Source organism: Suncus etruscus, chromosome 4 (assembly GCF_024139225.1).
Source record: "Suncus etruscus isolate mSunEtr1 chromosome 4, mSunEtr1.pri.cur, whole genome shotgun sequence".
Lineage (NCBI taxonomy): Eukaryota > Metazoa > Chordata > Mammalia > Eulipotyphla > Soricidae > Suncus > Suncus etruscus.
This window is the reverse complement of record NC_064851.1, coordinates 146,483,312-146,604,012: the sequence shown is the minus strand read 5'-3', so window position 1 is coordinate 146,604,012 and position 120,701 is coordinate 146,483,312. Positions and strand designations below refer to the sequence as shown.

Below are 120,701 nucleotides of genomic sequence, written 5' to 3'. Positions count from 1 at the left end.
ATAACAGAACTTCAGGCTATATATATTAGTTTGGGGGGATTTTTTGTTTATTTGCTTGGGGGCACAGCTGACAAAGCTCAGGACTTATTCCTGGTTCTGCACTTAAGGATCACACCTGATGATGCTTGGGAACCATATGTAATGCCAGGGATGAAACCTTTGCCAGGCACATGCAAGGCAAAAACTCTATCTTAAAATAAAAAAAAAAATTAAGTTCTACTGTTTTAAAATTGTATTGAATGAACTAGAGAGAGAGTGCAAGTAAAGGTGACTCAGGCTCCATCTCCAGCACCATTTGTTTCTGGTCAGGAATGTAGATCTGAGAGTAAGTCCTGAGCATAAGCAGGTATAGCCTAGACCCCCAACCCACCCACTCCCCAAAATAAAAGTCTGAAGAGCTGGGGCCATAGTTCAGAGTTAAAGGTACATGCCTTGTATCTGAGTCTAAACCCTGTGCCACATGATCCCCCAAGAAATGCTGGGTGGGGCCAGAGCAATAGTTCAGTAGGGAGGATGTTTGCCTTGCATACCGCTAATCCAGGTTTGATTCCCGACATCCCAGATGGTTTCTCGAGCCCACCAGGAGTACTCCTGAGCACAGAGCCAGGAGTAACCCCAGTGCCGCTGGATGTGGCCTAAAAACAATCAATCAAATGCTGGGCGTGGGCTTAGTGAGCACACACCATGTGCTCCAGTGGTCCCCAGCACATCTCTGGGCCTCACTGAACATTGCCTAGCTGGCTGTCTGTGGCCACAGAGCCCCCTAAAATCTATTTTTTTTTTTTTGGTTTTTGGGCCACACCCGGCGGTGCTCAGGGGTTACTCCTGGCTGTCTGCTCAGAAATAGCTCCTGGCAGGCACGGGGGACCATATGGGACACTGGGATTTGAACCAACCACCTTTGGTCCTGGATCGGCTGCTTGTAAGGCAAACACTGCTGTGCTCTCTCTCTCTGCCCCCCCCCCCAAATCTTTTGGGAGCCACAAAGAATTATGGAAAAAGTCTGATACATTGCAACTTCATACTAAAGGAGTTGTAGACCAAGATTTTAATTAAGTCAGACCAGATCCTCTTTTATGAAAAGGAAAATACTGCTGGGTACTTACAGCAATTATTTAGAATTTTTATTTTTTTGGGGGGGTACACACCTGGTGGTGCTCAGGGGTTACTCCTGGCTCTGCACTCAGAAATCGCTCCTGGGGGCTGGAGAGATAGTATGGAGGTAGGGGATTTGCCTTGCATGCAGAAGGTCGGTGGTTCGAATCCTGGCATCCCATATGGTCCCCCGAGGCTGCCAGGAGTGATTTCTGAGTGCAGAGCTAGGAGTAACTCGAGTGCTGCCGGGTGTGACCCCCAACCCTCCCCACACACAAAAAGGAAATAGTTCCTGGCTTGAGGGAACCATATGGGATGTCAGGGATCGAACCTGCATCTGTCCTGGGTCAGCCATGCGCTACTGCTGTGCTACCACTCTGGCCCCTATTTATTTGGTTTTTGTTGTTGTTGTTTTTTGGGGGGGTCACACCCAGCATCGCTCAGGGGTTACTCCTGGGTATGGGGGATCAAACCAGGGTCCGTCCTAGGTCAGCCTCGTGCAAAGCAAACGCCCTACCTGCTTCGTCACCACTCCGGCCCCCAAATCAATTCTCTTTTTTTTTTTTTTTTTTTTTTTTTAGTTTTTGGGCCACACCCATTTGACGCTCAGGAGTTACTCCTGGCTACGTGCTCAGAAATCACCCCTGGCTTGGGGGACCATATGGGACACCGGGGAATCGAACCGCGGTCCATCCGCTTGCAAGGCAGACACCTAACCTGTAGCGCCACCTTCCCGGTCCCCAAATCAATTCTCTTGTTGTTTTTCGGCTATCCTTAGTGGTGCTCGTGGAGCCATGTACAGCTGGAGACCAAACCAGAGCTACTACACACAAGTTGGCTTACTCCTCACACCAAAAATACAAAACCCAAACTTAAATTTGTCACTGGTGATTAATGGGTAGACAGGGTTTTCACTTACTATTTAAAAAAAAAAAAAAGAAAATATGGGCAAGAGAGATAGCACAGAGGTGGGGCGTTCAATTCCCGGCATCCCATTTGGTTCCCTGAGCCTGCCAGGAGCGATTTCTTTTTCTTTTTCTTTTTTTTGGTTTTTGGGCCACACCCAGCGTTGCTCATGGTTACTCCTGGCTGTCTGCTCAGAAATAGCTCCCGGCAGGCACGGGGGACCATATGGGACACCGGGATTCGAACCAACCACCTTTGGTCCTGGATCGGCTGCTTGCAAGGCAAACACCGCTGATCTATCTCTCCGCCAGGAGCGATTTCTTTTTCTTTTTCTTTTTTTTTTTGGTTTTTGGGCCACACCCGGTAACGCTCAGGGGTTACTCCTGGCTATGCGCTCAGAAGTCGCTCCTGGCTTGAGGGACCATATGGGACACCGGGGGATCGAACCGCGGGTCCGTCCAAGGCTAGCGCAGGCAAGGCAGGCACCTTACCTCTTGCGCCACCTCCCGGCCCCTCAGGAGCGATTTCTAAGCAGAGCCAGGAGTACAGGAGTAACTCCAAAACACTGCTGGGTGTGACCCAAAAACCAAAAAAAAAAAAAAAAAAGGAAAGAAAGAAAAATAGTACATATGAGCATAAGGATTATTACTAAATTACTTAAGTAAAAAGCAGGTTTTATTTACCTCTTAATAATCATAATTATAAAGGGAAATGAATCTTTAGGTCAGAATTGATCCTCTTTTTTTTTTTGGTTTTTGGGCCACACCTGGTAACACTCAGGGGTTACTCCTGGCTATGCGCTCAGAAGTTGCTCCTGGCTTGGGGGACCATATGGGAAACCGGGGGGATCGAACCGCGGTCCGTCCAAGTCTAGCGCAGGCAAGGCAGGCACCTTACCTTTAGTGCCACCGCCCGGCCCCAGAATTGATCCTCTTAGCTTGGCTCAAGTTGTCCCTGTATCTGCTCAAAGTTTTAAAGTTTGTCTAATATATGGCTGAAAGAAGAGCTAATATGATGACAGCATATTAGAAAATAATCAATGTCTTACAAATAAAAGTTGGGCTGGGCTTAGCTTGCAAAAATGTGAAGGTAGAATGAAAAGCTAAATATCACTTGAAGCTTTTTCAGACTAGTTCTAAAGGCACTGATTTGAAAATAGCATATTTATTAAGTACATTAGCAGTAGTGGGAATGCTAATATTTATTAAGGCATTGGAATTTTATAATTGATAGTGCTATTTATTATTTATTATTCCCCAAAGAGATTTACTGTTGGCAGCTAAAATTTCTATTCATCTAGGGCTGGAGATAATATTTGCCTTGTATATAGCCAATCTGGGTTCAATTCCTAGCACCCTACCATATAGTCTCAAGAGCCATCAGGAGTGACCCTGCAGTGCAGAGCCAGGAGTAAGCCTAGTGCAGCCACTCTCCCCCTCCCAAAATTACTCACTTGGGGATGGAGTAATAGTAGAGTACTTGCTCTGTACAGAGCTGACATGGGTTAAAAATAACACAAGGGGCCGGAGCAGTGGCCTTAGAGGTAAAGCATCTGCCTTGTTCGAGCTAGCCTAGGATGGACCGCAGTTCGATCCCCCGGTGTCCCATATTGTCCCCCAAGCCAGGAGTGATTTGAGCACATAGCCAGGAGTAACCCCTGAACATCAATGGGTGTGGCCCAAAACCAAAACAAAAATAACATAACAAATTACTCTCTATTTGGGGCTGGAGCAATATAGTACAGTGGGTAATTTTGCATTGAATAGTTGACCAAGTTCAATCTCCCACCCAGATGGTCTGCCAAGCCTGCAGCCAGGAGGGAACCCTGAGCACTGCATGTTGTGGGCCAAACATCATCCTCTCCTCTCAAAAACCATGGTTCATCTATCAGGAGCCAAAGAGGGATATCTATCCATGAGCCTGAGAATGGAGTTATTATTCCTTCCCATGTAAGACGGCTAGTGGAGTGGCTCAATGGGTTGAACATGTTTTTGTGGGAGACCCAAATTTGATTCATGGCACTGCTTAGCTGAGTACTACACCAGGCATACTCCTCAGCTCCCAAACACAGAACAGGGAGTAGCCCCCGAGCTCTGTAACCAAGATATTGTTTACAGATGTGTAAAAATATTCCCTGGTTTAAAAATGAAACTGGCTACTAGTAAAGAAATGTGCTCTCAACATCACGGTTTTAGTTTCTCAACTATGCAACTATGTGTATTTGAGGTGACTGGGGGGTTTATTTTCTCACCTGTTTTACATTGAAATAAATGTGATTATCTGCTTACAGAAATCTTTCTTTGTGTGTTTGGGCCACACCCGGTGGGGCTCAGGGGTTACTCCTGGTCATGCGCTCAGAAATCAAACCTGGCTTGGGGGAACATATGGGATGCTGGGGGATTGAACCTCGATCCATTCTAGGTTAGCGCATGCAAGGCAAAGGCCTTACCACTTGCACCACCGCTCCAGCCCCTACCTTTTTTTTTTGTTTGTTTTTTTGTTTTGGGCCTCACCCGGCGGTGCTCAGGGGTTACTCCTGGCTGTCTGCTCAGAAATAGCTCCTGGCAGGCACGGGGGACCATATGGGACACCGGGATTCGAACCAACCACCTTTGGTCCTAGATCGGCTGCTTGCAAGGCAAATGCCACTGTGCTATCTCTCCGGGCCCTTTTTTTTTTTTTAAAGAGAACTTTGGTTTACAAGAATAGAAATGTTTATACCCTGTATTAATTAGTTCAGTGGCACCACGCTTTTTCCAAATTCACCAAACCTTCCAGCAAATATCTCCACCCTTAGCAACTGCTGCTATGATCAGAGACCAAGGATTTTTGTTTTGAGGCCACTGCCAGTAGTGCTCAGGGCTTACTTGTGGCTCTGCACCCAAGGATTATCACTCCTGGCAGGCTTGGGGAACAGGATGCTGGAGTCAGCATGTGCAGCACTCTATCGATGCACCTATCTCCTGGTCCTGAGATTTTTTGCTTTGGGTTTACAATCAGGAATTACTTCTGTTCAGAAAACTCTGTGGAGGGCCCGGAGAGATAGCACAACGGCGTTTGCCTTGCAAGCAGCCCATCCAGGACCAAAGGTGGTTGGTTCGAATCCCGGTGTCCCATATGGTCCCCCGTGCCTGCCAGAAGCTATTTCTGAGCAGACAGCCTGGAATAAATCCTGAGCACCGCCGGGTGTGGCCCAAAAACAAAAACAAAAAAAGAAATTAAAAAAAAAAAAAAAAAAGAAATTGCTCCTGGCAGGCTCGGGTGACCATATGGGATGCAGGGAATCAAACCCAGGCCCGTCCTGGGTTGGCTGCATGCAAAGCAAACACTCTACCACTGTGCTATCTATCTGGCCCCAAGGCCTTAGCCTCTTTATACTGTTAGAAAGCAGATATATTAGTCACAGCTCATGTTATGAAACATACGATCATTTGAAATCTGGTCAACCTTGGAAACCTGTGAGATTGAAGAGTGGTTAGGGCATTGTGTAATCCTTAAGCAGAGTTAGGAGCACCACTGGGTGTGGCCAAAAATTTGAAAAAAAAAAATTTGGGGGTTGGGTCAAGGTAAAATGACTAAACAAGCACATCGTGATGAATTTGGCAACACTATTAACTGAACCATTTCACCTAATATATACAAATCTTTGGGACAATTCCCGGAAGGATACATTATCACCAGTGTTTCAAAAAAGAATTAAGGGGCCAGAGTGACAGTACAGCAAGGGGAACACTTACTTTGTATGCAGCTGACCCAAGTTTAATCTTGAGCAATTTTTTGTCAAGGTAGATAGACCATAACTTTTGAGAGGAAAAGAGGATATTTGGCCCACAACCTACAGTGATCAGAGTTTACTCCTAGCTACAGGCTTGGGGGACTAAAGGGGGTGGGAGACTAAACTCTATGTCAACTGTTCAAGGCAACTGTTTGCAAGGCAAACACTCCTGAGCCATGAGCCAGGATTAAGCCCTATTTCGAGCCACTGGATGTGGCCCAAAAAGGAAACAAACCAAAAAAGGGAGGAAAGTCTTAAGAAGCCTCAGCATTACTCTTGTTCAACAAAACTATCGATTGCTAAGAAAACTGGGTGCAGGTATCATCAAACAGGAAATCTAGATGATTAAAGTCTGAGGGCCGGAGAGATAGCATGGAGGTAAGGCATTTGCCTTGCATGCAGAAGGACAGTGGTTCGAATCCCGGCATCCCATATGGTCCCCCGAGCCTGCTAGGAGTGATTTCTGAGTGTAGAACCAGGAGTAACCTCTGAGTACTGCCGGGTGTGACCCACCCCCCACCAAAAAAGTCTTCCTGAAACAGTGATACAAACTGGTGGGTCCAAGAGGAGAGTCTCTAGGGCTGAGAGCAGTTAAGAGATTGTCCATTCCTAAAAGGATAAAACCCACCTTCTGTGTTTAGATACTGCAAAGGGTAATAAGGTAGGAAAACTCCTACCCTCACCAACACACATATTCAAATAAAAGATCTGGAGGGAAGCTATGAGATCTTCTAAGCTCTTGTTCACTTCCGTGGGAATCTGATTTTCATAGCTTCGATGGGTATCATTGGCCCCCTTTTCTGAGGCAGTCCAACATCCCAACACCATCATGGTGAAACCCAACCAGAAGTGGAAATAATGTGTCCCACCAACTTAAAGACCAGTTTTATTGGAGAAGAATTTCCTGAAAGCTACAAGCATGTTCCTTTCACAATTATTGTTCTAGAGATTTAGTAGTTTCAGAGATGTCAGTGTTCAAATTATTTTTTTTATTTTTTTTCAGTGTTCAAATTATTAACACAATCCCACATAAGTTTTTGGAGTGGTTTGGAATATGGAGCCATTGATTTCAGCATTGGAGGTTAGAGAGGATGAAGTTAATAACCACAAATGGAAACAGTTTTACATGTGTTACAAACAAGATTCACACCTTAGAAAATACGATAACAAGTCCTAGTTAGTGGGACATGTGGCACACAGCACCAGTTTCACAGGAAGCTTAAGGAAGGAGGGGTGAGGGTCAGCAGTTGTTGGCAGCGGGCACCAAGGTAAGAGCAGCCACCAAGAGTAGGGAGTGGGTTGAGGACAGGGTTCTCCTATGCCTACCCAGCCTTGAACTTGCTCAAAGCCCTGTTGTGCAGCATCCTTTAGAAAACATCTGCAATATCTCAAAAACACCTCCACCCCCTGTCCTGCTCATTTTCCCCAGAAATTTCAGGTCAGCAAAGATAGAGATAAGAGGGTCGTGGTCAGGGCTCCCAGGGGGGACTACGCCTCCCATCCACTTCTGTCTCCACGTGATATAAGACATCAGCCAGGGTATGCTCCACCACAGCGCCCCAGCCCATGTCACTCATCTGGGGAAAAAAGAAGAGAGAGTCAATGGGATGAAGGCATAACTGCACGACCAAGTAAAGAAAGGTACTAAAAAAGAATGCACTTTTCAGTTTTACTCACAGGGCGGTAAGTGAGATCCTTTGGAGGAAACTTGAAGCATGGTCCAAAGTTAATGGAAACCTGGATCAAATCAAAGCAGAATTAGTAAACATAAGAAAATAGGAAAATGTGGGATTGGTGAGATAGTACAGTGGGTAAGGTGAGTGGCACTTGCTCTGGCCAATCTGGGTTCCAGCCATATGGTCCTTCATGCACCATCAAGAATAATTCCTCAGTGCAGACAGGAATTACCAGAGTATCACTGGGCATGGCCATCAAGTCATACAGAAAAAAGTGAACAGGCTAATTTGGACACAGTACGCCCCCCCCCCCCCTCTCTCTCATATATTTTTCTCTTAAAAAGGTAGTTCTGAAGGCCTCTAAATCTCCCTGCTCCTCACCCAACCCCGGCCTGTACTCTAGACAGGCTTTCTATTTCCTTCATATATTCTCATTATTAGGATAGTTCGAAATGTAGTTATTTCTCTAACAAAACTCATCCGTTTGTGGTGAGCTTCATGAGGTGAGCTGTAACTTCCAGCCCTTCTCTTTTGTGTCTGAAAATTATTATTGCAAGAATGTTTTTCATTTTTCTTAAAAGCCATAGATGAGGGCCCAGAGAGATAGCACAGCGGCGTTTGCCTTGCAAGCAGCCGATCCAGGACCAAAGGTGGTTGGTTCGAATCCCAGTGTCCCATATGGTCCCCCGTGCCTGCCAGGAGCTATTTCTGAGCAAACAGCCAGGAGTAACCCTGAGCACTGCCGGGTGTGACCCAAAAACCAAAAAAAAAAAAAAAAAGCCATAGATGAGACCATTCTGCGTTTTTCTCTCTCTGACTTATTTCACTCAGCATAATAGATTCTATGTACAGGAAAATTTCATGACTTCATCTCTCCTGACAGCTGTGTAATATTCCATTGTGTATATGTACCAGTTTCTTTAGCCATTCGTCTGTTGAAGGGCATCTTGGTTGTTTCCAGAGTCTTGCTATGGTAAATAGTGCTGCGATGAATATAGGTGTAAGGAAGGGATTTTTGTATTCCTAGGGTATATTCCTAGGAGTGGTATAGATGGATAGTATGGGAGCTCGATTTCTAGTTTTTGGAGGAATCTCCATATTGCTTTCCATAAAGGTTGAACTAGATGGCATTCCCACCAGCAGTGGATAAGAGTTCCTTTCTCTCCACATCCCCGCCAACACTGCTTCTTCTCATTCTTTGTGATGTGTGCCAATCTCTGGGGTGTGAGGTGGTAGCTCATAGTTGTTTTGATTTGCATCTCCCTGATGATTAGTGATGTGGAGCATTTTCTCATGTGTCTTTTGGCCATTTGTATTTCTTCTTTGTCAAAATGTCTGTCCATTTCTTCTCCCCATTTTTTGATGGGATTAGATGTTTTTTTCTTGTAAAGTTCTGTCAGTGCCTTGTATATTTTGGAGATTAGCCCCTTATCTGATGGGTATTGGATGAATAGTTTCTCCCACTCAGTGGGTGGCTCTTGTATCCTGGGCGCTATTTCGTTTGAGGTGCAGAAGCTTCTCAGCTTAATATATTCCCATCTGTTAATGTCTGCTTTCACTTGCTTGGAGAGTGCAGTTTCCTCCTTGAAAATACCACAATGTCCTGGAGTGTTTTGCCTACATGTTGTTCTATATATCTTATGGTTTCGGGTCTGATATCAAGGTCTTTAATCCATTTGGATTTTACCTTCATACATGAGGTTAACTAAGTTTAATTTTTTGCAAGTGGCTAACCAGTTATGCCAACACCACTTGTTGAAGAGGCTTTCTTTGCTCCATTTAGGATTTCTTGCTCCTTTATCAAAAATTAGGTGATTGTATGTCAGGGGAACATTCTCAGAGTATTCAAGCCTATTCCACTGATCTGAGGGCCTGTCTTTATTCCAATACCATGCTGTTTTGATAACTATCGCTTTGTAGTAAAGTTTAAAGTTGGGAAAAGTAATTCCTCCCATATTCTTTTTCCCAATGATTGCTTTAGCTATTCTAAGGTGTTTATTGTTCCAAATGAATTTCAAAAGTGCCTGATCCACTTCTTTGAAGAATGTCATGGGTATCTTTAGAGGGATAGCATTAAATCTGTATAATGCCTTGGGGAGTATTGCCATTTTGATAACGTTAATCCTGCCAATCCATGAGCAGGGTATGTGTTTCCATGTCCTCTCTTATTTCTTGGAGCAGAGTTTTATAGTTTTCTTTGTATAGGTCCTTCACATTTTTAGTCAAGTTGATTCCAAGGTATTTGAGTTTGTGTGGCACTACTGTGAATGGCGTTGTTTTCTTAATGTCCATTTCTTCCTTATTACTACTGGTGTATAGGAAGGGCATTAATTTTTGTGTGTTAATTTTGTAGCCTGCCACCTTGCTATATGAGTCTATTGTTTCTAGAAGCTTTTTGGTAGAGTCTTTAGGGTTTTCTAAGTAGGGTATCATGTCATCTGCCAACAGCGAGAGCTTGACTTCTTCCTTTCCTATCTGGATTCCCTTGATATTTTTTTCTTGCCTAATCGCTATAGCAAGTACTTCCATTGCTATGTTGAATAGGAGTGGTGAGAGAGGACAGCCTTGTCTTGTGCCAGAATTTAGAGGGAAGCTTTTAGTTTTTCTCCATTGAGAATAATATTTGCCACTGGCTTGTTGTAAATGGCCTTAACTATATTCAGAAAGGTTCCTTTCATTCCCATCTTGCTGAGAGTTTTGATCAAGAATGGGTGTTGGACCTTATCAAATGCTTTCTCTGCATCTATTGATATGATCATGTGATTTTTATTTTTCTTGTTGTTGATGTTGTGTATGATGTTGATAGATTTACGGATGTTAAACCATCCTTGCATTCCTGGGATGAAACCTACTTGGTCATAGTGGATGATCTTCTTTTTTTTTTTTTTTTTTTTTTTTGGTTTTTGGGCCACACCCGTTTGACGCTCAGGGGTTACTCCTGGCTATGTGCTCAGAAATCGCCCCTGGCTTGGGGGAACCATATGGGACGCCGGGGGATCGAACCGCTGTCCGTTCCTTGGCTAGCGCTTGTAAGGCAGGCACCTTACCTCCAGCGCCACCGCCCGGCCCCGGATGATCTTCTTAATGAGGCATTGAATCCTATTTGCCAGGATTTTATTGAGGATCTTTGCATTCTACCCGCGCAGATGCTTCCTAAAATATTCAACTTTTAAAAAATCACTTTATTTAAGCCCTGTGCTTATAAAAATTTTCATGATTAAGCTTAGTAACACAATGCATACCAACCTTTCACCAGGGCACGTTTCCTACCACCAATGTCCCAGTTTCCTTCCTACCCTCCTTCTGCCTGCCTCTTTGCAGACATTTTTCTTCTCTCTTTCTCTCCCTCATTTATTCTCCCCTTTTTGAGAGTCATTTACACTACTTTTTTTTTTTTTTTTTGGTTTTTGGGTCACACCCAGCGGTGCTCAGGGGTTACTCCTGGCTGTCTGCTCAGAAATAGCTCCTGGCAGGCATGGGGGACCATATGGGACACCGGGATTCGAACCAACCACCTTTGGTCCTGGATCGTCTGCTTGCAAGGCAAACACCGCTGTGCTATCTCTCCGGGCCCCATTTACACTACATTTAACGAAGGGTTATGTATCATGCAGATCACTTTGTCATATTTTAGCACTCTGTTTTTGTCCAGAGTGATCAGTCCCACCTTTCCTTGTGATGGTGGTCCCTTCTCTACCCTAACTGCACTGACACACTATTGTGGCAAGCTTTCTACCAGGGATTGGTCCTCCTGACCTTCATCTCTATTGTCTCTGGATATTATTAGCAGACTATCTTTTATCTTTCTTATATCCCACAAATGAGTGAGATTATATCTGTCCCTCTCCCTCTGATTCCTTTCACTCAGCATAATCACCACACCCATCCATATATAAGCAAATTTTATGACTTCATTTTTCCTAATGGCTGCAAAGTTATGTAGATGTTCCACAGTTTACTTAGCCACTCATCTGTTTTCTGGCACTTGGATTGTTTCCACATTCGGGCTATTGTTTTTGGGTCACACCTGGCAATGTGCAGGGGTTATTCCTAGCTCTGTACTCAGGAATCGCTCCTGGAAGGCTCAGGGGACCATATGGGATGCCAGGGATGAAATCCAAGTCACCTGTGTGTAAGACAAGCGCTCTACCCATAGTACATCACTCTATCCCCTAAAATATTTACAACATTTACTCTTAATGTTTGGGGGGAGCCTCCCAATAATGCTTAGGACTTTCTCCTAGCTCTGAACTTGGGGAACTATAAGGGGTACTGAATATTAAATCTGGGTAGGCTGCATGCGAGGTAACTGTAGAATTATTGCTCCAGCCCCATCTTCAATTCTTTTTAGAATAAGTAATAATAACAGAAGCACATTTCCATCTTAGTCAGACCACCCAGCTTTCTTTCTTTTTTTTTTTTTTTGGTTTTTTGGGCCACACCCGGTGACGCTCAGGAGTTACTCCTGGCTATGCGCTCAGAAGTCGCTCCTGGCTTGGGGGACCATATGGGACACCGGGGGATCGAACCGCGGTCCGTCCTAGGCTAGCGCTGGCAAGGCAGGCACCTTACCTCTAGCGCCCCCGCCCGGCCCCCCAGCTTTCTTTCTTAAAAAACTATCAAGATTCTCTCCTGTTCTGTGATTCCTACCGTGCAGCTCTTGTACAGCGAGATGGCGGGAAAGTACACTCCCTCAAAGATGTCTTTGTAAGCCACACCTTGGTTGACGCCGTTTTTATAAAATATTATCTGAAACAAAGACCATGTTTTTACTTATAAATTTTAACACAACCCAAGAGAACTGAAAAATAAAAATCTCATTTGGAGAACTTGTTAAAAATGACGCTACCATATTGATAATATATTCTAACAATAGCAGAGAACTTGTGTATTAAGAGCAACACCTGACATTTCAATCATTAAGATTTTTCAAAACCTTTTTTTTTTTGTTGTTGTTTTTTTGGGCCACACTCAGTGACGCTGAGGGATTACTATGCTCAGGGGTCCTGGCACTCAGTATTGCCCCTAGTTTGGGGGACCATATGGAACGCCAGGGGATTGAACCACTGTCTGTCCTACGCTAGCACGGGCAAGACAGACGCCTTATCGCTTCCACCACCGCTCCGGCCCCTCAAAACCCATTTTCATGTACTGTTTTAGCTGATCATCAGATTTATGTTCTTTTTCTTTTCTCTCCATATTTTGAACTTTCATTCAAACTCAACTTTAATTTTTTTTTTTTTTTTTTTTGGTTTTTGGGCCACACCCTGTGACGCTCAGGGGTTACTACTCCTGGCTATGCGCTCAGAAGTTGCTCCTGGCTTCTTGGGGGACCATATGGGACGCCGGGGGATCGAACCGCGGTCCGTCCTAGGCTAGCGAAGGCAAGGCAGGCACCTTACCTCCAGCGCCACCGCCCGGCCCCACTTTAATTTTTTTTTAACATTTATTTACTTATGTATTTTTGGGGCCACACCCGGCAGTGCTTGGGTTACTCCTGAGTGTGCTCAGAAATCGCTCCTGGGGCCCGGAGAGATAGCACAGTGGCGTTTGCCTTGTAAGCAGCCGATCCAGGACTAAAGGTGGTTGGTTCGAATCCCGGTGTCCCATATGGTCCCCCGTGCCTGCCAGGAGCTATTTCTGAGCAGACAGCCAGGAGTAACCCCTGAGCACTGCTGGGTGTGACCCAAATACCAAAAAAAAAAAAAAAAAAAAAAAGAAATCGCTCCTGGCAGGCTCGGGGACCTGGGGTCTGTCCCAGGTTGGCCACGTGCAAAGGCAAACACCCTACCACTGTGCTATTGTTCCAGCCACAGATTTATGTTCTTTCCAAAGTCTTTTGCTACGTATACTAAAGATCACTATTATACACTATATTGTATTCATAAAAATTCATTTGAGGGGCCGGGCGGTGGTGCTAGAGGTAAGGTGCCTGCCTTGCCTGCGCTAGCCTTGGATGGACCGCGGTTCGATCCCCCGGTATCCCATATGGTCCCCCAAGCCAGGAGCAACTTCTGAGCATCACCGGGTGTGGCCCAAAAACCAAAAAAAAAAAAAAAAATTCATTTGAGGCTCAAGAGACATGTAGCCAACCAGTGCTTGATCCCTGGTACCCCATATGGCTTGGGCCCCACCAGGAGTGATATCTGAGTACAGATCCAGGAACAAGTCCTAAGCACCAAAGGTGTAGTTCCAAAACAAAACAAAAATTTTAAAATTCATTTGGGGGGCTGGAGCAATAGCACAGCAGTAGGGCATTTGCTTTGCACGTGGCCAACACAGGACAGACCCCAGTTCCATTCTCGGCATCCCATATGTCCCCCGAGCCTGCCAGGGGCAATTTCAGAGCTCAGAGCCCTGGAGTAACGCCTGAGCATCACCAGATGTGACCCAGAAACCAGCACCAATAATAAAAAAAAAATAACCTCATTTGGTCTCCCATGAATTTCTTGGAATCTATTCCATCTGTTTGTCTTCTTGCAGCAATTTCACTTGACTGAATTTTTCCTTTGAAAATCTGTATAGGTTTTTCCATCAAAATTTTCTTAACCTTCAGGCTGGAGAGATAGCTCAATGGGCTCAGTGCATGTTTTATATGCAAGGAGATCAGAGTTCAATTCCTGGGCCACATAGTCCTTCAAACCCTGCTGGGAGGAACCTCCAAGCATAGAGCCAGCAATAGATCCTGAGCACAATTGGTGTGACCATAAATTAAAAACAAAACAAAACAAAAAAAAACAAAAACAAAAATATTCCCCCCAAATCCTTTTTCTTGCCTCTTTCCTTAACAACCTTTAATATTCTCTTAACCGCTATATATAGATTTAAGAAAAGGTTTTCCAAAACCATTTATTTTGGGGCCGGAGAGATAGCACAGTGGTAGGGTGCTTGCCTTGCACGTAGCCAACCCAGGATGGACCTGGGTTTGATTCCTGGCATCCCATATGGTCCCCCAAGCCTGCCAGAAGTGATTTCTGAGCACAGAGCCAGGAGTAACCCCTGAGCCTGGTTGGATATGACCCATAAACAAATAATAACACTGATTTTTATTTTTTCCCTGGCAAAAGGTATCTTTTTCATGCCTCTATCATTCACCTACTGTTGCCCTTTACCATTTTTTTCCCCTTAAAATCAACAGGAACCCTGTTTCTTTTTTTCTTTTTTTTGGTTTTTGGGCCACAGCCTGCGGTGCTCAGGGGTTACTCCTGGCTATCTGCTCAGAAATAGCTCCTGGCAGGCACGGGGGACCATATGGGACACAGGGATTCGAACCAACCACCTTTGGTCCTGGATCGGCTGCTTGCAAGGCAAACGCCGCTGTGCTATCTCTCTGGGCCCAGAACCCTGTTTCTTTACTTCTACATTCACTTCTGTGTCAATGGTGGCATCATAGAATTTTTATAGAAAAATATTTCTTGGAGATGCAAATTGAGCCAGCTCCTTAGACTCACTCTTTTATTTCTTTCTTTTATTTTTTTTTTGGGGGGGTGTCACACCCAATGGCGCTCAAGGGTTACTCCTAGTTTTGCGCTCAGAAATTGCTCCTGGCTTGGGGGACCATATGAGACTCCAGAGATTGAACCCAGGTCCATCCTGGGCAGCCGCGTGCCAGGAAAATGCCACATACCACTGTATTATCACTCCAGCCCCCCAGACTCACTCTTTTCTCAAATGAGATGTAAACTGAACCATGAAAGATTATAGCTACACATAGCACCAAGTTGGCCATCTCAGGATTCGAAGGTGGGTCAAGAACTGGACCTGCCGAAGTTTCACTTACTGCCTCCATTATCCAAAATCACCTTTTCCCCGATGGCTCTACCTCATCATTGACCCTCTACAATTCCCTTACAAGGATGCTGCTCTGACCACACTTCTTTTTTTTTTGGTTTTTGGGCTACACCCAGTGGTGCTCAGGGGTTACTCCTGGCTATCTGCTCAGAAATAACTTCTGGCAGGCACGGGGCACCATATGGGATGCCGGGATTCGAACCAACCACCTTAGGTCCTGGATTGGCTGCTTGCAAGGCAAACGCCACTGTGCTATCTCTCCGGCCCCCCGGACCACACTTCTATTGAGCCAGTTGTTGACCTGATATCACCAGGGCTTTTCTTGGAGTGAGTGCGGGCACCCTCGCCTTTCTTTCTTCTTCCAGGAAAGCCTGGCAGCTGTAACCATACTTACAAATGTGGCCACCATGTTCAAACAGTCCTTCTTCCAGAAGGCCCTGCAGCTGAGTACATGACCCTAAAACTTGTAGTATCATAGCTTTAACTTTCTGGACAACTTCATTTGTTTGATGCTATCATCCCTAAAGGAACCCCATTTTTATGGACTGGCCATAAGACAATAAGAACTGACACTATATTAATGACTTCTTGGTGATATAATTAATTCACTACTGTACTTTTTCTTTTTCTTCCATTTTCTTTATTATTTTATTTCCATTTTCTTTTTCAATAACTTTGCTTTCTTTTCCTTTTTTTTTTTTTAGAGGGGGGCACACCTAGTGTTACTCAAGGATTACTCCTGGCTTTGTGCTCAGAAATCACTCCTGGCAGGCTTCAGGGACCATGTGGGATGCTGAGGATTGAACCTGGGTCAGCTATGCGCAAGGCAAATGCCCTAACATCTGTGCTATCACTCCAGCCTTACTTTGCTTTCTTTTATCTGGAAACAAATGCATTATGATGAACTATGTCAACTATGTAATGAATTTTCTTTAAATAAATTTAATTAAAAGAACAGGTTTTGGGGCCGGGCGGTGGCGCTGGAGGTAAGGTGCCTGCCTTGCCTGCGCTAGCCTAGGACGGACTGCGGTTCGATCCCCCGGTGTCCCATATGGTCCCCCAAGAAGCCAGGAGCAACTTCTGAGCGCATAGCCAGGAGTAACCCCTGAGCGGCACAGGGTGGCCCAAAAACAAAAAAAAAAAAAAAAAAAGAACAGGTTTTTTTTTTGGGCCCGGAGAGATAGCACAGCGGCATTTGCCTTGCAAGCAGCCGATCCAGGACCAAAGGTGGTTGGTTCGAATCCCGGTGTCCCATATGGTCCCCCGTGCCTGCCAGGAGCTATTTCTGAGCAGACAGCCAGGAGTAACCCCTGAGCACCACCGGGTGTGGCCCCAAAACAAAAACAAAAACAAAAAAACAAAAAAGAAGAACAGGGCCCGGAGAGATAGCACAGCGGCATTTGCCTTGCAAGCAGCTGACCCAGAACCTAACTAAGGTGGTTGGTTTGAATCCTGGTGTCCCATATGGTCCCCTGTGCCTGCCAGGAGCTATTTCTGAGCAGATAGCCAGGAGTAACCCCTGAGCACCGCAGGGTGTGGCCCAAAAACAAAACAAAACAAAACAAAACAAAAAAAAAAGAACAGTACTTCCAAACTCAACTTTCTTTTTTCCTTCTACATTCATTAGGCCTTGTGGCTGGTCCAGAAGAGCCACCTCCTTTTGCACTATGATGGTGGTAGACATGTTCCCAACAACCCTGGGGAAGGAGAAGGAAGGCAGGGAAAGTTCCAGAGACAACCAGTACACTGGTCACTCCTGTGATCTTCTGGATCACACATGACAAAGTCATCTCCTCTCTTAAAAAAACTTGTTTCGGGGCCGGCGAGGTGGCGCTTGAGGTAAGGTGTCTGCCTTGCAAGCGCTAGCCAAAGAAGGACTACAGTTTGATCCCCCGGCATCCCATATAGTACCCCCAAGCCAGGGGTAATTTCTGAGCGCTTAGCCAGGGGTAACCCCTGAGCATCAAACGGGTGTAGCCCGAAAACAAAACAAAACAAAACTTGTTTTTGGAGCCAGAGAGATAGCACAGTGGTAAGGCATTTGCCTTAGATGCAGAAGGACAGTGATTCGAATCCTGGCATCCCATATGGTCCCCCGAGCCTGCCAGGAGCAATTTCTGAGCATAGAGCCAAGAATAACCCCTGAGCACTGCCGGGTGTGACCCAAAAACCAGAAAAAACAAAACAAAACAAAACAAAAAAAAAACTTCTCCCCTCTGTACTTTTCTCTATACTTCTCAATATTTTCTACTTGGGAGTGGTAGTACAGCAGTTAAAGGCATTTGCCTTATATGCAGCTGACCCAGGCTAGATCCTCAGCATTTCATTGTCCCCTGAACACCATCAGGCGCAATTCCTGAGTAAGGTGTAACCCCTGAACACTGCCAGGAATGGCTCCAAAACAAAAAACATAAACAAGAGAAAGTAAAAAAGAAGGGAGGGAGGAAGGAAAAGGAAAGAAAAAAGGAAGGAAGGAAAAGGGGGAAGGAAGGAAGGGAGAAAGGAAGTGAAGGAAGGAATTTATTTTAATTTTTTTTGGTTTTTGGGCCATACCCTGTGTTGCTCAGGGGTTAATCCTGGCTGTCTGCTCAGAAATAGCTCCTGGCAGGCATGGGGGAACCATATGGGACACTGGATTCAAACCAACCACCTTTGGTCCTGGATCGGCTGCTTACAAGGCAAACGCCGCTGTGCTATCTCTCTGGGCCCGGAATTTATTTTTTTGACTTACTTCCTCAATCACTTACAGATTTTCATATGGGACCACTGTTTTACCCCTTTCTCTAGAATGTTCTCAAAACAAAACTGCTTTCATTTATGTCAATCACAAAGTACCAGAGAAAGCACAAAGAACATCAGCAATAGTGACTTTGCCTAGCAAGATAGCTGATTAGCAGAAAACCCTTCCTTCCCCATGGCACCTCATGACACTTACTTTCTTATTGGGGATGGTCCTGATATTCAGGGACTTGTTTATTTGTTTTTTCCTCATCTTTTTTTTTTTTTTTTGCTTTGATATTTTTGATTTTGACTCACCTCACTATGTGGCGTCTGCTTGAGGCTCTTCTCTGCTTTATCCACAAAGTCTTTTTCCTCAAAATACAGATAACTCTTGAATTTTATCAGAGCCTTAAGAGCCAACCAAAAAAAGAAGAGCATTAAGGCATCAGCAACACAATCATGAAATTAGAAAAAACAAAAAAAGGTAGATTCTTTTTTTTTTTTGCGCCACACCCGTTTGATGCTCAGGGGTTACTCCTGGCTAAGTGCTCAGAAATTACCCCTGGCTTGGGGGGACCATATGGGACACCGGGGGAATCGAACCGCGGTCCTTCCTTGGCTAGCGCTTGCAAGGCAGACACCTTACCTCTAGCGCTACCTCGCCGGCCCCAAAAAAAGGTAGATTCTTTTTTTTGGTTTTTGGGCCATATCCGGTGGTGCTCAGGGGTTACTCCTGGCTGTCTGCTCAGAAATAGCTCCTGGCAGGCATGGGGGACTATATGGGACACCGGGATCCGAACCAACCACCTTTGGTCCTGGATCGGCTCCTGGCAAGGCAAACGCCGCTGTGCTATCTCTCTGGGCCCAAAAAGGTAGATTCTTAAGAAGCACTAAGACCTTGGAAGCTACAGCAGAAATAGCAAAATCTTTGCAGTTACCATCATGGGATTTGTTTTGTTGTTTTGGTTTTTGGGTCACACTTGGTGGTGCTCAAGGGTTACTCCTGGATCTTTGCTCAGAAGTTACTTCTGGCAAGCTCAGGGGACCATGTGGGATGCAGGAATTCGAACTAGGGTCCATCCAGTGTTGGCCACATGCAACCGTTGTGCTATTGCTCTGGCCCCCATTATGGGATTTTTATATGTTTTTCTTCTTCTTTTTCTTTGGTGTGTGTTTCTGTAGGGTGAATATTACCAGGTGGTGCTCAGGGTTCACTCCTGGTGGTACATGGGCTACCATATGGCATGCCAAAGACTGAACATAGATTGGCCATCTGGAAGGCAAGAGCTTTACTCACCATATTTTCGCTTCAGCACCATTATAGGATTTTTTTGGGGTTTTTTGGGTCACACCCAGCAGTGCTCAGAGGTTACTACTAGCAGGCTCAGAGGACCAAATGGGATGCTGGGATTCGAAACACTATCTGTCCTGGGTTGGCTGTGTGCAAGGCAAACACCCTCCCACTGTACTTTCTCCTGGTCCCCCATAATAGAAATTTATTTTTTTTGGTTTTTGGGCCACACCCGGTGATGCTCAGGGGTTACTCCTGGCTCTGCACTCAGAAATCGCTCCTGGTTCAGGAGACCACATGGGATGCCGGGAATCGAACCCAGTCCATCCTGGGTCAGCCGTGTACAAGGCAGACAACTTACCACTGTGCGATTGCTCCGTCCCCATAATAGGATATTTAAACAAATGTGCTTACTTTTCATAAAGTATCTGGTGAGATATCTAATGGGCTTGAGAGATAATAAAGCGGGTTACGTGTTTTTCCCATAGCCAGTTCTATCCCTAACATCCCATATGGTCCCCGAGAACCACCAAGAATAATTCCTATTCACAGAGTCAGTAGTAACTCCTGACACAGCCCGAAAACCAAAAAAAAAAAAAAAAAAAAAAAAAAAATAACATTGGAAACTGAAAGCTAGGACAGGAGTAAGATGCCTGTCTTATATGCATCCACACCTGGTTCCATCGTTGAGACCACATAGCCCCTGGCCCAGCATTGCCAGATAAAGTCGGGCCTGGGTAATCCCTGCACCACAGACTTGAGTAGCACTGCATCCTCAGATCCTTTCATTGAACCCTGGGCCCAGAACTGACAGGAGGTCATCCCTAAAGTACCGAATGTTCGAGGCCAAGGAGGTGGTTAAAGCATGGAGTGAGTGTTTTACACATGGAATAAACACATGTAAATATCCAGTACCACAGGGTCCCCTGAGAACTCGCAAAAGTAGTCCCTAAGTACTACTGGGTGTGGCTCCAGAACTCAAAACAGATATGTAAAGTAGACTTGAGGGCCTGAGCAATAATACAGTAGGTTGAGACTTGGGGCCGAAGAGAGAGCATGGAGGTAGGGCATTTGCCTTGCATGCATAAGGACAGTGATTCAAATCCTGGCATCCCATATGGTCCCCCGAGCCTGCCAGGAGCAATTTCTGAGCATAGAGCCAGGAGTAACGCCTGAGCGCTGCCAGGTGTGGACCCCCCAAAAAAAGAGACTGACAGGAGGTCACCCCTAAACTACCTAAAGTACCAGGGTTTGATCCCCAGCATCCTATATGGTTCCTGGAGCTCTACTGCTAGGCATGATTCCTGAGTGTAGAGAGCTTCTAGGAGTAGCCCCTGAGCAACACCAGATGTGGCTCAAAAACAAAAAAGAAACACTAAAACAAAACAAAACCCAACAACAAAAAATGTAGATGTGAGATGACAGGCATTCAGACACTGGCTTAAATTCTTCTATTTTGTTACACCTAACAATGTACAGAATGAGGGATGGGAGTGGTGGCACAAGTGGTAGAGCGCTTGCCTTGCAGGCACTAACCTAGAATGGACCATGGTTCGATTCCCCTAGTGTCCCATATGGTCCCAACAAACCAGGAGTGATTTCTGAGCGCATAGCCAGGAGTAACACCTGAGTGTCACTGGGTGTGGCCCAAAACTCCAAAACAAACAAAGTAAATAAAATGTACAGAATGAATTTCTGACGGGAGGGGGAATATAAATGATAGAAGCTAAAGAGCCAGTAGAGGATAAGAGAACAATGCAGTTTGAGCCCCAGTACTGCAGAGAGTCTACGAGCACTGCTGAGAGCAACTCGAGTAAGGAGCAGGAGCAGGCCCTGAATAATGCTGGGGATGGCTCACTAGTTCAGCATCAGGCATCACACAGCCTAGGAAGGTGCAGCTGCTCAGGCCTTCACAGCAAGGGATATCATAAACCAGAGTTGTATGGGCTGGAGTCTGTGCATTCCAGGCAGAAGGCCTTGGTTTTGTCTCCAGAAACATGGTGCTTTGAACCCTGCCCAAGCACTGAGCGCCTGAGCACTGCTGCTGCTCAGTATGTCCCAAGAACCAAAATACACCTGAAAGAAACACAAACAAATAATATCCAAGAATATCTTAGGATAAACTCACTTTATCTTTGTAAGTATCAGGCAGTGACTTGGCAGTCTCTGTGTCTTCAGGGAGATTGATGTAAAATCCCAGGACATCTCCCTGCCCATAGCCAGAGGAGTAGTGTTTGCCAATAGACTGGTGAAACTTGGTCCCTTTTTTGCTTCGCCAAGAATAGCTAAATTTATCATAACCTAAAGGAGCCTGAAGATTACCTGTCTCAATAAGAAAGATATAAAGGCAAATAAATTCTGGTTTGCTGAAAGACTACTTTTAATTTTGGGGGTCAGTTTTATAGAACTGTAAAAACTGTTTCTCATAAACAAAGAATAACAGGGGTCAGAGAAACAATACAGTGGGAAGGCTTGCATGGAGCTGACCTGGGCTCGATACCCAGTACCTGATATGCACCCTGAGCACTGCATATATGCCTCCCACCACTGAAGGAAAAATAAAATCTGTGTTCTACAAACTGCAATGTGGAGATATCTCTCTCCTCTTTTCTCTCTCCGTTCTCCCCCCCACCCATCTCTCTCATGAATCTCACAGTTCAGCAAATGATTATTACATCTCTAGCTCAGCTGCAGTGACAGGTGCTCTCAGGCTTACCTAATGGCTGGGACCAACCAAGTCTGGCTGCAGTGTCAGGAGGCATCTCGTCCACTGTGATTTCAAAGTACCAGGTGCCTTTCCGAACACCGTGAGAAGCTCGAACCATAGAATAGCCTTTCTCTCCAACCACGGTGAGCCTGTCATCAGAGATCTTTAACTGGGGAGCTGTAGTGACAGAGAAAAACAAAGGCCTAAACAGATCTGCAGAACTTGGGAGAAACTCGCAAAAACAAGTCCCTTCCACTCCAGGAAAACAAGACAGAGATCAGACATAGAAGGTTCTGAATCTAGAGCCAGAGTGGTACTACAGCAGTAGGATGTTTGCCTTGCACACGGCTGACCCAGGATGGATGCAGGTTCGATCCTGGGCATCCCAAATGGTCCCGAGCCTGGAGCAATTTCTGAGCACAGAGACAGGAGTAATCCCAGAGCACTACTGGGTGTGGTCCAAAAATAAAAAATAAATAAAAAGGTTGGGAATCTAAAACCAGGCCAATGGAGCAGGAGAGATAGCACAGCGGTAGGGCATTTGCCTTGCACACAGCTGATCCAGGACGGACAGTGGTTTGAATTCCGGCATCCCATATGGTCCCCCAAGCCTGCCAGGAGTGATTTCTGAATGCAGAGCCAGGTGTAACCCAAAGACCAAACAAAACAAACAAACAAACAAAAAAAAAAAAAACATCAATAGCAATACAACAGTCCTATGAGACTTCAACACTACTCTGTCACCTCTCAATAGATCAACAGGACTAAGCTCAGTAAGGAAATACAGCTTTAAAAGAAGAAATGGAAGAGAGGGGTTTAGTAGATATATAACAGGCTTTCAGTCTCAAAAAGTCAAATATACAGTCTTCTCTAATGCAAAGGAGACATTCTCCAAGGTGGATCTCATGTTGGGTAACATAACATATTTCCAAAAAGTCAAGAGGATCTAGGATCCTCCTAGACCTGGGATGGCGAACCTATGGTACGTGTGCCACTGCTGGCACACAGGTGGCCTTACAGCTGGCACGCGGGAAGGTCTGCAATTAAGATATGTGGTGCATGCATTATCTTTTGAGGAGAATTTTTGAGTAATTTTTTTTTGGTTTTGTGCGGCAGTTTGGGCACGAGGACTCAAAAAGATTAGCCATCACTGTCCTAGACCGTGGTGTACTAAAAATAGACGTTAATCACAAACAGATATGAAGAAATAACTCGAATAACTGGATATTTAACAGCTCAATATAGAACAACCAGTGGGTCAGAGAGGAAATCAAAAGATTTCTGGAAACACACACAGTTGAAGACACATGCTACCAAAACTTGTGGAGGGGCTGGAGAGATAGCATGAAGGTAAGGCATATGCCTTGCATGCAGAAGGTTGGTGGTTTGAATCCCAGCATCCCATATGGTCTCCTGAGTCTGCCAGGAGCAATTTCTGAGCATAGAGCCAGGAGTAACCCCTGAGTGCTGCTGGGTGTGACCCAAAAACCAAAAACCAAACAAACAAACAAAAAAACCAACAAACTTGTGGAACACAGCAAAAATAGCGTTAAGAGGAAGTTTATAGCTCTGCTAGCATTTATCGAGAAGGGCCCACATAAATAACCTAAATGCAGTTTGAGAAATTGGAAAAGGATCAACAAAAGGGACCTAAAGTAGGCAAGGAAAAAGGAACTAATAAAACATAAAATATTAATGAAATGGAATCCTAAAAAATTATCCAAAATAAATCAATAAAGCCAAAAGCTGGTTCTTTGAAAATATAAACAAGATCAATAAACAACTAGCAAGACTCACAAAGAAAGAGAATCCTAATAAACCAAATCAGAAACAAAAAGGGACATCACAACAGACAATACAGAAACTCAAAGGACCATATTACTTTGAAAATATTTATGCCATTAAATGAGAGCCAAGAAAAATTAGATAAATTTTTGGACTCCTATAGCCTTCCAAGACTGAATCAAGATGATATGAAATGGGGCCAGAGAGATAGCACAGTGGTAGGGCATTTGCCTTGCATGCAGCCGACCTGAGGGACGCGGTTTGATTCCTAGCATCCCATATGGTCCCCCAGCCTGCCAGGGGCGATTTTTGAGTGCAGAGCCAGGAGTAACCTCTGAGCGTCATTGATGTGGCCCCAAAACCAATCAATCAATTAATAAAGTTTAGGGAAAAAGAGATGATATGGAATACCCAAGCAGATCTATCACTATCAAGAAAATTGAAATTGTTGAAATTCTCCCCAAACAAAAACTTAGGCCCAGATGGATTCTCTAGTGAATTCTTACAAACCTCTAGCAAGAACCTACTGCCAATCATTTACAAGTTCTTCTAGAAAACTAAAAAGAAACAAAAACACAGAAACATTCCAAGTTTCTATAAAACTAATATCACCTTGATACAAAAAGCTGACAGAGGCACCACAAAAAAGAATTACAGGCCAACATCCTTGATGAACGTAGATGCAAAGATCCTCAACATAGTATGAGCAAACAAAATCCAACAATTCATCAAAAAGATCATATACCATGAGCAAGAAAGTATATATTCCAGGGATGCAAGGATAATTTAACATATGCAAATCAACCAATCTAATACACCATATCAATAAAAATCATCTGATCATAACAATAGATGCAGAGAAAGCGTGATTCATAATAAAAATGAGAATTGTGGTTGGGGCTGGAGATAGCATGGAAGTAAGGCATTTGCTTTGCATGCAGAAGGATGGTGGTTCAAATCCGGCATCCCATATGGTCCCCCTTGCCTGCCAGGAGCGATTTCTGAGTGTAGAGCCAGGAGTAACCCCTGAGCACTGCCACATGTGACCCAAAAACCAAAAAAGGAAAGAAAAGAAAAATGAGAATTGAAGGAACTTTCCTCCATATAGTCAAAGCCATTTACCACAAGCCTACAGCAAACATTATACTCAATGGAGAAAAACTAAATGCCCTTTCTTTCTTTTTTTTTTTTTTTGGATTTTCGGCCACACCCAGTGATGCTCACCTGGCTATGCGCTCAGGGACCATATGGGATGCCGGGAGATCCAACCGAGGTCCGGTTCATTGTCCTAGGCTAGAACGAGCAAGGCAGATAGATGCCTTACACCCTGTGCCACTGCTCCGGCCCCCCTATCTTCTAAGATCTGATATAAAACAAGGTTGCCCACTCTGATTACCTCTGTTCAACAAAGTACTAGAAGTACTTGCCATAACAATTAAGAAAGAAAAAGATATCAAGGGTATCCAGACAGGAAAGGAAGAAGTTAAACTCTCACTATATGCATATGACATACTATATTTAGAAAACCCACCAGTGTGATAATAGCACAGAGGTAGGGTGTTTGTCTTGCAATGCAGTTGACTTAAGATAGATGTGGATTCCCAAAAAAAAAAAAAAAAAAAAAAAAAAAGGGGGCCGGGCGGTGGCGCTGGAGGTAAGGTGCCTGCCTTGCTGCGCTAGCCTAGGACGGACCGCGGTTCGATCCCCCGGCGTCCCATATGGTCCCCCAAGAAGCCAGGAGCAACTTCTGAGCGCATAGCCAGGAGTAACCCCTGAGCGTCACAGGGTGTGGCCCAAAAACAAAAACAAAAACAAACAAACAAAAAAAGATAGATGTGGATTCGATTCCCAGCATCCCATATGGTCCACCAAGCCTACCAGGAGTGATTTCTTTTGTTTGTTTGTTTGTTTGTTTGTTTTGGAGCCATACCTGGTTGCGCTCAGGGGTTACTCCTGGCTATCTGCTCAGAAATTGCTCCTGGCAGGCACAGGGGACCATATGAAATGCCAGGATTCAAACCACCTTTGGTCCTGAGTCAGCAGCTTGCAAGGGAAATGCCATACCGCTGTGCTGTATCTCTCTAGCCCCATGCCAGGAGTGATTTCTGAGTGCAGAGTTAGAAGTAACTCCTGATTGCCACTGAGTATGCCCCCCCCCCAAGAAAAGTAAATCCTAAAACTACAAAAAAAAAGTTTCTAAAAACAATAGATTTGTATAGTAAAGCCTGCCACTTTACTATATGCTATGTCCATCAGCCCTGTTGTGTAACAAGGTCCACACCGAGTGGAAGGACATTCAAAGAAAGTTCCTTTTTCTTTTTTTCTTTGTGTGTTTTGGGCCACACCCTGCTGTGCTCAGAAATCCCTCCTGGCAGACTTGGGGGACCTTATGGGATGTCAGGATTCGAACCACGGTCTGTTCTGGATTGGTTGTTTGCAAGGCAAACGCCCTACAACTGTGCAATCTCTCTGGCCCCTCAAGAAATGATACTTTCCAGAACAAGACAACAATCTCTTGGACCTTATATAGTTGCACTCTGCATTATGAGTATGGTCTGTATGTTTGGGTTTAGGGCTTAGAGATCCTAATATGGGAAATTCCACATTCAAAATATTCACAAAAGTTTTTAAGCTATAGATAGGACCCTTAGGGCCCGGAGAGATAGCACAGCGGTGTTTGCCTTGCAAGCAGCCGATCCAGAACCAAAGGCGGTTGGTTCGAATCCCGGTGTCCCATATGGTCCCCCGTGCCTGCCAGGAGCTATTTCTGAGCAGACAGCCAGGAGTAACCCCTGAGCAAAGCCGGGTGTGGCCCAAAAACAAAAAACAAAAAAAAAAAGATAGGACCCTTAGAAAGTTCATGGATAAACTATGAAGATGTGAAAAGGCAATTAATTACTCAGCAGCCATACCAGGCTTTGGCAATTCCAGCAGCAGTATCAGGCTGTGGGAATCCTAACTACTAGGAGAAAACCTGACCTTTTAAAAGACCCCTCTAGTAGGTTTCCAATCAGAAAACCCACTGTACCAACTGTAATGACCAAATAGGGTTCTGTCCATTTGATTAAAGGTCAAGTGGGGCTGGAGCAGTGGCACAAGTGGCAGGGTGTTTGCCTTGTGCTAGCTAACCTAGGACGAACTGTGGTTCGATCCCCCAGCGTCCCATATGGTCCCCCAAGCCAGGAGAGATTTTTGAGTGCATAGTCAGAAGTAACCCCTGAGTGTGACCGGGTGTGGCCCAAAAAGTAAAACAAACAAACAAAAAAGGTCAAGTCTGCACCCACCCAAAGGCAAGAACAGCATGCAAAGGGTTCCTCCTCATGATCCATTACCATTCACAGGAGTTTACTGTCCAGGTGGACAAGGACAAATAAACATTAATGATTGGCATAGAAAAGTTGAGGACTTGTTATTATGGCAGAGAATCAGACATAGGAGACCTGACTGGTACTTACTGAATAAGGAACAAACGATCAACCTCATAAAGCAAATAAAAACTTGCTAAGCTGGTTAAACATTACTAAAGAGAAAGAAACAAATAAGGCTATTATGAAAGCCCTGATTGAACTTATTAAAGACCCCAAAGTAGGGAACTTGAAGTTATTTTCTTAAAATTATGTAAAACCTGTGCTTACTCTTTTTCCAAGAGTTCTTGTCACCTATTGACTAAATATAATCATTGTACTGTCTATGCCAAGTCTGGGAGATAGGCCAACAAAGAAAACCCATTGTTTTTCTGTGTCAGTTCTTCCTCACAAGGTAAACCTACAACTTTGAGGCAAAGTATAGCATATAACAGAAGATGCTTTGGGCAATGAAGACAGTCATTCTTGCAATCAGACTCTCCGTGTGTCTTCCTCACCAATTTACCTTTGGGGACCATGAACCCTTGCCACAGCAGGACTGCAGCAACTATACAAAATCAATACACAAAAATTCATGGCTTTTCTATACACAAATAATGAAAGAGAAGAAAAAAGTATTAAAAATAAAATAACATCACTAATAGTAAGCCAGACAAAGAGGGGTCCACCTACACTAGCAGCCCGGGGGGTGATGGTGGGGTATATGGGTTGTAGAAAGGGAACTGGAATGGGGGGAGGACATAGTTGGTGATGGGTATTCCCTGACTCAATGTTAATATGTACCTAAAATACTACTGTGAAAGATATGTAAGCCATTATGGAAAAAAATGTGTTTTTAACCAGAAACTTTCTTTGACTTACATGTATTATTATTATATCAATTATATTATATGTTATGTTATGTCACTATATTATGTTATGTTAGTTTACCTCATTATGTTAATCAATTTTGTCTCTCTTTTTTTTTTTTTTTTTTTTGGTTTTTTGGGCCACACCTGGTAACGCTCAGGGGTTACTCCTGGCTATGAGCTCAGAAGTTGCTCCTGGCTTGGGGGACCATATGGGACGCCGGGGGATCGAACTGCGGTCCGTTCAAGGCTAGCGCAGGCAAGGCAGGCACCTTACCTCTTGCGCCACCGCCCGGCCCCCAATTTTGTCTCTTGAATAAATTCTTACAATAAAAAAAAAAATAACATTGGGGACAGAATGATAGCACAGCAGGGAGGCATTTACCTTGCACGTGGCCAACTGGGTTCAATCCCTGGCATCCTATATAGTCCCCTGAACCTATCTTGAGTAATTTCCAAGTACAGAGCTAGGAGTCACCCTTGAGAAGAGCTGGGTATGGCTATCCCTCACAAATAAAATCTTATTCACAATTGTGCCTCAGAAAATCAAGTACCTCAGAATCAGCTTAACTAAATAGTTAAGATCTATAGATGTTTAACCAGCTTAGATCTTAACGAAGAAAAACACTGCCGAATGTGGGTAGAACATTTTGCTCTGCAAAACTACACAACAACAAAAAATTAAAATAAATGAGGGGCAGAGTGCTATCACAGCAAGTAGAGCACTTGTTTTGCAAGTGGCTGACCCGACTCAATTCTTTTTTTTTTTTTTTTGGTTTTTGGGCCACACCCAGCATTGCTCAGGGGTTACTCCTGGCTGTCTGCTCAGAAATAGCTCCTGGCAGGCATGGGACACCGGGATTTGAACCAACCACCTTTGGTCCTGGATTGGCTGCTTGCAAGGCGAATGCCGCTGTGCTATCTCTCTGGGCCCCCGACTCAATTCTTAGCATGACATTCTTCAAAGAAGTGGATCAAACACTCCTGAAATTCATTTGGAACAATAAACTCGCAAATAGCTAGAGCAACCCTTGGGAAAAGAAATATGGGAGGCATCACTTTCCCCAACTTTAAATTGTATTACAAAGCTATAGTCATTAAAACAGCAGGTATTGGAATAAAGACAGACCCTCAGAACAATGGAATAGACTTGAATATTCAGAGATTTTTCTCCAGACATACAATCAATTAATCTTTGATAAAGGGGCAAGAAATGCAAAATGGAGCAAGGAAAGCCTCTTCAACAAGTGGTGTTGGGACAACTGGTCAGCCACATGCAAAAAAAAGCGAACTCAGACCCACAGCTAACACCAGGAACAAAGGTCAAATCCAAATGAATTAAAGACCTTGATATCAGACCAGAAACCATAAGGTATATAGAATAACCCGGAGGTAAGACACTCCATGATATTGAGACTAAAGGCATCTTCAAGGAGGAAACAGCACTCTCCAAATGAGTGGAAGTGGAGGCAAACAGATGGGACTATATTAAACCAAGAAGCTTCTGCACCTCAAAGGAAATAGTGACTAGGATACAAAGGCCAACCACAGAATGGGAGAAACTATTCACTCAAAACCCATCAGATAAGGGGCTAATATCTAGGATATACAAGGTACTGACAGAACTTAACAAGAAAAAAAATCTAACCCCATCAAAAATGGGGAGAAGAAATTTCTCCCCAGACAATTACTCAAAGAAGAAATACAAATGGCCAAAAGGCACATGAAAAAATGCTCCACATCACTAATCACCAGGGAGATGCAAATCAAAACAACAATGAGGTACCATCTCACACCACAGTGGCACACATCACAAAGAACAAGAATAATCTGTGTTGGCAGGGATGTGGGGGAGAAAGGAACTCTCATTCACTGCTGGTGGAAATGCCGTCTAGTCAAGTCCAGCTATACCACTGCTAGGGATATACCCTAGGAACACAAAAACACAATACAAAAATACCCCTCTCCCAATGGGAAATTTCTTCTCCTTTCTCCTCTACTTTCCAATATTTTTATCTATTTTCTTTAAGGAAAAATCCCTAGGGCAGGCCGAAGAGATAGCACAGTGGTAGGGCATTTGCCTTGTAAGCAGCTGCCCAAGATGGACCTGTATTCGATCCCTGGCATCCCATATGGTCCCCCAAGCCAAGAGCTATTCCTGAATGCATAGCCAGGAGTAACTCCTGAGCGTCACCAGATTTGGCCCCAAAACCAACCAACCAAACAAAGAAACAAAAAAAATCCCTAGGGCTAGAGCGATAGTATAGTAGTTAGGGCACTTGCTTTGCACATAGCTAACCTGGATCTGTTCCCAGGCACCACATATAGTTCCCCAAGTCCCACCAGCAGGAGTGATTCCTCAGCATAGACACAAGACTGACCCAAGACCCGTATCCTGACCACAGCTAGATATGACAAAAACAAAAAGACAGTGACAAAAAGCTCCCCAAATGTCTTTGTCTCTTGTAGACCAGCTAGACTACTTTATAAGAAATAAGGTTCTTGTTTTGCTCACAGTTGAACCCAGCTGTAATCCCATATGGTACCACATACGGTCCCGAGAACTGCCGCAATTGGTTATTTTATTCTTTTTTTGGTTTTTGGGTCACACCTGGCAGCGATCAGGAGACCAAATGGGATGCTGGGATTCGAACCACCAACCTTCTGCATGCAAGGCAAATAAATGCCTTACCTCCATGCTATCTTTCCGGCTCCCTAGGGTTATTTTATTTTATTTTATTTTATTTTATTTTGGTTTTTGGGCCACACCCGGCAGTACTCAGGCATTACTCCTGGCTGTCTGCTCAGAAATAGCTCCTGGCAGGCACGGGGGACCATATGGGACACTGGGATTCGAACCAACCACCTTAGGTCCTGGATCGGCTGCTTGCAAGGCAAACACCGCTGTGCAATCTCTCCGGGCCTGGGTTATTTTATTCTTAAGCTGAGAGCCAGGAGTACTTTTGAGCACCACCAGATGTAGGCCCCTCACTCTCCCCAATAAAGAAACAAAATCTTACAAACCTCGATCATGTAGGGCTAACAAAACCCGTTCATACAGGCAGGCTCTGTAGAGATCTCCAGGAATAGGTTTTCCTGCCCAACAGTCAAGTTCAAGCTTCTCAGGATCAGGGGCGTGGGGGTCAGGCTCAGCTAGAATATACCGGTAGCCATCCTTGTTAAATGGGTGTTCCAAGGGGTAACCATGAGGGGGAAGGCGCTGGGCAGAAAACAAAGGATCACTGTGAAAAGAAACAAAATCAAGAATCAAAACTCTCTCTAATTCAATAACATCAATTCTGTTTATGTTTGTCTGTTTTTTAGTTTTTGGGCCACATCTGGTGGTGCTCAGGGGTTATTCCTGGCTCTACACTCAGAAATTACTCCTGGCAGGGTCGGGGGACCAAATGGGATGGCCCGATCAAAATCAAACCTGAATAGGTCGCATGCACCGCTGGTGGTAGGAGAACAAAGACTAAAAAGAACAGCCTTGGGGATTTAGATAGTACAGGGTGCTTGTCTTAAACACAGTCCCCCAAACCCATTTAGTCCCTGAACCCTTCCTAGGAGTGATCCCAGAGAACAGAGCCAAGGGTAAGATATGAGCACAGCCAAGTGTGGCCCCCAAACAAAACATCGAAACAGGAATAGCCTCATTTAAATAACTTTACAAGGGCCAGAGATAGCACAGCGATAGGGCGTTTGCCTTGCATGCAGCCAACCTAGGAAGGAAGGTAGTTCGAATCCTGGCATCCCATATGGTCTCCCGTGCCTGCCAGGGGTAATTTCTGAGCGAAGAGAGCCAGGAGTAAGAGATGAGCGCTGCCCGATGTGACCCAAAAACCAAAAAACCAAAACAAAACCCTTTACAAAATCACTTCCTTTTACTCAAACTGTTCCTCCTGCCCTCTGCAGGCAAAACAGAGAAATGCAAAACGACTAACTTATTTACAAAGTTACAAAGCTGGACTGAATTGCTTTAGGTCTATAGGGACATCAGTGAAACAGAATGAGTGATTCATCAGCGAGAAAGGAAGAAAGAAAATGGGGGACATTTTCTTCAAGACTTTTATCATTATATATGAAATGAATAGGAACTTGAAAGATGGGAGTACTTACTATCTGTTGTCAGTTTAAAAACCGAATGGATTTTAGGGCCCGGAGAGATAGCACAGCAGCGTTTGCCTTGCAAGCAGCCGATCCAGGACCAAAGGTGGTTGGTTCGAACCCCGGTGTCCCATATGGTCCCCCGTGCCTGCCAGGAGCTATTTCTGAGCAGACAGCCAGGAGTAACCCCTGAGCAACGCAGGGTGTGGCCCAAAAACCAAAAAAAAAAAAAAAAAAAAAAAAACCCGAATGGATTTTGAGCTAGAGAGAGTACAGTGGGAAGGGACTAGATTTGCCTGCAACCAGCTAGTACAGCATATGATCCTGAGTTCTGCCAGGAATGATCCCTGAGTACTGCTAGGTATGGCCTTTAAACCACATCCCCTAAATAAGAAAGGATATATATATATATATATATATATATATATATATATATAGAGAGAGAGAGAGAGAGAGAGAGAGAGAGAGAGAGAGAGAGAGAGATTGATTTTTATTACCTCTGTATTAAATAAAGGATCAGAGCCAGGCAGAAAGTTGAACATTTTAATTTTTTTTGTTGTTGTTTTTGGGCCACACCCGGTAACGCTCAGGGGTTACTCCTGGCTATGCGCTCAGAAGTCACTCCTGGCTTGGGGGATCTTATGGGACGGCGGGGAATCGAAGCACTGTCTGTCCTAGGCTAGCGCTGGCAAGGCAGACACCTTACCTCTAGCGCCACCACGCTGGCCCAGATTTTAATTTTTTTTTCATTTCTTCTTATTCTGTCCTTTCTCAGGATTCCTTTACAGATTTTACTTCCCAGGCTTATCACTAGGAAATATTTCCTCGAAAAATAACCTTTCTTTTCTTTTCTTTTTGGTTTTTGGGCCACACCAGCAGTGCTCAGAAGTTACTTCTGGCTCTGCGCTCAGAAATCACTCCTGGCAGGCTTGGGGGACGATATAAGATACCTAGAACCAAACCAAGGTCGGTCATGTGCAAGGCAAATGCCTTACCTGCTGTGCTATTATTCCAACTCCCTGTCAGAAATAATTACCAATCACCAAAAACTCCACATATACTTGTTTGGGAGACTGATATCTCTGAGGATTTTAGAATCAGGGTGGGCAGCTTCCCACACTTCCTGGTAGACCTGCCAGCCATGCCATGACCTGCAGCATCAGCAATGTCAGTTCATCAGCTCAAAGCTCTTCAGTTCCACAGATCCTCAAAGTACATATTTTTCAAATACTGACATCTCGGTAGGAATACACCAATTAGATATAAAATCATCATAGAAGCCACCTAAGCTCAATAAACAAAACCAATAACAGAATGTTCAACCAGCAACAAACAGCTTAGTAAACCTCAGAGAATCACTTAATGATCCTACGGAAAGATGAGAACTTTCACAAATTTCTTTTTATGAAGTTTTTTTCAATAATTACATTCCCAGGTCGGTGAGAGCATGGAGGTAAGGCATTTGCCTTTCATGCAGAAGGTTGGTGGTTTGAATCCCTGCATCCCATATAGTCCCCTGAGCCTGCCAGGAGCAATTTCCGAGCATAGAGCCAGGTGCAACCCGAGTGCTGCCAGGTGTGACCCAAAAACCAAAAAAAAAAAAAAAAAAAAAAAAAAAAAAAAAAAAAGGTAAAAAATTACATTCCCATTTAATTGTAACAAGTATTAAATAAAATATTCGCACCTGCCAAGGAGCAGTCTAGGCAGTGGGTAGGAAACTAGAGACTATGCTGGAGGGAATGTTACACTGGTGGTAGGACTGGTGTTTGAACATTTAATGGCAGAAATAACTATTATGAGCAACTTTATAAACCACAGTATTGATAGAAATTTAAAAAATGATTTAAAGGGGCCGGGCAGTGGCGCTGGAGGTAAGGTGCCTGCCTTGCCTGCGCCAGCCTAGGACGGACCTCGGTTCGATCCCCCGGTGTCCCATATGGTCCCCCAAGAAGCCAGGAGCAACTTCTGAGCGCATAGCCAGGAGTAACCCCTGAGCGTCCCAGGGTGTGGCCCAAAAACCAAAAAAAAAAAAAAAAAAAAAAAATAGGGGCCAGAGCGATAGCACAGCAATTGGGCATTTGCCTTTCACTCGGCCAACCCTAATGAACCTCGGTTCGATTCTGGCAACTCACTTGGTCCTCAGAGCCTGCCAGGGGCAATTTCCTGAACACCACCACTAGTTGTGGCTCAGAAAAAAAAAATTTCTCTTTATAAAAAACAAAAATACCAGGCCGAGAGATAGCATAGAGGTAAAGCTTTTCATGCCTTTCATGCAGAAGGCATGTGGCTTGAATCCCGGTATCCCATATGGCCCCCCGAGCCTGCCAAGGGCGATTTATGAGCATAGAGCCAGGAGTAACCCCTGAGCGCTGCCCGGTGTGACTCAAAAACCAAAAACCAAAAACCAAAAAAACCCAAAAACCCAACAAACAAAAAAACCCAAAAAACTTATTGAACTTCTCAAAATTTTAACTTACCTAAAATTCCACCAAAATTAAAAATAAATTTATTGAACCCACAAGGAATAAATTTATTAAACCCCACAAAACTTACATTGTCCTTCCTCCTTCCCTCCCTTCCTCCCTTTCTTCCTTCCTTGGTTACTCCTGGCTCTAAGTTCAGAAATCGCCCTGTCAGGACCATATGAAATGCCAGGATTCAAACCAACATCCTTCTGTATGCAAGGCAAATGCCTTACCTCCATGCTATCTATCTGCCTCCCCCCACAAAACTTACTGAAAACCCCAAAAAATAAGTTAGATGACTTGGGTCTCTCAGAATCTATTATAAAGATATAATACTAAATACTATATTACAGTTACATACATATTCTAAATATCTTATCTCTTGGGGGCACTCAAGAATAGCTCCCAGAAGAAGTTGGGGAGGTCAGGGAGCCAGAGCCAAAACCCAAGTCTCTGGCATGATTCCTTTTGTGCTATCTCTCCAATCTCTCAGCTGCGTTTTCCAAGATCCAACTCGGACACAGTTACACTCATACACATGGAGAATGGAGTGGGTACTCTGCCTACCTCCGGGCCTTCTTTGCCGTCCCTGTGGTTCCTCCATCCTGTTGTTTGCGCTTTGCTCCTCTTCCTTTTCCACTACTTCCTGCTGTAATTCCCCCTTACAAGAGAAGGCAGATCACTTTCGATGAGCTGTGACACAAGCACCATTAGGATATTGAAACCTCCCACATGCATTTGTGTAACACCAAAGGAGGATGTCCTTCACCAAAGTATATGGGATTTCACTGTGATTCTGAATGAGTCATAGATTAGACCACTGGGCTCTAGGATAAGCTCTAATATCAGGTTGTATTATATTTTTGTTCTTCCTCTCTCTCTTTTTCTTTTTTTTACTTTGTTCTTCCTCTCTTGATGCTGCAACTATGAGATGCCTTTCTGTGAATGTGACACAAATGCAGTTCCATTCATTTGGATTCCAAGCTCCCAGGTTTAAAACAATTACACAGAAGAAATTATTTTCCCCACCCAAATCAATAGAAACATCATAAAAAGAGAATTTTCTCACTTAAAGTGAATGTTCTTACTTGCTTGAGCTGCACAATAAATTCTTGCAACGTAAGGACATGGAGTATCTGCTAAAGCACTAGACTACCGAACAAGACATAGGTACATCAAACATGAAAAACAAAAACAAAAGAAAAAGCTGTTTCTCTCCAGTGCTGCCAGGTATCCACTTGTAGCTGACATGAGATGGGAAGAGTTTAATGGGCAATTTTCAAGATTTTTTTTTTTGGGTCACACCCGGCAGCACTCAGGGGTTGCTCCTGGCAGGCTCAGGGGACCATATGGGACGCCAGGATTTGAACCACTGTCCTGCATGCAAGGCAAATGCCCTACCTCCATGCTATCTCTCCAGCCCAATTTTCAGGATTTTTGAGATCATGCCAATGATTTAATAAATCCAGTTTAGGCTAACCTGGATAGTAGTAAGAAATACCTATAGGCTATTTAGATTGTCTATAAGGTCTCCTCCCAGCAATGCTTGGCAGCTTAGTGGTACAGTGTTCCAGGGCTTCTTATACTTATATTTACATACTTCTTATATACTTATATACTTCTAATACTTAGGTTTATACTTAGAGGTTCTAGGGAGACAGGGAGGACATGAAATGCTGAGGAGTGAATTAGGGCTTCATATGTTAAGACATATGCTTCAGCACTTGAGTCATTCCTCCAACCTTACAATTACTTATTTTGTAGAAAAAAACAATTCAGCAGGACAAGAGAGATAGTACAGTGGGTAGAATGTTTGTTTGCATGTGGCTGACCAGAACCATGGCATGACGTTATCACTCCCAGTCTCTGCCAGGAGTGATCCCGGAACACAGAGCAGGAGCAAGTCCTAAGCCAGGTGTGGCCCCTCAGAAAACAATAGAAAGACCACCTCCCTGTCCCAAATTCAGCTGTATAATGAGGCTACAAGGAATACTACCTTGTTTATTTCTGACATGGGTACTCTGAATTTTTTTTTGTCCATTTGTCATTTATTTGGCTCCCCTCTCCTTTCAGAAAATAACCTTAAACTGCAGGACAACACCTTTATGTAAACAACTGCATAGGGTACTGTATCAAGCTTAAAAATTACCAGCAGTTCAGCTACAATCAAGACACCAAAGGCAGGTCATATTCTGCACACATAGGGCCAGCTTTATGCAGTTTCCATTTATTTATTAATTTATTGATTGATTGATTTTTGGTTTTTGGGTCACACCCGGCATCACTCAGGGGTTCCTCCTGGCTCTACGCTCAGAAATTGCTCCTGGCAGGCTCGGGGGACCATATGGGATGCTGGGATTCGAACCACTGTCCTTCTGCATACAAGGCAAATGCTTTACCTCCACGCTATCTCTCCAGACCCCAGTTTCCTTTTATAAAAAGCATAGCAAACATTATTCACATTCCTCACAAAATGCTGCAATATAAATATTTCTAAATTTTAGTTACCATAATAAAAGAAAGTTAAATTTTAAATTCATCTGCATTTAAATTATTTTCAAGAGATGTTTTAGGTCTTAAGCAGAACAAACATTATAAGAAATCTGCTGGTCATGTCAGGCAGAATATGACAACATATAAGCTTTTAGTTGCTGCTAACAGTACACTGGAACTATCATTTCAGATTAAGTGCTATGCTGCCATTTTCACAAAGCTTTAACTCTTAAATTTAGTTTTAGCTACTACCACAACTCAGCAAAAAGCACTTTCCAAACCACAAGATACTTAAGTCTGAGAGGCTGAAAGAAGACAGAGGAGGAATTCACCTCCCAATGAGGATCCACCTGCAGGAACAGAAGTGGCACCAAGTATTTATCAAATGTTAACAGTTTTTAAAGGAGAGGAAATGATGTAAAAAATAAAATAAAAAACCCAATACTTTACTTAGTTATTTCCAAGTTACCTTAAGATATTCATAACAATGAAAGTGACTAGTATGTAAGATGCTACACTTTGAAAGACTAGTTAATAAAACCCATGTGTCAGAGAAGAGCTACCTTGTATCGAAGCCAACTCTAATAAGCTCTCCATTAGTAATGAAGAACTTCTCCTTAGGGAGAAGTGTAATACAGCAGGTGATCAATACAGAAACACTATCATGCAAATAAAGTAAAACTTTAGAACAAGAAATAATGGAAGATGGGCATACAGAAAGTATGTCAATATTATAGCTGAGATAAGGAAAGTGAGTGAAAACAAGGCCAATCTAAATTGTTCAGTTAAGGGCCCGGAGAGATAGCACAGCGGCGTTTGCCTTGCAAGCAGCCGATCCAGGACCAAAGGTGGTTGGTTGGAATCCCGGTGTCCCATATGGTCCCCCCGTGCCTGCCAGGAGCTATTTGAGCAGACAGCCAGGAGTAACCCCTGAGCACTGCCAGGTGTGGCCCAAAAACCAAAATAAATAAATAAATAAATAAATAAATAAATAAATAAATAAATAAATAAATAGTTCAGTTAAGAGGCAGCAGCTGGGGTGTCTCATACAAAAACAGGGAATCTGACCTCAAGACTGTACCTTGCTTTATGCTAAATTTCTTTTTTCTTTTTTGTTTTTGGGCCACACCCGGCGGTGCTCAGGGGTTACTCCTGGCTATCTGCTCAGAAATAGCTCCTGGCAGGCACAGGGGACCATATGGGACGCTGGGATTGGAACCAACCACCTTAGGTCCTGGATCGGCTGCTTGCAAGGCAAACGCCTCTGTGCTAAATCTCCGGCCCCTATGCTAAATTTCTTTACTTAAGACCAAAGTGTAGTGAAAGTGAAAATAGCTCTCCACGATCTGTCAAGCTAGCTTCTAAAACTCAAAATTTGGATTTCAAAACATTTCAACTTTAGTTAAGTCAATCCCAAAGAATGTCCATTCTGGCACACTTGGATCAACTAGTTACAAACATTTCATCCGTGAGATACTCAAATACTTACCATTTAGATTTCCACCGGTAGACATGGCACTGCTTTGTTTTTGATTGTCATAAGCAGGACCAATGTTACTAAGATCCTAGAGGAAAAGAAATCTAATTAGAAGTGGAGCTACAGTAGGGCTAGCACCTGGTTGGCATGTTGGTGATGCTGAGTTCCTTCTCCAGCATTGTGTGTACCTACCTGAATGCTAAGGATCCTATCACCACATGGCACTGCCAGGCAGAAGCACAAGAACTGCCAGGCCTGCATCACAAGGTAGAATATTGACAGGTTTCCCCGAGTATAAGAGAAAGGCTTCAAAAAGAGCTTGGAGCGATAGCACAGTACTGAGAAGCAAAAGAAAATATCAGCACGGGCCCAAAGAGATAGCACAGTGGCGTTTGCCTTGCAAGCAGCTGATCCAGGACCAAAGGTGGTTGGTTCGAATCCCGGTATCCCATATGGTCCCCTGAACCTGCCAGGAGCAATTTCTGAGCAGAGCCAGGAGTAACCCCTGAGCACCAACAGTAACCAATAACCAAAAATAAATAAATAAATAAATAAAAAAGAGCTCAATGGACTGAACACATGCTTGGTATGCAGGAGGCATGGGTTCTATCCAACAATGCATGGTTCCTGGAGCACATCTGGGAGCAACCCCAAGCACAGAGAAAACAGTTCTCAAGTACCACTGGGTATGGTCAGAAGTCAAACAGCCCTCAAAGAGAAGGAAAAGTTATATAATGAAACCAATCTGGCAATGATCAAAAACCAAAAGACACTCTAAAAGAATTTGTTAACAGAATTTTTTCTGTGTGGGGGGTCACATCTGGTGGTGCGCAGGGGTTACTCCTAGCTCTGCACTCAGAAATTACTCCTGGCAGGCTTGGGGACCACATGAAATGGTGGAATCAAACCAGGGTTTAAAGCTTGTCCTGTGTTGGCTGTATGCAAGGCAAACGTCCTACTGCTGTGCTATCACTCTGACCCATTAATAGAATTGGATAAAAAAAATGACAATCTGGGGCTGGAGCAATGACACAGTAGGGCATTTGCCTTGCACATGGCTGACCCAGGATGAACCATGGTTCAATCCATCCCATATGGTCCCCCGAGCCAGGAGCAATTTCTGAGCGCAGAGCCAGGAGTAAACACCGAGCGTCATCAGGTGTGGCTCAAAATCTCCCCAAAAAAGACAATTCTAGAGAACCTGAAATTTGCAGGACTGTCAAACTTGGATGATTCAGGAATTAATAAAGATTGACTTCATTTAGGACTCATAATAAATAGCACTGGGGGGTAGGGGTATATGGGGAAGATATTGTGAGTGGAATGGTGGAGGGAAAAAAAAAAAACAGAAAATAAGTCCCGGGGCCGGAGAGATAGCATGCAGATTTGCCTTGCATGCAGAAGGATGGTGGTTCGAATCCCAGCATCCCATATGGTCCCCTGTGCCTGCCAGAGGTGATTTCTGAGCATAGAGCCAGGAGTAACCCTGAGCGCTGCCGGGTGTGATCCCCCCAAAAAAAAGAAAAAAAAAGAAAAGAAAAGAAGTCCCATTGATTAGTTCCTTGAATATTTCATGTCCAATGCCACTCAGTTTATAAAACAAAAACCTGAATTTCTTTATGTTATCTTCAATTTTCAGTAATGGCAAATTATGTGCTTGATGCACTGCTAAAAATTTTTAGTTCTGGGACTGTGAGACAGTAGAGTGGGTAGGGTACTTGCCTTGCGTGTGACCAACCCACGTTTGATTCCCAAAAACCCCATATAGTTAGTTCCCTGAGCCTACTAAGAGTGATCCCTGAACAGAGCAAGGAGTAAGCTCTGAACACCACCAGGTATGGTTCTAAAACAAACAACTCCTCCCCCAAATAATTTGAACAAGCAGAAAATTTGTTTCCTCACTTTATGCAGGGTAATGCATTACAAAATTTTTTTTTTTTTTTTTTTTGCTTGGGTCACACCCGGCAGTGCTCAAGGGTCACTCCTAGCTCCACGCTCAGAAATCGCTCCTGGCAGACAAGGGGAATCATAAGGGATGCCGGGATTCAAAAACCACTGTCCTTCTGCATGAAAGGCAAATGCCTTACCTCCATGCTATATCTCCGCCCCACATTAAAAATTCTTTACAATTATTTGTTATTCTGACACTCTTCTGGAGAGACATGGTATAGTAATGTTCCAAGTATAAAACAATAATATTAGTACTATAGTAAAAATTAAAACCAAAAACAAACACAAATAAAAACAACAAAAAAAAGAAAATCAACAATAAACACCTCGACACAATTTTTGTTTTTTGTTCTGGGCCAAACCCAACGATGCTCAGGAGTTACTCCTGGCACTGTGCTCAGGAATCACTCCTGGTAGGCTTGAGGGACCATATGAGATATCAGGAATTAGGATTGCACCTAGGTCAGCCACATATAAGGCAAGCCCCTAAGCTACCCAACTTGGCCCCACTATTTGTTTTATGGAACCGAGCAAGGTAGATGCTCTATTTTGAGCTAAGTCCCTGGCCAATAATAAATTTTTATTTGTGTTTTGAGCAATTCCTGGTGGTTGGTGGTATTTATTCAGGATTTATTTCTGGCTCTGTGCTCAGGGTTAACTCCTAGCAGTGCTTGGGGGACAATATGTGACATAGAGGACGAAACACAGGTGTGACTTATGAAGCATACTATCTACATACTATCTCTCTGGCTCCAACAACAAAGTTTTCTTTGGAGGGGAGCACACTTGGCGTCCTTGGGGAACTATATGGGATTCTGGGGACCAATCCCCAGTCTGGCAGGTGTAAGGCAAATGCCCTACATGCTATACCAAATGCCCTACATGCCTCCCCCCAAAATATTCTAAGAACAAAATTTTAGGTGAAAAGAAAAATAGAGGGGGCCGGAGAGATAGCATGGAGGTAAGGCGCTTGCCTTTCATGCAGGAGGTCGTCGGTTCGAATCCCGGTGTCCCATATGGTCCCCCGTGCCTGCCAGGAGCAATTTCTGAGCCTGGAGCCAGGAATAACCCCTGAGCACTGCCGGGTGTGACCCAAAAACCACACACACAAAAAAAAGAAAAATAGAATAATTTAAAAAGGTAGGGAGGGTGAGGGGGTCATCGCTTCTGATGCTGCTAGAGGACCATGTAGTGGTGAACTGAACTAGGAACTCCTACATGCAAAGTATGTACTCTAGTACCTTGAGTTATTCCCCTGGCCACCTGAAACAGAGTATTTAAGCTAAGAAGTGAAGAATCAATGGGGCTGGAGAGATAGCACAATGGTAGGGGGTGTTTGTCTTGCATGCAGCCGACCCAGGACCGACGGTGGTTTGAATCCTGGCATCCCATATGGTCCCCTGAGCATTCCAGGAGCAATTTCTGAGGGCAGAGCCAGGAGTAATTCCTGAGTGATGCCGGGTGTGCCCCCAAAACAAAACAAAACAAAACAGAAAAAAAAGAAAGTGAAGAAACAAAAGTTAAAAATGGATAAAAATCATATGCATAAAGCTATACTACTATTTATTAGGAACCCAGCAAATTATGGGCATATGGCAAAGTGTCACATATTTATGTAGCTAATATACTAACAAAACTTGACTGCCTGTTTCCCAAAAGGCTAAAGCCAAAGGGGAATACAAAAGATATCAATGTACCTGATCCAAAAGTCCAAATTTTGGATATTCTTCTTCTGGGTCCTTACTCCCAGGATCAGGATGCTCCTTTACCAAGAAAACATCTCTTTCTTTACTCTGAAAAACATAGAATTACAGATAAATCACTAATTCCAGATATTAATTCCAAGACGCAATCTCCAAAAAGATAAAAGTAGTGTTTTCCCAGCAAACATTCACACAGAGTCATTAACAAAAAAAGAAGGGCCAGAGACAGTATGGTGAAGAGGGTATTGGCTTTATATCAACTCAAGTTCAATCCCTGATGCCCCGTATATAGTTCCCAGATGATCCTGAGTACAGGGCCAGGAGTAACCCTGAGCACGTGTGGCTTGAAGCTCCACCTCCCAAAATAAGATCCAAAGTCCTTCATAAGCCTAACTTCACTCTTTACTTCAGAAATAAACACTGTAACAATTCACTACTGATATTATCCAGATATCTCTTTAAAAAAAGAAAACTCAGGGCCCGGAGAGATAGCACAGCAGCATTTGCCTTGCAAGCAGCCGATCCAGGACCAAAGGTGGTTGGTTGGAATCCCGGTGTCCCATATGGTCCCCCGTGCCTGTCAGGAGCTATTTCTTTTTTTTTTTTTTTTTTTTTTTTGTGGTTTTTGGGTCACACCCGGCAGTGCTCAGGGGTTATTCCTGCTTCACGCTCAGAAATTGCTCCTGGCAGGCACGGGGGACCATATGGGACGCCGGGATTCGAACTGATGACCTCCTGCATGAAAGGCAAACACCTTACCTCCATGCTATCTCTCCGGCCCCTTTTTTTTTTTTTTTGATTTTTTTTTTTTTTTTTGGTTGCAGGAGCTATTTCTGAGCAGACAGCCAGGAGTAACCCCTGAGCACCGCCGGGTATGGCCCAAAAAAAAAAAACAAAAAAAAAGAAAAAAAGAAAACTTTTTTTTTTTTTTTGGTTTTGGGTCACCAGGCAGCTCTCAGGGGTCACTGCTGGCTCTATACTCAGGAATCTCTCTTGGCAGGCTCCGGGGACCATATGGGATGGGATGCTGGGATTTGAACCACCGTCCTTCTGTATGCAAGAAAAATACCCTACCTCCATGCTATCTCTTCAATCCCGAAAACACTTTTTTTTTTTTTTTTTTTTTGGTTTTTGGGCCACACCCATTTGACACTCAGGGGTTACTCCTGGCTATACACTCAGAAATTGCCCCTGGCTTGGGAGGACCATATGGGATGCCGGGGGATCGAACCGCTGTCCGTCCTATGGTAGCGCTTGCAAGGCAGACACCTTACCTCTAGCGCCACCTTCCCGGCCCCGAAAACACTTTCTTATTCCTTCCCTATTTCTATGGGGTCCTATGTTGGCTGCATGCAAGGCAAACGCCCTACCACTGTGCTATTACTCCAGCCCCTTGTTTATTCTCTTGAAGAACCAACTCATTGATTCTTGGAATTGCTTTCTTATTGTTTTTGTTTTGGTTTCGGACCACACTGGAAGTGCTCAGAGGATACTCCTGGCTCTACACTCAGAAATCACTCTGGTAAGCTCAGGGGACCAGATGGGATATTCTGGGATCCAGTGGGTCAGCCATGCTCAAGGCAGGTGCCCTACTAGACTATCACTCCGCCCTGCTTTCTTGGTTTTTATATTGTTGATTTTGCTCTCGTTTTTACTGTTTCCTTCCTTCTACATTTTGGGTTCACTCACTTGTAAACACCAGTGTTATATGTGCAAGCCTTGCACCCTGATATGTACGAGCACCACAGTTCACAGTGTGCACTCACTGCAACAGACATGTGCAAACCCTCTTATTCCCAGCACCAAAGAAACTGGTAATGGTTCTCTAATCACTGGGTCAGAATTGAATATCCCAGGACAAAACCCCAAGTATACAGTTAAATGTGTTTGTTTTTTTGTTTTGGAGGGGTCACACCTGGCAGCACTCAGAAGTTACTTCTGGCTCAACATTCAGTTGTTGCTCCTGGCAGGCTCAGGGGACCATATGGGATGCCAGGATTCAAACTGGGGTCCGTCCTGTGTTGGCCACGTGCAAGGCTAATGCCTTACCGCTGTGCTACCACTCTGGCCCCCCAGACAATTAATTTTTGACAAAGGAACTGAGCATATAAAATGAAATAAAGACAGCCTCTTCACGAGGGCTAGAACACAGTGAGTACTTAAAAATATTCACTCAAAAATAAGTCAGAGGGAGAGAGATACATATAGAATAGTCTCACTCATATGGGTTTTAAGAAAAATAAAAGACATTATTGTAATAATGCCCAGAGACAATAGAGATGAGAGCTGGAAGGACTGACTCATGATATGAATGAAACTCACCATGAAGAGTGATGAGCACAGTTAGAGAAATAACTAACTACACTGACAACTATGGTGACAATGTCAATGAGTGAGAGAAGTAGAATGCCTGTCTCGAATACGGGGGTGGGGGTGGGGGGCCGAGATTGGGGTCAAACAGAAAAAATGAAAAAAAAAAAAGATTAACAAAAGCATTCACTCACAGGGATGTGTGCACACCATTATTCATTGCTGTACTTAGTACAATAGCTAAGACTCAACCCATATGAAAAGAATAAACGGATTATGAAGATGTGGTATGTATACACAATAGAATAAGTTGTGTTCAGCTAAAAGGAACCATGAAATCATGCAATTTGCTGCAACCTGGCTGGAACTGAAAAGTATCATGTTGAGTGAAGTCAGTCACAAAAGGAACACCAACATGGGTATGTGGTATATAGTATAATTGGATGAAAAAACATAGTAAAGGGGGGATGCCTAGATCACTCTTGACCATAGAGTTTAGGGAGGATAAAGAAGGAAAAAAAAACAAGAAGAGATAGTGCATTGGGTAGGTATTTGCCTTGCATGCAGCCAACCGAGTTTGAGCTTCAGCAACCCACCTGTTGCCCCTGTATTATTTGTGCCCCAAGATGATAGGCTCGTAAGAAACAATGCTCCAGAAGTGGCTCAATGGGAGAGCACCTACTTTGCATGTATGAGGCCTAGTCTTGAGAATGGTCCACTAAACCCAAAAAACAAAACAGGTAATGTTAGGGGTCTGGAGCAATAGTACAGAGGAGGGTACTCACTTTCCACATGGCTGATCTGAGTTCAATCCCTAGCACCTCATAAACTCCTGAACATCACCAAGTGTGATCCAAAATCAAATAAACAAAGATACAGGGCTAGGAGAGATAGGGTAGGGCACTTGCCTTGTATGCTGCAAACCTAGGTTAGAGTCCTCGCACCCCTAAGCCTGACAGGATGATTCCTGAGTGCAGAGCCAGGAATAACTCCTGAACAACACTGAGTGCAGCTCAAAAACAAATGAACAACAACAACAACAAAAAAAAAATAACACAAAGCACAACTTACTATTTTTTGTTTTGGGGTCATACCCAGCAGTGCTCAGGGGTTATTCCTGGCTTTGCACTAAGAAATTACTCCTGGCGGGTTTGGGGGACCATATGGGATGCTGGGGATTGAACCCAGGTTGGCTAAGTACAAGGCAAACACCCTACCTGTTGTGCTATCTCTCTAGTACCCAGCTTACTGATTTTTGAGAGAAAATGGTTGAAGGTTGCAATTAACATTTAATGATAATGCATACCCTCCAAGATGTAATACTAAGGGGCCGGCGAGGTGGCACTAGAGGTAAGGTGTCTGCCTTGCAAGTGCTAGCCAAGGAAGGACTGCGGTTTGATCCCCCGGCGTCTCATATGGTTCCCCCAAGCCAGGGGCAATTTCTTTCTTTTTTTTTTTTTTTGGTTTTGGGGTCACACCCGGCAGTGCTCAGGGGTTACTCCTGACTCCACACTCAGAAATCGCTCCTGGCAGGCTCAGGGGACCATATGGGACTCCGGGATTCGAACCAATGACCTTCTGCATGAAAGGCAAACGCCTTACCTCCACTCCATGCTATTAGCCAGGAATAACCCCTGAGCATCAAACGGGTGTGGCCGGGAAAAAAAAAAAAAAAGATGTAATACTAAATGGTTCTTATTTGCTTCATTCAGTTCTTACAAAAGTATACACAATCCTCAAACTGAATCATTGCTTGTCTACTTACCATTGTTTTAACAATGTTATTTGGCCACGTCATTTTTCCAGGTCGCTGTCTGGTTGTCATGCACTCCCAGTATTTATCAATAAATGGTATGATATCCTAATTTATAAAAAAAAAAAAATAATTAACTATTATTGTTACTTTCAAAGCTGTGTTCATAAAATAGGAAATGACATTTTCAGAAACTTTCCCAAAATCAAGAAAAAAAACCACATGTTTAGTCTTTTAAGTCACAATCCAAATATATAAATATACCTTTTCTTTTTTGCTTTTCAGCTACAACAGGGGTGCTTAGGGATCATTTCTAGGAGAGTTCAGGAACCATATAAAGTATAGGGGATGGTTGAGGTGAATTAGTGCAAGGCAAGTGCTCTGCCTGTGGGGGAGGGGAGGGTGTGGGTATGAAGGGGGTAGGGGTACTGGAAGTGGTGTGTGTATATGTGTGAGATCAAACCCATGTCAGCTGTGGCCAAGATGAATGCCCTACCCACTATGCTATCACTGCAAGGCAAAGCCCTATCTGCTGTGCTATTGTCCCAGTTCCACACACTTTTTTTAAAATAAAAGGTAAGGTGCTGGCCTTGCACATGACCAAACTGAGTGTGATGCCCAACACTGCATATGGTTCTCCGAGAAATTCCAAGTAAAGCCAAAATGAACACTCTTCTCCACTGCTCCCAAAAAGGATGATATGTCCAATATGATCACCTGAGCACTACCAGAAGTGATCCCTGAATGTATATGGTCAGGAGTAAACCCGATCACAGGCAGATATGGTCCAAAACAAACAAATATAGTATTATATATATATAGATAGATAGATAGATATAGATATATATATATAGATATAGATATATATAGATACTACAGATGTTAAGCACTTGCCTAGCATCCTGGTTCAATCCCCGGCATCACATTGTTACCCTGTAACTACCAGAAGTGATCCCTAAGCATAGAGCTAGGAGTAAGTCCTAACACCCTCTGGTTGTGTCCCAACTCTCCTTCCCCAAAGTAGACTACAGTATGACGTAAGTCTTACTGGTTTTGAGGGGCAAGGTGGATTCTGGATTACACTCAGTGGGACTTAGGGCTATTTCTAGATCTGTGTTCTGTGTTCTCTCTGGCCCCTAGAAACATTTTTAGTATGATTATCATACTGGGGTTATGAAAGACTAGACATAAATTTATATCTTCCCTCTGACACATCTTTGATAGGTATCTATATAACCAGCTAAGCTAGGCTGAAAAAGTCCAAATGTGATTATTAATTGTGGGTCAGAGAGCTATTTGCTTTCTATTGGTAATCAAAACTGTTTAAGGATTGGGGGCAGGAACAATAGTACAGTGAGTTAGGCATTTGCCTTATTGGAGGCAGACCTGGGTTGAATTTCATGCCTCCCATATGGTCCCCCTAAACCCTGACAGGAGTAATTCCTGAGTGCAGAGCCAGGAGTAAGCCCTGAGCACAGCTAGATGTGGTGACCCTCCCCCTCCCCCCAAAGCTTAAGAATTTATCCATTAAGAGCTAATCCAAGTGACATATTATAATGTGTACTCAATAGGAAGTTGGTATAGCACATGAATAAGAAAGTACCACTGGGGCCGGAGAGATAGCACAGCGGTGTTTGCCTTGCAAGCAGCCAACCCAGGACCAAAGGTGGTTGGTTCGAATCCCGGCGTCCCATATGGTCCCCCGTGCCTGCCAGGAGCTACTTCTGAGCAGAGAGCCAGGAGTAACCCCTGAGCACCGCCGGGTGTGACCCAAAAACAAAAAAAAAAAAAAAGAAAGTACCACTGAAGCAAGCCATAAAAATTAGCGTGAAATAGGCTGGAGAAATAGCCCAGTGGATAGGAAGTTGCCTTGAATGCAGTCAACCCAGGTTGGATCCTCAGCATCCCATTATTCCCTGAGCCTGCCAGGAGTAGGAATAATTAATTCCCATTAACTTTCCTTCCCTCCCTTCACTTCCCCTCCCCTTTCCGTTATTTCCTTTTCCACCCTCCCTCCCTACCTCTTTCCTTTTTTTCTTTTTGTTTTTGGGCCACACCCAGTGATGTGTGTGGTACTCCTGACTCTGTGCTCAGAATTTATACTTGGTAGAATTTATACTTGGGATGCCAGGGATATAATCCAGGTTGGCTGATGTAAGGCAAATATGCTCTACCTGCTTTGCTATTGCTCCAGCCTCTCTGCTAGGAATAATATCTGAGCACAGATCCAGGAGAACCCAAATGCTATGGTATAAAAACACCTCCCCCAAATTAGCATAAAAGCACTTTTTTTTGGTTTTTCAGGCCACATCCGTTTGATGCTCAGGAGTTACTCCTGGCTAAGGGCTCAGAAATTGCCCCTGGCTTGCGGGGACCATATGGGATGCGGGGGTGGGGGGGGGATCGAACGGCAGTCCTTCCTTGGCTAGCGCTTGCAAGGCAGACACCTTACCTCTAGCGCCACCTAGCCAGCCCCTTACTTTTTAAAAAAAAAATTTTTTTTTTTTGGTTTTTGGGCCACACTTGGTGATGTTCAGGAGTTACTCCTTGCTATAAGCTCAGAAATCGCTCCTGGCTTGGGGGACCATATGGGACACTGGGGGATCGAACTGCGGTCCGTCTAGACTAGCAAGGGCAAGGCAGGCGCCTTACCGCTTGCACCACTGCTCTGGCCCCCTGACCTTTTTTTTATTGTTTTGGGGTCACACCCAGTGATGCACAGTGATTACTACTGGCTCTGCACAGAGGAATCCATTGGCAGTGCTTGAGGAACCATGTGGGATGCTGGGGTTTGATCCCTGGTCAGCTACATGCAAGGCAAGAGCTCTACCCACTATACTATCAATATGGCCATTGTTCAGAGATTACTCAGAGCATAGTCATTCCTAACAGTACTAAGGTGACCATGCCTTACCTGTGATCAAACCCAGGGCTCCCACAAACAAGGCATATGCTCCAGTCCTTTGCAGTATCTCCCTAGCCTGAAAGTACATTTTGTTTTTGTTTCTGGGCCACACCCAGTGGTGCTCAGGGGTTACTTTTGGCTCTGTGCTCAGAAATCATTCCTGGCAGGCTCGGGGGACCATATGGGATGCCAAGGATAGAACCTTGATAGGCCACATGCAAGGCAAAAACCACTTGCTCTGCTATCGCTCCAGCTCCCAAAAGTACATATTTTTTTTTTTTTTTTTTTTTTTTTTTTTTGTGATTTTTGGGTCACACCCGGCAGTGCTCAGGGGTTATTCCTGGCTCCATACTCAGAAATTGCTCCTGGCAGGCACGGGGGACCATATGGGACGCCGGGATTTGAACCGATGACCTTCTGCATGAAAGGCAAACGCCTTACCTCCATGCTATCTCTCCGGCCCCAAAAGTACATATTTTTAAAAAGTATATTTAGAATCTCTACCTGATCCTTTGGTATGATTGTAATTTCATTAATCCCATCCTTACCTTATCTTTGGAAAACATAGTTTTTGGATGCTCATCTTGTGTTCGAGATTGCCATGTCAGGTTGGCCAAAGCACTAAGGCACATTTCCTTCAAGTCTATGAAAAACAAAAGGATAAAAAGTCATCTATAGCATTATATTCCAACTACCAAAAGAATACTAAACTAAAACCAACTATAGCAACAAAAAGTCAAGTCATCATTTGGTTGGAAATGAACAAGAGCAAACAATCAACACTAACCCCCAACATAACTTTTATCAAGTACCAACCAACCAAAGATCTCTTGATTCCACAAAGCTCAAGTCATGTCCAACACACCCCATTTTGGCTAGGGGGTTTAACCAAAGAACAAACATTGTGTAATATTCCAGATTATATCCTTACTTGCTTGCTTGCGGAGGAAATAGGTATTCCCACTATGATGGCACACATTGCAATGAAAACTGTAGTTGGTCATGAAGGGCAGGCAGGATCTGTAGAAGTCAAAATATATGAATGAGTGAGCTTCTAAATATAAAATTTCCCCATGAGAAGCCATTTACAAGGATCCTTCCCCTTCATTAAAAGTTAGCTAAAGGGGCTGGGAAGGTGGCGTTTGAGGTAAGGTGTCTGCCTTGCAAGTGCTAGCGTAGGACGGACCGGTTCCATCCCCCGGCGTCCCATATGGTCCCCCAAGCCACAGGCGACTTCAGAGTGCATAGCCAGAAGTAACCCCTGAGCGTCAAACGGGTGTGGCCCCCTCCAAAAAAAAAAGTTAGCTAAAGGGGCCAGAGAGATAGCATGGAGGTAGGGTATTTGCCTTGCATGCAGAAGGATGGTGGTTCGAATCCCAGCATCCCTTCTGGTCCCCCGAGCCTGCCAGGAGTGATTTCTGAGCATAGAGCCAGGAGTAACCCTGAACGCCACGGGTGACCCCCCAAAACCAAAAAAAAAAATAAGTTAGCTAAAAATGGGGGCCAGAGGTGCCAGAGTATAGCATAGCAGTAAAGCTCTTGCCTTGCATGCAGCTGACCCAGAATGGACCTGGGTTCGATCCCTGGCATCCCATATTGTTCTGAGCCTGCCAAGAATGATTTCTGAGCGCAGAGCCGGGAGTAACCCTGAATGCCGCCGCTGTGACCCCCAAAACCAAAAAAAGAAAAGTTACCTAAAAATGGGACCAGAACAATAGCACAACAGGTAGGGCATTTGCCTTCCATGTAGCAAACTGGGGTTTGATCCTTGTCATCTTTTATGGTACCCCAGACCTACGAGAAGTGATCCAAAACACAGAGCCAAAAGTAAGCCCTGAACATTGCGAGGTGTGGCCCAAAAACAAACAAAAAAGATCAGCAGATGCTCAGTGATTGAAGAACCCACATGGCAAAACGATGACCCCAGAATAAAAAAAAAAAATCCAACCCCATCAAAAGATAGGGAGATGAGAGGAAGAGTCTCTCCAAAAAGAAAAACCAGGCCAGAGAGATAGCAAGGAGGTAGGGTATTTGCCTTACATGCAGAAAAACAGTGGTTCAAATCCTGGAATCCCATATGGTCTCCAAGCCTGCCAGAAGCGATTTCTGAGCGTAGAGCCAGGAGTAACCCAAGTGCAGCCATGTGTGACCTGCCTCCCCCACAAAAAAGAAAAACCAATGGCTAAAAGGCAGACAAAATATGCTCTGCATTGGGGCCCGAGAGATAGCACAGCGATAGGGCGTTTGCCTTGCACACAACCGACCTTGAACAGACCCCGTTCAATTCCCAGCAACCCATTGGTTCCCCGAGCTTGCCAAGAGCGATTTCTGAGTGACGCTAGTGTGACCCAAAAGAAAAAAAAAAAAGATTCTGCGGGGGCCGGGAAGGTGGCGCTAGAGGTAAGGTGTCTGCCTTACAAGCGCTAGCGTAGGACGGACCGCGGTTCAATCCCCGGCGTCCCACATGGTCTCCCCAAGCCAGGGGCGATTTCTGATGAGCTCAAACAGGTGTGGCCCAAAAACCAAAAAAAAAAAAAAAAGATTCTGCATCACTTATCATCAGGGGAGATACAAATCAAAGCAAAAATGAGATATCTCACAACCAGAAACTGGCACACATCAGAAAGAACAAGTGTTTGTGCAGATGTAGGGAGAAAGAGACTCATTCTCATTCACCTTTGGTGGAAATGTTGACTGGTCCACCCTTTCTAGAAAACAATATGCATATTCCTCAAAAACCTAAGAATTGAGCCTCTATTTGACCCAACAATTCCACTTCTTGTAATGTAGCCCAAGGGCTCCAAAACAAAGTAGAGAGAAGATATTGGTACCCTTATGTTCTTTGCAGTACTATCCACAATTGTCAAAATCTGGAAACCCAAATGTCTAAGAATACATGACTGGATAAAGAAACTATGGTACATATATACAATGGGATAATACTCAGCCATATGAAAAGATAAAGTCAGAAGTTAGAGAGGAGGCTGGAGCAATAGCACAGTGGTAGAGTGTTTGCCTTGGGCGCTATACCAAGAACAGATTTGGGGGGGCAGAGAGATAGCATGGAGGTAGGGCATTTGCCTTGCATGCAGAAGGATGGTGGTTCAAACCCCAGCATCCCATATGGTCCCCCCCAGACTGCCAGGAGTGATTTCTGAGCGTAGAACCAGGAGTAACCCCTGAGCACTGCTGGGTGTGACCCAAAAACCAAATAAATAAATAAATAAATAAATTAGAGAGGAAAGACTGACACTGAATGATCTCCCTCATATGCAGAATATAAAGAAAAGAGTGAGTAAACAAATACTCAAAAGATAGTAGAAGCAAAGAACATGAGAACTGATATTCTGTAGGAAACAAGACCCTTGATGGGGCTGGGAAATAGGACACACCACATCCCATCCCCATATGCCTCAAATGGTAGAGAAAGCATTCAACGAAGAGGACATGGTGTTGAAAGGTGATAAAGTATTATGTATAAAACCATATCAGCAATAGTATTGCAAACCACAGTGTAAAACTTGATATTAAAAAAATAGTACCTGGTAGGAGGCAAATGGAGGTGGGAACAAGTAGTCACTGGTGAAGGCACCAGCATTGAAATGTTGTATGCCTGAAACCCAATCATGAATAATTGTGTAATTTCACAGTCACTAATAAAAAAAATTAGTTAGGCCCAAAGAGATGGTATAATGGGTAGGTCATTTGCCAGCAGAGCTGGGTTCAATCCCTGGCATCCCATATGATGTCCTGAGCCTACCAGGAGTGATTTCTAAATGTAGAGTTGAGAGTAACCTCTGACATTACTGGGTATGACCCCCCAAAAAAAATTAATTAAAATAAATAAAGCTCCTGCCTTGCAAGCTTTATCTCCAGTATTACAAATGGTTTCGCATTGTAGCACAAGAAGTGTGTGCAAGATTTGTTACTTTACAGGTTGTTAAAGAACTTTTAAGTTAGAACAACTTTACAGGTTACATCCAGGAGCTGACTATGCATTGTAGAGTTCTCCATTTTCCCATAGTGGCCTTGCAGTGTGGTGGTGGTTTTTTTATGTGTTGTGGTAGGGCTGGAAGAAATGTGCAGTAACTGAGTGAAGTGGTCAGCTGTGCTTCTTCTTCTGTAACCTTGGATCTGAAACCATATAACACTTGACTGGTACCTGACCAACTTGATCCCTAGCGTCCAAACCAAATTAAAAAAAAAAAAGTAATTCTTCCAAAAAAAACTACTCAAAAATACTCACGAAGTATCTATACCAAAGGTGTCTGCCGTGAACCATTTTGTACATATCCCACACTGGAGCTCTACCTCTCCCAACTGCCGACTGTTCTCCTCATCCACAGAGCCTGCTTGAGTATCCATTGCCTCTGCCGTATCCCCAGCACCTTCCTGCATCCACAGAGCAACAGATATATGGTGTTAGTTGAGCAGACCAATAGTTCCACCCTCTTTGAGTATAAAACACTCCCATTTTGCCTTTGAAACAAAAGATATACGTACTAGGGTCTCTTTTCCATTAGCAGATTCTGTCTCCAAACCACCACTCACATCAGCCACATTGGCATCCCTAGAAGAAAATGAAAACATTCCTCAGGATTTTCCAGACACACCAGGCCTCCAGAACAGCCTGTTCCCAAAGATGATGGTTAAAGTACTGCATAACTGAACTCCACAATTCCTACCGCTTTTCCCAGCAAAAACTCTTCTTAGAGGGGCCGGAGAGATAGCATGGAGTTAGGGCGTTTGCCTTGCATGCAGAAGGAAGGTGGTTCGAATCCCCTGGCATCCCATATGGTCCCCCAAGCCTACCAGGAGCGATTTCTGAGCATAGAGCCAGGAGTAACCCATAAGTAACCGCCAGGTGTGACCCAAAAACAAACAAAAAAACTTCTTAGATCAGATACCCAGGGAGAGTCAGGAGGGGCTGGGCCCAAAAAAAGATGTTAGCTTCCCCCAGACCAAATCAATCAACAAACATGGGACAGGACAGACTTGGGTCCCTGGGAAAGTTGGCAGAGATGCCTCAGAAGCGTTGCTTCTTCCAGTCTAAGCATGCAAAGTGGTCTCTTGCTTCCTGGGAGATATTAGCGGAGGTCCTGCTGCAAGAGTGGGCCTGCCATCGCCACCACCAGTCCTCTGCAAGGCTGGGGGGTAACCCACTTTGCAAATGGGACCTGCAAAGTGCAGAAAGGTGGAAACCTCATCTTCCAAAGGAATGAGCCATGCAAGGGCCCCAGGGTAAACCTGCTTTGGCTGCAGAGCTTGCAAAGCTTGCAGGGGCCCAGGTGGGAGGGAGCAAGCATGCAGAGCAGCTGCAAGATCCTTCTCTGCTGTCCTGGGGCCTTTGCATGGCTCTTACCCATTTTCTGCAGCCTCTCCAGAGGACGCGGCCTCCGCCGCCGCTGGAGCAGCAGACAGGCCCTCTCCAGCCGGCGCGGAGGCCACCGCCACCACCGGTTTGGTCTCCCCTTCTTCTGGGGATGTGGCATTAGAGGCCGCTGCCGCCGCCGGGCCCGGGCCGGGCGCTGCACCCACTCCCGAGCCGGGGCCGCTTCCCGCCGCCGCCATGACTGCCGCTCCCACACTTCTCGCGAGAATTCCTGTCTTCTCGCGCGAGTTGATGACCAGCCAGTGTTGTGACCTCTTCCGCGTTAAAGGACCCTGGTGGGTTCCCCGCTGGCCTGAATTAGAGGCACCCTCTGGCCCTTTAAGCACAGCAAAAGTGGGCGGAGTCCTCACTGCGAGGTGTCGGCGGGCAAAAGGTCTGGGCCCTGGAGGGGGCTATTCTTCCCCGCAAGTGGGTTTGGCTTGGGAAGTAGTTTTCACTGTGTAGGTGCAAGCTGCTTGCTGCACCAGGCTTATTTTGGGGGAGGCTTAGGTTGCTTGGAGATCCCTGTCTTCCTGCAGACTTTGAACGAAGAGTTTTGCACTTTGCAGAATTCCAAGCCATTAAGAGTTCCCAGTCCCTGAATGGGTCTGAGTGATAGCACAGCTGTAGGTAGGGTGTTGGCCTTACATGCTGCCAACCTGGACAGACCCAGGCATCTCATAGGCATCCCCAGCACCCCATAGGCATTCCCCCTCCCCAGCCTGCCAGGAGTGATTTCTGAGCGCAGAACCAGGAGGAACCAACCCCTGAAGGCCACTGGGTATGGCCCCCAAAGTCAAAATAAAAATAAAATAAATGAAAATCCCCAAGCCAGAAGTTTTGTTTTGAGCTCTCTTGATTTGTCACTTTGAGCACAGCTTCCGATGGCCTTTTGGAAGGTCCCCGGCATCCTTTATGGTGTGGCCCCAAAACAAACAAACAAACAAGCAATTCCTCAGATATGACACTCCTTCAAAAAGTAGTTTGACCTTTCTCTCCCTCTCTTCTTCTCTTTCTTCTGTTTATCCCTCTCTTCATCTCTCCCTCTCCTTTTCTTTCCCTCTCTCCCTCTCTCCATCTCCCTTTCTCCCTCTCTCCCCCATCTCCTCCTGCTGTTCATTTTCTCTTGCTCTTCTCCTAAAATAATAATAGTTTGAGGGGCCGGAGAGAGCATGGATGTAAGTTGTTTGCCTTGCATGCAGAAGGATGGTGATTCAAATCCTGGCATCGCATATGATCCCCTGAGACTGCCAGGAGTGATTTCTGAGAGTAGAGCTAGGAGTAACCCCTGAGCACTGCCGGCTGTGACCCCCAAACAAACAAACAAACAAAAAATAGTTTGAAGAGCCAGAGAGATAGTACAAGATAGCACTTGCCTTGCACACAGCCTATCCAAGTTTGATACCCAGCACCACCAGTGGTCCTTTGAGTATAGTCAAGAGTGATCTCTGACTCTCTGGGTATAATCCCTGAGTACTGCTTAGTGAGTGCCCCACTCAATAAATTAAAAAAAAAAAAAAGCTAAATAAATAAATAAGAGATTCAGAGGCTTGGAGAGATAGAACAAGACTTACAGGTAGCTAACTCGTGTTTGGTGCTGGTACTCCATAAAGGTCTCTGCAACAAGCCAGAAGTGATCCCTGAGTGCAGAACCAGGAGTAGACTCAAACCCAAAAGATTTGGGGCTAGAATGATAGCACAGTGGCAGGGCATTAACCTTGTACGCAGCCGATCTGGGAAAGAATCAGTTCGATCCCTAGAGCCTACCAGGAGTGATTTCTGAGTACAGAGCCAGGAGTAACCTCTGAGTGCCACCGAGTGTGACCCAAAAACCAAATAAATAAATTTAGAGTTTAGATGCTCAGTGAAAGGAACAGGTAAGAATGACTTACTAAAACTTAGTTTTATACTGTTACTCCCCCCTACTGGAAAGTTTCTTTTTTTTTTTTTTTTTTTTTTTTTTGGTTTTTTGGGTCACACCCAGTGGTGCTCAGGGGTTACTCCTGGCTGTCTGCTCAGAAATAGCTCCTGGCAGGCATGGGGGACCATATGGGACACCGGGATTCGAACCAACCACCTTTGGTCCTGGATCGGCTGCTTGCAAGGCAAACGCCGCTGTGCTATCTCTCTGGGCCCTCAATAAACTTTTCTATTAAAAAATAATAACTTGGGGCCAGAGAGATAGCATGGAAGTAGGGTGTTTGCCTTTCATGCAGAAGGTCATTGGTTCGAATCCCGGCATTCCTTATGATCCTCTGGGCCTGCCAGGAGTGATTTCTGAGCCTGGAGCCAGGAGTAACCCCTTAGTGCTGCCGGTGTGACCCAAAAACAAAAATAAAAAAAATAAAAATAAAAATAATAACTTATGGGGCTGGAGCGATATTACAGCTGTAGGGACTTTGCCTTACATGCGGCTGCCCAGGATAGACTGAGTTCGATCCCCAGTGTCCCATATGGTCCCCCGAGCCAGGAGAGATTTCTGAGCACATAGCCAGAAGTAACCCCTGAGCGTCACCAGATATGACCCAAAAGAACAAAAACAAACAAACAAACAAACAAAAAACATAATGTGGGCTGGGAAGGTGGCGCTAGAGGTAAGGTGTCTGCCTTGCAAGCGCTAGCGTAGGAGGGACCTCAGTTCGATCCCCCGGCATCCCATATGGTCCCCCACCAAGCCAGGGGCCATTTCTGAGCACATAGCCAGGAGTAACCCCTGAGCGTCAAATGGGTGTGGCCCAAAAACCAAAAAAAAAATAATAATAATGATAATGAGGCCAGAGTCATAACAGAGGGTAGGTCACTTGCCTTGTACACTGCTGTTCAATATCTAGCATTTATATAGTCCCCCGATTCCATCAAGAGTAATTCCCGAGTACAGAGAGCCAGGAGTAACCCATGATCACTGCCAGTTGTAGTCCCCCCCCCCCAAAAAAAAAGAATAACTTACCAGAGAATTAAGGTGGGATAATTCAGAGCCTCAGCCCTCAAACTCTGTACAAACTCCACAGAAATATATGAGCCAAAACAGTTTTCAGGAAATCAGAGTTAAGATGTCAATGCCCAATAAACTGCCTTAAGATATGTCTTTCTCCCACCTTACAAGAGAAAAATATGTTTCTCTGCAATCCAGAATCTAATCGTATGGTGCTCTAAGTATTGTCCTAGGGCAAAAACCCTGTGGACACCTATACAATTTCCCAACCAGTTCCCAATTATTTGTTTAAAAAAAAACTGGAATAGCAAGCCAAGGATATAGCTCTGTGGTAGAGCACTGGCCTTGCATGTGTGAGACTCTGGGTTGGATCAACAGTATTGCAAATCAAAAACTGAGGTATGGGGCCAGAGAGATAGCACAGCGGTAGGGCGTTTGCCTTGCAAGCAGCAGACCCAAGACCAAAGTTGGTTCAAATCCTGACATCCCATATGGCCCCCAGTGCCTGCCAGAAGCGATTTCTGAGCAGAGTCAGGAGTAACAACCCCTGAGTGCAGCCAGGTGTGGTCCAAAAACCAAAATAAAATAAAATAAAATAACAAAAACTGAGGTAAATGTAATTAAGTTACAAGCTGATTTTGTATTTTGTTTTGTTTTGTTTTGTTTTTGTTTTTGGGCCACACCCGGCAGTGCTCAGGGGTTACTCCTGGCTGTCTGCTCAGAAATAGCTCCTGGCAGGCACAGGGGACCATATGGGACACCGGGATTCGAACCAACCACCTTTGGTCCTGGATCGGCTGCTTGCAAGGCAAACGCCGCTGTGCTATCTCTCCGGGCCCACAAGCTGATTTTGTTTAAAAAATTGTTGGTAGAGGCTGGAGAGACAGCAGAGCGGTAAGGCATTTGCCTTGCATGCAGCCCACTTCATTTTTCTTGTTTGTTTTTGTTTGAGTAAATGCTCAGGGCTTATTCCTAGCAGGCTCAAGGACCACGTGGGATGCCCGAAATCGTATCTAGGTCCAAGGGAGCAAGGCAAATGCCCTCCCAGCTGTGCTTTCCCTCCAGCCCCAGAATGATACTTTTAAAGCCTACTTCTTACTCATGTCTATTTTCCACGCAGTTTGACAGTGTTCTTGGTTAGATTGCATCAAAACTGGGCTGACTGCCTCGGTGAGCAGAACAACGTGTATATACGCAAACAGCAGCAGGTACCAAAGAATGGTGGGGGAGTAAAAGTCTCCTCCCCAGTAAAATAAAAGTGGATCATAGAGATGATTTAAAAGGGCCATAGTATATGCTTCACACACAGATAACCCAGGTCCTATTCCCGGCAACACAAGGTTCACAAGCAGTCAGAAGTGGCAGAAAACCAGAAAGCAAAGAAGGGGAGGGGAGGGAAAAGAGATGGGAGTGAAGGAGATTCTAATTGTTGCTCAGAGACACTTACCCAGAGCAAAGCCTTATCTGCTGCGGTGCTCCAACTATAGCCAACGTGTTATTGCATGAATAGTTGTTCGCTGAATCCCGTAAAGAGTGAAGTTTTCCAGAAAGATCTACAGGTCAAATATTTAGCCCCAGATCTACCTCCTCCCAGGAGCTGGGCTTTAGCAGAAGTAAGGCCCAAAGCCACACTTTCTAGTGACCTTCTACCTGGGGGTGGGGCTGCTATGTTTGCATTTCTATAAAGCTCCCTGCAGAGTGAGACTTGGCTGGCAACTTCCAGGATTCAAGATTTGAATAGGTAGGAGGAGAGAGTAACTGAATTTTTTGTGTTCCTACTACCTTCTCTAATATTCCTGCAACAGCGTTTTTATAGGATCCATGCCCAACTATTAGCAAAGGTGCAGGCTAAGCTTAAAAACAGTAATGGAGTTGCTTTTTCTTTCTTTAGTCTCCTTATACACCTCCCTTTTGCTTAACCCCGCACCCACACAAAGGTAAACCCTGGCTTAGCTTAAAATCACCTGGGGGCTTAAAAAAAAAAAAAAAAAAAAAGGAAGAGCGGGCGGGAGGGGAAAAAAAAAAGGATGTTCCCAACCATATAGTCAGACTCTGTAAGGAAGGTTCCAGGTGCTGATAGCATTTAAAAAGCTTATCCTAGGACTCTAAAGAGCTTCATTGACTAAAAGAGCCTTAGGGCAGTGTGAAAAAGAATGATCCAAAAAAAAAAAAAAAAAAAAAAAAAGAATGATCCATTGTATTTGTTCTACTGAACAACAAAAAGAAAATTAAAATATTCACCGCAGGTGGCTCATAGGATTAGTATTGTGCTTTTCTACTGTAAAGGAAGCTTGAAACAGCCATCAGGCAAGGACAGGAAAGTGGGCTAGACGTGGCCCTCAAAAACACTGGGGTCGTACAGGCATCCATGACAATTCTGGGAGTTTCCTGACTGCCCTGATTACCCACCCCCTTCATTCACAATTGTGGGAAAATGCCAGATGTCATGTACTTCCTAAAGCAAATCAATCTACTGTACCTTTCTATTGTTTAAAATACTATATATAGCTTGTAAGCTCATGGTTCAGGGCTGGCAGATTCTGGCTTATGCTGGATTCTGACAGCCCCTGCATGCTTGTAAGAAAAATAAACCCTCTGCTATTGCATGAGAGATTGTGGTCTTGGTGTCTTTGAACGGCGCATCGTTCTCCTGAACTTAACATTTGGAGGCCCCAGCGAGATATTCACGCCTGTTCAGGGACATCAACGCTTCACCTCGGGGTTTTGAGAAAACCGGCGCCTAGGAGGTAAAATGTGCACTTGGTGTGGGCAGTGTGACTGCCGTACGAGCCCGTGAGGGTTCTCGGTGGCGGCTGACAGACGTGTCTAGGGGGCCGCAGGTCACAGATCTGAGGGACGCCTCAGTGAGGTTTGGGGATCCCGAGGACGCTCGGGAGCCCTTCTGTATGTATGACCCTTAGTGGGGTATACATTGGTAAACTGCCCAAGTATCGGGACCTAGGTCAGATTCTGTTTGTCTGTCTGTCTGTTACCGTTTTGTGTGAGTTGTTTCTCCTTGTCTTGTGTGACTTGGTTTTATTGAGGAGCCCTAGGGAGAAGTGGCCAGAGGGGCCCTTCTCATCAGGGAGGAGGTCGGGCGAGGCCTCCTCAGCAAGGAACAGAAATCTTGGCTCCAAACGTAGGAGACTCCACGGAGCTCCAAGGATCAGTGCAAGTCCCGGCCGGGCTTTCCAAAGTGGGTGTGAGCCCTTCGCAGATCCTTCAGGTTGGTTTGATTTCATTTTGATCTCATTTTTAGTTTTGGTTTATTTTTTGGCTTTCCACTTCTCTGGTTCATTTTCTCCTGTCTCTCTCTTCAAAACTGGAAGTTACTCAGTGAGGGAAAAATCCCTCCCAGTCCTGGAGAGGTGTGGAGTTCATTGGGCATGGCCCAGAGAGCAAAAGAAATTTGTAAATTTTAACGTGAGAGTGAAGACCGGTCAGTGTGAGTGGTGAAGTGCTTGGCAAAATGTGTGGGGAATTTGTGTGATAATTGATTTCTTGATTGTTATTATCTATTGCCTTTTCTCAGTCAACCATGAAGCAGGCTCAGACTGCTCAGTCCAAGGTCTCTTGCTGGAAAACTTCCCAGAGGTGCAAAAATTGGTGTTAAGTGGCAATTTCTATACTTCCTTGTTATTTTCTGTTTCGTTGTGTTTTTGTATTTCAAGGCAGGCTCTGTTAGGGACAGGGCAAGGTGGTGGTCGCAAACTCTGCCTCTTTGCTGGCCAGCAGGACTTAAATTTGTCCTGGAGGGGCTGGACTTTGTAACTAAACACCTCAGCCAAAAGGTAAAAATCAGAAAAATCTTGGAAGCTGCCGTCTTGTTGCTTCTGGCTGGAAAGCTAAGAAATTAGTCAGTTAAAAAAAAATTCTTTACTGGAGCTTATCCAAGAAAGGAAAACTTACCAAACTCCCTTCCCCCCCCCTGGTTTACATATCGAAGAAGAAATTGGGAGTGGCTGGGATGAAACTAAGTTCTAATACAGACTGGAAAATGCCACCTGCCATAAGAAATTTCACCAACTCTAAGAAATTATCAATCAGTTCAAAAACAGGTTCCAACAGCATTGTAATGTGGGAATAATACAAATTTTTGTATTTCTATGTCTGTTAAAAATAATATTAATTTTAAAAGGCCAAAACTGTGTAAAAAATGTTGTGGTTAGCATTTTGATAATATTGTTAATCTTGTAAACGCTTAATATTGTTGAAATGCCTAAATCTAGATAACAATATAAAATTTAATGTAGTTTTAAGGTCTTAATGTAAAAATGCCTAGATTGTCTTTACTAAGTGTAACAAAAAAAATTTGGTCCTGTCAGATAAAAGTAATTCTAGCAATTTGTTTTCTAATTGGGAAAAATAAAAGAAATAAAAGTTTTAGGTATTTGTATAAAGTGCAAACCTTTTAAAATTAAAGTAAAATTAGTCATATTTAATATCTCTAAGGTTTTTATAACTTAAGTTATACTGTAGTGCTTGAATGGTTACAATACCTACCTCTCATTTGCTAAAGTTGCATCTTGTAAAGCTTAAGTAACTTGGTAACTGGAATTTAAAATATAATATGTTCTGAACACTGTCATAAATTTGGCATTTTAATCAATAAACAGGGTATATTTGTAGTAAACTCATTTGAACCTATGATAAGTTATAAAGTAGTAAAAAATTGTAAAATAAATTTTTAAAAACTGCAAAATGCTATGTTTGAAATAGTTAAAAAACAAAAAACCATTTTGAATAATGTACTAAGTTGTTCAGAAAAGTAAAGTAATTAAAATTGAGTAAAAAAAAATCAAACTTTAAAAACTATAACTCCTCTAAATTGTAAATTTAAAATACTTTTAAGAAAATTTATGTTTTGCTTTGGTCTAAAGCATAGCTAATATATTTTTAAACACCTTTAAACTGAACTTCAATATTTTAAATTTTTGATTATTTTTTTAAAAAAGGTCTACAGTCTGCCAGAAAATTTTGTAAAATATAAATTGCTAAATTGCTGGTGTCTAATATGTTTTCTGCTTTAAGCTAAGTCCAGAAGAATAAGCAAACTTCTACTCTCTGTATGTAAATTTATTTACTGCCAAGAATATTAATAAGTGTATCACAAGGAACTTTGTAAATCTTATTGTAAAAGCCTCCAGACAATAATCAGGTTTAAAATTTTCTGTGCAAAATTAAGTAACATTTGCTTTTTCTCTCGTCCTAGCACCTTTTAATATCATTTTTATGTCATGGCATCAGTTTGCTTTGCATGAAATACAAACAGGTAAATTTCCTCTCTGCATGAGGAGTAATCCCCGTGCAAACAAGAAATCTTAAAATTAATAAGGGGACCCCAAAGCCCTCTTTTGGGAAAATAATCAGGCTTAAGGTGGTGTAACAAGCAGGCACCGTTAGGCATCTGGCTAACAAAACCAGGAAAACATCAAGATGAATGGCCTGAAAAAGGAAATGGCAGATTTCTGAACCTGCACTAACTGGCCACGACCACTCTCACCCTCACCCTCAGTCTCAAGAAAGAACTTGAGGTCAAAGTCTCTTCCAACCCTGAAGAGGAGTGGAACAGGCTACTTCTAGAAAAATCCTGCAGTGGGTGAGAAGACAACAGCCATCCAAGAACCAACTCGTTCTTACATCAGCCTAGCCTAAGTAACTGTAACGTGACAAATCTGCTGTGTCCCCACCCTATCCTCAAAAATTCTGTAAGTATTGGGAGTGCCCCAAATGGAAATTTCTCCAGTAATATTGTGTTTATGCAAAGGAAGGAGCCAAAATTTTTTCAAATATCTAGTAAGGTGCAAGGTTAAGGTGGAGAGAAAAATAATTTTTATAATTAAAGTAAAGTAACCTAGGTGTAAAAGCATTTTTTATTAATTGTACTCAAACAAATCATAAATTACAAATGTAAGCATTAGTCTAACTAAAAATAATTCAGAGCTGTTTGTTAATAATGCTATAATGCTTTAATTTCTGTTGTTTAACTTGTGTTATCATTAATTGTTACACACTAGGTGTAAAAAACCTTAGATACAGAACAAGTAAGAAACCCCCCGAAAAACCTCTTCATAAGTCTTTTTCAGATACTTCTCAAAAGCCCGCAGCTTGAATGGTCAGTGGCCTGAACAGACTACAAAGGACCCCCCCTGCATATCCATCTGACTCAACTTCCTGGACCGGGGCAAAATGAAGATCACCTACTGTACCAGATGACAGCATGGGACTGTAAAACCACCGGTCAGGCATACTGGAAGCTCCCTTCCAGTTGAAACTGAATCGTAATAACCAGATTAGTAGTAAATCACACTTTTTAAAAAGCAGCTGGGAAAGGGGTCAGGCAAGAGAAATGCCTTGCATTGCCCTTGAAGTTTTTAATTTGACCTTCCATTATTGTGTGCTAATTAACTGCGCTCTTAAGGGGGGCCAATCAAATCAGTAATCACCCACCCCCCTTCAAGAAAGGCTAAAACAAAAATTCCGGGTTCAAAACAATTGGTTTCAGTCCTGGTTCAAGTAGTCCCCCTGGCTAACAACTCTAATGTCTGCCATTACAGGCCCGCTTGTGCTCCTGCTGCTATTACTGACTATAGAACCTAATGATTACTAGGCAGCAATATAAGGCACTTAATCAAACAACCCAGATCTCTAGGATTAGAGATCAAACAAAAGAAAAGGGGGGAATGTAAAGGAAGCTTGAAACAGCCATCAGGCAAGGACAGGAAAGTGGGCTAGACGTGGCCCTCAAAAACACTGGGGTCGTACAGGCATCCATGACAATTCTGGGAGTTTCCTGACTGCCCTGATTACCCACCCCCTTCATTCACAATTGTGGGAAAATGCCAGATGTCATGTACTTCCTAAAGCAAATCAATCTACTGTACCTTTCTATTGTTTAAAATACTATATATAGCTTGTAAGCTCATGGTTCAGGGCTGGCAGATTCTGGCTTATGCTGGATTCTGACAGCCCCTGCATGCTTGTAAGAAAAATAAACCCTCTGCTATTGCATGAGAGATTGTGGTCTTGGTGTCTTTGAACGGCGCATCGTTCTCCTGAACTTAACACTACCTGGGTTGGATCTCCTGTAACACAGGACCCCCAAGCCCCGTGGAGAAAATCTCCCAAACAAAAGACAAAAAAAAAAAAAACTCCAAACACAGGGCGGGTGAGATAGCATGGAGGTAAGGCATTTGCCCTGGATGCAGAAGGTCGGTGGTTCAAATCCCGGCATCCCATGTGGTCCCCCGAGCCTGCCAGGAGCGATTTCTGAGCGTAGTGTCTGGAGTGACCCCTGAGCACTCCGGGTGTGACCCAAAAACAAACAAACAAACAAAATCTCCAGATACAGGGACCAGAGATTCTCAGCACCCCATATGGTCTCCTGAAAATGACCAGGAGTAGTCCCAGAGCACATCCGGGTGTGACATCCCCCTCAAATTTTTTCTTAAAAAGCTATTCAACAAATCGGGCACTACCAGGTTTTTTTGTTTTGTTTTTGGATGTGGCAGTCTCACTCATCTGTGCTCTGGTGTAGTTCTTCTGAGCTATCTCTCTAGCCCAATATTTGCAAATCTTGCAAAATTTGCATCTTACAAGTTTGGGGTTAATCAATCACAGTGGTTCTCAAATAGTGGGGCGCCCCCCCCCGGAGGTGCAAGGCTCCGTAAAGGGGGGCGCGTTTGACCTCGGCAAACACTGTCATAACAAGCTAAGCCCCCTGTTTATGTCTCTGTCTGTCTCCGGAGCTGAGAGTTGCTGTGTCCCGCTTCGAAAAGCTGTGCATTGCAAAACATGCTCACTGTAGCCATTAATCCAGACATCACCTCTGATTAAAAAATCCTTTCAAATTATTTGATATATTTTTGTTTTGCAGGTTAAAGTTTTGTTTCATAAAGATACTATTTACAATCGCGGGGGGGGGGCGCGAAAAATGTTTTCTTCTCGGGGGGTCTTAACAGAAAATAATTGAGAAGCACTGATCAATCACTACAAAACTCAGGTGTAAAAAACAAGCAAACAGGGACCGGAGCGATAGCATAGAGGTAAGGCGTTTGCCTTTCATGCAGAAGGTAGATGGTTCGAATCCCGGCATCCCATATGGTTCCCTGAGCCTGCCAGGAGCTATCTCTGAGCATAGAGCCAGGAGTAACCCCTGAGCGCTGCCAGGTGTGACCCCAAACAACAACAACAACAACAAACAAACAAGAAGAGGCAGCAGTGCATACAAAAGGCCTCAATTCAGCTTAATCTCCAATACAGTATGGTTCCCCCCCCCCCCAATACTGCCAGGAGTGACCATCACCAATTACCAAGACTGGGAGCAATCCCAGGGCATTGCCAGGTGTGATCCAAAACACTAAACCAGGCTGGAGTCATAGCATGACATGTAAAGCATTTGACTTGCACAAGACTGGCCTAGGTTGGATCCTTAGCATCCCATAAGATCTCCTGAGTTCTCCAAAAGTGATCCCCGAGCTCAGAGTGAGGAGTAAGACAGGAACACAGCTGGCTGTGAACAAAAACAAAAACAAAAACTAACCATTATTTTATTTATTTGTTTATTTTGGTTTTTGAGTCACACCGAGTAGTGCTCAGGGGTTACTCCTGGCTCTATGCTCAGAAATTGCTCCTGGGGCCAGTGAGGTGGTGCTAGAGGTAAGATGTCTGTCTGCCTTGCAAGCCTTGCAATGCCTTGCAAGGAGGGCTGTATTCAATCCCCCGGCGTCCCATATGGTCTCCCAAGCCAGGGGCAATTTCTGAGCGCTTAGCCAGGAGTAACCCCTGAGCATCAAACGGGTGTGGCCTCAAAAACCAAAAGAAAAATCGCTCCTGGCAGGCTCAGGGGACCATATGGGATGTCGGGATTCTCGAACCATCGTCCTTCTACATGCAAGGTAAATGCCTAACCTCCATGCTATCTCTCTGGCCCCAAAAACTAACAATTATTTTAAAGACAGGCACTGAAGTACAGCAGGTAAAGCACTTATCTTGCACACAATCAACTCAGGTTTGAACCCCTGTACCTTTTATGATCCGCCAAGCCTCTCTAGGAGTAATCCATGAGCACAGACCCAGGAGTAAGCCCTGAAAACCTTCAGGTTACACCCCAAAACAAATAAAAAGATGAAAACAATTATAAAGCAACGGTGGGGCTGGGGTGATAGCACAGAGATAGGACATTTGCTTTGCACGCAGCCAACTTGGGACACAACCAGGTTTGATTCTCAACACCCCATATGGTCCCCATATGGAGCCAAGAGTAACCCCTGAGCATCGCTGGATGTGCCCCCTCCCCCCCCAAAAAAAAGGCAAGGGTGTTGAAGCCCAGGCAAAGCAACCACAAGGGAGGCCTTTGGTTCCAAGGAACCAAACTACTTCGCAGTGAAGGGCTTAATCCCAGTGTTTGAGCCTTGGATGCGCACTACCACAGAAATCTACTCTTGAGGGCTGGAGAGATAGCATGGAGGTGGTGCATTTACCTTGCAAGTGGACCAAGGACCAAAGGTGTTTCAAATCCTGGCATCCCATTTGGTCCCCCGTGCCAGCCAGGAGCAATTTCTGAGCCTGGAGCCAGAAATAACCCCTGAGCACTGCTGGGTGTGACCCAAAAAACCACACACACACACACACACACACACACACACACACACACACACACAATATATATATATATATATATATATATATATATATATATATATATATATATATTCATTTAAACACTGTGATTTACAAACTTGTTCATGATATAGTTGTTTTAGGCATTCATTGTTCCAACACCAATTCTGCTATTGGATGTTACCTTCCACCAATGTACCCAGTTTTTCAACTAAACACCAAGCCTGCCCCTAGCATACATAAACAAATTGACTTCATATCTCATGATAAACACAATGGTAAATAGAATTATAAGGGGCCGGAGAGACAGCATGGAGGGTAGGCGTTTGCCTTTCATGCAGGTCATCGGTTCAAATCGGCATCCCGTATGGTCCCCCGAGCCTGCCAGGAGCAATTTCTGAGCATAGAGCCAGGAGTAACCCCTGAGTGCTGCCAGGTGTGACCCTAAAAACCAAAAAAAAAATATATATATATATATAGAATTATATAAAATAGATCTCTAAGTCAATTGGTGATCTTTTTTGGGAGGGGGCCACACCCATTTGATGCTCAGGGGTTACTACTGGCTATGCCCTCAGAAATCGCTCCTGGCTTGGGAGGACCATATAGGACGCCGGGGGATCGAAGTGGTCAGTCCTACGCTAGTGCTTGTAAGGCAGACACCTTACCTCTAGCGCCATCTCTCCAGCACAGTTGGTGATCTTTGTTATTTCTCACAATGGTATTCTTTTTTTGTTTTTGTTTTTGGGCCACACCCGGTGACACTCAGGGGTTACTCCTGGCTATGCGCTCAGAAATTGCTCTTGGCTTGGGGGACCATATGGGATGCCGGGGGATAGAACCGCGGTCCATCCTAGGCTAGCGCTGGCAAGGCAGGCACCTTACCTCTAGCGCCACCACACCGACCCCTCACAATGGTATTCTAAAGTCACTGAGTATTTACTGGGCTGGCTATTGTTAGTTGAGCCTCTGCATTATATTATTTTCACTCATTTGTGGACTTCTAACAATCAAATTTTCTAGTCTAGTCCAGCCTTTATGGAAAACAATATGGGGATTCCTCAAAAACCTGGAAATTGAGCTCCCATACAATCCTGCTATATCACCCTAGGGATATATCCTAGGAACACAAAAAGACAATACAAAAATCCCTTCCTCACACCTATATTCATTGCAGTGCTATTTATAATAGTCAGACTCTGGAAACAACCAAGTTGTCCTTCAACAGATGAATAGCTAAAGAAACTGTGGTACATATACACAATGGAATATTTTGCAGCTGTCAGGAGATATGAAGTCATGATATTTTCCTATACATGGGTGTACATGGAATCTACTATGCTGAGTGAAATAAGTCAGAGGGAGAGAGATAGATGCAGAATAGTCTCACTCATTTATGGGTTTTAAGAAAAATAAAAGATATTTTTACAATAATTCACAGAACAAAAGAGAGGAGGGCTGGAAGGTCCAGTTCATGAATCAAGCTCACCACAAAGAGTGATGAGTGCATTTAGAGAAAGAAATACATTGAGGGGCCGGGCGGTGGCGCTAAAGATAAGGTGCCTGCCTTGCCTGCGCTAGCCTTGGACAGACCGCGGTTCGATCCCCCGGTGTCCCATATGGTCCCCCAAGCCAGGAGCAACTTCTGAGCACATAGCCAGGAGTAACCCCTGAGCGTTACTGGGTGTGGCCCAAAAAAAAAAAAAAAAAGAAATACATTGAGAACTATCCTAACAATGTGAATGAAAGAGGGAAGTAGAAAGCCTGTCTAGAGTACAGGCGGGGGTGGGGTGGGGAGAAGGGAGATTTGGGAATGGAGATTTGGGAGATGGGAATGTTGCACTGGTGAAGGGGGGTGTTCTTTACATGACTGAAACCCAACTACAATCATATTTGTAATCAAGGTGTTTAAATAAAGATATTAATAAAAAAGAAATTAAAAATATTTTTTTCAGTACTCCAGGGCTATTGTGAAATTTGGAGGTGTGGAGCTGGGATGACTTGGTGGCTTCCTGACTTGATATGCTGGAGGAGTCTATGAGTGAGGGTAGCTGGGCCTTCTGCAGGGAGGGTTTTCTGAGAAGGCCTCTGAGTTCTCAGCCTAGATATAATCTGCCTGGAGCAATTCAGAAGCTGGTGTTCAACTGTGGAGCTTAATTTTTTTTTTAGTTTTTGGGCCATTCTTATTTCTCCGACCCCAAGCTGAGCGCTCTTGACGCAAGAATCTCCCTGTCTGAATTGCTAAAGGTATGATATATGATGGGGACAGTGCTTGGGGTTCATCTTTGTTTAATCCACAGCTTTAGATCCAAGACCCCCAAAAGGCACAGGACACTCTCAATATGTAGCCCTGAAATAATTGAGAAGAGCCATTATCTCCTTTTATTTTATTTATTTATTTTTTGGTTTTGAAACTCAGGGGCAGAGTTCAGGGGACAAGATGTGCGGTCAGGAATAGAGCCTAAATTTATGACGTGTAACCTTCATTCTTTTCTTTTAATCCTCTCAGGGCTTACTCTTGACACTGCACTCAGGATAATTCCTGGTGATACTTGGGGGAATCATATGGGGTGCCAGGGATCTAACCCAGCTTCACTTGTGCAAGGCAAACTTGATGGACAATTGCTCTGGCCCGCACACTATAGTTTTAACATTCAGCCAGCAGAGGGCAGCACTAAACTTGAAATTGGAAATAAATAAAAAAACCCACAGAAACATAAAAAACGAAAAAAACAAACAAAACCAAATCCAAACTTCTACAGATGCTAGAATTAAAGGGGGGATGGCCCCTAAATGGCTCTTCCTTTAAAAATCTATTCGCTGAGCCACTGCCTCTGAAGATCATTTATTTGGAAGACAGGGCAAATTCACCTCTCAGTGGAGCCCATGGGGTCCTCTTCTCCAACTCCCTGAAGTCACACTGTGGAATATGTAAACTGAAGGAAGTCAAATCTTACAGTATTTGTCAGCCTGTAATTCCCCCTCCCCCCAAATTGACCTTCAGGGAAAGGGATCCTTCCTACCTTATATTGCTTTTTTTGATTTTTGGGTCACACCCGGCAGCGCTCAGGGGTTACTCCTGGCTCTATGCTCAGAAATTGCTCCTGGCAGGCTCAGGGGATCATATAGGATGCTGGGATTTGAACACTGTCCTTCTGCATGCAAGGCAAATGCCCTATCTCCATGCTATCTCTCCATCCCCTCACCTTATATTGCAATTGAGAAGGCATTGTTTTAGTTCTTTGCAGGAATCAAGGTACAGCCTGATACCTGTCCCTGTGGGGGGGGGGGGGGGGCAGGAAAGGGTGCTAATCTGCCCATAGGATTCATTTTTCCACCACAAGGGCTTCATAACTTCTGTTTAAACAAGGACAGGGGGGCCGGGAAGGTGGCGCTAGAGGTAAGGTGTCTGCCTTACAAGCGCTAGCCAAGGAACGGACCACGGTTCGATCCCCCGGCGTCCCATATGGTCCCCCCAAGCCAGGGGCAATTTCTGAGCACATAGCCAGGAGTAACCCCTGAGCGTCAAACGGGTGTGGCCCAAAAACCAAAAAAAAAAAAAAAAAAAAAAAAACAAGGACAGGGCTTGATCATGCTAAATTCAGCCTCTTAATTCGGAAAGGCCATGCTTATGATGAAACAATAAAAGCTGAGTGCTTTTTTTTTTTTTTTTTTTTTTTGTATTTGGGTCACTCCCAGCAGCGCTCAGGGGTTACTCCTGGCTTTACACTCAGAAATCACTCCTGGCAGGCTCAGGGGACCATATGGGATGCCGGGATTTGAACCACTGACCTTCTGCATGCAAAGCAAATGTCCTACCTCCATACTATCTCTTTGGCCCCAAGCTGAGTGCTCTTGAAGCAAGAATCTCCCTGTCTGAATTGCTAAAGATATGATATATGATGGGGACAGTGCTTGGGATTCATCTTTGTTTAATCCACAGCTTTAGAACCAAGACTCCCAAAAGGCACAGGGCACTCTCAGTATATAGCCCTGAAATAATTGAGAAGAGCCATTATCTTCTTTTATTTATTTATTTTTTGGTTTTTGGACCACATCTGGTGACACTCAGGGGTTACTCCTGGCTATGTGCTCAGAAATAGCTCCTGGCTTGGGGGACCATAGGGGATACCAGGGGTTTGAACCATGGTCAGATGCCTTACTGCTAGCGCCACCACTCTGGCCCCCATTATCTCTTTTTTTTTTTTTTTTGGTTTTTGGGCCACACCCGGTGACGCTCAGGGGTTACTCCTGGCTATGCGCTCAGAAGTCGCTCCTGGCTTGGGGGACCATATGGGACGCCAGGGGATCGAACCGCGGTCCGTCTCATAGGCTAGCGCAGGTAAGGCAGGCACCTTACCTCGAGCACCACCGCCCGGCCCCCGCCATTATCTCTTTTTATTGCTTTGCTTTTATCCTTACCTCCCATCCAATTTTAAGCAACCCCCAATAGCTAAAGAACTTGACTGTAGTTAGTTCCCTTCACTTGATTTATTCTACCAACCAGTTGTATCTCTTAATAATTGCGTGAATGAAGAGGGGGTATACCCTGTAGAGCCCAGGGAACCATGCGGTGCCATACTGCCTTGTTTTAATACTTCCAAATTCCCAACTGATGCCTTTAGTTCAGAATCTAAATAGCCCAGATGTGAGTTGGAGCCAACACAGATAAAGATCATTGGTTCTGAAGTCACAGAGTCTGGAATCCCAGCTCTGATAAAGTCGTAGACTTTTTCTGTTGAGGTCACATCAGGCAGCATCAGGGGTCACTCCTAGCTCTGCATTCAGAAATTGTTCCTAGCAGGTTCGGGGAATCATATAGGACACTAAGGATTGAACCCATGCAAAACAAAAGCCTTCCCAGCTGTGCTATGGCTCCAGCCCCACAGACATTTTTAGGATGGAATGAAAATACTTTCTAAATTTGGAGGACCACGAGTAAGTTAATTGCACGCAATTTAACTCCAGTTAGATAGAAAGCATTTTCATTGCTTTTGTTGTTTGCGTAAGTAATCCTTTGCTATCCAAACTTAACCTGAGTTCAGCCTTACACACACTATAATCATTCCAGATACCACACCTTGCCTGGGTTTCCGCTGCAGCCTGCAGTTCCTTCAAAGTCAGTGGATGTACCATTATCACTCACACACATTTGCACACATTCCTGCTCAGATTTTCTCAGATGTTTGTCTGAAATTCCTTAGTATTGCTGTAAGGCCTTGCATCCTGGTCTTTTGTATTGCTCAAGACACAACAAATGCTTTTTACACTAGACTGATGTTGGATTTAGCTGGAAAAAAAAACTACTTCTGATCCTGTCCAACCGTACTTTTCCTGAAATACTGGTTTTCAGATCATGGGACTTCCAGGGCTTAGTGTCTGTCCTTGGGCCTTTCCTTTAGTTATTTCAGAAGTGAATGTCACAAAAGGCCTCTTCAGCACCTCTTCAACCTGAGAAATGAAGGGGTGCCCAATAGTAGTTGGGGGGGGGGCTGGAAACTCACCGGCAGCTATGACCCAGTACCCTCCTCTGGCACTCGCTTCAGGAATACTCAAAAGGCGCTGCTTTTTGGCCTTTTCACTGTTTACCTGAACAATTCCTAACCTGGTATTTCCTTCTTGGCCTCTCTCCTAGGTGATTTAAAGCAGTAATCGCCTTTAAATCTTTAAATCTCCTATCTTGATAGTTATTTCCCCAATAGTCTAGTCCTGTCCCTGTTGTGGGGTGGGGGGAATCTCTTCCTTTGTCTGAAAGACCCAGTGGCTTTGACATGTCTGGACCCTCACCTGGAAGACCCTTAGAATATTCCTGACTTAAGACCTCACCATCCCCTCATGGCTTTGGCTCAAGATATGGGCAGCAACCAACAAAAGGTTGAACTATGGCATTTCTAGGTGTCCTTACCAATCCCAATCACTCTCATATCCAGGACGGCCAGTAAGCTTCATGGAAACACACACCAGAATTTATGCACTTCTTTCTTTTGTTTGCTTTGTTTTTGGGTTACATCCAGCAGCGCTCAGGGGTTACTACTGGCTCTACACTCAGAAATTGCTCCTGGTAGGCACAGGGACCATATGGGATGCCGGGATTTGAACCACCATCTGTCCTGGGTCAGCTGCGTTCAAGGCAAATGCCTACCGCTGTGCTATCTCTCCGGCCCCCAACAGTTCTTGTTTCAAGAAACAAGAAACTACTTTAGTGATCAGAGGGCAAAACGACCAGTGTTAATTATCTTGGGTAAAGCTTCCAGACTCCATGCTCTGGAACAGAATTCCATTCTAACTTGTCAAGGACAAAGATGGTCATCTTCACCACTACAGCAGGCAGAACAGAGGCCCAAGAAATGGGCTGGAGGATCTCGAGTGATAGCACAGTGGCAGGGCCTTGCACGTAGTCAAGGACAGACCCGGGTTCAGTTCCCACCATTCCATATGGTTCCCCAAGCCAGCCAGGAGCAATTTCTTTTTCTTTTCTTTTTTCTTTTTGGGTCACACCCAGCAGCACTCAGGGGTTCCTCTTGGCTGTACATTCAGAAATCGCTCATGGCAGGCTTGGGGGACCATATGGTATGCTTGGATTCGAACCACCGTCCTTCTGCATGCAAGGCAAATGCCCTACCTCCATGCTATTTCTCCAGCCCCTGCCAGGAGCAATTTCTGAGCACAGAGCTAGGAGTAATCCCTGAACACTGCTGGGAGTGGCCTAAAAAAGACAAACAAACAAACAAAAAAAGAAATGGGCTAGAGGGGCCAGAGTGACAGCACAGTGGTTATCAAGCCTTGCACACGGCTAACCGGTGTTTGGTTCCCAGCATCCCATATGGTCACCGAGCACTGCTATAATTGAACAGAGTGCAGAGCCAGAAGTAACCCAAGCACTGCCGGGTGTGGCCCAAAAAGAAAAACAAAAATAAACCTGCTAGTACAGCAGGTAGGGTACTTGTCTTACTCCACAGACATGAATGTAGTCCCCAGAACCTCATATGGTCCTTTGAGCCCACTAGAACGATCCTTAGGCAAAGTCAGTGTGTTCCCTCCCCTTCAAAATCCTAGATCTCCTGAATTTTCTCCATGGGAAAAGGTGTACTACCTGTCAATTTTATTTTAGTGTGGCCCTTAAACACTCAGAGAAGCCAGTATTAAAATCCTGTCTCTTGAACCATAACGTAGATCTAGAATGTAAGACTTAAAACATCAGAAAGCAAGACATTTGGGGGCTGGAATGATAGCTCAGGGTACTCTGAGCACAGAGCCAGGAGTAACTCCCAATACCCCCACCCCTCAAAAAAAGGCAAGATATTTGATGCAATGTCAAAGAGAGAAATCAAACCTGGCATCTCAGAGTTTACTCCTGGCTCTTTACTCAGAATTCACGCTTGGCAGGCTCAGGGGATGCCAGGAAATCAAACTCAGGTCTGCTGCATGCAAGGCAGCTGTAGATATTGTTCTGTGACCCCCTCCCCCTTTTTGGATTGGATCTCTGCAGATCCATTGAGCAATCTCCAGCACCAGATATTATTTGATCCAGGTTGGTGCTTTAGTCGTCTTTGCTGCTGAGGTAGCTCTAACCCTTTCTTTTTTGGGGGGGGTTAGGGGTGGGGGGTGGGTCACACCTGGCAGTGCTCAGGGGTTACTCCTGGCTCCATGCTCAGAAATACCTCCTAGTAGGCTCAGGAGACCATATGGGATGCCGGGATTTGAACCAATGACCTTCTGCATGAAAGGCAAACGCCTTACCTCCATGCTATCTCTCCGGCCCCTCTACACCTTTCTTGCTTCTATTTTTGGAGGGTGGCACACCCAGTGGTGCTCAGGAGTGACCCCTGGTGGTGCTAGAGGGTCATGCGTAGGTCAGGATTAGATGGGCTCAGGCATGCAAGGCAAGCACCTTACTTGTTTTCTCAGGCCTTCCTTTTCCTTGCTTCACTTTTCACATGTCCATGCATGTGACGGTATTCAAATGCCACTATGGTGAGCTGCCCTTGCCCCACCCTCAACCTGTGTACCTGTCTTCACAGGCTTCTGAGGAAGAATTCCAATTGGGCTACAAAATAGAGGCAGAACAGGGGAAGTAAGTGGCTCAGTGGTAGAGTATGTGTCTTGCATGTTAAGACCCGGGTTCAAGCCATAAAATTATCAAATAACAAATACAAACTTTAGTTGGAGCCAGAACAACATGCACAGTGAGCTGGGATTTGCCTTGCATGCAGCCAACCTGGGTTCGGTTCCAGGAGTAACCACTGAATGCTATCAGTATGGCCTCAAAACAAAACAAAAAAAAACAAAATAGTGAGGCAAGGAAGAAGGGAGGGACTCTTGGCAGGCTGGACCCCTGCCTCCTTCATTCATCCTCAGACCCACAGCACACTACCCACTGTGAAGCCCCCCACTGCTTGGAAACCCACCTCACACATGCCTTTCAAACTGCTCTCTGAAAAGCAATGAAATCATCAGAGAGCCTCTCTCTCTGTCTCTCTCTCTCTGTCTCATATATACAGGGGTACAGGATGTCTCTATGGACTCAAACCCAACCACCATCTCATCCACCTCTGTATCCCTTTGTCCTTCCAGTAAGTACAGTGAGGGGGACACTGAGTCCACTTAGCTCCAGGACTGCTGTGAGAAGTAACTGGCATCACAGAGATGAGCATGGTACCAAGCAGTGGGTGCTAGTTATCCCTATAGAGTTGAGATCAAGCAGACAGGAGTCAAGACTCGGCCCGAGTGGGCCACTATGACTTTATTTCCTTGTTGGAGAAGGCAGGGTGTGAGCTTCCCCTTGGCACCTGGATTTAAGGAAGCGATGGGTTCGACCCCAGAGCATGGGGCCAAGAGAGCAGGTGACAGGAAGTTCTGAAGGCTTCCCCAGGGCAGTCCTGCTCTGGGCTGTGGGTGTGGCTGCTACTGCCCTGGGCAGTATGCCTGGCTCAAAGGGAGAATGTGGAGGTAATCACTGGTGTTCACCACAAAGGGAAGCAAGAGTCCCGAGTGAAGGAGGAGCAGGGGGTCGGGGTGTGGACCCCTACTCAGCACCTGCCCAGGATGAGAATTTTCCTAGGGCCTGGCTGTTGGGACGCTTCTCCCAAGAAGGGCCTGAGGGCCCCAGAGGCATCTCTCGATCCATTGGCCGGTCCTTTAAATGTCCATTTCAAATTGTGATTCTTCACCTGGGGAGAGTGGAGACAGAAGGTCAGGTGAGCAAGAGGAGAAATGTAGGCCCCAGATGCCTCCTGTCTGAGCTTGTGCACTGCTCTCTGGGGGAAAAAAACAGTGGGTACCCCTGGGCTCAGTGGTCTATAATTGCTTATAATACCACATGCATCCAAGAGAAAAGGCCTGGCTCCTGCCAGCCAGCCACCAAGGCACACACATATAGCACAATCACTTCCACTCAGCCGGATTAGGGAGCAGGGACACCAGAAAGGACCTGTTCCTGTCAAACCTGCAGAGACAAATGCTTGCATTCTTTCTTCCTCTCTTCAGGATGAGGCCACCTTGGGAATGACACTGACAGGAGACATCCTGGCTGCCTAGACCAGCATGTCTTTGCTAAGTCAACCCCTGCAAACACTCCTTGTGTGTGGCCAAGGACTGCAGCTTGGGGACCGTGTGATGGTGGAAAGGGACACTTAGGAAAGGTGGCACTTGAAGTCACCCTTCCTGATATGCTCAGGTCCCATTTATGGGGAAAGTTGGTACCAATGGGAGTTCTATATCTTGGGCCTAGAGTAACAGTACAGCAGGTACAGTTTTGCCTTGCATGCAACTGACCTGGGTTTGATCTCCAGTCTCATAAGGTTCCCCAAGCATTACCAGGAGTGGCTCCAGAGAGCAGAGCCAGGGGTAAGCCCTGAGCATCACTGGGTGTGGTGATTAAAATGAAAATAACAGGGGCCAAAGTGATAGCACAGCGTTTGCCTTGCACATGGCCAACACAGGCCGGACTCTGGTTTGAATCCTGGCATCCCATATGGTCCCGAGCCTGCCAGGAGTGACTTCTGAGTGCAGAGCCAGAAATAACCCCCGAGTGCCGCCGGGTGTGACCCAAAAACCAACCCAACCCAACCCAAACCAAAACAAAACAAAACAAAAAAACCCCAAAACACAACAATTAAACAAAGCAAAATAAAGTGAATTCTAAAGCCCCTCCAGAGAAAGCTTAACCTAAACCTGACACTCACCAGCACCTGTTGGCTTCCCTTCAGGGCTGCTACTTGAATGGTTCTGTCTGGCTTCTATGGCAGGCTCATCGGTGGCAGGGCTGGTCACCCCAGGAATGGAGGGCAGGTCCCGGGGAGGTGTTTTGGTTACAGGTGAGTTCCGACACTCCATCAGAAACTTCCGGTCATAGATAATCCTGGTGCCTGGAAGGGGATGGGACACAGGAAAGGTCATCCTCAACTGCTCACTATGCCTGAAGCACGGCTGCAGCTCAGTCTTGTAAAAGCTTGTAAAAAGTGGGACCAAGGAGGAAAGAAGTTGTCTGGCTTTAGGGGCTTGGTTGCAGCGCTGGGTGAGAAAACCAAGTAGACATGGCAGGACCTCCACCTGCCCTTGCAGCTCTGAGCATGTGTCCATAGCCTTCTCTGTCAAGTGCATCAATTCAACCAATAAGAGCTGGACATTACTACGTAGGGTAATCTTACCTGGCTGACAGGAGACTTTTTTTTTTTTGGGGGGGGGGGCCACACCCAGCTCAAGGCTGGATTGATTCCTGGCTCTGTACTCAGGGAATCTCTCCTGGCATGGCAGAGGGGGCCATCTGTGATGCCAGGAATGGAACTCATGTCAGATGTGCAGAAGGCAAGTAAGTGCTATCTTGCTGTGCTAGCTCTCCAGTCCTAAAGCTCTTAAATCTAAATGTGAGGCACTTAGTTCATCTGCTACTAGGAGGTAAGGTGGGGACCATATACAGTGTGCTCAGTGGTCACTCCTGAGCATAGAGCCAGGATCACTCCTTGGGCCATATGCAATGCTGGGGATCAAACCTGGGTGGGGTACTTGCAAAGCAAAAGCTTTTGCTTTGTTGTATTCTCTCTCCTGTCTCATCTAAGTTTTTTCTCCAATTGTGCCTGTTAAATTTTAACTTAAGAGTGTGTCTCTACATGCTGGGCTTAAAAGACTCCTGGCCTTTTTTTCCCCTACCCCATGGCCTTTGTTTTAAGATTGCATTTCTTGGGCTGGAGCAATAGCACAGCGGTAGGTCATTTGCCTTGCATGTGACCAACCTAGGACAAACCCAGGTTCAATTCCTGAGCGTAGAGCCAGGAGTAACCCCTGAGCACTGCCAGGTGTGGCCCCAAAACCCAAATAAATAAATAAATAAGATTGCATCCCCCCCCCCTTTTTATTTGGTTTTTGGGTCACAGCTGGCAGTACTCAGGGATTACTCCTGGCTCTGCGCTCACAAATTGCTCCTGGCAGGCACAGGGGACCATATGGGATGATTCGAACTACTGTCCCTCCTGGTTCTTCCTGGTTCCTACTGGATTGGCTGTGTGCAAGGCAAACGCCCTACTGCTGTTATTTCTCTGGCCCCCAAGATTGCATTTATTTTATTTTATTTTATTTTTTTGGTTTTTGGGTCACACCCGGCGGTAGTCAGGGGTTACTCCTGGCTGTCTGCTCAGAAATAGCTCCTGGCAGGCACGGGGGACCATATGGGACACCGGGATTCGAACCAACCACCTTTGGTCCTGGATTGGCTGCTTGCAAGGCAAACGCCGCTGCCATCATTTCTTTTTTTTTGGGGGGGGAGGGGCACACCTGGTGATGCTAAGGTGTTACTCCTTGCTATGTGCTCAGAAATCGTTCCTGGCTTGGGGGACCATATGGGACAGCTGGGGGATCTAACCGTGGTCCGGTCCATCCTAGGCTAGCACTTGCAAGGCAGACGCCTTACCACTAGCGCCATTGCTCCGGCCCCCTGATTGCATTTCTTAAACCCAGCCATCACATCACCTCTCCTCACCTCACATCACATGTCTTTCATCAAGGCTAGGACACAGATAGTTGAGCTGTATCAAGTCTTCTCATCTAAGTTTATTTTCTATACTTCCTTCCCAAGAGTCATCATGGGTGACCATGTATTATTAAAGTATTCACTATCTTCAGACCACACCCAAGTCCACCCTAGGGCAGTAGCTTGAGTGACTACTTAAAAGATTATTTACTTTTTCCTTTTGGGCCACACCCAGTGGCTCAGGAGTTACTCCTGGCTCTGTACAATTGCAGAAATTACCTCTAGTATGCTCAAAGAACTTTAGGGGATGCTGTCTGCATGCAAGCAAATAAACACCTTATTCATTGTGTTATCACTCATGTCCTCCTTTACTTTTATTTCTGGGCCACATTACTCCTGGCTCTGTACTCATAAATCACTCCTGGCAGGCTCGGGAGACCATATAGGATGCTGGAGATTGAACCTGGATTGGCTGAGTGTAAGGCAAACATCCTACAAATTGTGCTATTGCTCCACTTCTGAAAAGTAATTTCTAAAGAACAGGACATTTGGCTAGGGAGTAAAGTACATGCAAGGCCTGTGTGACACCTGGGCTCAATCCCAGGAACTAGGCAACAAACAAAAAAGATGTTCCAGGACCCTTCTGGTGGGAGAAGTGGCTCCCTCCTTCATCAGGTGACTGTGACCAGATTGAGGATGGCTCATGTCTGCTTCTAGCTTAATTCTGGTTCCCTTCGAAGCCCCAGAATAAAATACTAGTAACTTTAATACCTAATGTTTGTTGACTGCTCCATTTTTTTGGGGGGCGGTGGGAAGGCAGCACTCAGGGGTTACTCCTGGCTCTGTGTTCAGAAATCACCATCTGGCAGGCTTGGGAGTCCATATGGGATACCGGAAATCGAATCGGGTCCTGTTGTGTGTTGGCTGAGTGCAAAGCAAATACCCTACACCCGCTGTGCTATCCTCCGGCCCTGACTGCTCCTTTTCAATAAATAGGCTTCAGTTTCAAAGTCATCTGCAGGAAATGGAGTCTAGCTAGAATTTGAAAACCCTCCTTTGGGCTAGGATATAGGACAAGGGTTAAAGTGCTTGCAGTGCATGAGGTCCACCCATTAAATACCCTATACTAGAAGTGATTCCCAAGACTATTTTGGGGGCCACTGAGATAGCTCAAAGGATGGGAACACGTGCTCTGTATATGCAGAAACCCTGGAACTGCCTGGAATGACACCCATAATAAACACAGTGCTAGAAGCTGCCTCTGGATACTTCCTAGTGTGGTCTAAAGTCAAAACCAATCAACCAAAACTGACTGCATTTATCTTCATCTATCTTTCTGGAGGGTCAGGTGTATTGTAATCGAACCCATGGTCTCATACATGCAGAGATGAACTTTACCATGAGTCACATGCCCTGCTGTCATATTTTTTTTATAGCTACCATCTATTTACAGTTTTCAATATAGCAACAGTATCAAAATTCCTTGTATCATATAATAGAATGTAAGTTGTCTTTGGGCCACTCCCAGTGATGTTCAGGGCTTACTCCTGGCTCTATGCTCAGGGAGTACCTCTGGCACAGGGATTGAGCCCAAGACTAGCCATGTGCAAGGCAAGTACCTTGTTATTATCTTTCTGGCCTGCTAACCGAATCTAATTTAATATAGTGTCATTGCAATGTGATATATATGTAATAAAATATGAAACCAAATTAAGACATGATAGTCTCACAACAAATAGTAGTTCTTTCTTACTTTTTTGGAGGCCACATCTGTAGGTGCTTAGGACTTATTCTTGGGGGAAATGAATCGAAGCCAGACACATGCAAGGCAAGTGCCCTACCTTTTACACTTTCTCTGTGGCCCAAGAATAAATTACTTCTTTGTACAGGGAGAATACAAGGCATGATAAAAAATTCAGGCAGAGAAGCCAGAAATATAGTACAGTGGATAAAGTACTGGCCTTGCTTACAGCTGACCTCACTTTGATCCTGGCACTACATATAGTGCCTTGAGTACTACCAGGAGTGATTCTTGAGCAGAAAGCCAAGCACAGCCATGTGTTGCTCCTGATCAAACCTAAGAACTTGGGCAATGCCCTTTGTAAACTGTGTAGCTAAAATCTACAAGTTGTTTTGGCATTACAATACTGAACCCCACTTCTTGTTTAGCACTGGTCTCTCTATTCTCCTGGTGAGGAACTATTCTCCATTCTCCAGCTCCGAGTATGCTCCTCAGCTGGGAAGACTGGAATGCGAGAGGGCAGAGAAGGAGGAGACACAACCTCGAGATGAACCTGGCCCTGCTTACACTTGTCCTGGTCTGACATGGGCTCAATTTAGCCCTTGCTCTGCCCAGAGACAGCTCAAAGGGAAAAAAAGAAGGACCTGCCCTGCCTTGCAAAGTCGAGGCCCCAGGGCTGCCCACACAGAAATACAGGCTCCTTGAGACTGCTATAAACACCACAGCTTAAGTGTGTGAGTGCCACAACCAAGAGTCTTGTGCAATATGGTTCACCATAAGAGCCAACACAGGGAAGAGAAGGAGGAAAGAGCTCCAAAGGAGAGAAGAGCACATGCTTCATAGGCAGGAAGCCTGGGTCTCACACTCAGCGTCACATGGACCCTGGAGCACTTAAAGGAGCGACTCTCAAACAATGACCCACACCTCCAGGTGTGGCCCCCAAATCAAAATGAAATAAAGGTTGACAGAGGAAGAACACCAGACACTGACCACTGGAGTGTTTTCAGTGTGTGTGTGTGTGTGTGTGTGTGTGTGTGTGTGTGTGTGTGTGTGTGTGTGTGTGTGTGTGTGTGTGTGTGTGTGTGTGTAGAACAGGACAGTAAAGCTCAGATGTCAACTGAGAATGCCTGACCTGACCAGGGAAGGGTCCCCAGTGCCAGTGGTGACTCATTTGGCCAGCTGAGGAGGGAACAAAGGGCGTATAGCTCAATGCAGGGGGAAAGTTCATCCAGGGAAGCTATTTGGGCATGTTGATAGCATTTTCTTCCTTCCTTTCAAGAGACCCCTATCCTGCTTCAGAGAACAGTGATCCAAAGAGTCTCACTATTTCCAACAGGGAGCAAACACACCCACACAGCACTATTCCAGGCTATCAAGTAGCAACTCTTGGCTGGGAATGCTGCTGTGGAGTGTCCTGGATCTGTCTGCAGGGACAGAAGTGGACACCAGAGGCTGGCAGTTAGGGCATTTGCCTAGCCTGTAGCTGTCCCTTGCAAGGTGCTAACAGCTCACATGTGGTTTGGGTGTGTGGACTGCACTCTAGGCAGCCCCACACACCACACTGGAGGCCCATGTCCTCTATTTTAGAGATGACCCACCTCCCTTGGGTTGCTCCAAGTAAGAACATGAAAAGCTTTAGAGCATCTTAGTTGGCTTTGAGATAGCGGTTGAGACATATCCTCCCAGGTTTCTCTCAAAAGTCATGAAAACACCACAAACAAGAAAGAAATGCAGGGGCCGGAGAGTAAGGCTTTTGCCTTTCATGCAGGATGTCATTGGTTCAAATCCCGGCATCCCATATGGTCCCCCGTGCCTGCCAGGAGTAACCCCTGAGCGCTGCTGGGTATGAACCACACACACCCCTCCCCCCCCCCCAAAAAAAAAGAGATGCAGGGCCAGAAAGCTAGTCCAGTGGATAGGGTGCTTGCCTTGCCTTGCATGTTGTTAACTGGGTTCAATCCCTAGCACCCTGATGGTCACCCAAACCCTGCCAGGAGTACAGAGTCAGGAGTAACCCCTGAGCATTGCCAAAACAAACAAAAAGATGCAAACAAAAAGGCTATCTTGGAAGTAAGAGAGGCTCAAACACCTGCCAGTCACATGCAAAGACAGCAAATGAGTGCAGGAGAACAAGTCAATGACTGATGGAGCGGAGAGGAGGAAGAACAAGAGGTGGAGGTGATAGAGGCTTGCCTGGAAGTTGTAGGATTTAGAAGTCTAATGGAAAATGTTGAGGGGATAGTGTTCCTCATGCAAGGAGGGCAGGTTGGGACATTAAACTAACTTTCTGGGGCTGGAGAGATAAAACAGTAAGTAGATAGGGCACTTGCCATATAAGCTGCCAATACCGGCTTGATCGCACCATATATGTTCCCCTGAAAACTGGTCGGAGTTGATCCTTGAGTGCAGAATCAGGATAAAGCCCTGAGCAGCACCAGGTGTAGCCCCCAAACAAACAAAAAACAAAAATAAAAAGAAAGTAAAAAAAAAAGGGGCTGGAGAGATAGCATGGAGGTAAGGCATTTGCCTTTCATACAGAAGGTCATCAGTTCGAATCCCTGTGTCCCATATGGTCCCCCGTGCTTGCCAGGAGCAATTTCTGAGCATGGAGCCAGGAATAACCCCTGAGCACTGCCGGATGTGACCCAAAAACCAAAAACCAAAAAAAAAAAAAAAAAAAGTCACCATTTGCACTATGCAATGTGAATTTTCATAATACGAAGAGAAAGAAAAAAGCCTAAATTTTTGATAAAGGGGAAAAAACAGCAGGTGTATACAAAGCTCAGAAAGAATGGCATACAATTTTTCAGTGGCCAAGTTGGAAGCCAACAACAGTGGCAGCTTTCCCAAGCTAAGAGCAAATTAATTACCCAGGGTGTAAACCAAATAACCAGGTAAACGGATGAACTTTCAGAAAGTTACAGGAAAATGAATAACTCAACATTAGAAAAATCTGGGAGCTGCAGAGAATCTCATGGCAACAGCAGCATGGAAGGTTGGCCACCAAAAGTTCAAGAGAGAGGGGGAAATGTACAGATACTTCAAAAGTCTGAGTTTGTAATAAGTGTAGCGCCTCCCAATGGGGTTAGGAGCCAGTGCAGCCAGGCTCAGGGTTACTGGGTGGAGGCATGCCATTTGGGTTTGAACTCAGGGCCAACAGTCAGCTCTCTTCAGAACCCAAGAAACATTTTATTGAGCTATTAGAATGGGTGGTGGGAAGATTTATTTGAGTAAGAAAAAAAAAAAGCAATAGTTGGGGTTGGTGGGGGCAGATAAAAGATAGTGAGGTCTAATCCCGGTTCCACCTCATATATCCCTCAGTGCACCAAGGATCATTTTTATTTTTTGGATTTTTGGCAGTGCTGAGAGGACCATATGGGATGTTGGGGATGGAACCAGGGTCGGCCATGTGTGAAGGAAGTGCCCTAACTGTTGTGTTATTGCTTCGGATCGGCCCCTAAGGATCGCTTCTGAGCAGAACCAGTAATAGCCCCTGTAAATACAGTGGACATGAGCCAACACCCTTTCTCCCCAGTAAATAAATAAAAATAGGTTAGAGATTGCACGCTTTACATAAACAGGGAGCCAGACTCGATCCCTCACCACAGCTGAGTATGATTCAAAAACAAACAAAAATGGAGAACGGGGGTGGGGAAGCAATAGTACAGAGGGGAAGGCATTTGCCTTGCATGTGATTGACCCAGGTTTGATTCTTATCACCCATAAAGCTCCCCAAGCCCACCAGAAATAATTCCTGAGTGCAGAGAAATCCCTGAGCACAGCTGGAGAGAGAGAGAGAGAGAGAGAGAGAGAGAGAGAGAGAGAGAGAGAGAGAGAGAGATGAAAGAGACAGAGAGGGGAAAGAGACGAGAGAGGAAGAGAAGAGACAGAGATGAGAGAGGGGAGAAGAGGAGAGAAGAAGAGACAGAGAGAGAGAGAGAAAAGAGAGAGAGAGGAGAAAGAGATAGACAGAGGAGAGAGAGAGGGGAGAGAGAGAGGAAAGAGAGAGGGGAGAGAGAGAAAGAGAGAGAGGGAGGAAGGGAGAGAGAGAGAGAAAGAGAGAGAGAGAGAGAGAGGAGAGAGAGAGCAGATAGCAGAGGTAAGAGAAAAGGGTTGGGTCAGGAGAACAGCCAGAGCAGATCAACCTGGTAAGAGAATGACACTACAACTAAGGAACTATGGTTGTGGGTATTCTAACACTTACTTTTGTTTTTTTATTTTGGTGTTGGTCCCCTGGCAGTGCTCAGGGATGGAACCCAGGCCAGTCACATTCAAAGCCTTATCAGCTGTACTATTGCTCTGGCTCAACACCATGCTTTCTAGAGTACTGTAAACCAGTGTAACTCAGTAAACATCAAGGTCTCACAACACTAAACAACTCTTCCCATCTTGTAAACATTCTGTTTAAACAATGACAAACAAATAAAAAGCAGAAGACAGGGATCTGGGTCTTGGAACACGGAAATTTGAAGACCTTACAAGGGTCTTCAGACTATTTTGACAGGTGGTGGTTTGGGTCAAACTCAGCAGTGCTCAGAGGACTATATCTTTAAGGTGTTAGGGACTGAACCAAGGACTGAACCACATGCAAGGCAAGGACTTTAACTTCCTCTCTGGCCCAGACTTCCTTTTTGTTCCAGTGTGGGGGGGGGGGGCTGGAACTTATACAAGTTTTTTTTTTTTTTTTTTTTTTTTGGCTTTTTTTGGGCCACACCCGGCGTTGCTCAGGGGTTACTCCTGGCTGTCTGCTCAGAAATAGCTCCTGGCAGGCACAGGGGACCATATGGGACACCGGGATTCAAACCAACCACCTTTGGTGCTGGATCAGCTGTTTGCAAGGCAAACGCCACTGTGCTATCTCTCCGGGCCCGGAACTTATACAAGTTTTACAAAGACTCATGTTTGTAAAGAATGTGCTTGACCACTCGAGGCAGATCCCCAACGGGTCTTTAGAGAATTACATAAACTTCTGAGTATTTGGACATTATCTAGGCGGCAGTTCCTAAGACAGACGTGGCTTGCTCCTTGGCTCCCTTCACAATGACAGCTGGTGCTGGACACAGTGTCTGTAAACTGACACCATCTCTTCCCCACTGGCAGGAGCATTCCACATTCTTCCTTCCCTGCACTTCGACATGAGGCCTAGCAGGAACACAAGAACAGAATTCCTAGAACTGCTAGTCCCATTCCAGGGAGCAGAGTGCATTTCATAACGGGGTGGGGGAGGCGTCAGGACTGGGCACAGACACAAGCCAGCAGCTTCTGCACAAAGCACTCAGGCGAATTCAATCCAGCACTCACCAGCAGCTCTGGGTCAACTTGGAAGCACATTCACAGACATGCCTTGGTCTAACAGCACCCCCTCTTCCCAGAATGCAGGGGGCCACAGTCCTGGCCAGCAAAGTAACTTCTTAGGGAGAGTCTAGGGAAGAAAAGCCTGCTCGGTCCCTAGATTTTTTTCCACCTCTGCTCCTCCAGTTCTGCAGAGAATCAAGATCTGAATGTTTCTCTGGGGCCAGGAGCCTTATGATGTTACCAGAGTATTAAACAGGAATAACAAAGTTTCTACAGAGACAAGACACTTTAGAAGAAAACAGTTAAAATAACAATTACTAAATATATATATATATAAAACAATTACTTTTTTTTGGAAGCTCAGGCTCCATGTGATGCAAGAGCTGAACTTGAATACAAATCCTATGCTTCAGCCCCCCTCTCCAACTTCAGTACACATGAGCAGAGCAGAGTTACGCCTGGAATTCGTTGCCACCTCCCCTGAAAGGCCTCCAATATATGTCTCAGCTAACAAGGGGAGAGACCATTCTAAACTGAATTGTGTGTCCCTCCCCGCTCCTGTCTCCCCCACATTCATGTAACCATATTTGGCGATAAAGTTCTTCAAGAGGCCATCAAGTTAAAGAGATGGTTTGGGTGGAGCTTTCATCCAATATTCTGGTGTCCTTAAAAAAGAGATGGAGAGGAAGGACCATGCCTCAAAGAGGCTGAAAGAGATCAGCCGCCTGCAAATGGACAGACAAGAGTGTCAGGAGAAATCAACCTTGCTGATACTTGATCTCGAACTTGCAGCTTACAGAACTGTGAGAAAAGAAATTCCTCTTGCTTAAGCCAGGCCTTCTGAAACTTTTCCCATTTGCTACCTCATTTCACCTATATAAAGTAACCCCGGCTATATATAGGTATATAACATAGGCAAGTAAATAATTTGCTGATAATACATTCTAGAGAAATGTGGCAACTGCCTCATTTAAGAAATTGTAGCTCTGGGGCCGAAGAGATAGCATGGAGATAGTGTGTTTGCCTTGCATGCAGAAGGAAGGTGGTTCGAACCCTGGCATAACCATATTCCCCCTCCCCCACAAAGCCTGCCAGGAGCGATTTCTGAGTGTAGAGCCAGGAGTAACCCCCAAGTGCTGCTGGCTGTGACCCAAAAACCAAAAAAAAAAAAAAAAGAAACTGTGTTTAAAGGCACTGTTATCATTCATGACTGGTCTTTTTATAATACTAGAAGCAAAGTAATAAAGCCCACTGTGTCCTTTGAATTTCTTTAGAAACACATTTGCATAGTACATCCCAACTAATCTCCAGATCATTTGACTGGGAAACCCAAGAGAGTTTTGTTTATTGCCTTTTCTCCCCCCTTGGTTATCCCAGAAATGTATAGGGATCATTCCTGGTAGGACTCAGAGGATCATATGTGGTACCAGGGATCAAACTGGGATTGACTGTGTGAAAGGAAAGAGCCCTATTCGCTGTACTATAGATCCCCGAAAGTTCTGGTTTTTGTTGTTGTTTGTTTGTTTTGAGTCACACCCAGCAGCGCTCAGGGGTTACTCCAGGCTCTACGATCAGAAATCGCTCCAGGTAGGCTGGGGGACTATATGGGATGCCGGGATCGAATGCCTTACCTCCAAAGCTATCTCTTCAGTCCCTCCCGAAAGTTCTGAACCCTCCAGTCTGTGTAGGCAATCTCATTCCTACTCAATTTTGTATCACATGACTCAGAAAAGTGACTCTATTCAATTGTCAGACGTCCATCAAGGATGTTCAGATGGGCAGGGCAGGGCAGGGCAGGGCAAGTGTGTTCTACCTGGAGCTTGAAAGGGGAAAGAGGCTGGATGACAGGAAGCAGAATAGACTGTCCAGTGAACTGGTGTCACAGCAATCAGAAAGCTCTGCCTGCTGCATAAGATGGACATAAAACCTTGAGAATTGGGCCTGTGATCACCTGACTGTTTTCAGAAAAATGTGCTCTGTTCGGAAACCATCTGCCAATTCCCACTTGTGTTTTTGGCTTGATTTGCACCCTTGGCTTTGGCTCTGCTGGCCACACAACACAGTAAGAGGTGCAGTTAATTTTGTTTTCTGTTTGGGGCCACACTACTGTGCCCCAGGATCACTCCTAGCTCTGTGCTCAGGGAAATCACGTGTGTTGCAAGGTATTGAAATGGAATCATGCAGAAGCATGATAGTACTTTGCCCCACTTTTGATTTTAGGCCACACAGTGATACTTAGGACTTATCCTGGGGGGGTTCAGGGTACTATATGGGGTCAAGGGATAGAACTCAGCTTGGCTGTGTGCAAAGCGAATGTGCTACTTACTGTACTATCTCTCTGGCCCTCTCCTACCTTTTAAAGGATCATTATTTCATGTTTAGTCCTTGTAGAAAATTGTCTGAAAATGTGTCCTTAAATTCTACTAGTCCTGGCTGAATGTGTGGCTTCTCTCAGATAGATGGGTATAATACTATAGTGAGTAAGGCATTTATTTGCCTTGTATGCTGTCAACCCTTAGCACAGCCAGGAGTAAGCCCTGAGCACAGCTAGGTACGGATCGAAAGCCACCACCACCACCAACAACAACAAAAAGAGGATGTCTTTGGGATAGACTCCTAAATGGTGACCCAGAGTTCTCAAATTTCCAGTTGTCCCTAGACATGGACCAAAGTAATCTTGGACTTCACTGACCAGGGACGTCATTCTGTCATCAGATGCAGACATATGAACAACTCAGGCAAAGTCATCAAAGGATGCCCAACCAGCCAAAGAACAAAGACATAGTAGACACTTACCATTTAAGGGGCCATGTTTGAGGATGAACTGCTAATCAGTAACAGACATGCTATTCTCAGCAAGACAAGTGTCTCTGGGCAGCTGCTAAGCCTTCATCCTCTGGCCTCACATCCAAGCTCTTTCACAGAACCTTTCCAGCTTGAACACTGTATGAAGAGGTCTTTAATGCTGCCTTTGTCCCCAACACCCAAATGCCAATGGCAGAAACTCCTGCCAAGTTAACAATACTGGGTGTAAAAAAGTCGATACCTAGTATTAGTCCCAGTCTCTGAAAGCCTGGAATGGACTTGCTTAGTATGCGGGGAAAAGTCACTTTCTTCTACTTCCTGGTCTGATCTATACTGCTGATCTATACTGTTATATGAAGTACTGAAAAATAAATAAGAGGGTTCAAAGGTAGTTTCTACTCCCAGGCCATTCTTGGGTAATATAGGTCCTGTCACTGAAGGACAGAAAAGATTTCAAGTAAACTAGTGATCTTAAGAGAAGGCAGTCCAAGTTCCCACCTGGTCCAAGGCACACTTGTAGTCCTCAGCACTCACTATTGCTGCTTTGCCAATGGCCCAGCTTTACCCCTCCTCTACAATTCTCTGCAGAGACACCAATCTGACCAAAACTTCAGGTATGGCTGGTATTTGGGCTGGCATCACCAGGACTTTTTTAAATTTCTGAGTTATTGTGGACACCCTCCACCCTTCTCCTACCTCAGAAGCCCTCGCAGCCAAAACCACATCCCACAAATGCTACAGTAATAGCCATAGTGCTAGGAATTCCTAAACTATGCAGACAGCTAATTTGTTTCCTTCCTTCTCTTTCCTTTTATTAATAATTTCACACCCACTTACCTGGAAACTCACGTATTATGATCAACTATGTTAACTATGATACATGGTCCTTGAATAAAGTAAATTATATTATATTAAAACAAACAAATAAGGGGGCCAAAGCCATAGAACAGCAGGTGAGACGCTTACCTTGCACTGAGTTTGGTCACCGGCATCCCACCCCCCCCCCCAGCATGCCAGGAAGGCGTCCTGAACAAAGCCCCTGGAGTAGCCCCTGAGCATTGCTCAGGTGTGGTTAAAAAAAGAAAAAAACAGGGCCCTGAGAGATAGCACAGCGGTGTTTGCCTTGCAAGCAGCCAATCCAGGACCAAAGGTGGTTGGTTCAAATCCCGATGTCCCATATGGTCCCCGTGCCTGCCAGGAACTATTTCTGAGCAGACAGCCAGGAGTAACCCCTGAGCACCGCCGGGTGTGGCCCAAAAAGCAAAAAAAAAAAGAAAAAAAAAAAAAGAAAAAAAACCAAACAAATAAATAAGAAAAAAAAAAGATTTCAAGGATATCATAAAGGTGGCTCAGACCCAAGCCCTGTGGCCTGGAAGCTAAGCTACCCTGGGAGGCTTCCATTTTACATTCTTTTCAACCCTTCTCCCCTTTCTCTATGTCTCTGGCACTGAATTGTAGCGGTACAAAGATTAGAAAAATGTCTTGAGGGGTTGGCGCGGTGGCCTAGAGGTTGGGAATCTGCCTTGTCTTGAAAGAATAGTCTCTTTAGGGGCCAATGCAATGTGGGGAGGGTGCTTGTCTTGCACAGCTGACCCAGGTTCAACCCCGGCATCCTATATAGTCCTCAAGGCCTGTCAGGAAATGATCTCTGAGGGCAGAGTCAAGGGTAAGCAAGAGTTAATGAGTGTGGCCCCAAAACAAAATTTTTTCATCTAAGGCAGGGCTGTATAAGGGATTTCGCTTACCAAATATTCGCAATAAAAAAATCACATTAGGGCCGGGCGGTGGCGCTAGAGGTAAGGTGCCTGCCTTGCCTGCGCTAACCTTGGATGGACCGCGGTTCGATCCCCCGGTGTCCCATATGGTCCCCCAAGCCAGGAGCGACTTCTGAGCACATAGCCAGGAGTAACCCCTGAGCGTCACCGGGTGTGACCCAAAAACCAAAAAAAAAATAAATAAATAAATAAATCGCATTAAACATTTGCATACCCTGAACGGAACTGCTCGGGGTATGTGAATGTTTAATGCGATTTTTTTCTTACTAATGTGATTTTTATTGTGATTATTCGGTAAGCGAATAATCATGAATACTGCGATATTTGAAGGCCGGCCGCGGGCCACAAAATGTTCTAAGGAGGGCCGCAAATGGCCCGAAGCCACGAGTTTGAGACCCTGATCAAAGGGAACAAATATGTAAGAAAATGATAATGGAGATATAATACTGGCATGAATCTTATTTTTTTTTTTTTTTTTTTTTTTTTTTTTTTGGTTTTTGGGCCACACCCTGTGACGCTCAGGGGTTACTCCTGGCTATGCGCTCAGAAGTTGCTCCTGGCTTCTTGGGGGACCATATGGGACGCCGGGGGATCGAACCGCGGTCCGTCCTAGGCTAGCGCAGGCAAGGCAGGCACCTTACCTCCAGCGCCACCGCCCGGCCCCTGCATGAATCTTAGTAAAAAATAATGGTAATAATTTCTTTCATTTGTTTGAATACACAAAAATCTACACATACAAACACACCATTTACCTTAAAATCTTTCACCTTGGGGCCGGGCGGTGGCGCTGGAGGTAAGGTGCCTGCCTTACCTGCGCTAGCCTAGGAGACGGACCGCGGTTCGATCCCCCGGTGTCCCATATGGTCCCCCAAGCCAGGAGCGACTTCTGAGCGCATAGCCAGGAGTAACCCCTGAGCGTTACCGGGTGTGGCCCAAAAACCAAAAAAAAAAAAAAAAAAAAAAAAATCTTTCACCTTGGTGGAGCCAGAATGATAGCACAGTGGGTAGGGCATTTGCTTTGCATGTGGCTGACATGGGATTGATCTTTGACATCCTAATATGGTCCCCTGAGTACTGCCAGGAGTTATTCTTGTGAGAGCATGGATAAACTATTAATTACTGCTAGACATGAGCCAAAAATCAAAAGTGAAACGAAAAAGAAAAAAGTCCAGACCCAGATGGGTTTACGGGACAGAAAAATATTTATTCAGGGACCAGAGTGATAGTACAGTGGGTAGAGATTTGCCTTGCACATGGCTAACCAAGGCTCAATCACCAACATCCCATAAGGTCCCCACACACTACCAGGAGTAATTCCTTCCTCAGTTCAGAGCCAGAAGTAACACCTGTGCACCACCAGGTGTGTCCCCCCACAAAAACTAACAAACAAAAACTAAATTTCTTCAAAAGGATGTCTGCACACTATTAATCGCAGAACTCAGTGCAATAGCTAAGAGTTGGAATCAACCTAGATGTGGTACATATATGCAATGGATTACTACACAGCTCTAAGGAATGGTGCAATTTGCTGCAACATGAATGGAAATGGAAGATATCACGGCAAATGCAGCCAAAAAAGGATAAATACAGGCTATCATATATATATGTATATCCACATACATACATGTATATGTACTGTATTTGCCAGTGTATAAGACGACTCGGTGTATAAGACGACCCCCTAATTTTGCAGTTAAAACATAGGTTTAGGCCTACATTCGCTGTATCAGACAGAGCGTTCCTGTGCTGCAACTGTATGTACCACAGTGAGCCAATCACAACAAGCAAAGGTTCAAAGGTTAGACTGTAATAGACTTCCTCTCTGACTCTCGCCAACCTGAGCAGGCTTTTGACAGTGTAGATTCCGGTCCAGAACATTGTCTAATTTGCATGCATAAAAAGCCTGCTTGGATTGGCTGAGTTAGAGAGGCGGTCCGAGCAGCCTTGCAGTGAATGGTGCAGGATCGAGTTGGAAAATTCGTTTTGTGGCAATATTCAGACAATTTTCGTTTAGCGGCATATTGAAACATTTTTCGGGATATACTCTGCGTATAAGACGACCCCCGATTTTCGGCTGTCTTTTTTTTGTTTCAAAAGTCGTCTTATACGCCGGCAAATATGGTATATGCATATACACACATATATATTATTTAGAACTGTATGAGGGAATGCGATGGTTTAAGTGGGGGTTATCTAGAACACTCCTGGCCTCAGAGTATAGTGAAAAGGAAAGAAATAGAGTGGAGGAGAAAGACAATGTGAAAAAACGAATAACAGGGGCCAAAGGAACTCAAGTGCATTGGTGGTGTTAAGAAAGAACAGAAGGGGCCAGAGTGATAGCACAGCAGTAGGATATTTGCTTTGCACGCAGCTGATCCAGGTCCTGGGTTTGATCCCCAGCATCCCATATGGTCCCCCGAGCCAGGAGCGATTTCTAAGCACATAGCCAGAAGTAATCCCTGACTGTCACAGTGTGTGGCCCCACGCCCAAAAAAGAAAGAACAGAATTAAATTACCCAAGCCAGAGTCCATAACAATGAAATGATGAGACTAAAACTCTAACAACCAAATTAAAAAACTAGCCTGTTATGATGGCAGGCTGCGGTGTGGGTGGTGGTTTGGGATGGACTCTGGGAGCATTGGTGGAGAGAAGCAACACTAGCGGTGGGATTGGTACTGAAACATTGTATGTCTAAATCTCAACCATGAATAACCTTTTAAATCACAATGCTTTAAATAAAAATATTTAAAAAAATTAAGTTTTGGGGGCCGGAGAGATAGCATGGAGGTAAGGCATTTGCCTTTCATGCAGGAGGTCACAGTTCAAATCCCGGCGTCCCATAAGGTCCCCCGTGCCTGCCAGGAGCAGTTTCTGAGCCTGGAGCCAGGAATAACCCCTGAGCACTGCCGGGTGTGATCAAAAAAAAAAAAAAAAAACCACACACACACACACACACACACACACACACACCAATTACCTTTTGGCATAGAGATAAGAAAAAGAAACCCAAAACCAACCACCCCCCAAAATACAAACTTTCACCTTAGAAGGGGCAAAGAGAGTACAAAGGTTAAGATACATATTTTACATACGGCCAATACTGACACAGCTGGGTGTAGGCCCAAAACCATGACCAACAAAATAGATGTCTTGGGATTAGACTCTTGAATGGTGACCCAGAGTGCTCTCAAACTTACATCTCCAGGACCAAAGCACTCCTCGGGTACTCTGAGAAATCACAGGCGTTGCATCCTGCAGCCATGTTGGCTTAGAATCTTTGGGAGAGGTCCCAGTGTTGAGCATCCCATGGGAGTCCCCCACCAAATAAAACAACTTTCAGATTGGAGAATCAGCCTTGGTCAATATTGCCTCTCTTAACTACTTTTTCTGGACTCCACAAAATAAGTTGGGGGGGGTGGGGTTTGGGTCACACCTGGCATCGTTCAAGGGCTACTCCTGGTTCTACACTCAGAAATGGCTCCTGGCAGGCTCGGGCGACCATATGGGATGCCGGGATTTGAACCACCGTCCTTCTGCATGCAAGGCAAACGCATTACCTTCATGCTATCTCTCCAACTCCAAAATAAAGTAATTTTTAAAAATCTATCAAAAAGGGATAAAGTGGGGCTGGAGAGATAGCATGGAGGCAAGGCATTTGCCTTTCATGCAGAAGGACGGTGGTTCGAATCCCAGCATCCCATAAGGTCCCCCTGTGCCTGCCAGGGGGCGATTTCTGAGCATAGAACCAGAAGTAGGGCCCGGAGAGATAGCACAGCGGTGTTTGCCTTGCAAGCAGCTGATCCAGGACCAAAGGTGGTTGGTTCGAATCCCGGTGGACCATATGGTCCCCCGTGCCTGCCAGGAACTATTTCTGAGCAGACAGTCAGGAGTAACCCCTGAGCATTGCCAGGTGTGGCCCAAAAACCAAAAAAAAAAAAAAAAAAGGGCTAAAGTGATAGCACAGTGAGTAGGCATTTGCTTGGCAAGGAGCTGACCTAGGCTCAATCCAAACATCCAATATGGACCCCCTCCCCCAAGCCTGCCAGGAGTAACTCCTTGAGTGCCCCTGAGTGACCCCTCTCCTTTGATCCATTCTTGAGAGCCAGGAGTAACTCCTGCCCAACACCAATAGGTGTGGTCTCAAAAAACAAAAACTATTTAAAAACAAAACAAAAACCACTTCCCATAACTGTGCAGATGAGTGAGTTCTTTCCTCTTCGTCAACCTCTGTCCCTTTGTTTTTTTTTTTGTTTTTATTTTTTTTTTTTGTCCCTTTGTTTTTGTACCACAAAAACAAACGAAAATGCTCAGGGGTAACTCCTGGCTCTGTACCCTGGTATTACTCTGGATGGTGCTGGGGAATCATATGGGACGTTGGACATCAATCCGGGTCAGCAGGGTGCAAGGCAATTGCCCTGGCCCCATTTGTCCCTTGACTGACAAGCCTGTTGAGCAACAGCTGCAACAGATCTTCTAGTTTGGTGATACCCCATGTTGCAAATTTTTCTTAAATTCTACAGACTCCTACCTTCAGATAAGTTGCTCAGCCCTGAGGATTTACACCCACGGAGAGACAATGGAATGGAGACAGCTGACCTCTTTAATCAATAGCTCTTGGCACTTCTAGCAATTACATCCTAACACTCAATAAAACTTTCCAGGCCCTAATTTATTTCTTTTTATTTTGGGTTTTTTTGGTGTGGCCACACCCGGTGATGCTCAGGGGTTACTCCTGGCTATGTGCTCAGAAATCACTCCTGGTTTGGGGGGGACCATATGGAATGCCCGGGGATCGAACCAAGGGGCCCATCCTAGGCTGGCGCTTGCAAGGCAGAAGCCTTACCTCTAGCACCACCACTCTGGCCCCTACGTAGTTTATTTTTATTTTTATTTGGGAGGGGGTTTGGGTCACATCCAGCAGTGCTCAGGGGTTACTCCTGGCCTTACGCTCAGAAATCGCTCCTGGCAGCCACGGGTCACCATATGGGATGCCAGGATTCAAACCACCATCCTTCTTGCATGCAAGGCAAACGCCTTACCTCCATGCTATCTCTCCGGCCCTTTTTTTTAAAATTTTTGAGCTACATCCAGAGATGTTCAGGATTTACTCCTGGAGATACTGGGGATCTAAATCAGGACTGCATGCAGTCGTCGACCTGATTTAGATCCCTGTATGCCCAGGAGTAAAAGCACCCTAACCAATGTCCTATCCACTATCTCTCAAACCTCCAGACACTAGTTTATTTTTTGAAACAGATTTTAAAATATTATCTGGTGGGCCCGGAGAGATAGCACAGCGGCGTTTGCCTTGCAAGCAGCCGATCCAGGACCAAAGGTTGTTGGTTCGAATCCCGGTGTCCCATATGGTCCCCTGTGCCTGCCAGGAGCTATTTCTGAGCAGATAGCCAGGAGTAACCTCTGAGCATCGCCGGGTGTGGCCCAAAAACCAAAAAAAAAAAAAAAAAAAAAAAAATATATATATATATATATATATATACATATATATATTATCTAGTGGGCACATCAGGCAATGCTTCGGGGTTACTCCAGGCTCTGCACTCAGGAATTACTCCTGGTGGTGTTCAGAGGACTATTTGAGGACTATTTGGCTTCATGCAAGGAACCTGCTGTGCCATCACTCTAACCCCCACCAGACACTACTTTAAAGGCCAATTCAGAAAAGCTTCCTGTGATAGAAACATCTTTTGCCAGAAGATACCTCTATTGTCTGAGTATCCGGAGTGGCATTTAAACCAATTTCTGGGGAAGCTAAGTAGACAAAAAGAATCTCAGTCACCACTCTCAACCAGAATCTACACCTAAATGGGAAAAAAAGGCAACTAAATGAAAATCCCAGATAGTTTCTGCAGGAATGACCTTTGCTCTTTATATCCAGCTTCTCTGCAAATGCACAGAAGCTAAAGTGAAGGGGGTTTGGAAGAAGTCCTCAGAGCAAGTCTTGATTAACTGAGACAAATGGGCTTCATGAGCTCTGCTTGCAGTGCAGGACATCCCAGAAAAGAAAGGGCTGGCTGGCTTCTGGTTCTTGGAACTGTTGTTTTCATAAGGCAAAGTTACACTCTGATGTATAAGTCCCTTCCCATGTCCTACACCTTTAAGGAGAAAATTTGTTGCAATCTAAAAAAAAAAAAAATTTCTGGGGCCAAAACAATAGTACAAGTAGGGTGCTTGTCGGGCACACAGTTGACCAGGGATTTATCCCTGGCATTCCCATATGTTCCCCCCTCCCCCATCAATGCTGAGTGATCACTGAATGCAGAACCAGAAGTCAGCCCTAAGCACAGTTGGGTGTAGCCCAAAAACCAAAAAAGAAAAAAAAAAAAAATCCCTCAATAAGAGGGTTCCTAAAAGCAGAGTTCCAGTTTATGCTTGGGAACCCATTCTAGCAACAAAGGGTGTAGATAAAGGCTAACCTAATTTTCAAACCTGACTCAGTGTCTACCCTAAACAGAAAATGCAGACTTAGAAATCCACTTTTAAAGAAACCCCAAAATTCTCAGGAAAGGTCCTAGTAGACATATTATGACAAAGAACAAGAAGGCCTACAAAAGACCCAGCTGCAAAAAAGGAATTTCAGTGAAAAAGAGGAAGAAAATGATAAAGCTAAAGCATTTGTCTTGCAAGGTGCTGACTTCAGCACCACATGGGTTAATGTCACACACCCTAGGGCCTGGGCAGCACCTTGTCCTACAGTAGTACCACACCCAGCAATGAAGAGCTGTGGAGCTCTGGTCAGGACCTCCAGAACATTATTTGGGCAATATCCCAACCCTCCTATCAGAGATCACTCTTGGAGATCTCACTTGGGAGATATCCCAACCCAACCCTCCCATCTCCAATAACGTAATAGTTTTGTGTGTGTGTGTGTGTGTGTGTGTGTGTTTTAAACTTGTAATTTCTGTGATCCACTTGTTGGATCATTTTTTAACAGGGAAGAAAACTTTTCTCCCCCACTGGGCTTGATGACTCTTCTTTCTCAGTCTGGGAAAACATGACAGTGGACAGGTAAGGGAGGGGAATGACAGAGCAAGACCATCTAACTCCCACGAACAGTCCAGTCCTAGCTCTGCTTGTTCTGGGCCTTGCTGGTGGGAGTCCAGGGATCTGGCTGTGCTGCGCGTGCTGGGATAGTTGCCTAAAGAAACTAAGTAGAAGGGCCCGAGAGACAAGACAGCAAAAGGGCAGACGGAGGTTCGAATCCCGGCATCCCATACATATGGTTCCTCCCCCACCATGCCTGCTAGGAGTGATTCCTGAGCGCAGAGCCAGGAGTAACCCCTGAACGCTGCCGGGTGTGACCCTAAAACAGAAAGAGAAAGAAAAGGAAAGAAGGAAGAAAGGAAGGGAGAAAGGAAGAAAAAGAAAGCAAGAGAAAGAAAGAAGGAAAGAAAGAAAAGCAAGCAAGAGAAAAGAAAGAAAAGAAAAAAGCAAGCAAGCGAAAAGAAAAGGAAGAGGGCCCGGAGAGATAGTACAGCGGCGTTTGCCTTGCAAGCAGCCAATCCAGGACCAAAGGTGGTTGGTTCGAATCCCGGTGTCCCATATGGTCCCTCGTGCCTGCCAGGAGCTATTTCTGAGCAGACAGCCAGGAGTCACCCCTGAGCACCACCGGGTGTGGCCCAAAAACCAAAAAAAAAAAAAAAAAAAAAAAAAAAAAGAAAAGGAAGAAAGGAAAGAAAGAAAAAGAAAGAAGGAAAGAAAGAGAGAAAAAGAAAGAGGGAAGGAAGGAAAGTAGGAAAGAGAAGAAAAAAGAAAGGAAGAAAAAGAAAGAAAGGAAAAGAAAAGAAAAGAAAAGAAAAGAAAAGAAAAGAAAAGAAAAGAAAAGAAAAGAAAAGAAAAGAAAAGAAAAGAAAAGGAAAGAAAAGAAAGACTAAGTACGTGGCCTCGGACGCGCCACAAGGGAAGGGCTGCCAAGCAAACCCGGGATCGGGGTACGATGAGATCAGCAAACGGCTCCAGAAGTTGCGAGAGGAGGCGGAGCCGAGGCCAGAGGGAAGGAGGCAAAAAGGCGAGGCAGCGGAGAGCACTGGGAGGGATGTCGTCGTGCAAACCGGCGCGCAGGTTTCATCAGCGCCCAGAGCGCGGCTTCGTCCCGTGCCGGGCGTGCGGAACTCCGGGTTCCCCAAGGCGGCAGGAAGCCGAGCCCGGGGCGCCCAACTCCGCTCCTTCCTCTTCCACACCCGGCACACGTGAAGCGGTTTGTTTGTTTTCTTGGTCACATCCGGCCGTGCTCACGCCGCTCACGCCGGACGGCACTCAGGGGGATCACTCCCGCTGGGGTGCCAGGGACCCCCTAGGGGTGTCGGGGATCGAGTCGAGGAGGGGCCCTAAGCACGATCGCTCCGGCCCCACGTGGAAGGTGTTTTCTTTATCTTTCTCCTCTCCGCCAACTCGCGTCCCTCAGGGGGGACAGAGCCAACCAAGCTAAACCAGGGGACACACTTGGAGTGGGGAGCCCCGGTGTATCTGGCACGCGGGTTCGATCTCCGGCGCCACGTAGAGCCCCAGATTTCCCCCCTCAACCCCGAGTCTGCCAGGAATGACCCGAGTGCAGATCCCTGAGCACACCCCTAAGTATCCTGGGGTGTGAACCCCAACATAAAAACACACAAACCGGGGGGTACCCTCAGAGCCATTTATATCCCCCAAATAAAGAACTCCCTCCCTAGGTTTAGTCCCCGAAAACCCCGCTGGCCAGGCCTCCCCGTCCGCCAGCCGGGGGCCACCCCTTAGTCGCCCTGGAACTAGCCCCCCAGACCCCCACAACAAGTAGTGGAGACAATCCGGGGGAAAGGGCGGATCTGCTGGGGGGGCAACTCAGGAGCCTCAGAGGGAAGGATTCCACAGGGCAGCGGTGTGTGCAGACCAGAAAAGGGGGGCCCCTCTGGGACCCTCGCTGCACCCCCAAAACCCAACCAGGCCCTGCCCTGTCTGCTCTGCCCTGTCCAGGCAGGCGGGGGTCCTGATCTACCTACCTCCGGGAGTGGTGCTGAAGAGCGTGCCGCCCGGGGTGGTGCTGTAGTCCCCAGGCGGCAGCTGCACGCCGTCGCCGAGGACCACCCGACGAGTGGCGGGGATGGCCCGGCTCGGGGTCTGGCTGCACCCGCTGCCCCCCGACATGCTTGCAGGCTCGTAGCGCTCGGCTTTGCACAACTAGCGTGCTGGCCCTTTGGGCCGCGCCAGCCCCGCCCCGCCCCGCCCGCAACTTCCGCCTCCCGGCGCGCTGCCCCCTGGGAGTTGTAGTTCCCGCCCGCCACCAGCGTGGCTCTTTTGGGCCCCTCCAGCTGACTCCGCCCCGCTTAGCCCCGCCCCCAGCCGCTTCTTCCGCCCTCCCCGGCGCGCTGCCCCCTGGGAGTTGTAGTTCTCGTTGCGCCGCGCTCCAGCCCGCTCGCCATCCCCCAGGGCTTCTGCGGGCACGTAGGGTTCCTTTCCGAACGCTCCCAGGATCCGACACCATCTGAGCCCGGGTGTCTGTAGCGCCCCATTGTGGCCATTCTTGTAGCTCCCCCACGGCCTCTCCCGGCCACGCTGGCAGGAATGGATGGGGTGGGGCGCGGTGGGGTGGGTTTGGGGCACTTCTCGGTTCTTGGCGGTAACCCGTCGGCCGGTGACTTTTTGCATTGGGACGTCAGGCAGGTTGTTCAAGGCCTGGCCTTGAATGCGAAAGTGAAGATTGATCAGTCCCTTCCTCCCTCCCTCCCTCCCTCCCTCCCTCCCTCCTTGAGTGCATACCCAGTCAGCAGTCAGCCTTGAGCACTTCAGGGTGTGGCCCCCAAACAAAACACAAACATGCTCTTCCATCTGAGACTTTTTCAAGCTTCACACTCCAGGCAGGAATCTTGCAATGACATATTGATTTCAATGATTGTTGGTTTTATTTCTGTGTCTACTTGTGGTTAGTCAGCCTCAACGTTTTGCCCCTGTACCTACAATCCTATTTTGTCGAGGTGCCATCTCTATTCTAACCTTGCTTACCTGAGTCTGAGTCATGCCAGGCTGAATGGGTACTGTGTACTGTGCTATACACATGCTATACGGATCTTTTGTTGCATTGGCCTCTCTCTCCCTCCCTCCCTCCCTCCCTCCCTCCCTCCCTCCCTCCCTTCCTTCCTTCCTTCCTTCCTTCCTTCCTTCCTTCCTTCCTTCCTTCCTTCCTTCCTTCCTTCCTTCCTTCCTTCCTTCCTTCCTCCCTTCCTTCCTCCCTCCCTCCCTCGCTCAAGGGTTACTCCTGGCTCTGCGCTCAGAAATCGCTTTTGCAGGCACGGGGTGAGCGGTGGGGACCATATGGGATTCCAGGAATTGAACTGGGGTCCGTCCTGGGTTGGCTACGTGCAAGGCAAAACGTGCTATCACTCCTGCTCCAAGATCAGTCACTTTTTTTTTTTGTTTTGTTTTGTTTTTTGTTTTTTTGGGTCACACCCGGCAGCGCTCAGGGGTTAGTCCTGGCTCCATGCTCAGAAATCGCCCTTGGCAGGCACAGGGGACCATATGGGATGCCGGGATTCGAACCACCGTCCTTCTGCATGGAAAGGCTAATGCCTTATCTCCATGCTATCTCTCCGGCCCCGATCAGTCACTTTTCTTTGGTTAACTGGACCTTCACGAAGTGGAAAGCTACGGAGAAGTAAACGACAGAGGGGCTGGAGAGATAGTCCAGAGAGTAGGGTGCTTGCAGGCAGCGCTCTACTTAAACGTAGGTTTGACACCCCCACCCCCACCCCCACCCCCGCACCACACACATTGGTCCCCTGAGTCCGCCAGACCTGATCCCAGAGCGCAGTGCCAGGAGTAAGCCTGAGCAACCCAAGACCAGCTCCATCCCGCCAAGAAGTTGTTAAAATGCTCGTTCCACTGTCTCAAAGTGCAGATTGAGAGAAGCACATAGGAACAAACCACCCAATTAGGTGATCACAGTTAAGCCTGAAACTGAGGAGGATATGGGGACTTAGTGGTGGGTGGTTGTAGGGTGTGGGGAGGGCTTAAAGTTAAAGAGTCTCTGAAATCTTTTGTGCCGGAGATAAAGCCCCAGATCGATGCCTGACATTTATTTAGTAGGCTCTATTTGAATGAATAATAGAGAAAGGAAAATGCAAGGAGGACCAAAAAGGCCATTAGTAGTTTTTGTTTTGTTTTGGGGCCACACCCGTCAGCGCTTAGGGATTACTACTCCTGGCTCTGCGCTCAGAAATCACTCCTGGCAGATTGGGGGACCAAATGCGATATCAGGAATCGAACCCATGTCTGTCCTTGCTTGCAAGGCAAGTGCCCTACCGCTGTGCCCATTAGTTTTGACCCTTGAACTACATCTTGTGAAGGAGTTGTAGGTTAATGTATATGTGCATGCATGCATGTATGTATGTATTTGAACCACACGCAGTGGTGCTTAGGCCTTTGTGCTCAAGGACCACTCCTGAAGGGCTTGATACCTGGGTCATCTGTGCAAGGCAAACTCCTCACCCACTATAGTATTAGTCCGAATATGTATAAAAGGAAATTTGTAGGGTAGAGCTCTGCTGGGCTGGAGTTCATACTTTGTATATAGCGTGACCAGGTTGGATCCCATCACTACAGGAGTCCTTAGGGAGCCAGGAGACATTTTGATGCACCAAGTAGCTATCAAAACAAAACAAAAAAATTAATAAGGGGCTGGGAAGACAGTATAGCTTGGTAAGGAGCTTGCCTTGCACACAGATGACCCAAGTAGGCAAACTTGGATTCAAAGTTGGATCCCAGGCACCGCATATGGTACCCCAAGCATTGCTATGAGTGATTGATGAGCACAGAGCCAGAAGTATGCCCTGAGCACCACTGGGTGTGTCCCCAATTACTCCCCCCCCATTAAAAATGTAATAAATAGAATAGGGAGTAGATTGTGAAGCACTGTTTATGAGAATCCAGAACTTCATATGAGAAGCATACATTGTTCTACTAAATTGCATCTTCTGCTTCACTTTTGTGGTCTGTCTTTTAAACCATGCCAGGGGCTAGAGCCATAGTACTATGTAGGTAGTGCATGCATCTGGCAGGCAGCTGACTCTGGCTTGATTTCACCCCTCACCTGGCCCCCTGAGCCTTGCTAGGAGTGATTCCTGAGCTCAGAACTAGGAATTGCCTTGAGCATTAGCTGCTATGTGCGGGTGTCCAGCTATGACTTCCCAAAACAAAACCAACAAACAATAAATAAGTTATGCTAAATGGGGTGATAGAGATAGTAGGGGGATAGGGTATTCACCTCGCATGAGGCTGACTCAGGACTTGATCCCCAGCATTCAATATGGTTCCTCAGTTTTATCCCTGGCATCTCATCTAGTCTCTGGAGCAACATCATGTGTCGTTCTTTAGTGGCAGAGCCAGAGTAACCCCTGAGCAAATCTGGTTATAGTTCTTGAGTGCAGTCCAGAGAATCAATCCTGAGCATCTCCCAGGCATGGCCATAAAACAAAACAAAACAAAAATTAAAAATAAATAAGAATAGGGCCCGGAGAGGTAGCACAGCGGTGTTTGCCTTGCAAGCAGCCGATCCAGGACCAAAGGTGGTTGGTTCGAATCCCGGTGTCCCATATGGTCCCCTGTGCCTGCCAGGAGCTATTTCTGAGCAGACAGCCAGGAGTAACCCCCTGAGCACTGCCGGGTGTGGCCCAAAAACCAAAATAAACAAATAAATAAGAATAAACCATGTCACGTGGAATAATTCACTTTGAACTTTTTTTTTTTGGTTTGGTTTGGTTTTGGGGCTACATCTTGCTATGCTCAGGTTTTACTCCTGAGTTCAGGGAATGATCCTGATGGGTCTGGTAGGCTCAAGGGACCACCATGCTGAGATCAACCCAGGTCAGCCACAAGGCAAGCACCTTACCCACTTACTATCTTTCCTAGCCAACAGCTGTTCCACCCTTGTTTACAAGGGTAGGAAGATAGCAGATATCCTTTAAGCTGGGGAGAGTTATTCTTTATAAATGTAACTGGTGGGCCTTGGAGGCTAAATATAACAGACAGCAGGGTAGGGCCAATGTGAGAAGGACTGGTTGTGTTTGGTCATTTCATGAGATAAACTTCTGGTCACTTGCCTCCAAAACACTTGAATTGTGACTAGCCATGAATACAGGTGTTAAAACATGCATTAGATTTTGAAGGCATATGGAACATAATATGAACTATCTCAAATTTGTTTTATATGATAAAATGTTAAAATAATGTTTTTGAGGAGAGGGAAGGGGGGGGCACTTGCCTTGCTTACTGTTGACCTGAGTTATATCCTGGCCATTCCATATGGTCCCCCCAGACCCCACCCAGGAGTCCTTCTCTCAGCCAGGAGTAAGCCTTGAGCACTTCTGGGTGTGAAAGGCAAACGACCATGTTTTGAATATGGTTGTGCTACGTAAAATATATTATTAAAATTAATTTATTTAAATAATATTTTTCTTTTTTTTTTAAACTTTATTGATTGATTGATTGTTTTTTTTGTGCTAACACCCAGAGATGCTCAAGGCTCTAACTCCTGGCTCTGCACTCAGAAATTACCCCTGGCAGGCTGGGGGCCCATTTGGGATGTGGGAATCAAACCAGGTTTCTCCTGGTTGGGCCACATGTAAGGCAAATGCCCCTATCACTGTTGCTATCTCTCTGGCCCCTGTTTATGTTTCTTTTGGAGGCTATCACATCCTGTTATTCTAGGGGCAAGGTTATACACGAGGTTCTAATCTAGTGCTCCTGTCACTTGAGCCATATCTCTGGCCTTTCCAATTGTGTGTTTGTTACATTTTGTTGTTGTTGTTGTTGTTGTTGTTTGTTTTTTGGGCTATGCTTGGTGGTGCTCAGAAGGTTCTCCTTATTCTACACTCAGAAATTATTCCTGGCAGGCATGGGGACAGTATGGGATGCTGAGATTGAACCCAGGTTGGCTGTGTGCAAGGCAAATGCCTTACCCAATGTACTATTACCCTGGCCCCCTTGCTTGCTTGTTTTTTAATTTTTTTTAATTTTTTTGGTTTTTGAGTCACACCTGGCAGTGCTCAGGGTTTACTCCTGGCTCTAGGCTCAGAAATCACTCCTTGCAGGCTCGGGGGACCATATGGGATGCCAGGATTCGAACGACTCTTAGTTCTGGGTCAACTGCTTACAAGGCAAACGCCCTACCGCTGTGCTATCTCTCTGGCCCCCTCAAAAATGACACTTTCAGGGCCAGAGAGATAGCATGGAGGTAAGGCGTTTGCCTTTCATGCAGAAGAACCATGGTTAGAATCCCAGCATCCCTTATGGTCCCCTGTGCCTGCTGGGGGCGATTTCTGAATGTAGAGCCTGGAGATTTCTGAGCATAGAGCCAGGAGGAGTAACCCTGAGCACTGCCAGTGTGACCCCAAAACAAAAACAAAACAAAACAAAAATGACACTTTAAAAATATTTTTATTTATTTTTACTATACTCAGCAATGCTCAGGGCTTACTCCTGACTTTACATTCAGGAATCACTCCTATTAGGTTCAGGAAACCATATGGGATGCTGGGGATCAAACCTAAGTTGACCTATGCAAGGCAAGTGCCCTATCCACTGTACTATTGCTTGATACTCCATAGATAACACTTTTGGGGGGGGGTTTACACCCATCAGTATTCAGGGCTTACTCCTGGCTCTACGCTCAGAAATGTGATATCATCTAAACTCATCTATTCTCCAAAATTTATTACAATTAAATCCTTTAGATTCTAAAATTTAGAACAAGGTCAAATAATTTGAGATACTATTGTACATCTTTTTTCCTAAGTACAAATTTATACAAATGATTCAAGCAGTCTCTTTAAGATGGTGTTTAATAAAGCAAACTAATCTTGCAGCTTTCTAGGCAATCTTCCTTTTTGTTACCATGTTAGAAGATAATTAAATTGTAAATTCTCACTTAAGGATCACTATTTCTTTTTTAATTTTATTAAAGAACCATGAGTTACAAAGTTATTTATACTTGGTTTTAGATATTCTATGTTCCAGCACCAATCCCACTATTACCTTGATAGGCACTTTTTTTGTTTTGTTTTGTTTTTGTTTGTTTGTTTGTTTTTGGGTCACACCCAGTGGTGCTCTGGGGTTAACTCCTGGCTCTGTGCTCAGAAATCGCCCCTGGCAGGCTCTGGGGACCATTTGGGACTCTGGGGATTGAACCCAGTTCCATTCCAGGTAAGCTGCCTGCAAGGCAGAAATGCCCTGCTGCTGTGCTATTGCTCTGGCCGGACAGGCATATTTTTAAGTTTGATTATTGACATTTAGGTAGATTTTTTTTTTCGGGCCACACCCGTTTGATGCTCAGGGGTTACTCCTGGCTAAGCGCTCAGAAATTGCCCCTGGCTTGGGGAGACCATATGGGACTCCGGGGGATTGAACCACAGTCCTTCCTTGGCTAGCGCTTGCAAGGCAGGCACCTTACCTCTAGCACCACTTCGCCGGCCCCTTGATATCTTTTGATATTCATTTAGACATGGAAGGACATGGAAACTATTATGCTGAGTGAAATAAGACTGAAGGAGAGAGATAGACATGAATAGTTTCACTCATTTATAGGTTTGAAGAAAAATAAAAGACATTACTGTAATAATACATGGAGACAATAGAATGAGAGCTAAAAGGACCAGCTCATGTTATGAAGCTTACCACAAAGGGTGGTGAGTGCAGTTAGAGAAATAACTATCATTAAAACTATCATAACTGTATAGATAGCTGGAGAGATAGCATGGAGGTAAGGCGTTTGCCTTTCATGCAGAAGAACGGTGGTTTGAATCCCGGCATCCATATGGTCCCCAAGCCTGCTGGGGAGATTTCTGAGCATGAGCCAGGAGTAGCCCCTGAGCACTGCTGGGTGGGACCCAAAAAAACCAAAAAAAAAAAAAAAACCAAACAAACTATCATAACAATGGTATCAAGTGAGAGAAGTTCAATACCTGTCTCGAATACAGGCACATGTCGGGGAGGAGAGAGATGGGAGGCATTAGTGGGTGGGAATGTTACATGGGTTGAGGGGGTTGTTCTTTTTATGACTGAGGCTCAACTGCAAACATGTTTGTAATTTTGACAAATAAAATTTAAAAAACATATAGATATCTTCTTTTCCGGTATGTTTCACTCTGTAGTTTGGATACTTAGCGATATCACTCCTTCACCCCACTGTATAGTATGTATTTTACATGCAATTACATGCTGGGTATGGTGCTGGGGGTTCAAGGGTCTCCTGGTAGTTCTTGGGGATTATGAAGTGTCAGGGTAAAAATAAAGAGTGCTGCATGCAAAGTCTGCACTCAGCCTGTTAAGTTCTCTCCCTGGCCCTCCACTTGGATATTTTCTCAGTCCCACTTTTCCACATCATCTGCAGCTTCTCCAACACAAGATAATAAGGATTAGATAGATAGTCAGTGGATAGGGCGCTTACTCTATATCTCTCAGGTGCCAGTGATCAGTTTTAAGGACCTGGAGGGATAAAGAGCTCAGTAACTTAGACCACTTCCCTTGCAAGTCTCTGATGTCCATGTGTACTGATCAAGAACTGGGCATCTCTGATCCCTGCCAGCTGGCCCCACTACTGGCCTCAGTGTAGCTAGATAGGTGTAAGTGAGCAAAAAGTTCACACCCAAAAGGGCTGTGAACCTCAATGAAGACTACAACTAAAAGGATGAATGAGGGGCCGGAGAGATAGCATGGAGGTAAAGTGTTCAAATTCCGGCATCCCATATGGTCCCCTGAGCCTGCCAGGAGTGATTTCTGAGCATAGCACCCTGAGTGCTGCCGGGTGTGACCCAAAAACCAAAAAACCAAAAAAAAAAAAAAAAAAAAAAGAAAAAGATGAATGAAGTTCAGAGGGGTAGTATTGGAGTTAAGGTACTTGCTTACCTGAGTTCAAATCTCAGGACCAGATATGCCCCCGTACCAGCACAATCAGGGGTCATACCTGAGCAGTGTGGAGTATGATCCCAAAATCTAACCTATAAACTGAGAATGTAAGCACCATAAACTGATGTGTGTTCCTCGGTGTGTGTGTGTGTGTGGTTTTGGGGTCACACCCTGTGGTGCTCAGGGGTTACTTCTGGCTGTACACTCAGAAATTGCTCTTGGCATGGTCAGGGGACCATATGGAATGCTGAGAATTGAACTGGGGTCCATCCGGGGTTGGTCACATGCAAGGCAAATACCCTAACCCAGTGCTATCGCTCCAGCCTCAAATGTGTTTCTCCAGTGAGCACAATAGCAAACAACAACAACAACAACAACAACAACAACAACAACAAAACAAGTATAAGCACCACAGTCAGGCATGTACTCAAGCCCTGATCATTACATATTCTCAGCCAGAGGGATAGCTCAATGGGCCAGAATGGACATTGGAGGCCTGTATTTCATTCTAGACACTCCAAGCCCTGCCAGGAACAACCCCAGAGCACCAGAGCATTGTGCAGGGAATAATCTCTGAGCACACCTGGCAGTGCAGTCCTAAAACAAAAAACAAAAAGAGAAGAAAGGAAAAAGGGAAAGGAAGAAAGAAAGGAGGAAGAAAAAAGGCAGGAAGGAAGAGAGAAAGGAAGGAAAGAAAAAAGAAAGGAAGGGAGGAAGGAGGGACCAGAGAGATAGCACAGCAGTAAGGCATTTTCCTTATACTCAGCCTATCCAGGATGGATGATGGTTCGAATCCAGACATGCCATATGGTCCCCTGGGCCTGCCAGGAGTGATTTCTGAGTGCAGAACCAGGAGTAATCCCTGAGTGCCTCTGGGAATGACCCAAAAACAAACAAACAAAAAAGGGAGGAAGGAAAGAAGGAAGGGAGAAAGGAAGGAAGGGAAAAAGAGAGGAAGGGAGGAAAGAAGGAAGGAAGAAATGAAGGAAGGAAAGAAGAAAGTAAAGAAGGAAGGAAGGAAGGAAGGAAGGAAGAAAATAAATAGAGATTGAGAGATAGATAATACAGTGGTTAGGATGCTTGTTTTACCCATGTGGTACCTGGTACACTATGAGGAGTACAGAGCCAGGAGTAATCCCTGAGCACTGCAAAATGTGACTCAAAACACCAAAAAAGGAAGGAAGAGATTATGAAGTTAAAGAAAACAATATTTGGAAGTACAATAAAATCAATAAATCTTGGGGACTGGAGCAATAATAGAGTATTTGCTTTGCACCCTGCTGGGTTTGATCCCTGGCCTTTCGTGTGGTCCTCTAAGCCTCATCAAGAGTGATTCCAGAAGACAGGGCCAAGATTAAGTCCTAAACATCGCCTGGTGTTGCCCCCAAACAAAACAGAAGTGATAAATCTTTACCAGGACTGAAAAACCAAAAAGGGACTTGAGACAAGTTCTCATTATCAGTTCCAGTGGGTGGTTTCAAGGTCTTGTTTGTTCTGATCTGGTAAGCATGCCTGTTCTTACAGACTCACTGTTTTGTCTTTCTGGCTGGCCCTGCTTGCAAACCACACTGTCAGTTTTTTTATTCTCAGTATGGGGCCATCAAGACTCTCAGTTCTGCTTTGCCTCTGATAAACTCAATGGCAAGGTTATTTTTCATAGTATTACTCAGAAAGCTATTTTTTTTTGTCACACCCAGCAGTGCTCAGGACTTATTCCTGGCTTTGTTTTAAGAATCATTCCTGGTGGGGCCAGCGAGGTGGCCCTAGAGGTAAGGTGTTTGCCTTGCAAGCGCTAGCCAAGGAAGGACCACAGTTCGATCCCCCAGCGTCCCATATGGTGCCCCCAAGCCAGGGGCAATTTCTGAGCGCTTAGCCAGTGGTAACCCCTGAGCATCAAATGGGTGTGGCCCGAAAAACCAAATATATATATATATGGGACCGGAGAGATAGCATGGAGGTAAGGCCGTTTTGGCCTTTCATGCAGAAGGTCATTGGTTCAAATCCCGGTATCCCATATGGTCCCCCAAGCCTGCCAGGAGCGATTTCTGAGCATAGAGACAGGAGTAACCCCTGAGCGCTGCCGGGTGTGACCCCCCCCCCCAAAAAAATAGAATCATTCCTAATGGGGCTCATTTGGGATGCCAGGATGGAACTGAGTTAGTTGGCTGTGGGCAAGATTAGTGCTCCACATATTCCGACTCTCCTGCTTCCTTCCATTGTTTTGTTGTTTGGATTTTTTGTTTGTTTTTGTTTTTGGGTCACACCCGGCAGTGCTTAGAGGTTACTCCTGACTGAGCTCAGAAATCACCCCTGGCAGGCTTGAGGGACCAGATGGGATGCTGGACTGGAACCATCATCTGTCCTGGGTTGGCCCTGTGCAAGGTCACTACAGCCTTACTGCTGTGCTATCTCTCTCTCTGGCTTGTTGTTTGTTTTTTGAACCACAGCTAGTGATGTTCAGGACTTAATCCTGGCTCTACACTCAGGAATCACTCATGCTGGGGCTTGAGGTACCATAAGGGCTGCTGGGGATCCAACTAGAAGCTGCCTTGTGCAAGGCAGACACCTTGCCCAATGTACTTTGGCTCCAGCCCATACTATCACCCTGGCATATGGAGCCAATCTTTCTATTTTATTTATTTTTGGTTCTTGGGCCACACCAAGCAGCATTCAGGCATTACTCCTGGCTCTGCGCTCAGACATCACTTCAGGTAGGTTCAGGGGACCATATAGGATGCTAAGGATTGAACCTGAGTTGGCTGTGTAGAAAGTAAACGTCCCTCTTACTGTGCTGTTGCTCTGACCCACACAGAGGCAATCTTGTCAAAGACTGTCATCCTAGGGGTCAAAGAGCATGAAGGTAAGGTGTTTGCCTTTCATGTAGAAGGATCCCATATGGTCCCCTGTGCCTGCCAGGGGCGATTTCTGAGCATAGAGCCAGGAGTAACCTCTGAGCCTACTGGGTGTGACCCAAAAACAAAAAACAAAAACAAATAAAAAGACTGTCATCCTAGACCAACTGAGAACCTGGCTGTTTTATTTAACATATCTAATCATTATTATTTATTATTATTATTATTATTATTATTATTATTATTATTATTATTATTTTGGTTTTGGAATGTACCCAGTTAGTGCTCAGAGCTTACTTCTTACTCCTGGCTCTGCACTCAGGAATCACTCCTGGCAGGTTTTGGGAACCATATGTGATGTTGGGAATCGAACCTTGGTTGGGTATGTACAAGACAAGTGTCTTGCCTGCTGTACTATCTGAACCAGTTTAATAAACAATTACAAAGGTAATGAACTGCAGATAGGGAAACAACAAAAACTGGGCTTGAAGGAGCAGAGAGAGAGAGAAAATGAGAGAGTGTATTGTGTGTTTGTGGGCTCTGTGGCACGGCCACAGAGGACTGTGACCTTGAGCACTAGAAGGACACAGAGAAGCAGTTAGGAAGTATAAGCTACACCTCTCTGGCTTTCAGCCTGCTTCCCTGAAGACCTAAGCCAGTGCAAAGACAAAGGACAAAGGGTTTTCAGGACCCAAAGGCCAACACCCTGTGGCAAGGAGCAAAACAGAAAAGGGTGGAGAGTAGATGCGAGGGACAAGAGGAGATTCCAGAAATGAGAGATTGAGAGGGTGTGTTTGGGTCGTGGGCAGTGGCAGTGCAGGACAAATCTTGGCCACATGCAAATGCTTGTGTGCACATGTACAGGTGAGAGAACAGGTTTCCCTGTCCATGACCCCGTATACCAGGGCAGGAGACATCAAGGTCTTGAGGAGACATCAAGGTCTTGAGTCACCATATGTTCTCCTCCTCACCCCCAGCCCTACCTCCATGCTATCTCTTCACCCTCCTCCCTTTTTTTTGGTCACACCCAGTAGTGCTCAGGAGTTACTCCTGGCTCTGAGCTCAGAAATCAACCCTGGCAGGCACGGGGGACCATATGGGATGCTGGGATTTGAACCACCTCTGCATGCAAGGCAAACACCCTACCTTCATGCTATCTCTCCGGCCCCACCCCCAGCCTTCTTGAACTCACGTGTTGGGGCCTAAAATTCTCTCCTCTGTTCCATGGTGGGGTGTTGGCCTCTCATGGTCTGCCTGTGGGTCCTTTTTGTTGGGTTCTGCACACTGGAAGACTGAAAGGCTGCCCTAGGATGAAGCTCATGTAAGTTTAGTTTTGGTTTGGTTTTTGCTTTAGGGCCATACTGGTGATGCTCAGGGTTTACTCCTGGTTCTGCACTTACAGAACCTATGGAACAATTACAGATATTGATGTCAACATGTATATGCATTTTGTTTGTTTGGGCCTTACTCTGAAGTGCCAAAGTCATTTCTGACTTTGCACTCAGGAATCATTCCTGGTGGTGGAATAATTGGGGGAACCATATTGGATGCAGCAGACCAATTTGACCACAAACAAGGCAAGTGTTTTACCTGCTGAACTATCACTCTTGTTCCTGAGAATTTTTCTTCTTAGCTTTTTTGTCCAAAAGTTCTGCTTACTGAAAACTCTCCATGGCATTCTTGGGACAGTAAGTCAAGAAGAAGGACAAAAAGCTCTTCTGAGTCCCTGACCTGCCTGTGCTCTGCAAACGTTAATTTTGACAGTCTCTTAAGTTCACCACAGCCTTCTGAGACTTATATTGTTGGGCCAAGGACATATATAGCTCAGATAAGAGCACTTGTCTTGCCTGTGTGAAGCCCTGGGTTTAATTCAGAACTGAAAACAAAACCAAAAGGCAAGTATTGTTCACACTTGAGAAAAATGAAGTGTGAGGTGGTAGAGTTGCCTGTCCAGGCTCAAAGCTGAATTTAAAAATTTTTAGAAGCTGTTAAGTCCAAAGTCAATATAGTTTACCACCTTCCCTGTGCTTCAAGTTTCAAAAAGCTTTTTTCTTGTTCTCCTTTCTTTCTTTCTTTCTTTCTTTCTTTCTTTCTTTCTTTCTTTCTTTCTTTCTTTCTTTCTTTCTTTCTTTCTTTCTTTCTTTCTTTCTTTCTTTCTTTCTTTCTTTCTTTCTTTCTTTCTTTCTTTCTTTCTTTCTTTCTTTCTTTCTTTCTTTCTTTCTTTCTTTCTTTCTTTCTTTTTTTATAATTTTTTTATTTTGAATTATGAGAATAAAAGATGCAAAGAAAGAGGATAAGGTAAAGTTACAGTGGAAGGACAATCACCCATAACATAATTATCAGAAGTCCCCTTGTTGATATCTTAACTTTGAACTTTCACCAAAGAAAGTTAAGATAAATAAAACAGAATCCATGTGCAATTACTTTGTCCCTCAAGTCCCCAGATTGTAGCACATTATAATATTTCTTAACAGCACACAAGGCAATCTAAAGCCATCAAACTTACATAACTCCTTAAACATTAGAGGCATAGTATTTTTTACATTTCCATGTACATGCATATTAGCTTAAGTTAACCTCAAATTTTAAGTGGGTGCGTTTTAAGGATTAGAGTCAAAGGAGCACAGTAAAAACGGTGTTAGAGTGGCAATTGTTGTTTGCATAGGCCCACCAAAATATGAGAGGCATGGAAAGGAATAACCTTGGCCTAAATACAAAGAGATCCTACCCCTGAAGTTTCCTGGCGTAAGACCAGCTCTAGGCCTCAGGAAAGTTATCGTTCGATCCAAGACATTGTCTGTAGTGCCAACACACTTTTCACACAGTCTCTGTTGTTGGTCTCATGTTTCTGTATTAAAGATTCTGGAATCTGCATGTCCTACATTGAAGTCATGATGTGGAGTGCCTTCTCGTTTCACCTCACCATGAAAGGGCAATGCAGGAAGCCCTTTCCTGTAAGCAGGTTGTTGTTGTTAAGTTTTCTCAGTGTTAAGGGAAGTCTCTTTTGAGCAGGACGATGTCTGAGCAGTGGTAGGGTCTTCCGTGGTAGAGGATTGCTTCCAGGTGATGTTATAGACAAACCTCACAATTAAGGGGCAATACAGCAAGCCCTGTCCAGTAAGCAGGTCTTTGTTCTTGTTGTCTTCTCAGTGTTAAGGGGTGTTTCTTTTGAGTAGATGTCAGAGCAACTGTAGGGTCTTTCCTGGTACAGGAATGCCACCAGGTGATGTTATATACAACCTTGGATGTTTTGTAAATGTCTTCTGTAGATCAAGGGGTGAATGGAGAATGCCCATTCTTCTGAGGCCTGTGCCATGTCTTTATGTCAATGTTCAGGGTGTAAGGTCTCATTGCACTACAAGATTTGTGTGTTCCCATTCTTATTAGATAAGAACTTATTGGTATGTATAGTATTTTTCCATGTTAGTGTGCCTACGCAAACAAGATATAAAGCCACGTGGTGCTATCAGATATATGGGGGCATAAGAACATTTCCAACAAGACCCATGACTTGGTTCAAACATAAGTATTAAACTGAGGGATTCTTTCACACCAAATTCCATATTGAGCAGTTCACAAAGAGAAGATAAAAAACATGGGGGGGATCATCACTGTATAAGAAAGTATTTAGCAAAAGTTATAGCCGTCAAAGAAAACACCCATAAAATGTTGAAAAGATATGTGTCCTTTTAGGGGCCGGAGAGATAGCATGGAGGTAAGGCGTTTGCCTCTCATGCAGGAGGTCATCAGTTCGAATCCCGGCGTCCCATATATGGTCCTCCCGTGCCTGCCAGGAGCAATTTCTGAGCCTGGAGCCAGGAATAACCCCTGAGCACTGCCGGGTGTGACCCAAAAACCAAAAAAAAAAAAAAAAAAAAAAAAGATATGTGTCCTTTTTATGCCTTTAAAAATAGTTGGGTGGGTGTTAACTCTAGGGCACCACTTTGGTCTGTGACATAGGACTCAACAGTACTTAAGTTAGAAAGGGTATAAAAGGAGTAATGATGATAGGAGTTAAAGAAGTTAAAGAGAAATATGAACTTATGAAGGGGTATGCAAAAGGGCAGAGTACAAAATGGACATTCTGCATACATAAAAACATAATTCAATGATAGTGAGTACTATTAAAGTTTCTTGTGAGAGTACTATTAAAGTTTCTTGTGAGAGTACTATTAAAGTTTCTTGTGAGAGTACTATTACAGTTTCTTGTGAGAGTACTATTAATGTTTCTTGTGAGAGTACTATTAATGTTTCTTGTGAGAGTACTATTACAGTTTCTTGTGAGAGTACTATTAATGTTTCTTGTGAGAGTACTATTAATGTTTCTTGTGCGCGCGGGGGCGATAGCCCCCGCGCGATTTTGAAAATGTAGACTGGACAGAGATTACCAGTGCCAGCCAAACCTCCTCCTGCTAGACTCCCGGCTCCCAGGAAGGAGAGATCCTTCAAGAAGCTGGGAGACCAGAAGCTCAGAGCCCCACCCAGACCCTCCCTAAGGAGCCGCATGGATAGTGGGGGAAGGCCTAGGGTACCTTCAGGCTCCACCAAGGGGCCCAACTCACCGGCTTGCCCAGGCGTGTGGCCCGGGGAAGCCCTGGAGATCTGGAGCAAGGCGGCAGAGGGGTGCTGGGGTTACCCAAGTCCTGCACCCCCCCTAGGCCTGGCCAAGCAGGCCTCCGGCATGGCGGGGGCCTGCCAAACCTCCTCCTGCTAGACTCCCGGCTCCCTCTTTCTTTCTTTCTTTCTTTCTTTCTTTCTTTCTTTCTTTCTTTCTTTCTTTCTTTCTTTCCTTTCTTTCTTTCTTTCTTTCTTTCTTTCTTTCTTTCTTTCTTTCTTTCTTTCTTTCTTTCTTTCTTTCTTTCTTTCTTTCTTTCTTTCTTTCTTTCTTTCTTTCTTTCTTTCTTTTCTTTCTTTTCTTTCTTTCTTTCTTTCTTTCTTTCTTTCTTTTCTTTCTTTCTTTCTTTCTTTCTTTCTTTCTTTCTTTCTTTCTTTCTTTCTTTCTTTCTTTCTTTCTTTCTTTCTTTCTTTCTTTCTTTCTTTCTTTCTTTCTTTCTTTCTTTCCTTCTCTTTCTTTCTTTCTTTTTTCTTTGTTTCCTTCCTTCCTTCCTTCTTTCTTTCTCTTACTTTCTTTCCTTCTTTTCTTTCTTTCTTTTTTCTTTCCTTCCTTCTCCCTTTCTTTCTTTCTTTTTTCTTTGTTTCCTTCCTTCCTTCCTTCTTTCTTTCTCTTTCTTTCTCTCTCTCTCTTTCTTTCTCTTTCTCTCTCTCTCTTTCTTTCTTTCTTTCTTTCTTTCTTTCTTTCTTTCTTTCTTTCTTTCTTTCTTTCTTTCTTTCTTTCTTTCTTTCTTTCTTTCTTTCTTTCTTTCTTTCTTTCTTTCTTTCTTTCTTTCTTTCTTTCTTTCTTTCTTTCTTTCTTTCTTTCTTTCTTTCTTTCTTTCTTTCTTTCTTTCTTTCTTTCTTTCTTTCTTTCTTTCTTTCTTTCTTTCTTTCTTTCTTTCTTTCTTTCTTTCTTTCTTTCTTTCTTTCTTTCTTTCTTTCTTTCTTTCTTTCTTTCTTTCTTTCTTTCTTTCCTTCCTTCCTTCCTTCCTTCCTTCCTTTTTTTCTTTCTCCCTCCCAGATTTTCTCAGGTTTATTTCTGGTTTTGCACTCAACGATCACTGCTGGTGGTCTTAGGGGAACATTATGTGGTATTAGGGATCCATTCCAAGCCAGTTGTGTGCAAGGCAAGTGCCATATTTATTGTATTATCCCTCTGACTCTCCAAAGTTTCTGAGTTTGTGGAATAGGATCTTTGCCAAAAAGCAGTTTTTATTTTGTGTGTTTTGGAAACTTGGGTCACTCCTGGTGGTGCTCAGGTGACTAGGCAATGCCTGGGAGAAACCGATATCTCTGGTATGCAAAGGATGTGCCCCAGTCCATTAAACTATATCTCAGGATCCCTAAAAGCAGTATTTTATGTGAGGAAATGGGGAAGCTCTCCTGAGAAGAGGAATAGATATAATGGAGGCAATAATGGTGTCAGTCTTTATCAATTTGGACTACTTGAGCAAATGCCACAGACTGGAGAGCTTAAACTGCACAGTCTTTTTTACAGTTCTGTTTTGTTTCTGTTGTGACTCTGTGTTTGGTCACAATCCTGGTGTTCAGGGGCTATTCTTAGCTCTGTGCTCAGAAGTGACCCCTGGTAGAGCTCAGAGAATATTGTGGTGCTGAGGTTTTGAATCAGTAGCCCTCATTAAAGGCAAGTGTTTCCCTTCTGCACTAGCTCTCTAGAATGTTCTCACAGTTCTGGGAGTCTGAAAAATCCAATATTTTTGGTTTCAGCAAATGTAGACCTGGTGCCCCTCCCTGGCTTATGGAAAAAAATTTACCTAGTATTGCTTTCTTCTCAGGACACCTAAATCAAACTTTTCCCAAAGCCTTCATCTCCTCAGTGCATCCCTCTGGACACAAACATTTCCTAGCAGGAATCTTACCCATTTGCCTAGGTTTCTTCTCTGGATGTTGCTTTGCCCTCTGTCCAGCCCTCAGAAAGGCTCTCCAACACAGCTGCCTTCTCTTTCCCTTCCCATAATTCTATGGAACACGCCCTCCTTTTTCAGTCTCCAGACTCACTGGATCTCAGAGCAATGTTCTCAGGAGTAGCATTTTTGTATTGTTTTGTTTTGATTTGGGGTCATATTCAGCTGTGTTCAGGGCTCACTTCTGGCTCTGCACTCAAGGATCACTCCTGATGGGCTCAGGGGACCATATGGGATGTCAGGAATTGAGGCATTATCAGCTACATGCAAGGGAAGTACCCACATACTGTACTATCTCTCCAGCCCCAGGAATAACAACTTTGCTGCATCATTTTGCCTTCTTTTTTTTTGGATGGGGGAGCAGAGAAGACACCTAGGCACTGTGTGGGTAACCCTGCAATGCTATGAGTCAAGCCCTAGCTTTCTGCTTGAAAAAGTGTTCCAGCTCTTTGAGCCATACTGGTGGATTTTATTTTTATTTCTTTCTTCTTCTTCTTCTTCTTCTTCTTCTTGTTCTTATTCTTCTTCTTCTTATTCTTCTTCTTCTACTTCTTCTTCTTCTTTCTTTCTTTCTTTCTTTTTTTTTTTTTTTTGGTTTTTGGGCCACACCCGGTAACACTCAGGGGTTACTCCTGGCTATGTGCTCAGAAGTCGCTCCTGGCTTGGGGGACCATATGGGACACCGGGGGATCGAACCGTGGTCCGTCCAAGGCTAGCGCAGGCAAGGCAGGCACCTTACCTCTAGCGCCACCGCCCGGCCCCCTTCTTCTTCTTTCTTGCCTCACAAAGCTACTCCTGTCTCTGCACTCAGGAATCACTTCTGGTGACTTGGGGGACTATACATGATGCCAGAGAGTGAATCTGGGTCAGCTGCAAGTAAGGCAAATGCCCTATCTACTGTACTATTATGTGATTCTGGCCTTCTTTGATCCTTAATAATAAATAAATAATAATAAAAAATAGTAAATAAATTTAGTGGAAGAGAGTTGGCTAAACTCACTGGTACTCAGTAGTTATTACTAATTCTATGCTATGGTCCCCTCCTGGCATTGCTTGGGGGAACCATATATGGTGCTGGAAATTGAAACAAGGCAGGCTGTGTGCAAGGCAAGACCTTACCTCGGCACTTCTTCTCTAGGCTTAGTAATATATTTTCAAAGAACTTAAAATTGATGGCACTGTGTTAATTCCCTAGGTTTTGTAGAGAAAACATTCTGAGGTAGAAATAATTCATTTATGGGGACTGAAAGAAAGTACAAGTGTTCAGAAGCTTGCTTTTCTACCTTGCATCCAACTATAGTTTGATCTGCATATGTCCCCCCACAACACTGCCAAGAATGATCCTTGAGTGCAAAGCAAGAAGTCCAGAACACAGAGCTAGGTATTTCTGCTCCCCATCCCCAAAGAAACTCATTCAAAGATGGTAGAATTGTCAGGTCTAGCTCCTATGAAAAATAGTATGGAGACCTTTTTTTTGTTTTTTGTTTTTGTTTTTGGGTCACACCTAGTGGCACTCAGGGATTTCTCCTGGCTCTGAGCTCAGACATTGCTCCTGGCAGGACTATATGGGATGCCAGAATTCAAACACCGTTCATTCTGGATTGGCTGTGTGTAAGGCAAACACCCTACCACTGTGCTATCTCTCCGGCCCTAGTATGAAGATTTCTTTAAAAAGTAAGAACAGGGGCCCGGAGAGATAGCACAGCGGCGTTTGCCTTGCAAGCAGCCTATTCAGGACCAAAGGTGGTTGGTTCGAATCCCGGTTTCCCATATGGTCCCCTGTGCCTGCCAGGAGCTATTTCTGAGCAGACAGCCAGGAGTAACCCCTGAGCATCGCCGGGTGTGGCCCAAAACCAAAACCAAAACCAAACCAAACAAAACAAAACAAAAAGTAAGAACAGGGAGAGGCCGGAGAGATAGCATGGAGGTAAGGCATTTGTTTGCCTTTCTGAGGACCACTGATGTAGAAGGTCATTGGTTCAAATCCCGGCATCCGTATGGTCCCCCCGAGTCTGCCAGGAGTGATTTCTGAGCTTTGAGCTAGGAGTAATCCCAGAGCGCTGCCGGGTGTGACCCAAAAACAAAAACAAAAAAGTAAGAACAGGAGGTCAGAGAGATAGCATGGAGGTAGGGCATTTGCCTTGCATGCAGAAAGATGGTGGTTCGAATCCCAGCATCCCATATGGTCCCTCGAGCCTGTCAGGAGCAATTTCTGAGCATAGAGCCAGGAGTAACCCTGGAGTACTGCAGGATGTGACCCCCCCCAAAAAAAAAGTAAGAACAGAACTTCTGTCAGATCACTTCTTGGCATCTGCCACAAAATCATAGTCAAGGGGCTGGAGAGATAGCATGGAGGTAAGGTGTTTGCCTTTCATGCAGAATGTCATTGGTTCGAATCCTGGCATCCCATATGGTCCCCTGAGCCTGCCAGAAGCGATTTCTGAGCATGGAGCCAGGAGTAACCCCTAAGCAATGCTGGGTGTGACCCAAAAACAAAAAATCATAGTCAAATATATATAATATATTTATATACTTATATATCTATCCACCTATGTATGCTCATTGCAGTGCTTGTACAGTAGCCAAGATGGTGGAAACCAACCAAATCAAATGACAAATGAGTGGATAATAAAGATGTGGTAACATAATAGAATTCCATGTGGCCCCAAGGAAGCATAAAAGTATGCAGCTTGCTGCAAGTTTTGGCTGGAACTGGAGGGTTCAATGCTAAATGAAATAAAGGGAGAAGGACAAATGCCAAATGCTCTCACTTATCTGTGAAATAGGTGATATATAGAATAATAGGACAAGAGAATGAAAGGTATCAAAGGTAGTAAACTCTTGGCTCTAGATTACAGAAATGAGAAGACCAAAGAAAGTAGTAGAAAGGTAAAGAATGTAGAGAGAGACAAAAAGCAACTTACAGGGATTTGTCAGGGACCTTGGATGTTTTAGTGGTCTAGAATAGAAGTAACTATATATATCAAAAGCATTAGAGCTGGACTGACTGAAAAGAGCATAAGGTGTTCTTTCCTTGCATGAAGCTGACCTAGATTCTATACCCAACATCCCATATAGTCTCCTGAGCAATGCCAGGAGTAATTCCATCTCCATGTATGGTTCCATAAAAGGCAAACCAAATAAAGCCATTAGAGCAATTACTATAAACATGTGATCCAAACATGAGTTTTAAAGAAGTGGGATGAGGGATGCAGATAACCTTGGAACTTTGAAAAATAATGACACTGGTGAAGGATTTGGAGTTGGTACATTGTATACCTAAAACTATTATTAAAAATGTTGTAAGTCTGGGGCTGGAGAGATAGCATGGAGGTAAGGCGTTTGCCTTTCATGCAGAAGGTTGGTGGTTCGAATCCAGGCATCCTATATAGTTCCCTAGCCTGCCAGGAGCGATTTCTGAGCATAGAACCAGGAGTAACTCCTGAGTGCTGCTGGGTGTGACACAAAAACCAAAAAAAAAAAAAAAATGTTGTAAGTCACAATTTCTAAATAAAAAAAAATTATAGTGCTAGGGATATAGCTTAAGAGATAGAGGACTGGAGATATAGCATGGAGATAAGGTGTTTGCCTTGCATGCATAAGGAAGGTGGTTCGAATCCTGTCATCCCATATGTTCCCCCAAGCCTGCCAGGAGCGATTTCTTTTTTTTTTTTTTTTTTTTTGGTTTTTGGGCCACACCCGGTGACGCTCAGGGGTTACTCCTGGCTATGCGCTCAGAAATCGCCCCTGGCTTGGGGGCACCATATGGGACTCTGGGGGATGGAACCGCGGTCCATCCTACGCTAGTGCTTGCA

The 120,701-nt window shown here is 44.9% G+C and overlaps 3 protein-coding genes and 1 non-coding gene across 4 annotated transcripts in view; all 4 read right to left on the bottom strand.

Annotated features, from left to right (window-relative positions):
* Window positions 1–7,219: 7,219 nt before the first annotated feature.
* On the bottom strand, window positions 7,220–54,730 carry ASH2L (ASH2 like, histone lysine methyltransferase complex subunit). Its single transcript, XM_049771835.1, has 16 exons — window positions 54,486–54,730; window positions 53,627–53,693; window positions 53,370–53,515; window positions 50,055–50,143; window positions 49,672–49,766; window positions 46,231–46,326; window positions 42,150–42,245; window positions 38,515–38,590; window positions 35,100–35,193; window positions 30,985–31,202; window positions 21,972–22,139; window positions 21,384–21,577; window positions 18,280–18,372; window positions 12,103–12,201; window positions 7,454–7,513; window positions 7,220–7,353 (listed from the first exon to the last, which is right to left on the bottom strand). The coding sequence occupies exons 1-16, from the start codon at window positions 54,692–54,694 to the stop codon at window positions 7,246–7,248; spliced, it is 1,908 nt and encodes a 635-aa protein (XP_049627792.1). The 5' UTR covers window positions 54,695–54,730; the 3' UTR covers window positions 7,220–7,245.
* A 21,030-nt stretch (window positions 54,731–75,760) lies between these two features.
* On the bottom strand, window positions 75,761–99,808 carry EIF4EBP1 (eukaryotic translation initiation factor 4E binding protein 1). Its single transcript, XM_049771902.1, has 3 exons — window positions 99,623–99,808; window positions 77,232–77,414; window positions 75,761–76,217 (listed from the first exon to the last, which is right to left on the bottom strand). The coding sequence occupies exons 1-3, from the start codon at window positions 99,765–99,767 to the stop codon at window positions 76,186–76,188; spliced, it is 360 nt and encodes a 119-aa protein (XP_049627859.1). The 5' UTR covers window positions 99,768–99,808; the 3' UTR covers window positions 75,761–76,185.
* Window positions 78,115–78,233, bottom strand: LOC126008037 (small Cajal body-specific RNA 1). Its single transcript, XR_007495462.1, has one exon. It is a non-coding gene; the product is annotated as a small Cajal body-specific RNA 1 (non-coding RNA).
* A 16,660-nt stretch (window positions 99,809–116,468) lies between the features above and the next one.
* The window catches only part of PLPBP (pyridoxal phosphate binding protein), a 261,670-nt gene continuing 257,437 nt past the window's right edge, over window positions 116,469–120,701 (bottom strand). The window contains exon 9 of the transcript XR_007494851.1: window positions 116,469–116,481. The gene's annotated coding sequence lies outside the window, so the exon portion shown is untranslated. The remainder of the gene's footprint in view (window positions 116,482–120,701) is intronic.

What these genes read in the sequence shown, in the direction of transcription:
- EIF4EBP1 (XM_049771902.1), bottom strand. Translation starts at nt 99,767, where the DNA reads ATGTCGGGGGGCAGCGGGTGCAGCCAGACCCCGAGCCGGGCCATCCCC. An exon ending in CTTCAGCACCACTCCCGGAG is followed by an intron (nt 77,415 to 99,622) that starts GTAGGTAGATCA and finishes ATCCCCTTCCAG; the next exon opens with GCACCAGGATTATCTATGAC. An exon ending in AGGGAAGCCAACAGGTGCTG is followed by an intron (nt 76,218 to 77,231) that starts GTGAGTGTCAGG and finishes CACTCTCCCCAG; the next exon opens with GTGAAGAATCACAATTTGAA.
- ASH2L (XM_049771835.1), bottom strand. Translation starts at nt 54,694, where the DNA reads ATGGCGGCGGCGGGAAGCGGCCCCGGCTCGGGAGTGGGTGCAGCGCCC. An exon ending in GGAGAGGCTGCAGAAAATGG is followed by an intron (nt 53,694 to 54,485) that starts GTAAGAGCCATG and finishes ATTTTCTTCTAG; the next exon opens with GGATGCCAATGTGGCTGATG. An exon ending in CTAATGGAAAAGAGACCCTA is followed by an intron (nt 53,516 to 53,626) that starts GTACGTATATCT and finishes CTGTGGATGCAG; the next exon opens with GAAGGTGCTGGGGATACGGC.